We start from the raw sequence: 109,290 nt of genomic DNA, 5'->3' as shown, positions 1-109,290 counted from the left end.
GTTGGACCACTTTATTCGCTTTTTGATAAATGGTGCTGTAATACTCACAAAAATATGGCTCACAACGAACAGTTGGTAAAAGGTAAGTTTTTAAAATTAAAATGCAGAACATAGGTACGTTTGAACATTTTATTTCGGTTGTCCCATCTTAGTGAACTTATCATTTCTGAAGACGCATGTTGTTACAGCATGATTACCTGTAAATACCACATTAATGCAATAAATGCTCAAAATCATGTCTGTCAACCTCAATGCTTTTGGCAATACGTGTAACGACATTCCTCTCAACAGCGATTAGTTCGCCTTCCGTAATGTTCGCACATGCATTGACAATGCGCTGACGCATGTTGTCAGGCGTTGTCTGTGGATCACGATAGCAAATGTCCTTCAACTTTCCCCACAGAAGGAAATCCGGGGACGTCAGATCCGGCGAACGTGCGGGCCATGGTATGGTGTTTCGACGACCAATCAGCCTGTCATGAAATATGCTATTCAATACCGCTTCAGCCGCACGCGAGCTATGTGCCGGACAACTATTATGTTGGAAGTGGATCGCTAATTCTGTCATGCAGTGAAACATCTTGCAGTAACGTCGGTAGAACATTACGTAGGAAATCAGCATAAATTGCACCATTTAGATTGCCATCGATAAAATGGGGGCCAATTATCCTTCCTCCCAAGATACCGCACCATACATTAACCCGCCAAGGTCGCTGATGTTCCACTTGTCGCAGCCATCGTGGATTTTCCGTTGCCCAGTAGTGCATATTACGCCGGTTTACGTGACCGCTGTTGGTGTATGACGCTTCGTCGCTAAACAGAATGCCTGCAAGAAGTGTCATCGTCCCGTAATTTCTCTTGTGTCCAGTGGCAGAACTGTACACGACGCTCAGAGTCGTCGCCATGCAATTCCTGGTGCATAGAAATACGGTACGGGTGCAATCGATGTTGATGTAGCATTCTCATCAACACCGACGTTTTTGAGATTCCCGATTCTCGCGCTATTTTTCTGCTACTGATGTGCAGATTAGCGGCGACAGCATCTAAAACACCTACTTGGGCATCATCATTAGTTGCAGGTCGTGGTTGACGTTTCACATGTGGCTGAACACTTCCTGTTTCCTTAAATAACGTAACTATCCGGCGAACGGTCCGGACACTTGGTTGATGTCGTCCAGGATACCGAGCAGCATACATAGCACACGCCCCTTGGGCATTTTGATAACAATTGCCATACATCAACACGATATCGATCTTTCCCGCAATTGGTAAACGGTCCATTTTAACACGGGTAATGTATCACGAAGCAAACACCGTCCGCACTGGCGGAATGTTACGTGATACCACGTACTTATACGTTTTTGACTATTACAGCGCTATGTATCACAAAGCGAAGAAAGTGGTCCAACTAAAACACTCCTATTTCTTTACGTACTGCACGAATATGTAATAAAAATGAGGGTTCCTATTTAAAAAAAACGCAGCTGATATCCGTTTGGCCTATGGCAGCGCCATCTAGCGGGCCAACCATAGCGCCATCTGGTTTCCCCCTTCAAGCTATACGAGTTTCGTTCTTTGTAGTTTTTTCGTGAGATATTTGGCCCGGCCACTATCAATGGAGCACTCTATATATATATTAGATCAATAGATCGTTACTTGTTGCTCATTTTGGTCATGTTGCCACCAAAGTACATGTAAAAAGTTTCCACCATAAACTTTAGTGTCTCTCGGGATCGTGAACTCCGTAGCTGTATTGCTAAACGAGACTACATCCTATACTGTGCAGACAAACATGTTAAGCATAGCCAGTAAATTCCTTCCTTGTTTAGAACTGGAAATTTGTGGTGAGCTCTTATGGGACCAAACTGCTGAGGACATCGGTCCCTAAGCTTTACACACTACTTAATTTAACTTAAACTAACTTACGCTGAGGACAACACACACACCCATGCTCGAGAGAGGATTCGAACCTCCGACGAGGGGGACCTTGTTTAGACTTTTTGCTTGCAGACATCAGTCTCCTACCATGACGCCATAAGTAGGGGACTTCGAGACACTTTTCAAGCTTTTCGCCTGTAGCCAGTTCTGTAACAGAAGTTTAATACATTTTCTTATTCTATTTTTAAATGATGGCATTCATGATTTATGCGTCGTATTGTTTCTGTGAAATTACAAGAATTGCTCCAGTAAGTTAAGGTTTTTCCCAGGTATAGAGACATTTTCCAAGGTACAAAACGCAACAAATTGATTTATTTTTTAAATTTTCGTGCGAGGCTGGATTTTTTCCTGAGCTGCAGTAGGGCCTGGGGATGGTGACATCGGTTGTTAGCCATATGCCATCCACTGCACGCACTGTTCACGTGATGGATGAGTGAAATTCTGCTGACAAAGTAACGACACGGTTAAGCATCATTGACACTGTCAGCCGACGAATCATATGCGACGAAACGAATCACGGAAACGGAATCAGTCACGTGGAGCCCCGGGACAAGCTGAGGAGCGTGGACGGGGAAGTCCGGTCGGCTCTTCTCACTGCAAGCTAACACCCCAAACATGTTCAGACTCACATGCGGTTCCTCTTCGTCGAAATGTCTTGGCTCAAACTCTTCTAGGGGTTGAATCGCATGTGTCGCATTACACACCCTAAATTAGACACTTGTGACCCTTTCGTTACATTGTCTGGCTGATGGCATGTTTGTGAAATTGTGTGAAACGAAGTTAATGTAACATATAGTAACAGTAATAATAATATCGGGAACTAAATTAACGACCCATACATGATGTAGACCTCACAGTTGCGAATTGGTTAGAATGTTTTTCCAGAAAGGAAACTAATAGCGAAAGTGGTCGTATTTAGAATTACTATTACATTCGAGCGCATATTCATTTGACACAGTTCGATCATTCGCAATCTCATCGAGAACACAAGTCCAAAGCTCCACATCGATATTTACATGAAATGTTATGAGTTCACATTAGGGGCGCGGGTGCTGACCGCTCAGAGTCTAAGTCCCGCGATACCACACAACGCGAAATTTTCCAAGTCCTGGCTATCTAAAGACAGACTGTCCGTTTCCACGTCTCAATCCGAACTGTACCCTTCGATGTCTCCAGCCGAACTGTCTGCTTTCTCGTCTGCACCAGCACTCTCTCTGGCCGTCCCCGGCCGCGTTTTCCCGCGCGCCGAACATACTCGCTCAACTGACCAGTGCAGTTCCCTTTCCTGAAGCCGTCCATCTGATTGGCTACAGCTTATTCTGCATTATTTTACATTCTAATATGTTCTTCATTAAAACGATCATATTTCAAAACGTTGTCAACCTTCAACAACTGGCGTTCCGACACACTTCTTTTCAGCAGGAGCACAAACCTAGATTGAACCTGGATCCTGAGCGCTACTGTTGCGACTAGGGGCAACTGAAGCAGCAGGACACCGTGTTAGGAATAAAGAAACCAGAGAAGGAAGGCAAAGTCGCTTCCTTCTCGCTACGAGCAATCCGCTTATGTGCAATTGATTGCACAATCTGCCATGCAGTTCAACGAACTACAATTACGCAGACATGTGGAAGTTTATTTGTGATACGCTCCGGAATTATACAGCGAGTTTCTGCACGTAATCTTCTGTTAATTGTACCACAGCCAACTGCAGTAACTCTGCTCTGCTACGATTCTATCTTCGTATCTCAGACTTGTCGAGTCACATTTACGGGCAGTGGACTCCTATAAAGCAGTTCCAGCTGCGAGGTAATAGCGCCTACCGTCAAACTGTCGGCTCATGTCTCATATGTGCAAAATGCAAGTATTGAATCCTTCTTACTGTGTATGCAGGAACTGTCCGTTGTACTACCGTCACTTGACAGCTAGTCTTTGCTGCCCTATCGATCGACCAATCGCCTAATTCAATCAACCGATAGGCTAATAGCCACTGAAAAGTGTCAGATCACTCTAGATCATGCCACTTCCCATATATCTAAAAGGCATATGAAGCAATATGTTTATGACGTGCTCTTACGAAGTACCCTATCTGCCGTCTTCACCTTGATCAGACAGGGCGTAATCACATGGTTTCCTTATAAAGGGGACTCTGTAAACGAATAATTTGATATTCTCAGAACAGATATCGTCATGGATCTTACTTCATCTAAACTGCACATCATAGTGGACAGTCTTAATAGTACAGCTGGGGTACTTCCAGTGGTTAATTAAGAATTGATTTTAGGAAAAGTTTTGTCTTGAACCACAATGTTCAGATAACAATAGAGTGCGCGGACATGAGTGCCGTATTTCTAAGACCTGCAGCTAAGGGAGGGCCATGTTTATAAAATGACATACTTTTTTTCTGATTATCTTGGCAAAGGTTAGGCGTGACATTCACCAGGCAGTTGCAGCTCGGGGACAACAGGTGGGGGCGACCTTATTTGTTTACTTAAAATCACCCCATTCCATAACTACCGCGGCGGCACTGGTATAGCAACAGTAATAGATCTCTAGACGCAGAAAAAACAGCCTTTGTTGCACATGGAACGCTTTTCGCATGTTTTAGGCATCATCAGACAATCGATAAAAATTCTTGCTAATCGTGACCGAGGTATAGAACGTAATTAAAAGTCCCATAGAACGTGGAGGTAACAGCCAGATAGCCATAGTCGATGCTTCACTACATCAGCTATAAAATTATTCTTACTAGTATCCGATGCGTCAAACGTGTTTAAAAGACTCAGAGAAATGGGAGAAAACAGCCAGATAGCCACTGTCAATGCTTCCTTATAGCACCCAAGAAGAAACCGGCCCCTGAACACAAATGTGGTCTTTTTACAACACTCTGAACACGTTCTATCATGCCGGCAACAAGACTGCCAACTAGAGTGACAGTCTAGTTGCGGACATGACAGCACGTGTTGTTAGCAGACTATATTTGCGTTCAGGCGGCTGTTACTTCATGGGTGATGTAAGCAAGCATTGAAACTGGCTATCTGGCTGTTTCCTCCCACTTCTTTGGGAATTTTAAGCACTTTTCACATCTCGGATAAGGGAAAGAAGACTTCTATCGCTGATGTAATGAATATTCGACTATGAATATCTGGCTGTTACCTCCCATTTCAAAGAAGCTTCTAATTATGTTCGACGCATCGGTCACGATTAGATAGAGTTTATCGATTCTTTGATGATGCCTAGAGAACGTGAAACGCGTCACATGTGAAGACTAAATAAACGTATCTTGTGCAACCACGACTGTTTTTCCTGCATCTACAGATCTATTGTGGTTGCTGTACCAGTGCCACCGCTTTAGTTATGGACTGGGATGATTTTAAGTAAACGAATAAGGTCCCTCACACCTGTTGTCCCCAAGCTGCAACCTCCTGGTGAATGTCACGCCTAACCTTTGCGAAGATAATCACAAAAAAGTATGTCATTTTATATGCATGGCCCTTCCTTAGTTGCAGGTCTTAGAAATACGGCACTCATGTCCGCACACTTCATTGTAATTTGATACATTGTGGTTCAAGACAACATTGTCTACATCTTCTTGGATACTCTGCAAATCACATTTAAGTGCCTGACAGAGGGTTCATCGAACCACCTTCGCAATTCTCTATTATTCAAATCTCGTGTAGCGCACAGAAAGAACGAACACGTATATCTTTCCGTACGAGCTCTGAATTCCCTTATTTTATCTTGGTGATCGTTTCTTCCTATGTAGGTCGGCGTCAACAAAAAGTTTCCTTCACAGCGAAAAACGTCTTTCTTTTAATGATGTCCAGCCCAAATCCTGTATCAATTCAGTGACACCCTCTCCCATATTTCTCTATAATACAAAACATGCTGCCCTTCGTTGAACTTTCTCGATGTACTCCGTCAGTCCTATCTGGTAAGGAGCCCACACCACGCAGTAGTGTTCTAAGAGAGAACGGACAAGCGTCGTGTAGGCAATGCCCATACTAGATCTGTTACATTTTCCAAATGTCCTGCCAATAACAATCAGTCTTCGCTTAGGCTTCCCCACAACAGTTTCCGAATGTTCCTTCCAACTTAAGTAGTTCGTAATTGTAATTCCTAGGTATTTAGTCTAATTTACGGCCTTTAGATTTGCCTGATTTTATCGTGTAACCGAAGTTTAACGACTTCCTTTTAGCACTCATATGGATGACCTCACACTTTTCGTTATTTAGGGTCAACCGCCAATTTTCGTACCATTCAGATATTTTTTCTAAATCGTTTTGCAGTTTCTTTTATCTTCCGATGACTTTATTAGTCGATAAACAACAGCGTCATTTGCAAAGAACCGAAGACGGCCCCTCAGATTTTCTCCCAAACCGTTTATATAGATAAGGAACAGCAAAGGGCCTATAACACTATCTTTGGGAACGCCAAAAATCGCTTCTGTTTTACCCGATGACTATCCGTCAATTACTACGAACTGTGACCTCTCTGACAGGAAATCACAAATTCAGTCACATAACTGAGACGGTATTCCATAAGCAGGCAATTTCACTACAAGCCACTTGTGTGGTACTGTGTGAAAAGTCTTCTGGAAATCCAGAAATATGGAATCGATCTGAAATCCCTTCTCAGTAGCACTCAACACTTCATGAGAATAAAAAGCTAGTTGTGTTTCACAAGAACGATGTTTTTTAAATCCATGTTGACTGTGTGCCAAAAGATCGTTTTCTTCGAGGTAATTCATAATGTTCGAACACAATATATGTTCCAAGATCCTGCTGCATATCGACGTTAATGATATGGACCTGTAATTAAGTGGATTATTCCTAATACCTTTCTTGAATATTGGTGTGACCTGTGCAAATTTCCTATCTTTGGGTACGGATCTTTAGTCAAGCGAACGGTTGTATATGATTGTTAAGTATGGAGCTAATGCATCAGCATAGTTTGAACGGAACCTAATTGGTATACAGTCTGGACCAGAAGACTTGCTTTTGTTAAGTGATTTAAGTTGCTTCACTACTCCGAGGATATTTGTTTACTTCTGCGTTACTCACGTTGGCAGCTGTTCTTGATTCCAATTCTGGAATATTTACTTTGTCTTCTTTTGTGAAGCCATTTCAGAAGGCTGTGTTCAGTAACTCTGTCCATTATAATGTGCAATTTGGATGAATTAAGATACATTACTACACTCCTGGAAATGGAAAAAAGAACACATTGACACCGGTGTGTCAGACTCACCATACTTGCTCCGGACACTGCGAGAGGACTGTACAAGCAATGATCACACGCACGGCACAGCGGACACACCAGGAACCGCGGTGTTGGCCGTCGAATGGCGCTAGCTGCGCAGCATTTGTGCACCGCCGCCGTCAGTGTCAGCCCGTTTGCCGTGGCATACGGAGCTCCATCGCAATCTTTAACACTGGTAGCATGCCGCGACAGCGTGGACGTGAACCGTATGTGCAGTTGACGGACTTTGAGCGAGGGTGTATAGTGGGCATGCGGGAGGCCGGGTGGACGTACCGCCGAATTGCTCAACACGTGGGGCGTGAGGTCTCCACAGTACATCGATGTTGTCGCCAGTGGTCGGCGGAAGGTGCACGTGCCCGTCGACCTGGGACCGGACAGCAGCAACGGACGGATGCACGCCAAGACCGTTGGATCCTACGCAGTGCCGTAGGGGACCGCACCGCCACTTCCCAGCAAATTAGGGACACTGTTGCTCCTGGGGTATCGGCGAGGACCATTCGCAACCGTCTCCATGAAGCTGGGTTACGGTCCCGCACACCGTTAGGCCGTCTTCCGCTCACGCCCCAACATCGTGCAGCCCGCCTCCAGTGGCGTCGCGACAGGCGTGAATGGAGGGACGAATGGAGGCGTGTCGTCTTCAGCGATGAGAGTCGCTTCTGCCTTGGTGCCAATGATGGTCGTATGCGTGTTTGGCGCCGTGCAGGTGAGCGCCACAATCAGGACTGCATACGACCGAGGCACACAGGGCCAACACCCGGCATCATGGTGTGGGGAGCGATCTCCTACACTGGCCGTACACCTCTGGTGATCGTCGAGGGGACACTGAATAGTGCACAGTACATCCAAACCGTCATCGAACCCATCGTTCTACCATTCCTAGACCGGCAAGGAAACTTGCTGTTCCAACAGGACAATGCACGTCCGCATGTATCCCGTGCCACCCAACGTGCTCTAGAATGTGTAAGTCAACTACACTGGCCAGCAAGATCTCCGGATCTGTCCCCCATTGAGCATGTTTGGGACTGGATGAAGCGTCGTCTCACGCGGTCTGCGCGTCCAGCACGAACGCTGGTCCAACGTAGGCGCCAGATGGAAATGGCATGGCAAGCCGTTCCACAGGACTACATCCAGCATCTCTACGATCGTCTTCATGGGAGAATAGCAGCCTGCATTGCTGCGAAAGGTGGATATACACTGTACTAGTGCCGACATTGTGCATGCTCTGTTGCCTGTGTCTATGTGCCTGTGGTTCTGTCAGTGTGATCATGTGATGTATCTGACCCCAGGAATGTGTCAATAAAGTTTCCCCTTCCTGGGACAATGAATTCACGGTGTTCTTATTTCAATTTCCAGGAGTGTATATCCGTTCAGGTAATAATAATTATACAAGGTGAGTCGAAAAGGACTACAAGATTGGATTGGTAGAGAAATTTATTGGGATAACTTAGAGAATCGGTAGGTGTGTCATTTTGTATCGAAGAACCTTAAGTTTGATTTACGTAGTGTATCAGCACCCGATTCCGTCACCAGGAAAGCCAGCGTAGTGTACAGCTAAAATGGCTACTTTCCATGGTGTGGAGCGTGCTCGTTGTGTGTTTCGGTTACATGAAACGAATACTGCAACAACTGTTCGGCGTTAATGTTGCATCGAATACGCTAAAGAAAATACAAACAGTAATACAATTTACTCTTGCCACAAGAAGTTTTGTTTCCGCGATAATTGTTTCACAGGTCGGTGGATAGGCCGTGAAGGGCCAATCGCATGGCCACCTCGCTCCCTAGGCACTACCGGATTTAACCTCTGAGTTTCCATTAAAGCCGACCTGAAAAATCGAATCTACGCTGCCGTAGCGTAAGTCAAGCCCGATTTGCTGTAACGGGTGCGGGAAGAAACTGATTACCTGTGGGATGTTTCCAGCATCATAAATCATCGTCACATCGAACTAAAATGACACTTGACACTTTTATGTGAAACTTGACGTTGTTGCTACAAAATGACACATCTACCGATTCTGTAAGTTATCTCTATATATTTCTGTATCCTTCCAAAGTTTTAAAGCCTTTTTTTTTTACTCACCTTGTATTAACATCCACTAACTTTGTTACATCTTAATGTGGTTCTATTTTAGTTTTAGGCAGTCAGTGAAATTGGTTTATAGAAGGTCTAGCGACCTCATAAAAATACTGTTGCACTCATTCAGATACCAATCAGTCGCTGATATATTCCCCCTAGCCTCGAGTGATGCGCCCTTCGATGGAGTGTTAGAGTTCTACCTGTCGCGGAATTGCGTGGCTGCCACGCTCGCTTACCATGCCCGCCAGTACTACGTCACTGCACTCGGCGTTCTCGCCACGTTAGTGCACTCACTGCTGCGTCACCACCACCACACTGGCTACAGGGCTGCCATTGTAAAGCTCCGCCTGAGCTACAGCCGCAACCATCCACCGCATGATTGCAGTTGTTTTTACTAATGTTTTACACTCTCTCTCAATTACTTCTGTTACGAACAATGTAATTTCTACTTAATGGTAACTTCCTTGTCATATAAGGCTCTGTTAGGTATTATCTGTCCAAGGGAGCACTTAAAATTTAAAAAAAATCACGTTCTTATGTTCTGAAAAAGATACTTTGCTCCTCCGGAAGGGAAGAGGACTATACGAGGTGGGCAGGCCTAATAGGCAACAAATGCATTTATAGAATGAAATTTTCACTCTACAGTGGAGTGTGCATTGATATGAAACTTACTGGCAGATTAAAACTGTGTGCCGGACCGAGACTCCAACTCGGGACCTTTGCCTTTCGCGGGCAAGTGCTCTACCAACTAAGCTACCCAAGCATGACTCACGCCCCGTCCTCACAGCTTTAATTGCGCCAGTACCTCGTCCCGAGTTCGAGTCACGGTCCGACACAGTTTTAATCTGCCAGGAAGTTTCATATCAGCGCACACTCCGCTGTAGAGTGAAAATTTAATTCTAGAAACAACCCCCAGGCTATGGCTAAGCCAAGTTTCCGCAGTATCCTTTCTTATAGGAGTGCTAGTTCTGCAAGGATCGCAGGAGAGCTTCTGTGATGTTTGGAAGGTAGGAGGCGAGGTACTGGCAGAAGTTAAGCTGTGAGGACGGGGCGTGAGTCGTGCTTGGGGTAGCTTAGTTGGTAGAGCACTTGCCCGCGAAAGGCAAAGGTCCCGAGTTGGAGTCTCGGTCCGGCACACAGTTTTAATCTGCCAGAAAGTTTCAATGAATCTATATATTTAAATTTTCTTTCGTCGGTAGCTCGTGAAGTTTTTCCTAAGATGCAGCAGGATCTGGGTTGGCTGACGTCAGTTTCTAGCCAGACGACACTCACTTCACGACCCGTTCACGTGATGGCTGTCTGAAACCATTCTGACGAAGGAACGCCAAGGATAAATATCCCTGAAACTGTCAGACAACGAACTGTATAGATGGCACCAATCACGGAAATGCAATCGGTCACATGCGGGTCCTGGGGTGAGCTGAGAAGCGTGGACGAAGAAGTTCGGGCGGCATCTTCCCAGCCAGCTCTCGGACTGTTCATACCGACACTATGTGATCAAAAGTATCCGGACACCCCCAAAAAGGTAGGTTTTTCATAGTAGGTGCATTGTGCTGCCACCTGCTGCCATGTACTCCATATCAGCGACCTCAGTAGTCATTAGACATCGTGAGAGAGCAGAATGGGGAGGTTCGCGGAACTCAGTCTTCGAGCGTGGTCATCTGACTGGGTGTCACTTGTGTCATACGTCTGTACGTGAGATTTCCACACTCCTAAACATCCTTAGGTCCACTTTTTGCGATGTGATAGTGAAGTGCAAACGTGAAGGCACACGTACAGCACAAAAGCGTACAGGCCGGCCTCATCTGTTGACTGACAGAGACCGCCGACAGTTGAAGAGGGTCGTAATGTGTAATAGGCAGATATCTATCCAGACCATCAGCAGGTGTCAGGATACTTTTGATCACATAGTGTACCTTCCACTCCTCTCCGACCACGATGCCCCCTCCTTGTACAAAAGATTTCACATTTCATTTCTCTATCTCTTAGAGGTAGGCAATAAATCCTGCCAAGACTCAGCTTCAATAGAAACCTCTGGTATTCCTTATTTCACACTCTCCAACCATCTCCTAGCTGTAGGATGGCCACCCGTTCCTGATGCACATGCTACCTTCCAAACTTTTATGTACATGCACAGTTTGATTGAATTAAATGCCCTACAATGGAGAAAATCTTGGCGATTCTCTTTTTAGCCGTCTATCTGTTACATTATGACAACAATGCACCAAGCTCCAAGTTAAATTCATTATGGAACTGAAGCTATTTTGAACTCCAGAATGAGATTTTCACTCTGCAGTGGAGTGTGTGAAGTTTCATATTTTGAACTATCACAAATTTCTATATTCATGACAGGTAAAATTGTAAAAACTTCAACGAAACTCAGTTAATTTTCAAATATTCCATATTCTACAGCAAAACAATTTCTTCTATTTCATGAGGTACAAGATGGTATAACAAAGACAAAATGTGATTTTACTACCGTCTCGTTATACAACTAGCTTTAAAAATAAGTAGAATTGTACTTGCCACAAAAAATCTGTAACTAATGAATAATATATATATCTGAGAGAGGGGGAAAGAGAAAGGGGGAGAAAGAGAGGGGGTGAGGACGAAACGGAATAATTAACTATGTTAACTTAAGTTTACCCAAAACTGAGAAAAAGAAATAGTGCCACAGTTAATCATAGCGAGTTAAAGCTTATATGTGAAAGGCCAAGTTAGGGGTAGAGAATTAATTGATACGTATGTAGACACCTGCATAAGTTCAATAATTATATATACATTCACTGCTTGACAGAAAAAAGAAAAAGTAAAACATCCAGAAGAGGAGGAGAAAACGAAATGAAAGTTGCTATGGATGGTATTGGATTGTGATTATATATCAGTGATTAAAAAATCGAGTCAAATTTAGAAAGAACTCGGTTGTACGAAACCACTTGTCAGTGACATTGGAGTTCATCTGTCATGGGTGCATGCAGTGATTTGGTTGAGATGGGTTCTATCGGGGAGAAATTTGGGAATCTTGCTGGCCATGAAGTACCTCAACATCACGCAGAGAATTCACTGTGACACATGTCGTGCACGAATGAGCATTGTACTGTTGAAAATTGGCACCACAATTCGGACACATCAGTGGTAACACCTGAGGACGTATTGTTATGCCATGATAGTTCCGTGAATCAGTACCAACCATGACCTTATGTTACACCCGACCGATTCCCACACAATGATATGAAGAGTCACACCGGTGTGCCCCTCCGAAATATTGAAAGAATGAGATCTTGTCTCAGGTGGCTGCCATAGTCACTGATGTTGGTTACCTGATGTAGTGCAGAACCACAATTCATAACTAAACACAATACAGGGCCAATCATCTCCAGTCTGTACTTTTCAGTCACAGCACCACACCAAACGCAGCTGTTTGTATTGCGTGTTAACAGAGGTCTACAAGCAGTATGATAATTCTCTAGTCTGGCTGCCACTACTCTCTGACCAAAGATGCGGAGACATAGAGTGTTGCAGGAAGTCCATTACTTGCCGTCAGATGGTAGGCCCAGATGTGAAGTGATTACAATGTGCTTTGTGCACAATATGGGGATCCTCTGTTGTGATGGTCAGACATCGCCACCCTGTTCTTTCACAAGTATGTGGTCCCCCCGTTCGGAGGCACTCCAACATTGGGACACTGTCACCTCCGAATGCCCCATACGTCTGGATACTGCACGATTCGACCAGCCGGACAAAACGACAATGAGACTCGTTTCAAAATCCGTCATGTGCTGATACGCTATTTCACACGAGTATGTGGCATCTCCGTGTTCTGCACAGTATCACTCAAAATCTGACATAGTTTAAGGCCCTTATATATCCTACCAGGCCTGGTACAAACACTAAAAACGAACAAAGCTAATACACTCTGTTGGCTGTGTCACTTGTTACAGAGAATTGTAATTCTAGCTCTACATTTTTGGTCAGGCGGTGTATGAATCTAACTAGAGACCTAATAAATTTTGGCGATGAACCACAGCGTAAGTGGAACATCGTCAGGCCTTCTTATAAGCTACCAGGCCTTGTAGCAACACTAAATACGAACAGAGTGTAGTATTTAAATGATGTCAGATTACATTATGTCTGAAATTCACTGCCCCATTTACAACCAATCAGAGTATACTAGCACTATTTGGCCACTGTACTAAAAATATCCAAAAATATTTATCAAGAAAGGTATCAAAGTACATGAATTGCTAAAAATACCGAAAACGTTGTCAGCTATGTTTGCATTATTGACTTCCAAAAAATTGTTCATGTATTAGCTCACCAGTCACATCAGTAAATTTTGTTTGAAGTTATGTATTGATACGTCCCCTTAGAAAAATTTATGAATTACTGTGCTGGTAAACCCCTTACGTTATTTGATTTTCAAACAGCTGAGCAGAACTGACAAACACTAAACTAACACACAATATTTTTTGCGCAACGCAATCTGACATTCAATAATCCCTACAAAAGAATGGCCCTGACTTACAATAACCTATACCTTTCATGAATCACTTACCTCATCTTCGTTACTCGAACTACTGCAATACAGCGAGCGCCAATACTGCCAGCTAAATAAAAGATTCTAACCACTGAAGGCACTAACTACTGATAGGCATAGTTAGCAAATGAAAGATTTTGATAGAGAACAAATAATGTATTTACCTTAATAAGTCATATATATCAGTTCATGATATGTTGTTGTTGTGGTCTTCAGTCCTGAGACTGGTTTGATGCAGCTCTCCATGCTACTCTATCCTGTGCAAGCTTCTTCATCTCCCAGTACCTAGTGCAACCTACATCCTTCTGAATCTGCTTAGTGTATTCATCTCTTGGTCTCCCTCTACGATTTTTACCCTCCACACTGCCCTCCAATACTAAATTGGTGATCCCTTGATGCCTCAGAACATGTCCTACCAACCGATCCCTTCTTCTGGTCAAGTTGTACCACAAACTTCTCTTCTCCCCAATCCTGTTCAATACCTCCTCATTAGTTACGTGATCTACCCACCTAATCTTCAACATTCTTCTGTAGCACCACATTTTGAAAGCTTCTATTCTCTTCTTGTCCAAACTATTTATTGTCCATGTTTCACTTTCATACATGGCTACACTCCATACAAATACTTTCAGAAATGACTTCTTGACACTTAAATCTATACTCGATGTTAACAAATTTCTCTTCTTCAGAAACGCTTTCCTTGCCATTGCCAGTCTACATTTGATATCCTCTCTACTTCGACCATCATCAGTTATTTTGATCCCCAAATAGCAAAACTCCTTAACTACTTTAAGTGTCTCATTTCCTAATCTAATTCCCTCAGCAGCACCCGACTTGATATACCGTATTACAAATTGAGTCTTTCTGATGGACACACGTCCAGATCGTCCGCTCTCAGAACTCCGCCATCTCTCTCCTCACATCCACCACTGTCGGCGGCTCACCTCCAATCGCGCAACGCTACGCCCTGTTCACGTCCAACTGCCCAACACTACAATGGCGAATATTCTAACAATGCCAACCAGCCACTGACTGCACACAGCACAGCCACTGATTTTCATACAGAGCGCTACGTGACGTTAACAACATAAAAACCTAAATAGACTACTTACAGTATCACCCGCTGTGCACTAATGGAACGAGTATGTAACACATTCTTTATAATTAATTAAACACCAACATTTGCTTATAAAATATTAATAACGAATTAGAGAGACCTAGTTGTCGAATATGAGTTTTAACTTCAATACTATTCTGCAAACCCAGAAAGAGCGAAATAAGATTAAATCTTATCTCATATTCTAGTTGCTTACTGTCATCAACGATAGCTCAACTGTTAAAAAGCGGCACAAGTTCTGTCTCTGAACTACGAGTTGTTCTCACTATCACCAACACGTGCCTGTACCAAGTAAAACCGTCAATAATTCTATCTATGAACCACACATAGTTTAAGACAAAACAGAGCCTTGAATTAATTTTTTCCACGGCTATGCTGACACAGTATTCTAAAATGTATGTAAAACACATCGAAAATGCATCGATTATCTGAGATATTGTTGAGGTTAAGTACAAGGACAACAATTGGCCAAATGCGAGTAGGATTCGCGCGTCGAGAGTTCCACACAAACTTATTTACGAATACAGATAGTTTATCAAACTATCAAACCCGAGAATCAAGAATCTTGACGATTTGGCATGTTATTGATATCAATACTGGCAATATATCGGTCTCAAGAATTCCAAGAGGTATCAAAATCTTCACAGTAGTGTCTGAGACTAGCCTGGACATACAGAAAGAAGCGAACAGGGGACTTCAGTTTGTATATGTAGAGACAGAAGATTTAATAAAAAAGTTATTTACTTACCAAAATATGACAACAACTACATTTTACATTTTCGTGCTGTAATATTTTTGTGTTATGCTTTTGATGGATGATGACTACAATGTATATTCTAATGACATGATATATTTTTATGTGATATAATTTAAAATTTTAGGATTTTTCGCATTTACTTGGGTTGCAAAACCTTGCTTCTTGCCACATTTCATAACTCTATGTCAGCGAGAAGTACGATACAGGGTTGGATGACAGAGTTAGTAGGTAAAAAAATATATGGCATAAATGACCAATTATTTTGTTTGCATTGACTTAGAAGCTTAAATTTTTTCATCGACAGGGGTCACAGACCTTAGCATGAGACATAAATTTAAAATTTTTCTTTTTAAAATTCAGTCTTGATCACACCACGTATGTTACAAGAACATAGGTGACCGGTTTTGGTCATATAAAATGACCATCATCAGATCCATGGCATCGTTCGAAGATGGTAGGTGGAAGACACTTCTCTGCTGCTGTGATGTTAGAGTGACATAAATTTGAATTTGTATTGTCCACTTGTTCCTGAGAAAAATAGTTCTTCAAAGCCAGACACACAGACAGATGGCCGACAAAGCAGTCCTGTAAGGGTTTCATTTTGACCGGCAGTCCCCGGTTAGCGACCGCTTAAGATCTACTCTCGAGTAGGGCGGAAAACGCCTTATCCGAACATGTAATAACGCCTAACCAGAGAATAAACGCGGATAACTGAACCGGTGATCATGGCAGGGTTAGTGTAGTTAACCGGACAATATGTTTTGACAATGGCAGGAACAGTTACAGAATTATTGATGACAAGATGTTTGTTAGAACGAGGAAGGAGGAAAAACTGGAACAACACAAATTATATGGAACACTATGACGAGTCCAAATTTATATAAATATTTCGTACTGCTACTTTTAGATAGTACGCTTGAGAAACTGGAGTATATGAATGAAATGTGAAACCATTTCCTAACGTAAGACTTTTTGCTTGTAGTGGGCTTAATAGACGTTTGACATTGGTACTTCGTGAATTATTTTCTGTCGTCTTATTTATGAAAATGAGTTACATACAAATGACCATTTATGCCAAAACAGTCTCGCTTATTTGGCGTGTGTTACAATTGCTGCGATATTATAAAGGCCTATTTCATTTTGTCTAGCAGACTATGACAAAATAGACGTAATCTGATCGAGAAACCAGACCAACCTTGGGTACTAAAGGTACTAACAGCTTTTTCAGTGTTAGACAACGACATTTCGATTCTTCATGTGTGAAAACACTTGACTAACTTTGATGAGGTAATAGATTCTTTCACAGAAAGGAAAGCGCGCCGTGTAAAGCTGTAGCAGTATCAGAGAGAAAAAACGATACTGGGACCTAAGGATTGAAGAAAAGTGTACAGTCTTGCTTATCTTTAATTGTTTTATGATTCCTTTATTTATTTTATGTCACACAAAAGAGAAAGCTATTACTAAATAGGCAATGAAGACCGCAAATTTCCTAAAGAGTTCTTATTCTTCCGGTCACAAGCTATTCCACCCTGTATTAATTGTGAGTTTTTTTTTTTTTTTTTTTATGGGGATAGGACATCTAGCCAGCCGACTGGGAGCAGGAGAGGCATGACAGGACACTTAACCTTCAGCTGTCTAGAATATAGGTTGATGGCTTGCGTTACAAAATATAACAGTTTGAATTCCACAGAGCGAAATACAGTGACGTGAGATAGAAGAATCCTGTGTGAAGTGGCATGGCACTGCACTTTGGTACAGTTAAGATCAAACATCATGTCTTGCATTTCCTCGAAATTGTATTATATCAAACTCTTCAGAAAGATTTGCTTTACAGAATGAACATACACTCCTGGAAATGGAAAAAAGAACACATTGACACCGGTGTGTCAGACCCACCATACTTGCACTGCGAGAGGGCTGTACAAGCAATGATCACACGCACGGCACAGCGGACATAGCAGGAACCGCGGTGTTGGCCATCGAATGGCGCTAGCTGCGCAGCATTTGTGCACTACCACCGTCAGTGTCAGCCAGTTTGCCGTGGCATACGGAGCTCCATCGCAGTCTTTAACACTGGTAGCATGCCGCGACAGCGTGGACGTGAACTGTATGTGCAGTTGACGGACTTTGAGCGAGGGCGTATAGTGGGCATGCGGGAGGCCGGGTGGACGTACCGCCGAATTGCTCAACACGTGGGGCGTGAGGTCTCCACAGTACATCGATGTTGTCGCCAGTGGTCGGCGGAAGGTGCACGTTCCCGTCGACCTGGGACCGGACCGCAGCGACGCACGGATGCTCGCCAAGACCGTAGGATCCTACGCAGTGCCGTAGGGGACCGCACCGCCACTTCCCAGCAAATTAGAGACACTGTGGCTCCTGGGGTATCGGCGAGGACCATTCGCAACCGTCTCCATGAAGCTGGGCTACGGTCCCGCACACCGTTAGGCCGTCTTCCGCTCACGCCCCAACATCATCCAGCCCGCCTCCAGTGGTGTCGCGACAGGCGTGAATGGAGGGACGAATGGAGACGTGTCGTCTTCAGCGATGAGAGTCGGTTCTGCCTTGGTGCCAATGATGGTCGTATGCGTGTTTGGCGTCGTGCAAGTGAGCGCCACAATCAGGACTGCATACGACCGAGGCACACAGGGCCAACACCCGGCATCATGGTGTGGGGAGCGATCTCCTACACTGGCCGTACACCTCTCGTGATCGTCGAGGGGACACTGAATAGTGCACGATACATCCAAACCGTCATTGAACCCATCGTTCTACCATTCCTAGATCGGCAAGGGAACTTGCTGTTCCAACAGGACAATGCACGTCCGCATGTATCCCGTGCCACCCAACGTGCTCTAGAAGGTGTAAGTCAACTACCCTGGCCAGCAAGATCTCCGGATCTGTCCCCCATTGAGCATGTTTGGGACTGGATGAAGCGTCGTCTCACGCGGTCTGCACGTCCAGCACGAACGCTGGTCCAACTGAGGCGCCAGGTGGAAATGGCATGGCAAGCCGTTCCACAGGACTACATCCAGCATCTCTACGATCGTCTCCATGGGAGAATAGCAGCCTGCATTGCTGCGAAAGGTGGATATACACTGTACTAGTGCCGACATTGTGCATGCTCTGTTGCCTGTGTCTATGTGCCCGTGGTTCTGTCAGTGTGATCATGTGATGCATCTGACCCCTGGAATGCGTCAATAAAGTTTCCCCTTCCTGGGACAATGAATTCACGGTGTTCTTATTTCAATTTCCAGGAGTGTCTATGTGTATATTTGAAAAATCGATTTTCTTTGACTTCCTAACTCAAACGCTGGAAGTGGGGGGGGGGGGGGGGGGGGGCACTATGAAGTTTTCGGCCCGGTTCGGAAATATCGTAGATCCCGCGCTGACATTTCTATGGCAAACGGTTTGTGGGAATAATATTCCTGGCTAATCATACACTCGTCATATTGAACTGGAGTCGTTACTTTGAGCGGTTTCATTTCAAGGTTTCAGTCCAATGATTTTAAGATACTCGTAATTCTTGCATGTTGTCGCATTCTTCTTCAACTGTAAAGTGGTCTTCTAACAGTTAGGAAAGCTGTATATATATTAGAACCCTTAATTTTGCTTCAGATGAAGACGTGCTCTAATTTCCTCACTGCAAAAATAGGCTAGATTCGCGTTCTGGTTTATGATATTCAGCTCGAGGTGGTCTAATGTCTGAACTGTGACAGGGTGGTATATCGGATTACTGGAAATCACTACCATTTTATAACCAGGGACCAATATAGGAAAGAATATGTGTATAGTATGGACTAATCCATCGTTCAGGTACGAAATCGTCGCGTTATTACACTCCGCATGAATGGTACTGATTGGCTGTATGTCCACTGGCTGATTCGACTCGTAAATTCTATCATCTTATGCACCAGCACTTGTTCCCTCGAGAAACCTAGTAGCGATCCTATTGAGTCTTTGTGGCTGAAGTCTAGTGTCTCTTTTGTTGTTTTTATCTCTGTTTAATATTTATTAGTGTTTGCATGTAGCTGAAATCTTTTTACACATCGTTTTATATATCCATTTAACTAGTCAGTGGCGTAAGGGGCAGGTGATATTACCATAACTCCTCCACTCCCTAGATGCAGTCTATTATTTATCTCAGTGACATTAGCTATGATTTTGTATATTTCCAGACCGATCAAGGCTGTAATTCACTTCCTCCTCCTCGGATATACTGGACGAAAGTAGTTTGCTTTAATTTAGACGAACGTTTCTTTAGGGTTAGAGTGAATGACATCGCGGTCTCAACCGCAAATGATGCAGTGACGTGCATACTGCTTGTTTATATCCAATTTTCAGGAGAAACGTAAGACAGAAATGTCCACCGAGGTGTGAACTGAAGTCCGTAGCATCGGAAGTTGTACAACACCTGGTTCCTGTTGGTGAAGTAATGTACTATTCCTGAGGCGTTCTTAAATTGCCGATAGAGTCAAAGTAGTAGATGGTATTTCGTTTTTTTAACATACTCAACCCAGTGAGTTCCATATCCCTCCACAGCATCTAAATTGACAATTTCACATTCTTTCAATTGCCTTGGGCACCGTAACCTGGATAAACACGCTGTGAAATTTCGGTATTTATTTGAGCAGATTTATGTTTGTAAGCGATCCCTCTGGTAGTATCGCTATGAATTTTTTTGGTTTATGTGCAACCTAAGCTCTTTACTGTTTGATATTAAATATAGGCCTTTACTGATAGCAGTGGCATCAGTGGCCATATTGTGCCTCTGAGATTCTTGTAACTGCTTTCGGGCATTCTTTATTGCTTTAATTATGGCAGCGGATCCCACAGTTAACAAACCAACAGCTGATAGTCCATCAGATGCAGGGATTAGAACGAAATTATCCCGCCAGATGTCGTTGGTGTTTACAAGACCCCGTGTGTTTTAACAAGTATTTTCGTTCCTCCTTTCTGCCTCAAGGCACCTTTCCCCGCTGTCACCGCTTCTTAAATCACGTTTGTTGAACTTCTTAATAGGGTTGTATACTGTACTCAGAAGTCTGCTATCTTGGACAACAATAGGTTTCTTCTTAATTGTATGGTGAGTGGTGCGATTATACTCGTCAATGATTTGTGATTGGACATTTAGACATTTGTGCATCCCTTGAAGATTTAATTGTTTTGGCATACGGTTTTTGATCACCTTTTCACGAATTCCACAATACTATCATCCAAATCGGAGAATGTAGTATAGTCATTTATTCCACATCGTTCCATTACCGCTCTGAAATATCTCTTGTAAAATTCACTTCCATAGTTGTCTGTACGTTGCAGGGACGCCAGTTCTTTCCAATCTGCAACAATTGTTTAAAAACGTCCGAAACCTCCTTCCCCGTCTTTATCTTCTCTGGTTGGTCCCAAGCGAATTTGGAATATGTATTCTAGTGAGAATGTACTTGATACAGTTATTCGATGTTGAGTAATCTCGCATGTATACGAGATCAACCTGCCATACATCATCTATTCCTCAAGGTATCACATGCCTGCAAGGGGATTTTCTGCGTGCAGGACGGTGAAGCTCAGGATCAACTGTCTCCATAATTGCTCGATGATGTGCCTTTCTCGAAGCTCAGATATCATTGGTAATATTTCGTTCGTGTAACCTGTATTCCCTGCAGTAGCTAACTCACTAAGCAGTCGTAATCATTCTACGATTTCATTCGGGTCATCGTAACAAATATATTCTAGAGGTAGATTGTTCATTTATTCTGAACTTCAGCCTCTCAACCTGCGCTGTGTGCAGCTGTTACCGCTGATTTAATTATATCCCTGTGCATGTCTCTCTTTGAGGCTTTCATTCGTCCGCTTGACGCAATTTGAAGCGAGACTCGTCCGATCAGGCAACATGTTTCCAATCTTTAACAGTCCAATGTCGGTGTTTGTGCGGCCAGCGTAAAGCTTTGAGTCGTGCAGTCATCAAGGGTACAGGAGTGGGCCTTCGGCTCCAAAAGCCCATACCGATGATGTTTCGTTGAATGGGTTGCACTCTGACACTTGTTGAGGACCCAGTATTGATATCTGCAGCAATTTGCGGAAGAGTTGCTCTTCTGTCACGTTGAACGATTCTCTTCAGTCGTCGTTAGTCCCGTACTTGCAGGATCTTTTTCCGGCGTAGCGATGTAGGAGATTTGATGTTTTAACCGTATGCGTGACATTCACGGTAGAGTCGTGAAATGGTCGTACGGGAAAATCCCCTTTTCATCGCTACTTCGGAGATACTGTGTCCCATCGCTCGTGCGCCGACTATAACACCACGTACAAGCTCACTTAAATCTTGATAACCTACCATTGTAGCAAAAGTAACCGATCTAACAACTGCGCCAGACATTTGTTGTCTTATATAGGCGTTGCCGACCGCAACACAGTATTCTGCCCGTTTACATATCTCCGTATTTGAATACGCATGCCTATACCAGTTTCTTTGGTGCTTTAGTGTAGTTTGCATTGCTGCATTCTAGCATTCAACTTCGACGTTTATAGCCCCCCATCTCGATAAGATTTTCCAGTTCCATTAATTTATCGTTGATTGCTTCGATTGTCAAATAGGCGCATGTCCTTTGCTTCTGAGCGAGTTTGCGACACACGCGCAAAGTTGTCAACAGTCTACGGTATAATGGTACAGTCGTGATTCTTCTGGTGGAAGAATATATTCTAAACTGAAGCTAAATACTGATGATAATTTTGAAATGGTTGGAGTATAGTGCAATCGCTCAAGAACGGCACAGATGGGGAAAAAGGATATCACGTAGTATTTACTAAAAAAAATCACTGATAACATTAAGAAAACACTGATTAGCTACAAAAGGATAATTAAACGGTCGCCAGCCTGCTACAGCAATGAATCTCCAGCATCTTGAGAAAGGTAACGGCAAAGGAATTTAAGCAAATAATCATTGGAGTGGCAACAGAAGGTTGTCGCGGTTTTGCACAGCACAACAGTTCACGAGAAATAAATGAATCAGAGAGCATTGAGACTGCAGTTACTTATTCTGAAATACTAAATTTTGAAAGTGAAATTAAATGGAGTTACTGGTTAAATGAATGACTGGCTCAACTTAAACTCTGTTATGTAAAAAATATTACTTTCAGTAACTTTAGCGTAAGGTAATGGAAAATTTAGAACAAGGCAAGCAATGTACTTTCGATTATTGAAAGATTGAGCTGCATTTACTTTAAGCAAATGAACAATTGGTTTTACTTTTAAAATAACAGCAGTAAAATAGATACCAGGCCAGAAGAAGTCACTCGCTAAGCTAAATACATTCCTGGAAATGGAAAAAAGAACACATTGACACCGGTGTGTCAGGCCCACCATACTTGCTCCGGACACTGCGAGAGGGCTGTACAAGCAATGATCACACGCACGGCACAGCGGACACACCAGGAACTGCGGTGTTGGCCGTCGAATGGCGCTAGCTGCCCAGCATTTGTGCACCGCCGCCGTCAGTGTCAGCCAGTTTGCCGTGGCATACGGAGCTCCATCGCAGTCTTTAACACTGGTAGCATGCCGCGACAGCGTGGACGTGAACCGTATGTGCAGTTGACGGACTATGAGCGAGGGCGAATAGTGGGCATGCGGGAGGCCGGGTGGACGTACCGCCGAATTGCTCAACACGTGGGGCGTGAGGTCTCATCGATGTTGTCGCCAGTGGTCGGCGGAAGGAGCACGTGCCCGTCGACCTGGGACCGGACCGCAGCGACGCACGGATGCACGCCAAGACCGTAGGATCCTACGCAGTGCCGTAGGGGACCGCACAACCACTTCCCAGCAAATTAGGGACACTGTTGCCCCTGGGGTATCGGCGAGGACCATTCGCAACCGTCTCCATGAAGCTGGGCTATGGTCCCGCACACCGTTAGGCCGTCTTCTGCTCACGCCCCAACATCGTGCAGCCCGCCTCCAGTGGTGTCGCGACAGGCGTGAATGGAGGGACGAATGGAGACGTGTCGTCTTCAGCGATGAGAGTCGCTTCTGCCTTGGTGCCAATGATGGTCGTATGCGTGTTTGGTGCCGTGCAGGTGAGCGCCACAATCAGGACTGCATACGACCGAGGCACACAGGGCCAACACCCGGCATCATGGTGTGGGGAGCGATCTCCTACACTGGCCGTACACCTCTGGTGATCGTCGAGGGGACACTGAATAGTGCACGGTACATCCAAACCGTCATCGAACCCATCGTTCTACCATTCCTAGACCGGCAAGGGAACTTGCTATTCCAACAGGACAGTGCACGTCCGCATGTATCCCGTGCCACCCAACGTGCTCTAGAAGGTATAAGTCAACTACCCTGGTCAGCAAGATCTCCGGATCTGGCCCCCATTGAGCATGTTTGGGACTGGATGAAGCGTCGTCTCACGCGGTCTGCACGTCCAGCACGAACGCTGGTCCAACTGAGGCGCCAGGTGGAAATGGCATGGCAAACCGTTCCACAGGACTACATCCAGCATCTGTACGATCGTCTCCATGGGAGAATAGCAGCCTGCATTGCTGCGAAAGGTGGATATACACTGTACTAGTGCCGACATTGTGCATGCTCTGTTGGCTGTGTCTATGTGCCTGTGGTTCTGTCAGTGTGATCATGTGGTGTATCTGACCCCAGGAATGTGTCAATAAAGTTTCCCCTTCCTGGGACAATGAATTCACGGTGTTCTTATTTCAATTTCCAGGAGTGTACATAATAAATGAAACTGCGCACTCTTAATTTGTGCCGTATCTTTATTCATTAGTTTTGGCAGTGAAATTTTATTTTACTTTAAGTAGCCTCTGTCATGCAATACAGGAATGAACTGTTACTGAGGCAGAAAATGTAGACTGAACCTAGTCATTAGCAAACACACAAAACTGGCTGTAAACATTTAACCAATTTTCATGTTTTTACGACAGTCGGTGTTTGTATGGAAAGGGAGGGGACCCTGCGTGGTAATAATGTCTGAGGACAATGACAACACAGGTCTCCTACAAGTTTTAACTACTGAAAGTTATTTTTCAAGTTATTCATAATTTGCTGGGCAATGTCAACGTTAGTTTATAGTTTTTCACTTAACAGTCTTACGATGTTGTAGCTGTGCGGGCGACGAAGAACTTAGCCAACGACCATGTTCAGCTGCTATTGTTGTTGTTGCTGATATTGTTACTGCTGCTGCTCGATGAGAAGAAACCCCGAGTCTTCTCCAGAGCCACGTATAATTATGGGACAGGCAATAATAGGAACTGCAGCTTCCTCCGCCTCTCCACTCCTACCGTGCTCTCAATACTCGCAGGTTAACGAATCAGACGCTTCTGCACGGGCGCGAGCAGAGCTGCACACCGCATTGGCGCGAGCGCCGAACAAACACTTACGCACTCTTTCATAACTCTAGCTGCTCTGCCTCCTCCCTGCTCCAACGCGACAGAGACTCTCCATACGCAAAGATAGACACCGGCACAGCTACTAACATTTCTTCGATGTTTTCGATACATTTCAATAAAGTTCCCTTGGCTATTACCCAGCAATTTACAATATTTTCATTATAATTACAATCAGTCATATACAGTCAAAAATAAAGACACTAGTACATCGAATACGTATTAAATACAGTTTCTGTAATACAGCTGACAGCTTCATAATCAAAAGTATAGTGCAAGTTATCAACGGATATTAAAAGGCGAAAATTCTGGATGGTGCAGAAGGTATTTTATCTGCAGTTTTGGTGTTATATTTTTATGCGCTGTCTTTAATGCAGCATCTCATTCAGCTTCCGTCTACATCAATCCTCATTCAATTTCCTAGTTTTATCTGTAACCAGAAAGCCATACTGCGAGTCATTCCATCAATCCCACATATGGTAACGAATTCATTGAATGGCATCTGTGTTCCACATGCTTCGTAAATATGCTTTCAATTCAGACTGTCCTTTTTGAGGGCGATAATAAGGTTCGCATGATCCCAGACCAACTGCTTCAGGGTTCTTGAGTATATCTGGGTCAAATGAAATATGTTGACTTGCACATAGTGGCCAAGAGAGAAATATCTGCGGATCTTATCTTGATTTTCCACTGCGACGTCATCAAATATGAACATACTGTTTGGCTTTTCCTTTTCATGCGATGGAATATCACTGCTTTCGCTGAACGTTTAGTATGTTATGTTAGTCCCTCAGCGCCACGCAAAATCTCCTTCAATAGCTGATATTTTGGCTGAAACAAAATTTTTGAAAAAATCCGAGTGTATACATGGTCGAAGCCGACTCACTCAGAATTTATTAGCAATGTTAGAACAAGATTAATTTTCCCACTAGCCCAAAGCCTAATAACCAAAGCAAGTTTAATATCATGAAGTAATGATCCGTTCGTCTTGATCTTCAAGTTTCTGGCTTTCATTATGGCATGGCCAGTCGCTTACTACAAGAACCATGTGGTGAGGTTGTTTTGTCCACTCAGTCCTGGTGGTAATTGTTCGTTTTTACTGGAATGCAGGGGTTTTTATGAAATCCCACATATAGCTGGGTACATAAACAAACAAAAATAAGATCGTAGTTCAGTGCCCACATCTGGTAAATCTACCTTCACTGGTACACAGCACACGTTGTAGAGATGAGCTATGGTTTCTTCCGATGGACGGAGAGTCTTCACTGCCTTCCGGAGCATGATAAATTTATCTCATTTTAAGCTTCATGATCAGACTTGCCAATTAATGAATATCATTACACCACTTCAAAACTCTGAACCAAATTACATCCTAATCCTATTGAAACTGTACAAACATCTAATGAGAATCATCGGATATGCATCTGCTCGGTGGCAGGTGCAAAAGTCTCTATGAAAATGGTTATTTACTCTAACGACACTTCAGACTGCTCCAGACAAGCTTTCAACATCAACTAACTAAAACCCTATTGGTTGTAAAATCAACGGAGGTCCCATTATCCTTCAACATTATTGTACAAATTCACATAGTTACATATATTGTTTCCACGTGACTAGTTTTTTTCCCTTTATTCTGAGACCATCGCCATTTCTCTATGGACAAGAGTACTGAATATTCTTTCTTTCTTCAGAGTTTCACAGACAGGCAAAGTTCGCACAAGAATGAAGTTGTCACCCTTCCTCCCACCCATCGACATAGTAGAACAACAAATATCACAAAGTAATGAACTAAGCATTGCCGCTGTACCATTCTTCATTGGATGCATAGGACAGTGTGATTCACAAACATGTTACATGGTCTAGAATTTGTTTTGATAATCACAAAAGGAGTACAAAGCTTTTTATTTTAAAAAGAAACATCCCAGTTTTAAAAGGGTGTGTGAATTATATACATGAAAAAAGTTTACACGCTGCTTAATCTAACTTACGCTAAGGACGAAACACACATCCATGCCCGAGGGAGGATTCGAATCTCCGACGGGGGAAGCCGCGCGGACCGTGATAAGATGCCCTAAGACCGCTCGGCTACCCCGCTAAACCTTGGGATATTTATTACACTTCAATTCAGGGTCAGAATGTTCCCTTACTTTGACGACCATGTCTGGAGTTACTGAATTCATTGTTGTTGCTGTGCTGCCTCACAGCGCAATGTTATTGAGAGGTCGGTGGCGGGGGAGGGGGGGGGGCGGCACATAGGCGGAATCTTTGACCAACGCCCACAAAGAGAGAGTATATATTGTGGCCGATCTACCACTAAGACAGCTCATTTATGCAGGGTGGTCAGAGGCAGTCTGAAATGCTTGAAAGGGTGTTGCGGGGTGGGTTGTGCTGAACAATAATTTTCAAGAAAAAAGTCGATGCGTTGCGCCGTTTCCGAGCTAATTAGCATCCAGGTTGGCCAATGAGGCAGTTGTGCGAACAAATTCAAGAGGTCCGCCAGATACGCTTAGTGTCAGTTGTTCTCATAACAAAGGTGAGCGATTCTCAATCTTTGGGGCGTGCACAGTTAGGGGGCGTGATAACAGTAAATGGGGAAGGGGGAGCGAGCTTATTCAACATACAATTTGATATAATAAAAAATTTAAATTTCCATTTACACTGATGTACTGCACTTATAAATAGGACTGTTCAGTACTACACAATGGGTGTGATAATTAACTTTTCAATACTACATTAAAAACAAGTTATGTCATTACTAGTAAATCCCATGGGCCTGATTTACAGAGCAAACATTTTTGAAGCAGAGTTTAATATTAGATAAAAAGACACTCCGAGCTCTTGTCCTATGTTTGCTGAGATCTATACTTTGTTCTAAAAGCAGCCGACACATAAAAATCAGTTTCGAAAAGGTACGATAATGAAAATGCAAATAGTATACGAAATACTCTTATATTCAGTGCAGAAAACTCATCAAGCCACGACTGCTAAAGTATGAAAGAGTGATTTCTTACTAAATTGTCTTTTTATTTCTCTGCTTGCTGTGAAGTACATGAAGATATTTTCTTCGGCATTTGAGAGACATTCAGGAGTATTTTCGCGCGCTACCTGCAGGACATAGAGCTGTATGGTGCCATCTATTCCAGTTCTGTAGCGGATCGGTGTTGTGAACTCTCCCAAATCAACAAACCAAACAAAAAGCTTTGTACAGGGTGAGTCAGGTGCCCCTTCCGCTGTCGCTTTATGCAACCTGCAATGTTATATAGCTGGCCTTCATAAACCACGCGCGAGATTTTAATATTCTCTCGGTCGCTACGCGCAAACTTAGTTTACTATAGAGGCCGTAGTTCCCGACTTATTCAAGAAAAACGTACAAAAATAATCTTCAAATGCACCCATACCCCTACACTCAGCCATCACCATTAAGAATTTCTGGTTTGTTGTTCATAGCACACGCTCGTATCAATGTACAAAAATTTGCGATTGCGAGAATTATTTCCCACATTCGACCTTCTTTGGTCTTCACTGATTGGCCCTTTTACGTCATCGGCTTTGTCGAGCACTTACTAATTGTAAAATTGACGTTTGTATTAATTTTACCAACAAATTTGTGAATTTTGACAGCATTAAATACATAATGTCATATGTAAGAAACTATCAGACTCGATTGCGGTAAGGAAACCAACCTTTACCTAGGTTGACGCTCCCGAGGCCCACCGCACGCCGTTCATGGTGCACGCCAGAGCTTAAGTCATGGTGTTGACTCAGTACTGATGTACCGCATTTTTAAAATGTGACTACGCGTATTCGGGCTGTTTTAGTTTTATTTCTAGACCATGCCCTCTTAGAGAAGTCATAGATTCAGGTATATCTTCTGAAGAAGGCTCAGTTATTTGGGCTGAAAACTAGGGAAAGGTTAGTTTCATTACCGCAATCAAGGCTGATAGTTCCTTATATATTAGATTATCACGATTGCTGACTGGACCGCAATGTTGAAAGTGCATACATAATGTCATAATTGTATTCGTCAGGCCTTCTGTCTACAAAACTACTGCGCTTCTAGGAATGTACTCGGTCGCTAGCGTAACGTCCGTTATATGCGATCTGAGCAGAGAAAAAAATACTGAAAATCTTTCTAATCATATAATGTCCGAAATCGGACTGATTGATTAACGAATCGCGGTTTCAGATCACATACGAGGCCGTCACATTGGTGAGAGAGGATTGTCTTGAAATTACTGTTAATCATTAGACTGACCACGAAGTATTTTCTTTTCAATTAACAGTCTTTGTTAAAATAATTCCGTGAACAAAAATTTTAAAATTATGAGTGCGCCAATTTCTGATCACCAGGGCAAATCGGACCTCGTTAAAATAGAAGTATGCAGGTTCGGTTGGAGACTAAACTGATTGCGACCAAGCTGGCTAATGCTGTTCACCAAAAACTCATCCTTGAGCTGAGGTATTAAAAGACAGTAACAATATGAAAATGATGTACAGTATAGTACATTGTCTTCATCATAACTTATTATTTAACATAACTTACACGAACTCTGCTCATGTTATATTACAAGCCAAAGGTAAAGATCAGAACCGACAGCAAGAGAGAGACCTAGAAGCAAGTGATATAAAAACAACAGAGTTTCTCCTTTCTTATTCATGCTCGTGATAACAGTCACGTTTACAGATGAAAAAAGACATCATTGTCCTTTCAAATTAAGTTTAGCAGGTTAAGAAAGAAAAGGGAAAAAAATCTTGAGTCCTTACATCCGTGAGCATCTTTGGAAATTTCCGGCATTTCTTTGTACAGCACCTTTCTTACCTGTGATCAGGCAAAAACATCAACTTTGACCTTTTCATCAGGCAGTTTTGGAACGAAGCATGTCAGGTATTTGAAACCTGGCGAAGCCTCAATCAGACCTCTAATAACCTGTTTCAGTTAACCCGCAGTCATGTGATTAGGGGCATCAATAACTATGTTGAGTCTACCAGAGATTCTCATTTGATATTGTTCTTTCCCACACAGAATTCGTATCTCTTTGGCCAGTGCTGTGTCTCCAGTCTCGTCTCTTACAGTGACCATCAATTTCACTTCTATCCAAGAGATAAAGAAGGCACCGAGAAAGTATAATCACTGTGGAGATCTATCAGGAAACCAAATATTTCAGGATCTCCTGTTATCTTCCATCCATATCGGAGATAAACTTGACTAATGAATGTAAGATCATTTTTCATCATATCAGGAATGCACTGAAAATTACCAAATGTCAAGGTACTGATAACAAAAGCAAAGGAACAATTAGTACTTCCCAAACTCCTTAGAGATAAACAGTTAGAAAAAAGTTAAAATGTAAAGACAAACAAAACATTAAATTTTTCAACACAGTGTTATCGACCTGTCACAGACAGTGTGACGCTGACTGACAGTTTCATCTATTCATAGTATCTTGCTGAGTTTCAAAAAATAGACGATTTTAATGTAATCGTTACCAGTCGTACATCTATCACAATTTGTTTCCTGCTCACTATTCCCCATTGCTTCGTTATTGTTGTGCTCCGGAGCGGTTCTAGGAGCTACAGACTGGAACCACGTTGCCGCTACGGTCGCAGGTTCGAATCCTGTCTCGGGCATGGATGCGTGTGATGTCCTTAGGTTGGTTAGGCTTAAGTAGTTCTAAGTTCTGGGGGACTGATAACCTCAGCAGTTAAGTCCCATAGTGCTCAGTGCCATTTGAAACATTTTTTTACTGTGTTCCCTCTGCTTAATAATTAGACGACGGGGAGAGTTTGCTGCAATCCCGCTCAATGGCGTTTTAACTCGGACATGCATCTACGTCAGTTACACAAACTTGGCTTTGTAGATACTGAAGATTTTTTATTTACAATTTGTCTCCATTCCCTTTATAGTTTCGAACATATTACTCCACTTTATCCGCAAATTTTATGAACACCCCGAGAATTTCTTTCTTCCTTTTTCAGTACTAACCACAAGATCAGAATTGCTTCTCTTGGTATTTTCACCTTCCATGAAGTCATCCCAATTCACTTCGCAAAGCTTGCAGCTATTTATTTAGTAGCTGCCATCGCTCAGTAACAAGCTCTTTTTTCTGACATAGCGAGCCCCATATAGGCTCCGCAGTGAATAAATTCCCCCTTCAACCAACTTAAACTACTCCGCGTGTTATTTTACAATGTTTGTTGTGTGTTGCTCCACAGCTAATAAATTTTGTGTGCTACTCATTACAGATATACTGACGGATGTTAGATGACTTTTTTTCAACCAGTTTCGGCCGTTCAGACCATCTTCAGGTACAAAACCATCGCCATAGTGTACGCATATTCACACTATGATTTCCAAATATTCAACTCAGTCTGTCAAAGTTATCTTACAACCCCATTTGAACAAAAACTCACACTAGTGGATATCTGTAATGGGCGACAGTAACTGCTCACACACATTTCACAGTACCTTGTAAATTGTCCACACATAACATGTATTATCGAAAAGCGGTACTATCTGGCATGTTGTAAGGATGAATTACATTCTATTGCTCCCAGCGAATGTTTTATACACAGGTAGGTTGTGTATGTTTTTTGGGACAGTGATAAAGGTATTATCAAACGTGTGATGTGTGTGAGTAGTTAATATTGCTCATTAAATACATCCAGTGGGAGCTTCTCTTTCAACCGTGATGTTAAGGAATGCATGAAACAGACATGTGATAGACGTGTCTGGCAATCGTAAAGTGTACATGTGTACACAGTGGAGATGTTTTCTTCACCTGAAGATAGACACAGAGTCAGAAAGTGGATCTAAAATAAAAGCACTCTACCTAGCACCGGTTGTGTGTCTACATGTTATAAATTTCTTATACTGTTTACGACCATTTTTCCACGACAAGGAGCGGAAAAACACTCTGATAGCACAAGTGTCTACTTCTGGATACAATACGGTTGTGTAGCATAATGATTCTCACAACTCACATGGACGTTAAAAGTGAATAACTCGCGAGCTGCAACCGGATTCTGAGCATTGTTTACTACTTTCGGGTTTTCGAAACACCAACAGTCGCGGCTTTCTCAAGCAGATTAATTAATCGCTTTTTATTTCTTTTATTTGCTTTGAGAGGATTACTTTCAAAAGTTTTCGCTGGCAGAATAACTTAATTTCGTAGGAATGTTGGAAGGTCAGGTATGTAAATTATTCTTTAGAGCTGGTGCAAGATATAAAAATGAGAACTCTAAAATGGCTCGAAAATTAAGATCTCACTCCGGGCTACCAAAGTATCTCAGTCCATCAACAACGTTGACACTTGTATGCTTCTGAACGCTTGCAGTCGGCAACTGTCTTTCAATAAGCCACTGTCGTGCGATACTATGATACATAAAATTCAATTCGTTTTCTTTTTCCATCGTCATTCTTATCCCTCCCATTCTGATGAATCTGGAACAACTGAAACAGTTACGCGCTGTTCTACTGCTGTGGACAAAACTTCACTGCACATGTATCAAGTGTGTTCAAGCAGTATCAGGAAGTTTTGTTTTTTTGGAAAGAATTTTATTTCGTACGTCACTGTTATCTCCTTCAATACTCCCCGTTTGCACCTATGCCAGCGCTTTTCCAAACTCCGCAACATTTCTGTAACTCGATCTTCGCGACAATTTTTAATTCTCTCAGCAATCAAATTTTAATCTCATTTAAGCTTGTAAACCGACTGTCCTTTACGAGTTTCTTTGTTCTTGAGAACAGAGGAACGTCACATGAGGACATGTATAGCGAATATGAAGGTTGGGGAATCACTGATGTATTGTTTTTCGCCAATAATTCACGAAATAGCAACGAACTGTGAGCAGTTGTATTATCACAATACAGGTCATGAATTGTTTCTCCACGAATCCTGTCTTTTTTTTATTTCTTCCCAAAAACGACGTTGGACTTGTAGCAGATCTCCTTATTGACTTTTAGATCCTGTGCAACAAGAACTAATGGTGCACAATGCTGTTAAATTCGAAGAACACTGTCAGTATGACCGCACATGTCGAGCTTCTTTCGGCCTTGGTGATCCCGACAGCTTACACTAGGACGAGTGGCCCTCGTTCTCGACGTCACACCTTAGTCACATGTGTCATCTGCTGTTACGATATGTTTCAGTAGTTCTATATGGTTACTGACTACATGTAGCGACTCCTGAGCAACTTACATTCGCCTACCTTTTTCTTCGTAATTCAAAAGTTTTGAGCAAATTTTAGTACCTCACATTTCACACACAGACACTCGAAAAAGTTTCGTTTCATGAGCCAGCTGATACGCCAACATCATCAGCGCCTTGTCTGAGTGTGATTCGGATAACGTTCATAATCATTTCTTTAAAATTTTTAGTTATTTTAACAGCTCAGGATATGGTGGGACGTAGAGGGCGTTCGTCATCTTCAACATCTTAACGCTTTTCTCCGAGGCGTTTATATTACACGTAAATCCTTGTTTACCGGACTCACCAAAAACAATATTTAATATTCCTGAAACACCTCTGCACTTTATTTCGTATTAATGGCAAAATTTAATACACACTGATCAATTTTTAGACAAAAAAAAATGATAACCGATACTGTCAAACCACATGTATCCATTTTTACAGCTGTTAACAGACTTAATGTAAGCTCACCGGATGAATAATTAGTCATCTCATTGCGGATGCATAGATGAATCTGTAGGTCCTCTAAAGTGGCGCAGCGATCGTGTCACATGCTCAACCACGTGCGCTTTGCTTCTACATGAGCATAAGGAAATTTTTCAAGTGAACGTTGTACGTAAAAGTGGGTAGATGTAAAGACGCGACAGAATGAAAAGAAGGGGCAATCATGTTTGGCCTTGCCCATGGCCAAACGGTGTGAAGTTTCTGGTGTTTCTCGGCGGACAGATCAGCGTGTCTACAAGCAGTTGCGTAACACACGTGACCACGAAACACGTAGTCCGAATTGTGGTCGGAAGCAGATCCTGACTAAGAGGGACTGGAGTGCATTTCACAGATTGTGAATCAAAATTACTTACAAGCCCGACAGCAATGGCTAGAGGCAGTGAAAGAAGGTCTATCTCGACTTGTTAGCGCGAGAACACTGCGATAGCAACTGCATATAGAAAAATTAATACAACCTGCGACTAAATTAAAAGTAAGGGCTTGAATATTAAGAGTGCAATGGGAATTCCACTGACAAATGCAGGGGAAAGAACGCCTAGGTGGAAAGAGTGCACTGAAGGCTTCTACGAAAGGAACTGTCTGATGAGGGATGGAAGGAGAATGCGAGTCGATAAGAGACCTTCGGAAGATTTGAGATCAAATAACGCAGAAGAGATACGCAAAGTATCTCCAGAATTTCCAAAATCGTTGGAGGATGTGGCAAACAACTGGCTATTCAGACTGATGTGTAAGATCTATGAGACTTGAGACGTAACATCAGCCTTTCTACCACAATCACCCTAACAAGCCATGCATCCAAATCGCTGACACGAATAAAATACAGAAGACTGGAAATAAAACTGAGCCTCTATTAGACAACCATTTGTTTGGTGCATCAGAGAGGGAGTTCAGACGTTGCGATTGGTAGTGGAAGTAAGTCTTGAGAAAATCAAGACACGTTCACAGGATCCGTCAACCTTGAAAAGGCGTTCGATAGTGTAAAACGGTGTAATAAGTTAGAAATTCTGAGAAAAATAGGAGTAATTTATAGAGAAAGACGGGTGAGATACAGCATATGAAAAAACCAAGATGGAAAAATCAGATAGAAGGGCAAGAACGAAGTACTCGTATAGAAAAATGTATAAGACAATGATACAGTCTTTTACCCCTACTTTCCAGTCTATAGATCGACGAAGCAATGAAGAAATAAAGGAAAGACTCACGATTAGGATTGAAATTCGGGTTGAAAGGATATCACTCCTGATGATACTACTATCCTGCATAGAAGGGTAGAAGTGTTGGAGGGTATAGGTACTGAATGGAATGAACAGTTTAATGACCACAGAAAGTGGATTAGTGTAAACCCTGGGAAGAGGAAAATAACGAGAAGTAGCAAAAATGAGATTAGTAAGAAACTTATCATCAGAATAGGGGAGCACGAAGTTAAGCGATTCCGTGGTCTCAGAGGCTAAATGACGCATGACGTACAAAACACAGCTTTGGACGCTGGAGTGCGCCGAGGCAACAGACACGACTACTCGTGCCGTATCAGGCGGAGGGCAGCTTACTCAAAGAAACTGTCGTTAGTCGTCAGCTTCGGGCAAATGTGCCGTGAAACGGCTTCTGCGTGCCACATAGGGTAGCAACCGACAGGTCTCCAGGGCAGATCTGGGCGGCAACAACAGCACGTGCGATTTGGACTTGTTTCAAGAACCGTTCTGTAGGGTTGGAAAATTACCCCCTCTCTTACTTCCTCGAGGTAAAGAGGTCCGATTGGCCTCTGTATACATATTGAAAAAAATTTAAAAAATGAGTGAGGTATTCAACGAAAAATTTTAACAAGTGTCTTATGACGTCTGCCCAGGACGAATGACGAAAAAAATGACAAAAAAGTGGATGCATCTTGATTAGTAGTCACAACGTCCTTGGTCCCAGGTTCGAACTTCGCCAGTGTTTAAATTTTGAATAAAAATCATCACCAATGGCGGCCAACGACTTCCGGCACAAGAGATCATCCTGGTTCTGCCAACGCCTTGTCAAAGAGGGCGGAAGAGCGGACAGGCGGATGTATCAGCAAAGATCAACAGCATGAGGGCACTGAAGGAAGTGGAAAGAAACTGAATAGCCAAAGACAGGGTAACGTTCTGTGGATCGGGGCGTGGAATGTCAGAAGTTAGAATGGAACAGGGAAGCTAGAAAAACTGAAAAGGGAAATGCTAAGGCTCAATATACAGGGTGAAAAGTATTTAAACCGACAATCTTTGGGAGGTTGTAGGGGACATGAAAACAAACATTTTTCCCTAATGTCATTTTTCCTATGAGGATTATTTAAACCGGTGGAGGCTGTATTACGTTCTTCATTTGTTAGGGGCCGTATTACGATCTTCAGTTGTTAGAGAGCGTATTACACTCTTCAGCTGTAGGCAACTGCTGTCCACCAGTGTAGTAGTGCATTGTCTCTGTTTACTAATCGAGCGATACATCTGGAGTGAGTACACGGATATGGTTGGTGCGTACTACGTAGGGCACCACAACGGACAAGCTCCACAGCGGGTTTACCAACAACAATATCCTAATCGCCGTATCCCACATCATACGACCTTTGCTGCTGTGTACGAACGTCTGCGTGAGACCGCGTCATTTAGCAGATTACCTAGACAGGGACGCTGTCGCACATCCTACATTTCCATCCTCTCTGTTGTTTACCGATGAAGCAACTTTCGGGCGTGATGGAGTCTTCAACTTGCACAATTCGCGTATTTGGAGTGAGGATAACTCACATGCCACAGTTACTAGCGCTCATCAAGTGCGGTTCTTCGTTAATGTGTGGGTCGGTGTTGTTGGGGACTGTTTAATTGGACTGTATCTGCTATCTAGGCCATTAAATGGCAGGCACTATTAAAATTTTCTCGCCGTAGCATTGCCAGAATTGCTGGAAGACGTCCTGCTCCCTACAAGACAACGCATGTGGTTCCAACATGACGGGGCGCCGGCACATTTCATTCGTCGTGTGAGTCGATTCCTGGACTGACGGTTCCCAGAAACGTGGATTCGCAGAGGTGGTCCTCTACCATGGCCTGCTGGATCCCCAGATATGACCCCTCTGGACTTTCTTTTGTGGGGAGAGATGCGCAACCTTTGTTTACGCAACCCCTGTTGCATCAGAAGAGGATCTGGTTGCCCGGATAGTAGCAGCAGCAGGAACAATTCAGGATACTCCTGGGGGTTTTGCCCGTGTCAGACAGAACATGATCCGACCATGTAACCTTTGTTTACGTGTCAATGGAAGCATTTTTGAAAATCTACTGTAATTGAAATTGGGTTGTGTTAATATGTTGTCTCTTGGTCATAAAAAATGGAAAAGTGTTTGTTGGTTTAATTAATTTTCCGCCAGAGATATCTTCCTCTACCGGTTTAAATATTCCTCATAAGTAAAAATGACATTAGAAAAAAAATTGTTTTGATGTCCCCTACAACCTCCCAGAGTTTGTCGGTTTAAATACTTTTCACCCTATAGATATAGCAGGGGTCAGAGTGTAGTGAAATGGAAAGACAGCAAGGATTTCTGATCAGACGAGAATAACAAACGGTATAGCGGGAGTAGAATTTATTCTGAGTAGGAAGGCTGGGCAGAGAGTGACTTACTGTGGGCAGTTTGGTGATAGAGCTGTTCTCATCAGAATCGACAACAAACTAACACAGACAACAATAGTTCAGTTATACATGCCGACGTCGCAAGCAAAAGATGGAGAGAAAGATCAAGTATATGAAGATACTGTAATTGTAATTCAGAATGCAAAGGGGGATGAAAATATGAAAGTCGTGGGAGATTGGAATGCGGTTGTAGGGGAAGCTGCAGAAAAACGGGTTACAGGAGACTGTGGGCTTGACAGTAGGAACGAGAGAGGAGAAATAGTTACTGAGTTCTGCAATAAATTTCCACAAGTAATAGCGGATACTCTGCTCGAGAATTACAAGAGGAGGAGGTATACTTGGAAAAGGCCGGGAGACATGGGAGTATTCCAGTTAGATTACATGCAGAGATTCCGAAATCAGCTATTGGATTGCAAGTCGTCATCTGGAGACTCAGATCATAATTTAGTATGATGAAGAGTGGGCTGAAGTTTGAAACATTAGTCAGGCAGAATTAATGCTCAAAGCAGCGAGATACGGTAATATTAAGGAATGATGAGATACGCTTGAAGTTGTCTGAGGCTATAGATACTGCGATAGTGAATAACTCAGTAGGCATTTGAAGATGAATTGACATCTCTAAAAAGGCAAATCATAGAAATTGGAAAGAAAACATAGGTACAAAGAAGGTAACAGCGAAGAAACCGTGGCAACAGAAAAAATATTTCAGTTAATCGATTAAAGAAGTACAAAAATGTTGAGCGAAATTCAGGAAAACAGAAATGTAAGTCACTTAGGAATAAATTAGCAGGAAGTGCAAGGAAACTAAGGGGGAATGATTGAATAAAAATTGTGAAGAAATCGAAAAAGAAATGATTATCGGGAGGACAGACTCAGCACATAGAAAAGTCAAATCAACTTTCGCTGAAACTAAAAGCCAGGGCGGTAACATGAAGAGCAGAATGAAAATTCCACAGTTAAATACAGAGGCGAAAGCGGATAGGTGTAAAGAGTACAGTGAATGTCTCTATGAGGGGAGGACGTTTCTGACGACGTGATAGAAGAAGTAAAAGGATTCGACAGGGAGAAGATAGGGGATCCAGTATTATAGACAGAATTTAAAAGAGCTGTGGATGACTTACATTATATTCCACCAAAATTTCTGAAATCATTGGAGAAGTGGCAACAAAAAGACTATTCACGTTGGTGTGTAGGACATATGAGATTGTAGATATATCATCAGATTTTCAGAAAATCATCATCCACACAGTTCTAAAGGTAGCAATTGTCGGCAAGTGCGAGAACTACGGCACAATCAGCCGAACAGTTCATGCCATCCAAGTTGCTGACAAGAGTAATATACAGGAGAATGGAAAGGAAAATTGAAGATCTGCACGATGACGATCAGATTGGTTTTAAGAAAAGTGAAGCCACCAGAGAGGCAGTTCTGACCATGCGGGTGATAACTGAAGCAAGGCTGAAGATAAATCAAGACACGTTCACAGGATTTGTCGACCGAGAAGAATCATTTGAGGGTATCAAATAATGTAAGATTTTCGAAATTCTGACAAAAATAGGGGTTAGCTGTAGGGAAAAGCAGGTAATATACAATATGTACAAGAACCAAGAGGGAACAGTAAGACTGGAAGACCAAGAACGAAATGCTCCTATTGAAAAGGACGTACGACAGGAGCGTAATCATACATCCCTTCTGTTCGACCTATACATCGACGAAGCAATGACGGAAACACAAGAAAGATTCAAGAGTGTGATAAAATTAACTGATGACACTGTTAAATTGCAGTCCTCAGTGCAAGTGACTAGGAATTACAATACCTGTTGAATTGACTGAACAGTCTAGTACAGAATATGGACTGAGAGTAAATCGAAGAAAGAGGAAAGTATTGAGAAATAGCAGATATGAGAAGAGCGATAAACACACCAGAACTGGGAATCTTAAAATAGACGAAGTTAAATAATTCTCCTACCTAGGCAAAAATATAACCCATGATGGACGGGATAAAGAAGGCGTAAAAAACAGACTAGCACTTGAAAGAAAGTGCTTTCCTGGCCAATGCTTTTATGAAACGTAGACGTTAATTTGAGGAAAAAATTTCTGAGAATGTACGTTTGGAGCACAGCATTGTATGATAGTGTAACGTGGACTTTGGGAAAAATGGAACAGAAGAAATCAAAGCATTTGAGATATGATGCTACAGACGTTAAGTTCGAAAGTCAAGTGGACTGATAAGGCAAGGAATGAGGAGGTTCTCTGAACAATCTGCGAGGAAAGGAATATATGGAAACCATTAACAAGAAGAAAGGACAGGATGATAGGACACCTGTTAAGACATCAGGTATTTCTATGATACTAGAGGAGCTGTAGAGGGTAAAAACTGTAGAGGAAGACAGATATTGTAATACTTTTAGCAAGTAACTGGGACGTAGGCTGCAGTCAGGAAGATGAAAAAAGAAGAAAAAAGAGTTGCTCTGAAGTTCTAACACTGCACAAAATGCCATCTTTCACCCGATTGTCAACAGCCGTTTCTGCGTCGTCAGTGGCGTAATTTTCTACTCTGCCCATTCACCATATGACTGTCCGATATCGCGTGATGTCTCCTTGGCAACTTTTCTTTCAGCGAGTAACAAGGGAACACGGACCTGAAGGTATGTTAGGGTTATTGTGCCCCGTTGGACTTGAGGTCTTTCGATGTAAATACAACTTAACGTCAGTGTACGTTGATTAGACATTTATTAGATAAGCTAGAGAAATCAGGCAAGGGAATATAATCCAATCAGCTGAAATAAGTTTAGCAATCTATGCCCAAGGAGAAAGCAGTAGAGTTGAAGGTATTTCACTTATTTCCTTCGTTAATTTTCTCCTTCAGATATTTGTACGTAATACGTCGTGAGAAGTTAATGTTAAGTACGCAATGATTTACTTACTGTAATACAGTTGGCAATAGGTGACCAGACACCTCGTACAGCCAAATAAAGGAACTGCATATGTTCCAAGGAAATGGATGTGGTGAGCCTACGGACATTACATTGTTATTCGTGTGCTATGACAAGTGGAGGGAAAGAAAGTGCAAGAGCCAGATATCAATCCTCTGAAAAATTGGCAAGTACCAGTCGCCTAGAAGTTGTTTCAGTAAGTCGCAGAAAAATATAAGTAAAATTTATGAACTCAATAAATATTTATCGATAGCTTCAATTCCGTTGTTAATGTATCTTACGTTAGCTAGCCGAGTGAAAATATTAAAGGAGATGGCAGAATTATAAGACTAAGGCAAGCACTATTCACAAGTAGAAAAGAGTTGGAGCGCTCAGTTAGTGATAGTAAAAGTACCGCCCCGCCACACACAAATAGGTGGCTTGCGAAGTTTGATGTAGATGAATCGTTCACAATAGTTGTTAGCACGAAGCCCATCCTGATTGGACCTACTGTCAGAGAATAGATGGTTTGGCTTATCTTCGACAATATTCGTTTATTCAGTTCAAAGGGCAGGAGTCATCTACAACATCCAGTCTCCTCAAATACGAGGTTACCAACACTCGGGGTGAGAGAACAAGTTTTGTTGGTGACAGTACAATGCTCTTCGTTTCCATATATTTATTTCTCTACCTCTTTGTGAGATATACGAACAATCGTGGCTGTTACATTTTAAACACTCTATTACCATTAATTTAGACATACACTATGTCATCAAAAGTATCCGCACCCCCCAAAAACATACGTTTTTCATATTAAGTGCATTGTGCTGACGCCTACTGCCAGGTACTCCATATCAGCGACTTCAGTAGTCGTTAGAAAATGTGAGACAGCAGACTGGGGTGCTCTGCGGATCTCACGGACTTCGAACGTGGTCAGGTGATTGGGTGTCACTTGTGTCATACGTCTATACGCGAGATTTCCACTCTCCTAAACATCCCTAAGTCCACTGTTTCCGATGTGATAGTGAAGTGGAAACCTGAAGGGACACGTACAGCACAAAAGCGTACAAGCCGACCTCATCTGTTGACTGACAGAGACCGCCGACAGTTAAAGAGATCAAAAATGGTTCAAATGGCCCTGAGCACTATGGGACTTAACAGCTGTGGTCATCAGTCCCCTAGAACTTAGAACTACTTAAACCTAACTAACTAACTAACTAACTAACATCATACACATCCATTCCCGAGGCAGGATTCGAACCTGCGACCGTAGCAGACGCACGGTTCCGGACTGCGCGCCCAGAACCGCGAGACCACCGCGGCCGGCCGTTAAAGAGAGTCGTAATGTGTAATAGGCAGACATCTATCCAGACCATCACACAGGAATTCCAGACAGCATCAGGATCCACTACGAGTACTACGACAGTTAGGCGGGAAGTGAGAAAACTTGGATTTCATGGTCGAGCGGCTGCTCATAAGCGATACACCACGCCGGTAAATGCCAAACGACCTCTCTTGGTGTAAGGAGCGTAAAGATTGGACGATGAAACAGTGGAAAAACGTTGTGTGGACTGACGAATTACGGTACAAAAAGTGGCGATCGATGGTAGGATGTGGGTATGGCGAATACCTGGTGAACGTCATCTGTCAGCGTGTGTAGTGCGGACAGTAAAATTCGGAGTCATTGGTGTTATGCTGTGGTCGTGTTTTCAAAGAGGGGGCTTGCACCCCTTGTTGTTTTGCGTGGCACTATCACATCACAGGCCTACATTCATGTTTTAGGCACGTTATTGGTTCCCAATGTGGAAGAGCAATTCGGGTATGGCGATTGCATCTTTCAACACGATCGAGCGCCTATACATGATGCACGGCGTACGGTGGAGTGGCTACACGACAATAACATCCCTGTAATGGACTGGCCTGCACAGAAGTCAAGACCTGAATTCTATAGAACACCTTTGGGATGTTTTAGAACGCCGACTTCGTGCCAGGCCTCACCGACCGACATCGATATCTCTCCTCAGTGCAGCACGCTTTGACTAATGGGCTGCCATTCCCCAAGTAACCTTCCAGCACCTGATTGAACGTATGCCATCAAGGCTAAGAGTGGGCCAGCACCACACTGAATTCCAGGATTACCGATGGGGGGCGCCACGAACTTGTAAGTCATTTTCAGCCGGGTGTCCGCATTTTTTTTTGTTTTTTTTTTTTTTTTTTGCCCTGAACACTGCTGTTGTCTGTCGAGAATTGGTCAGGCTAATTCCGTAATAGACCGTCTCTGTGGTCAGAAAGTTTGACCGAAAGACTAAGCTTTTATTTTCTGTTATCTGCTGTAAGGGAGGATATTATTGTTACTTTACTCATACACTCCTGGAAATGGAAAAAAGAACACATTGACACCGGTGTGTCAGACCCACCATACTTGCTCCGGACACTGCGAGAGGGCTGTACAAGCAATGATCACACGCACGGCACAGCGGACACACCAGGAACCGCGGTGTTGGCCGTCGAATGGCGCTAGCTGCGCAGCATTTGTGCACCGCCGCCGTCAGTGTCAGCCAGTTTGCCGTGGCATACGTAGCTCCATCGCAGTCTTTAACACTGGTAGCATGCCGCGACAGCGTGTACGTGAACCGTATGTGCAGTTGACGGACTTTGAGCGAGGGCGTATAGTGGGCATGCGGGAGGCCGGGTGGACGTACCGCCGAATTGCTCAACACGTGGGGCGTGAGGTCTCCACAGTACATCGATGTTGTCGCCAGTGGTCGGCGGAAGGTGCACGTGCCCGTCGACCTGGGACCGGACCGCAGCGACGCACGGATGCACGCCAAGACCGTAGGATCCTACGCAGTGCCGTAGGGGACCGCACCGCCACTTCCCAGCAAATTAGGGACACTGTTGCTCCTGGGGTATCGGCGAGGACCATTCGCAACCGACTCCATGAAGCTGTGCTACGGTCCCGCACACCGTTAGGCCGTCTTCCGCTCACGCCCCAACATCGTGCAGCCCGCCTCCAGTGGTGTCGCGACAGGCGTGAATGGAGGGACGAATGGAGACGTGTCGTCTTCAGCGATGAGAATCGCTTCTGCCTTGGTGCCAATGATGGTCGTATGCGTGTTTGGCGCCGTGCAGGTGAGCGCCATAATCAGGACTGCATACGACCGAGGCACATAGGGCCAACACCCGGCATCATGGTGTGGGGAGCGATCTCCTACACTGGCCGTACACCTCTGGTGATCGTCGAGGGGACACTGAATAGTGCACGGTACATCCAAACCGTCATCGAACCCATCGTTCTACCATTCCTAGACCGGCAAGGGAACTTGCTGTTCCAACAGGAGAATGCACGTCCGCATGTACCCCGTGCAACCCAACGTACTCTAGAAGGTGTAAGTCAACTACCCTGGCCAGCAAGATCTCCGGATCTGTCCCCCATTGAGCATGTTTGGGACTGGATGAAGCGTCGTCTCACGCGGTCTGCACGTCCAGCACGAACGCTGGTCCAACTGAGGCGCCAGGTGGAAATGGCATGGCAAGCCGTTCCACAGGACTACATCCAGCATCTCTACGATCGTCTCCATGGGAGAATAGCAGCCTGCATTGCTGCGAAAGGTGGATATACACTGTACTAGTGCCGACATTGTGCATGCTCTGTTGCCTGTGTCTATGTGCGTGTGGTTCTGTCAGTGTGATCATGTGATGTATCTGACCCCAGGCATGTGTCAATAAAGTTTCCCCTTCCTGGGACAATGAATTCACGGTGTTCTTATTTCAATTTCCAGGAGTGTACATTCATTTTCAGTTTAAAATATTTGTATGGTGCTTTCACCATGTAGATTTAAAATGAGTAAGCGATAAGCTTCCATCAGTAACGACGGTTTGGTGAAATAAAATTTCCCTTCGAGTGGCTACTTTTGCCACCTTCCCTTCGTAATAACAATTAACGAAACGAAGTGGTTAACTGGTACCGTAATATGAAGGTCGTAAATTAGAATGATGCATGGTATAAACAATACAGAGACCGTGCGCTCCTTAGTGGGACCGATTCAGGTGTCGACTACCTAATTCCGGAGCGGGGACACATGAGAAGCGTATGGGAGCTGTGTCGGCTTTGACGAAAACGTCAGCCGAGAACCGTGAGAGGAATTATGGATGGCGGCTATTGGCGAGTGGTTGGTCCCTGGAGAGTTATCTGCAAATAGCGGTGGGTCACGTGTGGCCGGTCAGAATAGGGTGTGTGACTGGGGGGAGGGGGGCATTGTGGTGGGAGGGGGGGGGGGGGCTGGCAGGTTCGGCGCCGCCCACTCCGTCGGCCCTCCGTATAAAAGACGCCGCCGCCGCCGCCGCCGCACGTCCGCAGACGACTTGGCGTAGACGCCCAGCAGTACACGACGGGCTCCATGAGGACCTTTGTGACGCTGCTGCTGGCCGCCGTGGCCCTGCTAGGTCTCGCTCCCGGCCTCAACTGTGGTGCAGGTTAGTTGACTTCCATCACCCTGGCTCTCACCCCATGTTGTCGGAAGTACTTACCAGAGGTGAATGTGTAATGTGACATATGGTGAACACCTACATATAATATTTGCCGTTTATTCATAACCCAATGTGGTTCCCTTCATCAACTTATTATTGACTTATTTCTTTATTTGACATGTCCTCTCACTAGTTTCACATCCTACTTTTTTTATAAAAAGTCTTCTCGACGCTTCTGCTACTCCTTCCAATCTCGACGATTTGTATTATATGTCATAGCTTCTTACTTTACTTACAACCTTCTCTCTGCCTCTCCTTCCAGTGCCATAAAACTACCTCGAATTTAGTTTTAGTATGTCCTTTGTACGACTCTTCTATCAGTTCTTTCCAAGCTACTTTTCTCGCCATTTCCTTCCAGGAGCAGTTACTTTGTTACTACCTCGAACTAGATCAAATTGTTCTTTATTGATTTCCACAGAACGTATGTCACTTACGCCCAACGTTCTCCCCTGATTTATAGTTTGCACGAGCGCGCGCACGCACGCACGCACGCACACACACACACACACACACACACACACACACACACACACACACACATGCACAGTATTCCATATTTCGAGAGGTAGTAATATGTATCAAAACAACAAACAAATGTCCAGCCCGCACTGCCTGTAAAATGCTTACCTTAATGGCTGTGACCGCCAACGGAATTGCCGCAGTGATAACAACGCTTCCGGTAACATCACCGAAGTTAAGCGTTGTCGGGCTCGGCTAGCACTTGGATGGGTGACCACCCAGTCTGCCGATCGCTGTTGGCAGGCGGAGTGCACTCAGCCCTTGTGAGGCAAACTGAGGAGCTACTTGACTGAGAAGTAGCGGCTCCGGTCTGGGAAACTGACATACAGCTGGGAGAGCGGTGTGCTGACCACATGCCCCTCTGTATCCGCATCCAGTGACGCCTATAGGCTTAGGATGACACGGTGGCCGGTCGGTACAGTTGGGCCTTCATGGGCTGTTCGGGAGGAGATTTCAGTTTTTTTTTAAACTGCTGTGACCACTTGTTCAGCAGAAGAAGAAGTACTCACAGCTCTTAAAGCATATATTTTAGAGGCTATTTTTATGGCACATTTATCTCTTATTTTGATCCATGCTACTAACTCTCAGAATATGGAATACTTATTTTTGACGTACAGGGTGTTACAAAAAGGTACGGCCAAACTTTCAGGAAACATTCCTCACACACAAATAAAGAAAAGATGTTATGTGGACATGTGTCCGGAAACGCTTAATTTCCATGTTAGAGCTCATTTTAGTTTCGTCCACCTACGCTCAATGGAGCACGTTATCATGATTTCATACGGGATACTCTACCTGTGCTGCTAGAACATGTGCCTTTATAAGTACGACACAACATGTGGTTCATACACGATGGAGCTCCTGTACATTTCAGTCGAAGTGTTCGTACGCTTCTCAACAACAGATTCGGTGACCGATAGATTGGTATAGGCGGACCAATTCCATGGCCTCCACGCTCTCCTATCCTCAACCCTCTTGACTTTCATTTATGGGGACATTTGAAAGCTCTTGTCTACGCAACCCCGGTACCAAATGTAGAGACTCTTCGTGCTCGTATTGTGGACGGCTGTGATACAATACGCCATTCTCCAGGGCTGCATCAGCGCATCAGGGATTCCATGCGACGGAGGGTGGATGCATGTATCCTCGCTAACGGAGGAAATTTTGAACATTTTCTGTAACATAGTGCTTGAAGTCACGCTGGTACGTTCTGTTGCTGTGTGTTTCCATTCCATGATTAATGTGATTTGAAGAAAAGTAATAAAATGAACTCTAACATGGAAAGTAAGCGTTTCCCGACACTTGTCCACACAACATATTTTCTTTCTTTGTGTGTGAGGAATGTTTCCTGATGGGTTAAGACATTCTAGAGTAGTTCACATATTCATTACCCTCATATCAGCATTTGATACCAGTAAAGGTTCTGCAACGCAGAAGCTTTTAATCATCAGCACCAATTTGCTTCTAATCGCTCACTTGCGTTTTGCCAAACTGTGCCGCCTTGCTTCCCAGACAACAGAATTCTTCCATATCGTCAACTACTGCTCTTTTCCTAAACCAATACTCAGAATTTCACTCTTTTCGTTGGTAATACTCGTCTAGAGTATTTCAAAATACTCGAAGCGTTTGGTGGATTGATAAGAAGAAAGGAACATATGGGGATCATTGACAAGAAGAAGTGTCTGGATGACAGGACATGTCTTAACACATCAGGGAATAATTTCCATACTGCGAGAGCGAGCTGTTGAGAGTGAAACTGTACGGCAAGGCAGAGGCCAGAATACATCCAACGAATAACTGAGGACGCAGGGTGCAAGTGCGATTGTTAGATGGAGATACTGACACAAAAGAGGTTTTCGTAGTGGGACGCATCAAACCAATTAGAAGGCTGTCGACTTTCGAGTATTTGTTGGATATTTTACAATCTCCGTGTTCGTCTACAGTTGTTACCGTCTACAGTTCCCTCTAATACCATGTAAGTTATTTACTTGTGTCTTTAACGCATGTCATATCATCCTGTCCCTTCTTCTTGTCAGCGATTTCCATAAGGTCTTCTCTTCGCTGATTCTGAGAAGACCTCTTCATTTCTTACCGTATCAATCCATCTAATTTTCAACAATCTTCTGTAGTATCACATCTCAAATGCTTAGATTTTCTTCTGTTCCGGTTTTCCCAGAGTCCATGTTTCACTACCACACAACGCTGTTCTCCAAATGTACATGCTCAGAAATTTCCTCTTCAACGTAAGGCCTATGTTTGATTCTAGTAGACTTCTCTTGGCCATGAATGTCCATATTCCTGGTGCTAGTCTGCTTTTGATGTCCTCCTTGCTACGTCCATCATGGGTTATTTTGCTGCCTAGGTAGCAGAATTCCTTAACTTCGTCTGCTTTGTGACCACCAATTTCTCCGATTCTCATTTCTCCTGTTTCTCATTACTTTCCTCTTTCTTCGGCTTACTCTCAGCCCATATTCTCTATTCATTACACTGCTTCTTCCGTTAAGCAGATCTTTTGATTTTTCAGCTTCTCTGAGGATAGCAATGTCATCAGCGAACATTATCGTCGATGTCCTTTCACCTGCCATTTTAATCCCACTCTTGAACCTTTCTTTTATTCCCGTCATTGCTTCGCCGATGTGTAGCTGAAAAGTAGGGGCGAAAGAAATCATCCCTGCCTTACCCCCTTTCAGTTCGAGCATTTCTTTCTTTGTCTTCCAGCCTGGTCGTTCCAGCTTGGTTCTTGTACATATTGTGCGAGCTCATTGCTCGACTTTCTCTATAGCTTACACCCGTTTTTCTCAGATTTTTAAACATCTTGCAACATTTTACGTTCTTCCAGGACGACCAATCCTATGAACGTGTCTTGATGTTCTTCAGCCTTCCTTCCTTTGTCAAGCGCATTGTCAGAACGGACTCTTTGTACCTTTATCTTTCCGGAAGCCACAATGATCGTCATGTAAGAGATACTCAGTTTTCCCCTTTCTTTTGTTCATTATTCTTGTCAGCAACTTGAATGCACGAGCTGTTCATCTGACTGTGCGATATTTCCCGCGGTTGTCTACTCTTTGAGTCATCGGAATTGAATGGATGACATTTTTCCGAGAATCTAATGGAATGTCGTCATGCTCATAGATTATACTCGCCAACTGAAGCATTCGTCTGGCTGCCGTTTCTCTCAAAGATTTTGGAAATTCCGATGGAAAGCTATCTATCCCTTCTGCCTTATTTAGTCTCAGGTCTTCCAGAGGTCCTTATATTTCTGATTCTAATACGGGATGTCCTATCTCTTACATACCGACTCCAGTTTCTTTTTCTATCACATCATATGACAATTCGTCCTCTCGTAGAGATCTTCAATGTTCTCTTTCCACCTATCCGCTCTCACCTCTGCATTTAACAGTGGAATTCCCATTTCATTATTAATGTTGTCGCCCTTGCATTTACTTTCACCAAAAGTTGTTTTGACTTTTCTATAGGCTGAGTCAGTCCTTCTGACGGTCATTTCTTATTCGATTTCCTCACATTTTTCCTGTAGCCATTTCGCCTTGGATTCCCTGCACTTCCTATTTTTTTCAGTCCTGAGCGATTTATATTGCCCTGTTCCTTTCATTTCGTGAACGCTTTTGTACTTTCTTCTTTCGTCGATCAAGTATTTCACTTGTTACCCCAGTATTTATCTTTGTGATTGCTCTTTTTAGAGGTGTCCACTACTCTTCAATTTAACTTCTTACTGTAGTATTCTTTACCGCAGTATCTACATCTTTAGCGCACTTCAAACCGTTCTCAATATTTCTAAGTACTTCCATATCCCACTCTCCTCCATTCTTATTCTTCCGTACGATTATCTTTAACGTCAATCTCCTCTTCATCATTAATAAATTGTGGTCGGCATTTATATCTGCTCCCGGGTACACCTTACAATCCGGTACCCGATTTCGTAATCTCTGTCTGACCATGATGTAATCTAGCTGGAAACTTCCCGCATTTCCAGGCTTTTATCCAAGTATATCTCCTCCTCTGATTTTTCAGCAGTGTATTTGCTATTACTAACTGGAATACATTGGAGAACTCGATTACTCTTTCTCATATCTCATTCCTACTACCAACCTCATATTCTTCCGTAACTCTTTTTCCTATTCCTTACTCTACAATCACATTCCAGTCTCACATGAGTATTAGGTTTCATCTCACTTTTGCATACTCAATTACCTGTTCAGTATCCTCTTATACTTTTACTATCTCTTCATCTTCTGCTTGCGCCGTCGCTGTGTATGCCTAAACTATTTTTGTCATCGTTGGTTTGCTGTCCAATCTTATGAGAACAACCCTATCACTGAACTCTTCACTCTCTGACCTACCTTTCTATTCATAACGGATCATACTCCAGTTATACCATTTGCTGCTGGTGGTTATATTACTCTGTATCTGTCGTAAAAGAAATCCGCATCTTATTTCCATTTCACTTCACCGACCACCACTATATTAAGACTGACCCTTGCCATTTCCCTTTTTAGATTTTTTAACTTCCCTATCACTTTCAAAATTCTGACATGTCTTGTTCCGATTCATAGAACATTACCTCTTTCTAGGTTATTCCATATTTTTCTCGTGGTCATCTAACCTTTGGCAGCCTCTTCTCGGAGTTTCGAATGGGGGTGCAATCCGGAAGCTCATCACCACACCTTTACAATTACAGGCCACATGTCATGCGAATAGACTTTATGGATCTTTAATTCAGTGGTTTCATTGCCTTCTGCATCCTCATGCAGTTGATTATTGCTAAGTCTTCCCCTTTAGGGGCAGTTTCCCATCGTAAGAACAAGAGAATGCCCTGAACCTCTGTCCGCTCCTCTGCCCTCTTTGACGAAGCTCTTGATAGAACAACGGTGACTTCTTATGCCGGAAGTCTTCGGCGGTAATTGCTGATGATTTCTTACTAGAAATGTAAGCAGTAGTTCGGTTCCAACCACGGACCTAGAACGTTTTATATACCAGTCAAAGACACTACCTCTGGACCGCGAGTTTACCTGACTAATGACTTCCCCCCTTTCGTCTCGGCTTTTTCAATCGTTATGGACCAGAGGACTAGGCGTAGCGTCTTTGTCTAGTAATGGAAACATCATGGATCCCGAGTTCAAACTCAGCTACTGCTTAAAATCTGAATAACGATCATCAGGAAATGGCAGCCTAAGACTCCCGGTACAAGCAATCACACTGGGTTGTCTAAGAGTGCGGAAAAGCGAACAGAGCTTCATGACAACCTCTAGCTATTGGGGGGAGGGGGAAACTGCCCCTAAAAGGCGGAAGAATGAGCAGTGGTCAACGGCGTGAGGATGCAGAAGGCAAAGTAAACCATTCCGTTAAAGACACACACTTTGTATCAACAGGACGTGTCTGTTGTAACTGGGGAAGTGCCGTAGTGATATCTCTATTGGTGAAGAACTCCAGATTAGCCCCCTATTGCGATCTCCGGGAAGGCACTGCCAAGGGGGTGGACTGAATAATCGATGAAACTGTAATATTCTACTAGCCGATGTGTGGAATGCCGTAAGTTCGAATGTTAAATGAAAGTTAGAAAATTTTAAAAGGGGGGTGGAAAGACTCAGTCTAATGTAGTTCAGGTCATTGAAGTGAAATGGAAAGACGGCATGGATTTCTGGTCGGACGAATAAAGGTTAATATCAACAGCGCCAGGAAATGAAATAACTCAAGTAGGATTCGTTATGAATAGGAAGGAAGTACAGAGATTGAGATACTGTGAACAGTTCGGCGATAGGGTTGTTCTCATCAAATTCGGCAACAAACGAACGTCAACAACAATAGTTCAGGTAGTATGTAAAAGAGAGATGGAAATCAAACATTCGTGGGGACTGGAGTGAGGTTGTAGTGGAAGGACAGAAAAAGGGAAAAAGGGAAAAAGAGAACATGGGCTTGGTCTAGGTTAGTGGTTTTCCGTGAAAAGTTTAGTGAAAGAGTTTTTCTCCTCAAAATCGACAGCAAACTAACACCAACAACAGTAGTTGACGTATACATGCTGAAGTCTGATGCAGAAAAGTAAGAGACTGAGAAAGAATGTGGTCGTACTGAACGGGTAATTCAGTACTCAATAGGAGATGATGATCTATCAATTATGCGGAATTGGAACACGGTAGTAGGTGAAGGAATATAAGCCAGTTATGGGAGAATTGGGCTTGTTAGTAGGAAGAGAGGAGAAAAAGTAGTTGACTTCTGTAACAAATTTTAACTAGTAATGGCGGAAAACTGTGTTAAAAAATCACAGGAGGAGGAGGTATACTGTACTTGGAAAAGGCCCAGAGACACAGGAATATCTCAGCTGGATTATTTCATGGTCAGACTGGCATTCGGGAATTGGACTGTAAGGTGCATTATTATAAACTCTGATATGACATTCTTGCAAATTACCCATGGATCACCCCTCGGTGGAAGCAAAAAATGTAGTAAATTCAAAGAGCATACGAAGAAATCAAACAGCAAGTTTATAAGTTCTAGGGATTGACATTTAGACTAAACAGATTAAGTAAAGAATTAAAACATGGAGTGTTTAAAGTTGTTACAATGCGTTTTACACAAATACAAATCTCAGGACCGATTTTACCTGACATTTTGCTGTGGCATGGGCTCGACTAGCGTATTAAATGATTAGGAGGGGTGGAAATGGACCGTTTCACCATTCTTCGTAGTCAGCTGTTGTGTGGTAGTGTGGGCGCCATACGCTGTATCAGTACGCGAATCTTACCGTAGCTGAATGGCGGCGACTTGGCAGTCAGCATGTGTCTTCCATGGCTTTTGCCGCGAGGCTGGGACAGTTTCCGCGTTGACTGACCGCGGTGGTTGAGTTTCAGAAGCTTCGTCCTCGCAGTGTTGGGAAGTGGATGTCAGGGCAGGAAACTGTAACCTGCAGTCGAGTGTTTAATTCCCACGCACTGGACCGCAAGCGTTCATCCATTCAGCATGTAACAGGAAAAAGAGTAAATCACAAAGTAATGGCGAACATTCAGACGGGAGCAAGAATGAAATTCGAGGTCCGCAGACTAAGTAGATAATGGGCTGTCGAGCCTCCATGTCGTCTTGCTTTCACCCTGTCTGGCCAGCTGTCTCTTCGTCTCTCCTGATTCTCTTCAGTTCACAGAATGTCAGCATTTTTCGTCTTCTCAGTCACTGGTGGGCCGAATATGCAACGCCACCCACTGACTGATCGCAGTTTCGTGATCATGCCTCCCACTGCAGGGTGGAAATTTCAAATCTTAGGAGGGCTGACATGTGACTCGGGCACTGTAGTTCTTCTCACGTTTTCTCTGCCAAGACCACTGCCAAAATTGGTCTCAATCAATCCAGCACATTGTTCTGACTTTTGGCCGTATTCCCTAGTTGTTGTGAATGGAGCCAATCTGCTGGTGTTCGGAGCTTATAAACATCCTTCTCACACTCCGCCAGACATTTTCAGGCAAGCCTTTTCTTCTGCAGCGTTCGAAAGGCTCAAACGCTTCCCTGTGTGTATCCTTCGTGCTTTAATGTCTACAGTCTGTCTCAGTGCCTGTAGGGCTCGACGAATTATCGTCACGTTTCTCACTGTCCGCCAAAATCTTTAAGGCAAGCCAATTCTTCTGGAGCAAGCCAGAAGTCTCACATGTCATACCTGCATTACGGAGTTTTACATCTATGCTTCGTCCCAGTGCCTGCAGAGGCAGCGGTATTTTTCTCATCTACTCCCAGTCTCAACATAAAGCGTTTATTCTTAAGAGAGCCAAGGACATTCACAAACCTCCTTCCCGCATGCACGCCTGCCAAGTCGTTTCCGCAGTTGTAACATCGGTTCATGTCAGGTCACCGAAGTTGAGCCCTGTTAGACTTGGCTGGCACTTGGATTTGTCTCGGTTCAGGTCAGGCGACCACAGGATAAACTCAGCCCTTGTGAGGCCAATTTAGGAGCTACTCGATTAAGAAGTAGCATCGCTGATCACTAAACTAACAGCAGCTGGGAGAGCCCTGTGCGGACACCATACCACTCCATATCCGTATCCAGTGACGCCTGACAGCGGAGGATGACATGGTGGTTGGTCGGTACCGTCGGCCATTAAGAGGCCTTTTTGAACGGAGTTGCGTTCACACTTCCAAGCTGTTCCTGTCAGCAGTCCCAAGACGTTCCCATCTTCCTAGCTGGTGTTGAAACTGCCTGGCTACGAAGGTATTTCACAGCTCCTTGGTTCCTAGTTCTCGATACGAATGGTTGGGACTCATGATATAGTGACCCATCCACAAGGTTGTGATAAAAGTAATGAGACTGAGAACGCTGCTAGAAATCTGGCAACGCTGTGTACTTCTACTTGTGTAGACCAGCTTGTTCATCCCTTGCATGTGCTCAGTCCGAGTTTCATCTCCTTGCAGCTATCACGTGATTTTGGAGAGCACCATTAGTGAAGCTTTGTTTTTGTTGTGTGCTACGAAAATGTAGCAGCGTAATTTAGAGCAACATTATGCCATCAAGTTTTGTATTAAACTTGGGAAACTCGTGAATGTAGTATTTGAAAAGTTGAAACAGGCGTGTGGGTAACATTCCTTATCAAGAGTACAACTTTTAATCTTGCACAAATCATATTTGGAAAGCCAGGAACACGCTGTTGGTGAACCTTATCAGAATTTGTTCCTCCATGACAACAAAGTGTTTTACAAAAAAATGGTCATCAGTCCCCAAGCTTACACACCACTTAACCTAAATTATCCTATGGACAAACACACACACCCATTCCCGAGGGAGGACTCGAACCTCCGTCGGGACCAGCCGCACAGTCCATCACTGCAGCGCCTTGGACGGCTCGGCTAATCCCGCGCCGCAAAGTGTTTTACAAAGGTGTTCTTGAAAGGCTCAGGAGGGTGAGACCGGTTGTTGCAGACAAGTGTCCCATGCCAAACTGCTACTTCCGTCATGGAATTTTTCACCTCAAGGGGCATTTTTTTCTTTTCCCGAAACTGAGAAATATGTTGAAAGGACGTCAATTTGGGACTCTGGAGAACAGTCAAAAGAATGTGACAGACATATTAAAGGCCCTACCAGTTGAAGCCTTCAGTACTTCGACCAAGTATGGGAAAAACTACTCCGCCGGTGTACAACCGCCGAAGGGAATCACTTTGAAGGGGACAGCATTGTTGTTTGAAAAAAAATAAAAACTGTGGAAGAAATTCAATCAGTCTCAGCACTTTTCTCACACACCTCGTATGTTCACCTGACATGTCGCACACACACCTTTAGAAAATTAAAAATCTTCACTCAATCTGGCAATACACAGACATTGCACTTCACACACTAGTTCGGGGTTTTTGGAGGGATGTAACGTTCTTAGTTGTATCGTAGCGTGTCAAGCGTGGTTGGCTGTTGATAAATCTGTGCAAGATGCGCATCAATAGACATATGAAGTTCAACAAGTAAACAATACATGAATAACATACAACACACTGAATATGCTGACAATGTCACAAATGTAAATAAGACATACACACAAGAAGCATGGAATTTGGATCTCGGAAAATAAAAATAAACCATGTGCAGCAATAATTTTCCTTGTGGAGATGTATGTGAGAAACGAAAATACTACACCCATACAAGATACATAGGACTAGGGCTTCTGAAACACACATAAACATTACGCAGTAATGATATTCATAAATAAGTTGTAAATCACAAGCGATAATATGAGAAACACACGAGACACATGTAATCCAGAGATGAGCCGCACACGGTTACAATGTTCATCAACGAGTACTATAAAAAAGGTACACAGTGAGTGTCAGTCCAAAAGTTTGGTCACGCAGAACAATAAATATTGATGACACATTCTTAACTACCATTGATCAGACCGGATAGGATGGAATGGGTAATACCTTAACGTTGTGAATAACAGAGTACCCCGTACCTCCTCTGTGAGTTTGGCTCTCGCCATAAAAATTCTTACAACATGAGGCTGGTGTCTTCCGGTCCATCACACTAACTAGAGTCACCAGGAATAAGGTACAAATCCTCCTTATTCACTACATTTACTAGTGTCAGTTGCGCGAGCCACTCAATTGTCAACAGTAAAAAAAAGAAAACCTCATGCGTGTATCTAAATTCATACACTAAAAAAAAGGAACACGCAACATGAAGAAACTATCAGAATGGTACGGAATCCTATAAATATGGTGTGTATACACAGACAAAGAAATGATTACGATTTCAGAAAAAAATGGATAATTTATTCAAGAGAAACAGCTTCACAAATTGAAAGAGTCAATAACCCGTTGGTACACTTCTGGCTCTTATTCAAGCAGTTATCCGGCGAAGAGCTGTTGTATGTCCTGAGTGATATCGTGCCAAAATTATGTTCAAATGGCGAGTCAGAGCGTCAAAATCCCGAATTGTTTGGAAGGCCCTGTCCATAATGCTCCAAACGTTTTCGATTGTGAAAGACCTGGCGACCCTGCTGGCCAAGGTAGGTTTTGGCAATCAGGAAGACTAGAAGTGGAAACTCTCAGGAGTACGTACGGGCGTTATCTTGCTGAAATGTAAGCGCAGGTTTGGCTTGCCATGAAAGGCAACAGAAAGGGGCTTAGAAAATCTTCGATATACCGCAGTGCTTAAGGGTATGAGTGATGACATCCAAGGGGCCTGCCATGAAAATAAATGGCACCCCAGACCATCACTCCTGGATGCCGAGCGACAGTCACGGATGACCAGGGCGTCTCCAGACACGCCTTCACTAGTCACCGGGGCTCAATTCGAAGCGGGACTCATCACTGAAGATAATTCTACCCTAGTCAATGTGATGCCAGGTCGAATGCAATTGACGCCATCTCCGTAATCCATCGCTTCGCTGCTATCTTGCTCTCTCTTGTGGGAAGCAAGGCAGCTGTCCAGTCCTCCTCTATTCCTTTCTCCTCTCCTACGCTCGTTATTGTGCCAGTTTTGCTAGTCAATACTCCTCACAAACGCTTGTGGAGCCCTATTTTCCTTCTTCATTGCACCAGCGTGTACCGTTCTGTTTGCCTTATCCCTCATTGTTGCCCAACGACCTCAAGATATCGAGGAACTATTCTCTCAACAGGGCTCCGACGGGTGCACGCTACACATGAGCAGGAAAGTGTGAGCGCAAGGCGCTACAGCATCCTTCATCTATCATTTTGTCGTCCAGTTATCCTGCCAGAAGGACAAAACGAAAAACGTACGTCGCCAGGAGTTGGTGTGACAGTGACGCATACTGCCCCCGATATACTTTCATCTTCGCACTCGCCAGGTTGCAATATGTCGCCAGAAACTCGGTGCAGGAATACTTGTAAGTAGTACTGCTCTCGCTAATCTTTACATGGAACCAGGCTGCTTCTTCCGTCTGCACTGCAACACGCAAAGTACTGAATTCTGGCACTTCTTTCGCACGCAGATACGAGTTAAAATTCTTTAGTTAATCCTTCGGGTGAACACTGCGCGCCCGAACCAACTTTGGCAGTAGTACACTGTATGATCAAAAGTATTCGGACACCCGGCTGAAAATGACTTGCAAGTTCGTAGCGCCCTCCATCGGTAATGCTGGAATACAATATGTCGATGGCCCACCCTTAGCCTTTGTGATAGCTTCCAGTCTCACAGTCATACGTTCAATCAGGTGCTGGAAGGTTTCTTGGAGAACGGCATCTCATTCTTCACGGAGAGCTGCGCTGAGGAGAAGTATCGATGTCGGCCGGTGAGGCCTGGCACGAAGTCGGCGCTCGAAAACATCTTAAAGGTGTTCTATAAGTTTCAGGTCAGGACTCTGTGCAGGCAGTCCTTTACAGGGATGTTATTGTCGTGCAACCACTCCGCCACTGGCCGGGAATTATGAAGAGGTGCTCGATCGTGTTGAAACATGCAATCGCCATCCCCGAATTGCTCTTCAACAGTGGTAAGGAAGAAGAAGCTTAAAACATCCATGTAGGCCTGTGCTGTAAGGAAGAAGGAGCTTAAAACATCCATGTAGGCCTGTGTTGTGATAGTGCCAAACAAAACAACAAGGGGTGCAAGCCTCCATGAAAAAACTGCCACACCACAACACCACCGCCTCCGAATTTTACTGTTGGCTCTATTACACTGGCAGTTAACGTCTACCGGGTTTTCGCCATACCCACACCGACACCGGATGGCCACATCGCGTACCGTGAATCGTCACTCAAAACAGCCTTTTTCCACTGTTCAATCGTCCAGTGTATACACTCCGTACACCAAGCGAGGCGTAATTTGGCATTTAGCGGCGTGATGTGTGGCTTTTCAGCAGCAGCTCGACCGTGAAATCCAAGTTTTCTTACCTCCAGCCTAACTGTCATGGAACTTGCAGTGGATCCTGAAGCAGTATGGAATTCCTGTGTGATGGTCTGGACAGATGTCTGCCTATAACACATAACGACCCTCTTCAAATGTCGGCGATCCCTGTCAGTCAACAGATGAGGTCGGCCTGTACGCGTTTGTGCTGTATGTGTCCCTTCACGTTTCCACTTCACTATCACATCGGAAACAGTGGACGTAGGGATGTTCAGGAGTGTGGAAATATCGCGTACAGTCCTTTGATCGCATAGTGTTTGTCTACACCGTACTTGCGAAGTACAACCTGCAAATCCGTTAGCGTGACCCGTGTTGCAAGGATACTGGCTGTGGCATCATAGATACTTCTCACTCGAGAACAGACATTTTGGTTTGTACGACATTGCAGTACCTGTGTTATTCCGAATTACGATGCGATGTTCCATTGGTCATACATGTATTTTCAGAGGAACAGGCACTGCGCAGACTACAGCCGTTATGAAAAGTACGAAATGTATTCACAATTGTGAATATGGACAATCATCAGTTGTATAATGGTTTGACGACAGTGAAAATTTGTGCCAGATTGGGACTCGATCCCGGATTTTCCGCTTATCCTCAGACACCGGGCAAGCGACTTTCATGTAAAAGTCTCGCCATTACGGGAATGGACGTACTATTGTAGGTTGTATACACATGGTTGACGACATTAGGAGTTTCGATATGGCCGTGTGTAAGGTGTCAGGCAAATCCAACACCTTCCATGAAAACCCTGACATGATAAGCAAATTCAGTAGTATGTCACATAGCTCAGAATAAATCGTGACATTAAATTGATCAAAGTAATACGAGTAACGAGTGAGCAAATGGAATACCACAGACTAACACAAAAATGCCTAAATGCAAGTCGTACCTTCCCACCGTGAGACAGACGCAGTTCCGAGGGGAGAAACGAGAACAGAAGCCGAGAGCAGAACCGTGTTAAGTTAGAAGGTCCTCCGATAAGGGACGGACTGGACACCCACGTCGTCAGCTAACCACTAGGACAACGCCAACTGCAAGTTTTAGCGTGAGACTTTTTCGCATCTCTGTTACCTTGCAAACTTTAAAAACATTGCCCCACCACGAAAAGTATAACGTTTCTCATTGGATAGACAGAATTTTTGTAGGCGGAGCTTAAGGTTAACATTGAGACCCTGATTGTTCAGATGAAAACACACCCAGATAGTTTTTTTTTAAACTAACTTCGGTAAATTGTAGTAAGGAGAAGTTAGGAGAGGAGGGTTGCTTCCGAGACGGCGAGGTGAGCGGAGCTGCGCCGGTCGCCGCTCCCTGACGAAGACCGACAAGGTAATGAACGCAAGCGATGCCGCATAACAGCGCATAAAGCTTCACCCAGAATTGCAGAATTCTCATCTGTTACTCCCCCTTTTTGCGTAATACTAGTGTCGATCGTCAATTAAAGCTCATGGTGTTCACATTTGCCACTTGAAGAACGGATCTGAAACGCGATGATTTTTTGTTATATAGTTATTGAGAAGCCACATCAGCCACTGTAACTTACGACGAGTTAGATAAGTAATTAAAGACAATTGAGGGTCACTGTAGACCATTTTGATAGTTTTCTCTTCTGTGAAACTTAATTTGAACCTAGGTTATAGATGTGATATGGCCTAGGTCATCCTTCGATCCATTGTAGAACTTGGAAACCCATTCAGGGAATATTCGTTCACATTTTTGTTGAACGCAGTTGGTTTTTACCATCCTGTATTAAAACACTTCCTTTTATCAATAGTGCAATTTATAAACAATGTTTTGTGAGTAGAATAAAATTTCCAATGGTATACTTAACTGCTTTTTCGACGTTATTTTACCAGCTAACTAAAAATAGGATAGCCTTGTACCCCTTCCACTAAATTTAGTTTGTATTAAGATTCTTTTACAGGGAGTGCAGTGGAGCTGACGCTGAAATCATTAAGTATTTGGTTATATCATCGCTAGTCTCACTGAACTCATCTGAATTCTACATGTCATGTGTGGTCTGGCGTCTCCTTACCAGCAACAGGTCCTTACCAGCAACAGGTCCCAGGTTCAAACTAGTCAATTCCCTAAAAAACACGCTCAGAGCGTAGTTGCGCGAAAGTGGTAGGGAGACACGATATAGAACAAACAGACACCACCCAGAATGTTAGATGTGAGTCGTGCTCGGATAGCCAAACGCACACATCAGAAAAAGTTTTGCTTCACCCCGGTTCCCAGAACTCCTGATTATAGACGTTGACTGTAGATATTGTATCACAGACACAGTCCCTTTGGCTGTTTAGAGATGTAACTAAACCCGCCCAAAGACATAAACAACCATGCATGAGCAGCGCATATTAGACGGGAGGGGGAGGGGGGGGGGGGGTACGACAGCCGATAACTTCGTCATTCGACCAGAAAGGAGGTACACGGCTCGTGTTGTCTGTGGTTCAACCATGCGTAGAGGGTCAATACCGCGGTTCGATTGCGTCCTCTCTGTACTTTGTGCCAGGAAGGGTTCTCAACAAGGGAAGTGTTCAGGCATCTCGGAGTGAAGCAAAGCGTTGTTGTCCGGACACGGAGGAGATACAAAGAAACAGGAACTGTAGATGACATACCTCGCTCAGGCCATCCAAGGGCTTCTACTGCAATGGATGACCGCTACCTACGGATTTATGGCTCGGAGGAACCCTGACAGCACGCTAACATGTTGAATAATGCTTTTCATGCAGCCACAGGACGTCATGTTACGACCCAAACTGTGCGCAATACGCTACATGATACGCAACTTCACTCCCAACGTCCATGTCGATGTCAATCTTTGCAGCCACGACACCATGCAGCGGGGTACAGATGGGCTCAACAACACGCCGAAAGGGCCGCCTCGGATTGGTCACGTTCTCTTCACCGATGAGTGTTGCATGTGCCTTCAACCAGAAAATCGTCGCAGACGTGTCTGGAGTCGAATCGGTCAGGCTGAACGCCTCAGACATGCTGTCCAGGGAGTGCAACTCAAAAATGGATCTGAGCGCTATGGGACTTAACATCTAAGGTCATCAGTCCCCTAGAACTTAGAAATACTTAAAGCTAACTAATATAAGGACATCACACGAGGGAGGATTCGAACCTGTGACCGTAGCAGACGCGCGGTTCCGGACTGGAGCGCCTAGAACCGCTCGGTCACAACGGCCGTCGCGAGTGCAACAAGGTGGAGGCTTCCTGCTGTTTTGGGGTGGCATTATGTGGGGCGACGTACGCCGCTGGTTGTCATGGAAGGCGCCGTCCCGGCTGTATGATACGTGGATGCCACCCTTCGACCGATAGTGCAACCATATCTGGAGCATATTGGCGAAGCACTCGTCTTCATGGACGACAATTCGCGCCCCCATCGTACACATCTTTTGAACGGCTTCCTTCAGGATAACTACATCGCTCGACTAGAGTGGCCAGCGTGTTCTCCAGACATGACCCCTATCGAACATGCCTGGGATAGATTGAAAGGGGCTGTCTATGGACGACATCACCCACCAAGCACTCTGAGAGATCCACACCGAATCGCCGTTGAGGAGTGGGACAATCTGGACCAACAGTGCCTTGATGAACTTGTGGATAGTATGCCACGGTGAATACAGGCATGCATCAATGCAAGAGGACGTGCTACTGGGTATTAGGGGTATCGGTGTTTACAGAAATCTGGACCACCACCTCTCAAGTTTTCGCTGTATGGTGGTACAACATGCAATGTGCGGTTTTCATGAGCAATAAAAAGGGCGGAAATGATGTTTATGTTGATCTCTGTTCCACAGGTTCCGTAACTCTCGGAACCGAGGTGATGCAAAACTTTTTGATGTGTGTAGTTAGGCAACCTTTCGCGATAAGTGGGAAATCCGAGTTCAAGTCCTGGTCCGACACAAATTTTCATTGTCTTCATTCCATTAAACAGCTGATGGTTGTCCATAGTCGCAACTGCGAATGTATTTCATACTCTTATTTGCGTCTGCACAGCTGATTTACTTTCATCATCTATGCGAGTAGTGATCCCCGCCATTTTTGTATTTCTATGTTAGCAGCCTATCCATCACATGCTTTTCTGACCTCGGCCAGAGAGTCGGTAACGACCGTGCGTATATTTACAGTCTCGGACCCCAATCCGCATCTAGCTTCTGATCATCAGTCTTTTGACTGCAAAGTCAGCTTCTAGTCTCAAAAATTGTTTCGTTCTTCTCCATAGCGGTGTTTAACTGAGCTGTGATGGTTGTTCACGTTGCGAGAATACGATCGGATGGACCATCACTTTTGATACTCCACAAGGAGGTGCCTTGTCTTTCATCACACACTTCCGAACGTTATTCACTTGACCGGTCCGTTTCCAGTAGGCTCTGACTTCCCCTGAACCCCTCAGACATGTCCTGTGTTTCCTCACTCAAACCCAAACGTTCCTCACCTGACCTGCCGGTTTCCATATCTATCAATCTCCTCGAACTCAGTTTCATGGAAAACGTGACCACAAACCAAATGTACTATGCAGAACGAGCTGCCACAAATAGAACAATTCTATGGCAAGTCTGGTAGCTGCAAATGGAACAATGGTAACAAGAAACAGAATATTGGCAGTAACGAACTACACATTCTAAATCTGCTTCAGAAAATACAGAGGATTCTGCGAGAGCAAACACACGTGAATCACTTACCTCACAAAAATCTTCGTTACTCGAACTACTGCAATACTGCGAGCGCCACTACTGCCAGCTAAATAAAAGATTCTAACTAGTGAAGGCACTAACTACTGATAGGCATAGTCAGCAGATGAAAGATTTTGATAGAGAACAAACATTGTATTTACCTTAATAGTGTTCAAAAGTTCATGATATCCAGTATTACAAATTTGCCGGCCGGTGTGGCCGTGCGGTTCTAGGCGCTTCAGTCTGGAACCACGTGACCGCTACGGTCGCAGGTTCGAATCCTGCCTCGGGCTTTGATGTGTGTGATGTCCTTAGGTTAGTTAGGTTTAATTAGTTCTAAGTTCTAGGCGTCTGATGACCTCAGAAGTTAAGTCGTATAGAGCTCAGAGCCATTAAAAATTTACTCTCTCTGATGGACACACGTCCAGACCATCCGCTCTCAAAACTCCGCCATCTCTCTCCCCACATCCACCACTGCTGGCGGCTCACCTCCAACTGCGCAACGCTACGCGCTGTTCACATCCAACTGCCCAACACTACAATAGCGACTATTCCAACAATGCCAACCGGCCACAGGCTTCACACAGCACAGTCAACGTGGCGTTACCAATATAAAAACCTAAACAGCCTACTTACAATTTGTTCACTTTGGAAGATGGATCAAATGGCTCTGAGCATTATTGGGACTCAACATCTGAGGTCATCACTCCCCTAGAACTTAGAACTAGTTAAACCTAACTAACCTAAGGACATCACACACATCCATGCCCGAGGCAGGATTCGAACCTGCGACCGTAGCGGTCGCGTGGTTCCAGACTGTAGCGCCTAGAACCGCTCGGCCACCCCGGCCGGCGGTCCTGCTGCATACGATATTCTTAGTAACACAGCACCTGCCACAGCTAAACACTGGTTTCGATGGTTCACGTGCCTTGAAGTGTGCGACGTATTCTTCAGGTTCAAAGGAACTGGATATCTCGTTCAGTTCAGGGAGCAGTGCAGGTTGTCCAACGTGCCATAAGAGCTACAGAAGTTTTTTCTGCCTGATGAGGAAGTCCTTGTCAGCTGGAAAATGTGTTACGTTGTGGTCAGTTTATTCATGCACAGTAGTTACATCATAAGCAATATCATTCATCACAACAAAAAAAGAAACTTATTCTTAATGTCATGCAACAATTTTTTTTTATTTATCGCTCTTTTATTTTTTAGATCACCATGAAACGACAACTGACGCAGCCGCAGATGCAATAATTTGGAACTGACAGGGGTACTAGCCATGGCATTTAACATTAGTACTTCCTAATTGATTTCTTCCGACGTGTGGCCGGCCGTGGTGGCCGAGAGGTTCTAGGTGCTGCAGTCTGGGACCGCGCGACCGCTACGGTCGCAGGTTCGAATCCTGCCTCGGGCATGGATGTGTGTGATGTCCTTAGGTTAGTTAGGTTTAACTAGTTCTAAGTTCTAGGGGAGTGATGACCTCAGATGTTGAGTCCCAATAATGCTCAGAGCCATTTGATCCATCTTCCAAAGTGAACAAGTTGTAAGTAGGCTGTTTAGGTTTTTATATTGGTAACGCCACGTTGACTGTGCTGTGTGAAGCCTGTGGCCGGTTGGCATTGTTGGAATAGTCGCTATTGTAGTGTTGGGCAGTTGGATGTGAACAGCGCGTAGCGTTGCGCAGTTGGAGGTGAGCCGCCAGCAGTGGTGGATGTGGGGAGTGAGATGGCGGAGTTTTGAGAGTGGATGGTCTGGACGTGTGTAGATCAGAGAGAGTAAATTTTTAATGGCTCTGAGCTCTATACGACTTAACTTCTGAGGTCATCAGACGCCTAGAACTTAGAACTAATTAAACCTAACTAACCTAAGGACATCAAAGCCCGAGGCAGGATTCGAACCTGCGACCGTAGCGGTCACGTGGTTCCAGACTGAAGCGCCTAGAACCGCACGGCCACACCGGCCGGCAAATTTGTAATACTGGATATCATGAACTTTTGAACACTATTAAGGTAAATACAATGTTTGTTCTCTATCAAAATCTTTCATCTGCTGACTATGCCTATCAGTAGTTAGTGCCTTCAGTAGTTAGAATCTTTTATTTAGCTGGCAGTAGTGGCGCTCGCAGTATTGCAGTAGTTCGAGTAACGAAGATTTTTGTGAGGTAAGTGATTCATGAAACATATAGGTTATCGTTAGTCAGGGCCATTCTTTTGTAGGGGTTTTTGAAAGCCAGATTGCGTTGCGCCAAAAATATTGTGTGTCAGTTTAGTGATGATCAGAATAAGTAAAGAGTGAAATGTCTGAGTACGTTCAGTTCTGCTCACCTGTTTGATAATCAAATAACGTAAGAGGTTTATCAGCACAGTAATTCAATAATTTTTCAAGGGGACATTTCACAATCGACCCGAGAAAACTGTTCGCGTGTCTTGATAAGTTAGGGTACCTTAGGTTGTGTACAGCTAATATATATTTCCTAGAATGGATTTCATATTTGTGTGAAAGCTAGGGGTCCTGTTATATCACGCACAGTTAATACCGCGTTTATACTTTTGTAAGCGTTGATTCTGCTATGGTGGAGGTTTGTTGATGTGATTAACGTCCACCTCTCGTTCTATAGGACTCTATGACAAATGGGTTTTATACTCAGTTACTTTTACGTCATCGAATAGCCTCCAAGAGGATGAAAAGCGTTACTGAAATAAATAACTTTGGAACCTGTAGCATCGCAAGGTGTTTCGAGCGAACGTTTGTCTTAGGATAGCTTGCTGTATGTAACTTGGGGGGCTGACATCTCAGCTTTCTAGCAGGCATATTTTCGGAGATAAGAAAAATTTACTTTAAAGTTAGAAAAACTACAGTTAAGAAAGGAAATTCACCTGGGAACAATTATGACTTGTTTTTTGTTGTCAATTGAAATACTCACCTGAAGTATCAGGGTATAGTATTTAACTGAAATTTAATTTAAAAAACTTCAAATACCTCACAATTTTCATAGTATGAAATATAGAATAAGTTCAGAAAGAATTAATAAAATCAGTATTTATTTTATTATGTGTAATGTGAGACTGTAAGTAAATTAGAGTGTGTATGTGGGACATTCATCACTTTCAATATTGCATTATATACCGTCTTAAGTAATGTGCAAGAGTTACAAAAGCCTGTCGTGGAAAAATGATCCTAGGGGATTTACCCATTTTGCTGATGATGTGTGTGTAGGTGTGATTGCTATTGATACAGGACAGCCAGAAAGTCAGCTGGAGTAAAATGTGTATCTAAAGAATATTTCCAGAAGTATTGTCTTTTCGTTTTCGTTTATTAAACATTACTTCAATATATGCATCTCAGATTGACGCAAATGCGACTGTGAATAAGGATTGATGGGGGCCAGGTTTGGCACGAGTATGATCATGAGCGAGTATTCTGATTGGCCGTCAGTATGGTCAGCCAATCAGAACTGAGATGGTTCCCACTCGTTACCTGATAGATATACTGTGAGTGAGGCTGGGGGAAGGGAGTCGCTCGCTAGCTTTGAACGCGGATGTTCATGTTACTAGTGCCAGTAAAAATAATGTGTAAGATGAAGTTATTGGTAAGCTAAGTCGATATCAGTTGTTGTTGAGGACTGCTTGGCGAAATTTCAGAGGTTTTGACTAAATCTGTTGGACAGATATTCGCGTGTGAAATACTGGCCTTCAAAGAATCTGCGTGGCATGTTTCAGTATTCAGCTTCAGAGCATTTTTGGTGAGCAGTTTCTTTTTTAGGAATCCACAAGAAGGACCGAATGTAATAACTAATGTTAGTGGTGAAATTAATGACTGTGAAAACGTTGTTTAATTTGGGTCGGGTTTGGACAGATTTCTGGCTGATGTGTGTATGAATCGTGATCTGGAAGGAAATAGCCAGTAGTTTAAATGTGGGCTGAATGGTACCTTTTATTTGGTTATAAAGGACAAAATAAACATTATTGTGTGGAAATTTCGGACATTATTTTTCAGAAGTCAATCCATTTTCTTACTGCCCGATAAAATTTGATGACAGTATTTGTACAGAACTTTCTTTCATAACTAGAGTTGCGCGGCCTCAGTGGTTGTAGATACTGGGTGGTGTTTTTAATCAACGTTGCTTTTACATCATCCTGTAAGTATCTACCTTTCCGAGTGAAAGGACATTGAGAAGGCGCCCTTCTGAGGTAGCCTGCACAGTGACAACGACGAATAGACACGAGAAATTAAACCCCGACTCCGTCTGAACAATGGGATGGTTTGAATGGGACCACCACTCGGAACGGGCTCGACAGTAAAAACTTGACAAAAAAACAGTTCCCGAATCGCACGCCAATTCACACAGGATCAGTAATCTCCACCCTGCATTGGGAGGCGTGATCACAAAGCGGCAATGAGTCTTTGGCTGGTACTGGAAATTCGCACTCTCCAATGACAACGCTGAGAGTCTGTGAGCTGAGGAGAGTCGAGAGAGACCGTTAGAGCAAAACGACATGTAGGTTCGTCAGCATATTGTCTATTAGTCTGCAGAGTTTGATTCTGAAGCTTACTTCCGTCTGAACGTTCATCTTAACATTGTGACTTATCGTTTTCACGTTATACTGTAAATGGACATATCCTTACGGCCCGCCGGCCGGTGTGGCCGAGCAGTTCTAGGTTCTACAGTCTGGAACAGCGCGGCCGCTACGGTCGCAGGTTCGAATTCTGCCTCGGGCATGGATGTGTGTGATGTCCTTAGGTTGGTTAGGTTTAAGTAGTTGTAAGTTCTAGGGGACTGATGACTTCAGCAGTTAAGTCCCATAGTGCTCAGAACCATTTTTTTTTTTTTTTTGTTGCAGGACCCGGAAACTGTCAACAAATTCGTCAAGTACTACACACACGGCTACGTAAAGAAGCGCGGCGAGCACCTGCCGGCCCACTACAAATACGACGAGCTGCAGGTCAAGGCACTCGTCAACTTCATACACTGCGCCAAGGACTTCGACACCTTCTATAAGGTGGGTACCGGTGTTCATTTCGAATACGACCCAAAAACAGAACTTTTCCGTTTCCTTCTGTCCATCCGCAGGCAGCTGCGTGGGCCAGGGAACGCGTGAACGAGGACCTGTTCTGGTACGCAATCAACGTTGTCAAGCTACACCGCGATGATCTTTTCCAACTCGCAACGCCGCCCTATTACGAGCTCTACCCCCAGCTCTTCGTTAGTGACGGCGTCATCAGTGAGGCGTGGAAAGCTACCCTACGAGGTAAGAGCGACAATCTGCTTTCTTCACCATACTTTGTTTACAGTGCAAGCTAATTCCCCGTTTTATCAGTCACGTGCTATAGTGAAACTTCCTAGCAAATTCAAATTGTGTGCCGGACCGAGACTCGAACTCGGGACGTTTGCCTTTCGCAGGCGAGTGCTCTACCAACTGAGCTGCCCAAGCACGACTCACGAATCATTCTCACAGCTTTACTTCAATCAGTGCCTCTTCTCCTACCTTCCAAACTTTACAGAAATTCTCCTGCGAAACTTGATGGACTACCAATCATAGAAGAGAGGATATTGCGGAGGCGTGGATTAGTCACAGTCTGGGGGATGTTTCAAAAATGAAATTTTCACGCTTGCAGCGAAGTGTGTTCTAGTACAAAACTTCATGGCAGATTGAAACTCTGTGCGAGATGGAGACTCGATCTCGGAACCTTTAACTTTCGCGGCCTTGTACTTAAGCCGCTGAGCTACCCAAACGCGACTGAGCCCTACTCGCAAATATAGTTCCGCTGGTACCTCGTCCTCTACCTTCCAAGGTTCACAGAAATCTTCTATGAAACTTGCTGGATTAGCGCTTCTGGAAGAAATGCTACTGTGGAGACATACTTGAGCCACGACCTAGAGGATGTTTCCAGAATGAAATTTTCACCGTGCATACGAAATTTCCTGGCCTAATTAAAACTGTGCCAGACAGAGACTCGAACTCGGGACCTCTGCCTTTCGAGGGAAAGTGCTTTACCGACTAAGCTACACGACTCACGATCTGCCCTCACAGCTCCTGAAGGCAGGAGACGAGGTAATGGTGGAAGTAAAGGTGTGAGAAGTAGTCGTGAGTTGTGGGTGCGCAACTCAGATGGTGAAGCGCTTGTCTACGAAAGGCAAAGGTCCCGACTTCGAGTCTCGGTGTGGCACACAATTTTAGTCTGCTAGGAAGTTGCATAGCAGCGTAAACTCCCCGGAACAATGAAATTTTCTTTCACGTGCTATAGTGTTATTAGGAAACCTAGAGTAGATATCAGATTTAGATGAAGAACTGTGTTTCGCGGTCAGTGGCTTGATGGACAATTCCAAGACACTCACCGTCTTACACACTTGGTGAAGGGACTTTCTTCCACCATCATCTTTCCTATCTTCTGACTTCATTATTCCTAAAAATGTGGTTATGGTTCATAATTCGGTTTTCCAAAATTTTGTTGATTTCATTATCTTCTATCTATCCATCTTGAATGCAAGAATCTTGTTTACTTTAGAATTTTTTTTTCGAATTTATAGTATGTCTTAGTTATAATGTGTCGTAACCTCTTCCCTGTCTTCATAAATTCCTGTCTTCAAAGAATAAATCGCTATTCTTAAGATAAGTATTTAAAGCTGCAATATTATTAATCCCAAATAAGAAATAACAAATTCTGCGCATGCGAAATTTCGTATTCGTATCGTGAAAGTACGATCCGTAACAAGGTGGCAGGTCATATGTATATGGCAGCAAATAAATACATAATAAGTAAATAATAATAATCTACTGGTCCCAAGTTTGGCAGTCTCTAAAATACTTTGAAATCTCAAAGACGGCCAAAGTTGCATACTGAAACGTTGTCGGCGTTACAAGTTGTATTGGGACATATTAAATAAGATGCCATTCAATTCACTTTTTTTTAGGAGATGTCACAATGGAGCATACGCTAGAGGGCAATTTTGTACTGTAATGCGTACCTCGCTTTCCCCACAGGGTGGTGAAATGTGTCTGCGTCCTTCATATGTGCCCTATCGCAGTCTCTCCTCATATTTAAAGCTGCAATATTATTAATCCCAAATAAGAAATAACAAGAAATATATATATATATATATATATATATATATATATATATATATATATATATATATATATATATATATATATATATAAGCAGAGTCGTTCTATAATGGCTTCTGAAACATGTTGAGTAGCGTTTAATGAGAAGAAAGCCGTCGTTCTTTAAAAGACCATCATATAAAGTACCTGAATACATCAGACTCATACAATGCCCGTTAAAGTTCCCATATTACAGCAAACGCAACGCAGTTGATTTACGGCTATGATATGCGAATTACAAATAATTATTACATTATAATAATCACGTTTTCACTATAGTATATTAATATTGCAACGTACAGATACACGTACAAGTTACAGAAGCTGAAGATTCAGTTGCTTTACTCAGAAATGAGTTAATTAAGCTATACATGTTGATGAGTTAATATGATCACTTCTTACTTTCGTAACCGAAAACAGTGTAAAGTTACAGAACACAGCATGTCATTCTCAATGTAGAGAAGTCTTCCGAAGTAAGAGTGATTTCAGGTGTGCCGCAGGGGAGTGTCGTAGGACCGTTGCTATTCACAATATACATAAATGACCTAGTGGATAACATCGGAAGTTCACTGAGGCTTTTTGGGGATGATGCTGTGGTATATAGAGAGGTTGTAACAATGGAAAATTGTACTCAAATGCAGGAGGATCTGCAACGAATTGACGCATGGTGCAGGGAATGGCAATTGAATCTCAATGTAGACAAGTGTAATGTGCTGCGAATACATAGAAAGAAAGATCCTTTATCATTTAGCTACAACATAGCAGGTCCGCAACTGAGAGCAGTTAATTCCATAAATTATCTGGGAGCAGGCATTAGGGGTGACTTAAAATGGAATGATCATATAAATTTGATCGTCGGTAAAGCAGATGCCAGACTGAGATTCATTGGAAGAGTCCTAAGGAAATGCAATCCGAACACAAAGGAAGTAGGTTACAGTACACTTGTTCGCCCACTGCTTGAATATTGCTCGCCAGTGTGGGATCCGTACCAGATAGGGTTGATAGGAGAGATAGAGAAGATCCAACGGAGAGCAGCGCGCTTCGTTACAGGATCATTTAGCAATCGCGGAAGCGTTACGGAGATGACAGTGATAGCCCAGTGGAAGACTTTGCAAGAGAGACGCTCAGTAGCTCGGTACGGGCTTTTGTTGAAGTTTCGAGAACATAACTTCATCGAGGAGTCAAGCAGTACATTGGTCCCTCCTACGTATATCTCGCGAAGATACCATGAGGATAAAATCAGAGAGATTAGAGCCCACACGGAGGCATACCGACAATCTTTCTTTCCACGAACAATACGAGACTGGAATAGAAGGGAGAACCGATAGAGGTACTCGAAGTACCCTCCGCCACACACCATCAGGTGGCTTGCGGAGTATGGATGTAGATGAAGATGTAGATGTAGATTAAATCTCATTTTTTCTGCTTCAAGAGACAGAAGAATACTCAATGATTGAGGAATAAAATCTCCATTAGATATGAATGACGTAAATTTTGGTAGAATCAGTTGCAGTCTACAATATGCCGGAGTGGACAAAAAAAGGAAACAATGAAAACATAACACATTACCTCACGTAATAAGACCGTTAGCGTTCAAAACAGTTTCTATTCGGCTCGGTGTGAATAAATAGAGATCCTGTACGGTTTTCATGGGAATATTATACCTCTCTTACTGCAAAAAAGCGGCAAGTACAGGTAAAGATGATGGAGGTGTAAGTCGATCACATTCCACGAACTTTCAATAAAGTTAAGATCGGTTAACTTTGTGCTCACAAAACCAGTCCTGAAAGTTGGGGGTTGTGTGAATAGGCGCTCTGCTGTCTTGGAACTCATCATCACCATTAGGAAACAAACATTATACCGTGGGATCGACTGGATCAGCCTAAATGTTCATATAGTAGTTGGCAGTAATGCGACCTGCCAGAGAAACCATAGGGCTCGTACACTACTGGCCATTAAAATTGCTACACCACGAAGATGACGTGCTGCAGACGCGAAATTTAATCGACAGGAAGAAGATGTTGTGATATACAAATGATTAGCTTTTCAGAGCGTTTACACAAGGTTGGCACCGGTGGCGACACCTACAACGTGCTGACATGAGCAATGTTTCCAACCGATTTCTCATACACAAACAGCAGTTGACCGGCGTTGCCTGGTGAAACGATGTTTTGATGCCTCGTGTAAGGAGGAGACATGCGTACCATCACGTTTCCGACTTTGATAAAGGTCAGATTTTAGCCTATCGCGAATGCGGTTTCTCATTTTGCGACATGGCTGCTCGCGTTGGTCGAGATCCAACGACTGTTAGCAGAATATGGAATCGGTGGCTTCAGGAGGGTAATACGGAACGCCGTGCTGGATCCCAACGGCATCGTATCACTAGCAGTCGAGATGACAGGCATCTTATCCACATGGCTGAAACGGTTCGTACAGCCACATCTCGACCCCTGAGTCAACAGATGGGGGCGTTTGCAAGACAACAACCAACTGCACGAACAGTTGACGACGTTTGCAGCAGCATGGACTATCAGATCGGAGACCATGGCTACGGTTACCCTTGACGCTGCATCACAGACAGGAGCTCCTGCGATGGTGTACTCAACGACGAACCTGGATGCACGAATGCAAAAACGTCATTTTTTCGTACGAATCTAGATTCTGTTTACAGCATCATGATGGTTTCACCCGTGTTTGGCGACATCGTGGTGAACGTGCATTGGAAGAGTGTATTTGTCATCGCCACACTAGCGGGTCACCCGGCGTGATAGTACGGGGTGCCATTGCTTACACGTCTCGGTCACCTCTCGTTCGCATTGACGGTACTTTGAACAGTGGACGTTACATTTCAGATGTGTTACGACGCGTGGCCCTACCCTCATTCGATCACTGCTTTCAGCAGGATAATGCACGACCGCGTGTTGCAGGTCTTGCACGGGCCTTTCTGGGTACAGAAAATGTTCGACTGCTGCACTGGCCAGCACATTCTCCAGATCTCTCACCAGTTGAAAACGTCTGGTCAATGGTGGCCGAGCAACTGGCTCGTCACAATACGCCAGTCAGTACTCTTGATGAACTGTGGTGTCGTGTTTAAGCTCTGTTTGACGCAATGCCCAGGCGTATCAAAGCCGTTATTATGGCCAGAGATGGTTGTTCTGGGTACTGATTTCTCAGGATCTATGCACCCAAATTGCGTGAAAATGTAATCACATGTCAGTTCTAGTATATTTGTCCAATGAATACCCGTTTATCGTCTGCATTTCTTGTAGGTGTAGCAATTTTAATGGCCAGTAGTGTAGAATATCGGTCGCCTGCTTGGTTGAGTGGTAAGTCCTCCCCTCCCATGCCGGAGGTCCCGGGTTCGATTCACCTCCGAGTTGGAGATTTTCTCCGCTCCTGGACTGGGTGTTGTGTTGACATCATGTTCGTTTCATGCTCATCACCGGGGCGCAAGTCGCCCAGTGTGGCGTCGACTGCGGTAAGACTTGCACTCGGCGGCCGAACTTCCCCGGCTGCGGCCTCCCGGCCAACAATGCCGTAGGCTCATTTCATTTTTTTCGTAGAATATCACGTATGGCTGGCCAAATCATCGAAGAACCCTCGTCTAGGGACGTAAACTCGAGCAGAAGTTGGAAACGGTATGAAACAAGACTCACCCGACCATAAAACTTTCTTGCATTGCTCCCTACTCCTGTTATGGGCATTGGCCCCGCTAACGAGTAGTACTTGAATCCCAGCTCACCGTGCAGTTCCCTGCGTATGGAGATCCCTTCGTGTTCTTTTGGTACTGACAGGGGTCGCCAAGTGGTGGCTCTCAGTTCTGTAGTGACTTTTGCAGCCGTTGTCCTCTTATTTTTCGTCACAGTCCTCTTCAGCGACCGTCCGTCACCGTCACTCAACTCACACTTTCGTCCGCGTTGTGACTTATTGGGTGATATTTTTCTTCTTTCTTTGCGACATCAAACACTCTGGCTACCTACGTTATGACAGCATCCACCACACGGGCACCAAAAATTTGCCCAGGTTTGACAGCACTTAGTTCTGACATAGTACACTCACAGCTACATAAAACATTGTTCTGGCCTGATTGATACACTACTGGCCATTAAAATTGTGGTCGAGTACACCATTGCAGGCGCTCGTGTCTGTGATGCAGCGTCGAGGGTAATCGCAGCCACGGTCTCCGAGCTGATAGTCCGTGCTGCTGCAAACGTCGTCGAACTGTTCGTGCAGATGATCGTTGTCTCGCAAACGTCCCCATCTGTTGACTCAGGGATAGAGACGTGGCTGCACGATCCGTTACAGCCGTGAGGATAAGATGCCTATCATATCAACCGCTAGTGATACGAGGCCGTTGGGATCCAGCACGGCGTTCCGAATTACCCTCCTGAACCCACCGATTCCATATCCTGCTAACAGTCATTGGATCTCGACCAACGCAACCAGCAATTTCGCGATACGATAAACCGCAATCGCGATAGGCTACAATCCGACCTTTATCAAGGTCGGAAACGTGAAGATACGCTTTTCTCCACCTTACACGAGGCATCACAACAATGTTTCACTAGGCAACGCCGGTCAACTGCTGTTTGTATATGAGAAATCGGTTGGAAACTGTCCTCATGTGAGCACGTTGTAGGTGTCGCCACCGGCGCCAACCTTGTGTGATGCTCTGGAAAGCTAATTATTTGCATATCACAGCATATTCTTCCTGTCGGTTAAATTTCGCGTCTGTAGCACGTCATCTTCGTGTTGTAGCAATTTTAATGGCTCGTAGTGTACTTGCAATACTGAGAACATTGAACAGGTTACGTTCGTGGTCAAATACAACAACGCGATCTGCAGGCTTCGCTAGCACTGCGTTTATGATCAAGCATGCATTTCTCGCGGTACTTCCATATGTTTTTCCAATCCCTGTAAGTTGCTTCTTCTTCCCCTGTACTCGCCCATAATTAATGCCATGTACTTTCCACATGTATGTGAAATAAGTCACAGTAGAGACACAGCTACAATTACATGACACGTTTTCTTTCATTCTTCGTGCACCGCCTGCTGCGAGAATAACAATGCTATCTTCGCGCGAAACAAAGTCTACGTGTTAGGCATTCGTATTCCATACTAATACCAGTACATATTATCTAATATATGAATTAAACCATCTGACCCGCCAGGGTAGCTGAGAGCGCTTACGCGTGGTTTTTAGGCGGTTTTCCTCATCCCACTGGGTGAATACCAGGCTGGTCCTCACGTCCCGCCTCAGTTACATGGCTCGCAGACATCTGAACACCTTCGCACACTTCCATGGATTATACCAGTCACAAACAGTTGGGGTACACTAATTCCATTCCGAGGGGTACGAAGTGGCGGCAGGAAGGACATCTGGCCACCCCTTTACACTGAGATGCCACATCTGATTAACCATGGCCAACACTGTGCAACCACGGGATAAGGCACAAGCGACAGATAGATATGAATTAATCCATCTCGTCAAGAAAACTACCTGCTATTGTAAAATAGAAAATAATTTGAGGATCCATTTCAGGACTCTAACTTTGCCTTCAAAATGTCCTACAGGTAAACAGTCTTGCCCTAAGAACAAACAAATTCCTAAATCTATATCTTCGTTACTTCACAAAAAAGTCTGTGGTTATATTACTTATTGAATAATGCCCTCAAACCCACAACAGGGAAGACTTTCAACAAGGGGGAGCCGTATGTGATCCATGCCAACTACAGCGGCCTCCCTTATGCCGAAGAAGCTGACGAGCTGCTGTCCTACTACACTGAGGACGTGGGCCTGCTCGCCTTCCGAGACTTCCTGCGCTTCCGCTTCCCCTTCTGGGCCAAGAGGGAGGACTACGGCCAGGCCAACGAGACCCACAGGGGAGACCGCTTCTATTACGACATCAAGACCACCCTCAGCCGCTACAGCCTAGAGAGGCTCTCGAACAACCTCCCTGACATTGAACCTCTCGATTACGAGAAACCAGTCCCAGGAGTCAAGCCGGACAGCTCACTGGTACAGTCCGTCAGCACATTGGAGAAAAGGCTTTGGGATGCAATCGATTCTGGATACGTACTTGATGTAAGCGAAACTCTCTCTTGTGTCGTCGGGGTCTGTTGCAGTGGCGTAATTCAATACAATCTTCTCGGTTTACAAGCTGCGATACTTTGAATAAGTATTGAGTACTCATAGGACAATGACATGGGCTGAGACCAGAGTTTCGACTCGCCTCCAAAATACGAGTTACGTCCTGCTAAAGACAACATACGTCTTAGGTTCATGGAATGCATCATGTCGCATGTAAAAATGGTAACATTTACGTAGGACAAACTATTCACACAGTTTCTGAGGGTTGCACAGAGCACTCACAACATATTAAACAAAGGAAACTTGAGAAGTCGACCGTGGCTGAACATTGCCCAGAAAATGGACATAAAATACACTTTGAAAAGACGAGAGTTTTGACTCAGACATGATCTTTTCTAATTTGTGTTATAAAAAGGAGTGGCCGAAATTAAAATAAAAAAATTGAAATAAATGGGAACAATATTCCAGAATGAAATTTTCACTCTGCAGCGGAGTGTGCGCTGATACGAAACTTACTGGTAGATTAAAACCGAGACTCGAACATGGGGCCTTTGCCTTTCGCGGGCAAATGCTCTCGGTCCAACACACAGTTTTAATCTCCCAGGAAGCTTCAGCAGCAATATTAACAGAGACCAGCGGTGCACGGTCAATAAGACATGGGGTCGAGCGAAAGCAGAAACGAAGGTTTGACGCTTGTAGGATGGCGGGAGCGGCCGTTTCAAACATGGCACCAGCCGCTTGCGACACTTCACGCCACTTGGTTTCGCAGTGGAACGGAGCTGTTATGAGCTGCCCAATTTGTCTTTTGTGAATGCCTTACTTCGAGCCTCTGGAAGGTTTTTGCATCTTGTAATTCGTTTGACACGACATTAATAATATCATCCTGCTTGCATCTGTATAGGAAGAAGACAGTGCCATCTCTGGCAGTCAGCGATTTTAACTCCTCAAGACTGTAGTGGAGGCAACTATCGAAAGCTGGAGTTTTTATTCGAAGTGACGGGCCTTGCAAATAGAGAAGATTTAATTGCAACTAACTTTTATTTTACAAAAATCTTGAATGTCGATTTGTAAGCTGACATTGACTTCTTCATATCTCTCGCTTACAGACCGAACTCAGGAACCACTCTCTTCGTGACCCATCGAGCATAGAGATCTTTGGACGAATCGTTGAAGGTAATGCAGACTCTCTCAACAAGGACTACTACGGTTCATTCTACCATACTTTGTTGGAGTACGTGACACACGACGGTGAATGCTGCTTTTTTCACCCGGTACGACCCGTCAATGATGATTTTTTTGCGTCTTGTAATTCGTTTGACACGACATTAATAATATCAGCCTGCTTGTTTCACAGGCGGAACCCCCCATCGTGGGCACAACATCTGCCATCAAGTCTCCTCTGTTCTACAAGATTGCTAAGCGAGTTGCTATGGTACTGGACGAGTTCAAGAATCGCCTTGGACCATACCCACAGGAAGAGTTAGGAAAATAGGATTTTTTACGTTTGGATTTCATCCAGTTAAATACACTACTGGCCATTAAAATTGCTACAGCAAGAAGAAATGCAGATGATAAATGGATATTCATTGGACAAATATATTTTACTAGAACTGACATATGATTACATTCTCACGCAATTTCGGTGCATAGATCCTGAGAAATCAGTACCCAGAACAACCACCTCTGGCCGTAATAACGGCCTTGATACGCCTGGGCATTGAATCAAACAGAGCTTGGATGGCGTGTACGGAAACAGCTGCCCATGCAGCTTCAACACGATACCACACTTTATCAAGAGCAGTGACTGGCGTATTGTGACGAGCCAGTTGCTCGGCCACCATTGATCAGACGTTTTCAGTTGGTGAGAGATCTGGAGAATATGCTGGCCAGGGAAGCAGTCGAACATTTTCTGTATCCAGAAAGGCCCATACAGGACCTGCAATATGCAGTCGTGAATTATCCTGCTGAAATGTAGGGTTTCGCAGGGATCGAATGAAGGGTAGGGCCACGGGTCGTAACACATCTGAAATGTAACGTCCACTGTTCAAAGTGCCGGCAGTGTGAACAAGAGAGACCGAGACGTGTAACCAATGGCACGCCATACCACGACGCAGAGTGATACGCCAGTATGGCTATGACGAATACACGCTTCAAATGTGCATTCATCACGATGTCGCCAAACACGGATGTGACCATCATGATGTAAACAGAACCTTAATTCATCCGAAGAAATGACATTTTTCCATTCGTGCACCCAGGTTCGTCGTTGAGTACACCATCGCAGGCGCTCCTGTCTGTGATGCTGTGTCAAGGGTAACCGCAGCCACCGTCTCCGAGCTGGTAGTCCATGCTGCTGCAAACGTCGTCAAACTGTTCGTGCAGAAGGTTGTTGTCTTGCAAACGTCCTTATTGTTGACTCAGAGATCGAGACATGGCTGCACGATCCATTAGAGCCATGCGGATAACATGCCTGTCATCTCGACTGTTAGTGATACGAGGCCGTTGGGATCCAACACGGCGTTCCGTATTACCCTCCTGAAGTCACTGGTTCCATGTTCTGCTAATAGTCACTGGATCTCTACCAAAGCGAGCAGCAAGGTCGCGATACGATAAACCGCAATCGGCTACAATCCGACCTTTATCAAAGTCGGAAACGTGATGGTACGCATTTCTCCTCCTTACACGAGGCATCACAACAACGTTTCACCAGGCAACGCCGGTGAACTGCTGTTTGTATATGAGAAATCGGTTGGAAACTTTCCTCATGTCAGCACGTTGTGGGTGGCGCCACCGGCGCCAAACTTGTGTTCAAATGGTTCAAATGGCTCTGAGCACTATGGGACTTAACATCTATGGTCATCAGTCCCCTAGAACTTAGAACTACTTAAACCTAACTAACCTAAGGACAGCACGCAACACCCAGCCATCACGAGGCAGAGAAAATCCCTGACCCCGCCGGGAATCGAACCCGGGAAACCGGGCTTGGGAAGCGAGAACGCTACCGCACGACCAAGAGATGCGGGCGCCAAACTTGTGTGAATGCTCTGAAAAGCTAATCATTTTCATATCACAGCATGTTCTCCTTGTCGGTTAAGTTTCGCGTCTGTAGCACGTCATCTTCGTGGTGTAGCAATTTTAATGGCCAGTAGTGTACATTCACTCTTGGCTAAATAGACAAAATTCCTAACTTGTTCCATTAACTTACAGCAAGTACATGCGTCATTGTCGAGATAAATATTTTTCGCCATTATATTGTAAATGATATTGTTAGCTAGTTGCATTATGTTAGTTACAGGCCTGTCATGATACACACCTCTATGTCCCCTGCAAAATCATAAGCTACAAGTACTGCCAGAATTTCCAATGAATTCAAGATTAAGCACTTTCTTTTATAACAGGGTAGCCACAGTATTTTCTAGGCATTGCTTCAACAAATTGTAACGTGAGGTGAACAACGTATCCGGAGCTCTGCATTCTTGTTATTGTTTACGCATCACTTGCATTAAATTTCATATGCGGCTTGTGATGTCAGTTTCTATCGATACTCAAAGGCACACAACGGACATACACTATTGGCCATTAAAATTGCTACACCACGGAGATGATGTGCTACAGACGCGGAATTTAACCGACTGTAAGAAGATGCTAAGAATGATTATCTTTTCAGAGCATTCACTGAAGGTTGGCGCTGGTGATGGCACCTACAACGTGCTCACATGAGGAAAGTTTCCAACCGATTTCTCATACACAACGAGCGGTTGACCGGCGTTGCCTGGTGAAACGTTGTTGTGATGCCTCGTGTAAGGAGGAGAAATGCGTATCATCACGTTTCCGGCTTTGGTAAAGGTCGGATTGTATCCTATCGCCATTGCGGTTTATCACATCGCGACATTGCTGGTTTCGTTGGTCGAGATCCAATGACTGTTGGCAGAATATGAAATCGGTGGGTTAAGGGGTAATACGTAACGCCGTACTGGATCTCAAAGGCCTCGTATCACTAGCAGTCGAGATGACAGGTATCTTATTCGGATGGATGTAACGGATCGTGCAGCCACGTCTCGATCCCTAAGTCAACAGATGGGGACGTTTGCCAGACGACAACCATCTGCACGAACAGTTTGACGACGTTTGCAATAGCATGGACTATCAGCTCGGAGACCGTGGCTGCGGTTAGCTTTGACGCTCCATCACAGAAAGGAGCGCCTGCGATGGTGTACTCAACGACGAACCTGGCAGCACGAATGGCAAAACGTCACTTTTTCGGATAAATCCAAGTTCTGATCATCATGATGGTCGCATCCATGTTTGGCGACATCGCGGTGAACGCACATTGAAAGCGTGTATTCTTCATCGCCATACTGTCGTATCACCTGGCGTGATGGTATGGGGTGCCAATGATTACACGCCTCCGTCACCTCTCGTTCGGATTGACGGCACTTTGAACAGTGGACGTTACGTGTTAGGATCCTTTATTTGATCCCTGCGAAACCCTACATTTCAGCAGGATAATACACGACCGCATGTTGCAGGTCCTGTACGGGTCTTTCTGGATACAGAAAATGTTCGACTGCTGCCCTGGCCATCACATTCTCCAGATTTCTCACCAACTGAAAGCCTGCTCAATGGTGCCCGAGCAGCTGGCTCGTCACAATACGCCAGTCAGTACTCTTGATGAACTGTGGTATCGTGTTGAAGCTGCATGGTCAGCTGTAGCTGTACACGCCATCCAAGCTCTGTTTGACTCAGGCGTATGAAGGCTGGTATTACTGCCAGAGGTGGTCGTTCTGGGTACTGATTTCTAAGGATCTATACACCCAAAGTGCCTGAAAATGTAGTCACATGTCAGTTCTAGTATAATATGTTTGTCCAATGAATACCCGTTTATCATATGCATTTCTTGTAGGTGTAGCAATTTTAATGGCCAGTAGTGTAGTAACGCATTACGTGAGTACTGACATTGCCCCATGTTATTTATTTTTTCACACAAGCTGATGCTGCCTGGCGTGACAGTGGAGAGCCTGACCGTTGACAAGCTGGTCACGTACTTCGAGGACTATGACTTCGAGCTGAACAACGCTGTTCCGGTGGCGAGCCAGGAGGAGGCCGCCAGACTGAACGTCGTGGCCCGGCAACAGCGTCTGACGCACGTTCCCTTCAATTACCACGTCAAGGTCACCAGCGACAGGGAGATGGACGTCTTCGTTCGCTTCTTCATAGGCCCGGTCTACGACGCATATGGCAAGAAGCTGTCTATGGATGAGAGGCGGCACAAAATGGTCTACATCGACTCATTCGGCATGAAATGTAAGTTGTTTACATCAACCTGCTCCTTAAGGAAAATTTAGTGCAGTTACTCTTTCAAATTCTGAAGGTGGCAGGGGTAAAATACAGGCAGCGAAAGGCTATTTACAATTTGTACAGGAGGCACATGGCAGTTATAATAGTCGAGGCGCATGAAAGGGAAGCAGTGGTTGGGAAGGGAGTGAGACAAGGTTGTCGCCTATCCCCGTTGTTATACAACCTGTATATTGAGCAAGCAGTAAAGGAAAAAAAGTTCGGAGTAGGTATTAAAATCCAGGGAGAAGAAATAAAAACTTTGAGGTTCGCCGATGACATTGTAATTCTGTCAGAAACAACAAAGGACCTGGGAGAGCAGCTGAACGGAATGAACAGTGTCTTGCAAGGACGATATAAGATGAACATCATCAAAAGCAAAACGAGGTTAATGGAATGTAAACAATTAAATCGGGTGATGCTGCGAGAATTAGATTAGGAAATGAGACGTTTAAAGTAGTAAATAAGTTTTGCTATTTGGGGAGCAAAATAACTGATGATGCTCGAAGTAGAGAGGATATAAAATGGAGACGGGCAATGGCAAGGAAAGCGTTTCTGAAGAAGAGAAATTTGTTAACATCGAGTTTAGATTTAAATGTCAGGAAGTCGTTTCTGAAAGTATTTGTATGGAATGTAGCCATCTATGGAAGTGAAACATGGACGATAAATAGTTCGGACAAGAAGAGAATAGAAGTTTTCGAAATGTGGTGCTACAGAAGAATGCTGAAGATTAGATGAGTAGATCACATAACTAATGAGGAGGTATTGAATAGAATTGGGGAGGAGTTTGTGGCTCAACTTAACTAGAAGAAGGGATCGGTTGGTAGGGCATATTCTGAGGCATCAAGGAAATATTGGAAGGCAGCGTGGAGGGTAAAAATCGTAGAGGGACACCAAGAGATGAATACACTAAACAGATTCAGAAGGATGTAGGTTGCAGTAGGTACTGGGAGATGAAGAAGCTTTCACAGGATAGAGTAGCATGGAGAGCTGCATCAAACCAGTCTCTGGACTGAAGACCACAACAACTGCGCCTAAAGAGTTAGTAATCTTTACATGAGTAACATTACAATTTTGAAACTTTATAGTAGTTTAACACTGAGAATCCGACTGGTACTCGGACCTGGTACCTTGCCTTTCGCAGAAAGTGATCTCACCTGCTGAGCTATCCAGCCACCACTCGTCACGTTTCGTCCCAACTTCAGTTCTGACAATGTTTTAGGTACCTTATGAACGCCAAACCTGAGCTCCTATCACAGCCTGTACCAGCCACGTTTAAAATAAGTAAGAATGAACACTTCAAAAACTAGATTGCAAATGTATCACTGCATACATTCGCTTCTACCGTCCAGTAATACGGGCTACCTTCATTGATTCGTATTCTGTGAGACACAGTACGAGCATACACACATCAGCAAATCAACTCCCGTGTATTCTATCAATCTTTTAAAATATTTGTTTAATAAACTCAAAAGCCTTTTCCTTGCTGCAGTATATGTCAGAGGCGTTTCGCCTTTTATATTAAGCCATTCGTTCGTCTTTCTAAAATCTGCTTTTCCTCGCCTCTGGTAACAGCAGATTTAGGTACGAGAAACAAGTAAATTATTGAATCCACTGAATGTACCTGAATTTAAAAGGCTGAATGCGTTTGGAACGTTAATAAATATTAGCCTATAGTAGAAAAGTGTTAGTAGTATTTATAGAGCGAGTGTTTACACATTATCTCATTTCAAACGCTCCATCTAAGCACACTCCTAGCACTCAACCTTCTGTCGCCATTTTCTAACTCATAAAGATCATTAGAACAATGACATCTGTAGGTGTATTTTCTGTCCCCCACCCCAACATAAGTGTCAAGACCACAGCTTACTTTCTCTCTTTTTCTTTCCTCAGCGTAGTGCAGGTTTTAAGTGGCCCTCCACGAATTTCTCTCCTGTCCTCGTCTTGTAGCAGCACTTGGACGAAATTACTCAGTTATTTAATGTTAGATACATTCTATTATCTCTCTTACCCGACAGATTTTACCGTCTACAGTTTCCTCAAGTACCATGACAGTTATTTCTCGATATCTTAATGCATGTACAACCAGCAGCGAGGACGTGAGAGTACAGGTTCATCCCCATTGTTGCCAGATATCTGAAGACGTCTCTTAGGGTTCCCAGATCCAATACAAGATTGCGCACGTAGGCCAATTGTCAATGTAAGGAAATTCAAACAATGGAAACAAATTCAAAATTCTTGTTTCAAAATGATGCGATAATTTAAAAAAAATCGTAGATATGCGCTTTTGTTATATTTAAAATGGCAGTAGTAAATTTAAAATGACGGGAAATTCAAAAAGATGACCCATTTCTTAAGTATTGGGATGGTGCATAAGTCCATAGCATTTACCCATAAGTTTAATAAGCACAAACAATACACATAACAAAGACTTTAGCCATCAACGATATACTCTCCTTCACTACTTACAGCAGTCTGCCGACACTGTTGATAAAGCGTAGTTCTGAGGTGAAGAACTCGTCGAGCCATGTTCGAAGTGCACTTTCATATGGAAAGGAAGTTCCTTGAGGGTTTTTGGCTAGAGATTGGAAAAAGTGAAAATCTAAGGGCGCAAGGCGAAGTGAAAAGGGTGGGTAGGGAGGACCTCGCAGCCGAACTCGTGCGTGGTGTTTTTTGTCAGTCTATCTGTCTGCAGGCCGGCGTCATTGTGGAGTAGCATCAATTCACACAGTCTTCAAAGTCGTTGTTCTTGCACTGCATCGCAAGACATCTCACTTGTTGACAATAGATGTCAGCAGTGATGGTAACACCTCAAGGAAGCAATTCGTAGTAGACCACACCATCGCTGTTCTACAAGATGTGTAACATTATCCTTTGTGAATGCACGCACGTCTTTGGACGGGTAGCTGTTGCTTTGTTTGGGCTCAACCATTCCTTTCTTTTCCTCGTCTTAGCATAAAGTCACTATTTCTTGTCACCAGTAACGGTACGGGCTACGAATTGTCGGTGTCGTTCACGAGCCATTTGATGACGAGTGAGCGGAAATGCACATATGACCATCCACTGATTTTTGTGATTTTGGGTTGAACCTTCCCCATCTCTTGCAAATTTCGCACGATGATGGAATGATCACAGTTCATCACATTTGCCAGTTCTCAAGTACACTGACATGGTACCTTGTGGATTAACGCGTTTATACGACCTTCACCTAACCATGAAGGTCTTCCTCAACGTGGACAGTCTAATGTCAAAACGATCCTCCTTAAAATAAGAAAACCATTTTCTTTCCATTCTTTGTACAGTGGCATTATCCTCATATATGGCGCAAATGTTTCTAATTGCCTTTAGAGCTGTCACCCACCTGCTGAACTCAAACGGAAGAATATGTCAGAAATGTTCCGATTTCTCCTCTTGGAACTCTACTTCCTAGCATCCACATCATCACTCACTGTCTCCAAATGACAAAATGACAATACATAAACTCGAATAGCAATAGCGTACTACAAATAAAGGATGAGAACCCATAAATAAACGCATAGCGACCGGAATACGAACATGCAAAACCAAAACGCTACGAACTTGTTCACCAGGTAATATAAATTGGCAGGAAATTCAAAACAGCCAAGATAGGCAATTGTACTAACAGCAGAAAATTACAAAAGACCACCAAACCCCACAACTATGTTTTTAAAATCCATTACAAAAAATTTGTGCTAGAGTGGGTTTGTAGCTATTAAACAAGGAAACAGCTACTAAATTAGCACTAGAAAATGGATTTGGACAATCTAGATCAGAAGTTGCAGGATTGTGAGGCTTAAAAGCTGTATACCAGTTAGGTTCCTTTCGGAATATGCTGATGCGTTAGCTCCATACTTAACAATCATATATAACCGTTCGCTCGACGAAAGATCCGTACCCAAAGACTGGAAAGTAACACAGGCACACCAATATTCAAGAAAGGTAGTAGGAGTAATCCACTAAATTACAGGCCCATATCGTTAACGTCGATATGCAGCAGAATTTTAGAACACATATTGTGTTCTAACATTATGAATTATCTCGAAGGAAATGGTCTATTGACACACAGTCAACATTGGTTCAGAAAACATCGTTCCTGTGAAACACAACTAGCTCTTTATTCACATGAAGTGCTGACTGCTATTGATAAGGAATTTCAGATCTATTCCGTATTTCCGGACTTCCGAAAGGCTTTTGACACTGTACCACACAGGTGGCTCGTAGTAAAATAAGGGATTTCAGATCGATTCCGTATTCCTGGATTTCCGGAAGGTTTTTGACACTGTACCACACAGGCGGCTCGTAGTAAAATTGCGTGCTCATGGAATATCGTCTCAGTTATGTGACTGGATTTGCGATTTCCTGTAAGAGATGTCACAGTTGGTAGTAATTGACGGAAAGTCATCGAGTAAACCAGAAGAGATTTCAGGCGTTCCCCAAGGTAGTGTTACAGGCCCTTTCTTGTTTCTTGTCTATATAAACGATTTTGGAGACATAAACGATGTGGAAGACAATCTGAGCAGCCGTCTTCGGTTGTTTGCAGATGACGCTGTCGTCTATCGACTACTTAAGTCATCAGAAGATAAAAACAAACATCAAAACGATTTTAAAAAGATATATGAATGGTGCGAAAAGTGGCAGTTGACCCTAATAGCGAAAAGTGTGAGGTCGTCCACATGAGTGCGAAAAGGAACTCGTTAAATTTCGGTTACACGATAAATCAGTCTAATCTAAAAGCCACAAATTCAACTAAATACCTAGGTATTACAATTACGAACAACTTAAATTGAAAGGAACACATAGAAAATGTTGTGGGGAAGGCTAACCAAAGGCTGCTTTTTATTGGCAGGACACTTAGAAAACGTAACAGACCTACTAAAGAGACTGCCTACACTACGCTTGTCTGTTCTCTTTTAGTATACTGCTGTGTGGGATCTTTACCAGGTAGGACTGACGGAGTACATCGAAAAAGTTCAAAGAAAGACAGAACGTTTTGTATCATCGCGAAATATGAGAGAGAGTGTCACAGAAATGATACACGATTTGGGCTGGAAATCATTAAAAGAAAGGCGTTTTTCGTTGCAACGGAATCTTCTCACGAAATTCCAATCACCAGCTTTCTCCTCCGAATGCGAAAATATTTTGTTGGCACCGACCTACATAGGGCGGAACAATCACCACGATAAAATAAGGGAAATCAGAGCTCTTACGGAAAGATATAGGTGTTCATTCTTTCCGCGCGCTATACGAGATTGGAATAATAAGAGAATTGTGAAGGTGGTTCGATGAACCCTATGCCAGGCTGAGTATCCATGATTTGCAGAGTATCCATGTAGATGTATATGCAGAAAAACACACTAAACTTTTACGCATCTAGCATGTGCCATCTGCAGCTGAATGTGAAGAAAGCCTGTAGTTAGTGACAAAGGTAATTGTGACCACCAAATACGTTGCAAATTGGCAAATACAAGTGACTGAAATGACGACATATTACAATAGAAATGGTCTGTAGCGTAGCTGTACAATGCATTTCTAGAAGAAAAATAGCAGTGATAGCTACCAGATCCCAGGTCTTTCAAGTGGACGAGAGCCACGTCGATCCAGTGACTCCTCCAGCAGAATAGCTATGCACCAGCTCATACGGCCGGGCACAGCGAGGTGTGGTGCTGTGCTGACTCGGCTGCTCCACGCTCATCTGGTTGAGGGGGCCACAGCAACACCATTGTTGGTAAATAGGTTTGCGGAAAATTCCGCATTTGGAAATGTATTCAAAATCTGCATGCCTTTCCAAGGCTAGTCGTACTTTGTATACCAGTCACACGACTTTGGAGGCAATTGAGTGATTTGTAAGGGTGGCTGATAAAACCAAGATCAAAGGTGCACGTCAAGAATATCAATACTGATGGGCCAAATCATTATAACCACCTGCTTAATAGCATGTTGATCCACATGCTGTACCTAATACAGTGACCGTTTTACAAGGCATGGTTTGGGCAAATCCTAGGTAGATTTACGGAAATATGTGACACAAAATGTTTACGAAATTCCTGTAAATGTGGGCGCAAAGCTTACGTCCCTTTGGATCCAGATCAGACGAACTTGTTGTCAAAGACATCGATGCGAATGGTCCTGAAAACACTCTGGCACATTTATGGCCTTATTCCACGGACATTTATCCTGCAGGCAGACATCAAGCATGAAGGGGTGTAAACAGGCGGGTAAAAATCAACCGAAATGAAGAAAGGCAACTGTCCAAAACGACAGAGGATAAGATGTATGCACACTGTATATTCCATATATACGGTGTGAAATAACGATGTGAGAGCTAAAAGGTTGTTTGTATAGCAGCAATGAACAGTTATCAGAATTCATGACGTGGATGTGGCGATGATTTAACACAATTCTGCAGCCCTCAAACCTATATTTTGAAGTAATATTATGTGTCACAGTGGTGCTTTGGTCTGCTACAGGTGCACCTACGAGCACCGCGTGGACATCAGACATTTCCTCGGGACTTCTGATCAGTATCAGTAAACTTCCTTCAGAGAGGTCATTACCGATTTATATCATCATTAGTGTGAGTTAGTGATTTATCTTTAATGATGTCTATGTCGACTGTGTATTAAACTCCAATCCTCGAAATTATAAGCGGAATATGATCCAGTTTTCAGGTCAGCATTTCATTTTCAGTGATTTTTAACCAATTTCTCACATAAAGTCTAATGAATCTCAAGGTTTCTGTCTACGCTGCCTGCAAGTATGCTAGATGCAGCAGAGAAATGTTGTAGTCCAAGTCAGTTCTTCTCTTCATCGTTTGACAGTCTCTGTCCATAGGTACTGCAATTTGATTCACACTTCTTTGTCCAGTCTTCCTTAGCAAATTTTGTTTTGAAATTAGCTAATTTTGTGCCAAAAATCTGTGAAATTTGTGTCAGAATCGGTTTGTATAAAAGACAATTTTAGCATTTCCGGTGGGAAAGCGAAAACTATAATCACACAAAATGAAACAGTGATACACAGTGTGTAAATACAGCATGTTTTACTACAAATTGATCAAATTTTATTGATTTTCCTTTGTAACTGCAGTAGTGTTGTATTATTTTATGTAAAGAACTATCAAAACAATCGTATGATCACTATGAATCTGTATGGCTATCAAACGAAAGGTCTAACAGATTTATATACTGCTGCATCTCCTTGCAGTTTCATCCAGAATTTCACCATTATGAACCTCGTCTCTGCAGGGCAATTTCTGATTCCATATTAGGCATAGAATTGGTCCTGTGGTCATCCACGTCTGTCAGTTCGTCTTCTATCCATTTTGGAGTGTTAGTAAGTTGTAACATCAGACCTACCAGACTTTTATTCAGGGTAAAACATCAGTAAAGTAGGAGGCAATCGCCATATACTAGAGGCAGATACACTCATGGAAATGGAAAAAAGAACACAAAGACACCGGTGTGTCAGACCCACCATACTTGCTCCGGACACTGCGAGAGGGCTGTACAAGCAATGATCACACGCACGGCACAGCGAACACACCACGAACCGCGGTGTTGGCCGTCGAATGGTGCTAGCTGCACAGCATTTGTGCACCGCCGCCGTCAGTGTCAGCCAGTTTGCCGTGGCATACGGAGCTCCATCGCAGTCTTTAACACTGGTAGCATGCCGCGACAGCGTGGACGTGAACCGTATGTGCAGTTGACGGACTTTGAGCGAGGGCGTATAGTGGGCATGCGGGAGGCCGGGTGGACGTACCGCCGAATTGCTCAACACGTGGGGCGTGAGGTCTCCACAGTACATCGATGTTGTCGCCAGTGGTCGGCGGAAGGTGCACGTGCCCGTCGACCTGGGACCGGACCGCAGCGACGCACGGATGCACGCCAAGACCGTAGGATCCTACGCAGTGCCGTAGGGGAGCGCACCGCCACTTACCAGCAAATTAGGGACACTGTTGCTCCTGGGGTATCGGCGACGACCATTCGCAACCGTCTCCATGAAGCTGGGCTACGGTCCCGCACACCATTAGGCCGTCTTCCGCTCACGCCCCAACATCGAGCAGCCCGCCTCCAGTGGTGTCGCGACAGGCGTGAATGGAGGGACGAATGGAGACGTGTCGTGTTCAGCGATGAGAGTCGCTTCTGCCTTGGTGCCAATGATGGTCGTATGCGTGTTTGGCGCCGTGCAGGTGAGCGCCACAATCAGGACTGCATACGACCGAGGCACACAGGGCCAACACCCGGCATCATGGTGTGGGGAGCGATCTCCTAAACTGGCCGTACACCTCTGGTGATCGTCGAGGGGACACTGAATAGTGCACGGTACATCCAAACCGTCATTGAAACCCATCGTTCTACCATTCCTAGACCGACAAGGGAACTTGCTGTTCCAACAGGACAATGCACGTCTGCATGTATCCCGTGCCACCCAACGTGCTCTAGAAGGTGTAAGTCAACTATCCTGGACAGCAAGATCTCCGGATCTGTCCCCCATTGAGCATGTTTGGGACTGGATGAAGCGTCGTGTCACGCGGTCTGCACGTCCAGCACGAACGCTGGTCCAACTGAGGCGCCAGGTGGAAATGGCATGGCAAGCCGTTCCACAGGACTACATCCAGCATCTCTACGTTCGTCTCCATGGGAGAATAGCAGCCTGCATTGCTGCGAAAGGTGGATATACACTGTACTAGTGCCGACATTGTGCATGCTCTGTTGCCTGTGTCTATGTGCCTGTGGTTCTGTCAGTGTGATCATGTGTGATCATGTGATGTATCTGACCCCAGGAATGTGTCAATAAAGTTTCCCCTTCCTGGGACAATGTATTCACGGTGTTCTTATTTCAATTTCCAGGAGTGTAGTTATGCTACATCAAGTGGAACAGTAGCATATGTTTTCCATGGAGAAGTGTAATCTATTAAATGTAATATAGGAAGAATAACGAGGTTAAATATTGTGATCAGAGTATGTCATAAAGGTGACGCCTAGTTTTACTATGCATCTAGTGATTGGTGCAGAAAGCACACATTAATCGTTGTGCTGCTATTGCTACAGCTCTTTTAAATATGAAGATAATGTTAAGCAGCATTAGAAGCACAGATGTCTAAAATTGGTTCGACAGTTGTGAGGCTTAAACAAGGACTCTTCTCCAGTTTGGAGTATTACTTCACAATGAGAGATATCAAGTTGGACTGAGAACACAGCCATGATTATCTCAAGTTATTCTACACAGCGTCATATTACAGCAAAAGAATAACAAATTGCGCCTTGTTACAACAAAATTGCAGCAAATTACTCCATGCATTGCTATGGTATCAGAACTACTGCAGCAAATTGCTCTATGTTAAAAACGTTTTTCATCTTCCACTGATAATGCTAACTTCTGCGCTTGAACTGTGGAGACCAGCTGGCCGGTGTGGCCGAACGGTTCTAGGCCCATCAGCCTGGAACCGCGCTGCTGCTGCGGTCGTAGGTTCGAACCCTGCCTCAGGACAGGGTTCTTAGATTAGTTAGGTTTAAGTAGTTCTAAGTCTAGGGGACTGATGACCTCAGATGTTAAGTCCCATAGTACGTAGAGCCATTGGAACATTTGTGGAGACCACATGGCACATATTACTTCTCAGAACAGAATTGGAACTAATTACCACAGACATCATCATGTCACAACAAAACTGTAACAAAAAATACATAAATTACCATTTGACAGAAAATCTGTAATAAATTATCCCACACATCATCACTGTTACACAAAATCACAGCAAAGTGCTCCTATTACAGCAAAATTGTAATAAATTGTTCCATACACCGATAAAGCAAAAATTCTTACAAATTACCCAATACATCACTATGTTACAGCAAAATTGTAACAAATTTCCGAGATATCTATTCTGATAAATAATACCAAAAAGTGTCATGAAAGCAGAAAAGAACATCCTACTTTTAGTTAGATACACTTCAACTACATGGTTGTGTCATCTTCAAAATTTGTTTCACTCGATACATAAATGTGATACAGAGTCTTAAGCAAAATTGAAGCAGCTTTATTAAATTCCACCCTGTTCTGCTGACATCGTGACGAAATTCTGCTACAGGTGGAATTTTTTCCATGGAGACTTTAAGTTGTCATAGATGACACACTTTAAATTGGTTAAGAATAGTGACATGTATGAACGTTTTGGTATAAATTTCATGCAAAATGTTATAAACGCCTTGTATAGGATTTGTTACATCGTATATTTGTTAGTGCACTTCTAGGGAGTGATGGAAGTTGTGAAGTGAGTTAGCAGTGTTAATTGCCTCCTGTGGAAGATACATTTTCTTGTGCTCCATGACAGAGCTCTATGTTTCTACCATCTTACTAAATAAATGTCTGTTAAACGGTGTTATTCGATCAGTTTTCGAACTCAGGAAAGGTTAGTACAAGTGGGCATATCGGATTTTCTGAATTTCCTGCCATTTGCAATGGAGATTCTTAAATGTCCGGCATTTTTTGGAATTTTTCACCTTGGACAATTGTTCTACTTCCACCATCTAGGGCTGTGAAATCAGACGGTTTGGGGAAGGCGTGGGAAGGATCTGGCAGTGTTGCAACATATTACTGGGTGATGTCAGAAATCTGGCAACAGTGCAGGCTGCACTTGTACCTCTGATTTACCTGGTACTCTTAGTGTCCTCTCCATCCTCCTTGTAAGTATTTTCCATAGGTTTCTTTTCTTGCCGATTCTGAAGAGAACTTCCAGAATTCTTATCTTATCTTTCCATATTATTACTGGCATCCTTTTATGACACAACAGCTCAAATGCTTCGATTCTCAACTTTCTGATTTTCCCACAGTCCATGATCCGCTTGTGTATAATGTACTGCTCCAGATGTATATTCTGGGAAATCTCTTCCACAAATTAAGACCGATGGTTCTTATGAGTAGTCCTTTTGGTTATGAATGCCTTCTTTGCCTATGCTAGTCTGCTTTCTATATACTCCTTGCCCTGACTATCATGTGTTACTTTTCCTTCAGAGACAGCAAAATCCATTCACTTCCTCTATATTGCGGTCTCAGTTTTGATGTTAAGTTCATCGCCAATCTCATTTCTACTACTCCTCGTTATTTCCGTTTTTCTTCGATTTACCCTCAACCCATGTAACTCTTTTTGCAGTGAAAAGGGGAGTGAATGAGGTGCTGAGGAGGTCAAAGGACATCAGCTCCTACACCCAGCTGCCAATGAGCTTCACTCAGCTGTTCGGAGCCACGGAGGTCGCCATGGCTAGTGGGACACAGCCGTTTTTCAACTACATCATGCGCGTTTTTGGAGACATCGATCGCCTGATGCTGCCACGCGGAACCCGTGAGGGTCTGCCACTCTGCACCTATGTAATCATCAGCCCGTGCTCAACCAATACCAACGGAAGAATCGACCCGTACACCAAAGACATGTGCCCCAAGACCTCCCTATTCCCATTCGACAGGCCCATCAACGAGCTGGAGTTTGACGTGCCTAATGCGCTTTTTGGAGAAACTGTCATCTTCCACAGGAACGCCGAAGAGGTGGTTGTGGTCTGAAGCTGCACAATATTCTCTGCCAGTACAAAGCATGTATAGTTGCAGTGTGTGAATGCTGAGGCTTTGAACTTAATAAACTACTCTAGCATGATCATCTGTTTCCTCTATCATTTCATTACCCTTTTCACCACAATTTTCTTTTAATTATTGTTCCACTGCATTTCGATATCGATGTCACGATAGAATGTGTAGTAGTTTGGATAGGATCGCGAAATGCTTCAGAAATGATGTTATCGAATGAACAATGAAGTCTTAGCTCATTCCAAAATCCTAGCCTGTGGATTAAATGTAAGACTTGGTCGTTTAGTTGCTCGTACACACTCATGTTAATACGAATATTTGTACATAATGTTTAGACATTCTAAATGTGAGTCAGTATAATGTTGTGAAGGGGAACAATCATAGAATGTGCTTTATCTTCCACCATTTCCAAGATGTAGCTATTTAGAACTGAAAGTATTGTGAAGAGAAAAGGTAATAGTAGGTCTATAGATTGTTACTTATTGCGCTTGTTAGTCATTTATCCATCAAAACACACATAGAAAGTGCCACCGACAACTTCAGTGTATTTTGGGATCGTGAAAGGCTTGTCTTATTCCTAAATGAGGCTACGTTCTACACAACTTGCACACAAGTATCTCGAGCGTTAACAAATCAATTCCCTTCTTATTTGGACTTTTTTGCTGTAGACATCAATCCCGTACCAGGACGACGTTCAGTGGGACAGAGTATTGTACCTTGGGATGCTTTCAGAATTTTCGTCTGCGTTATAAATTAAATATCTTTTCTTATTCCATTTATAAATTACGGCACTCACGTTTTATATGTTGCAGTCTTTTTCTGAAATTTCACAAATTCCTCCAGAAAATTGTTTTTCCCGATGTAAAAACGTATTTCAAAGTACAAAATCAACACGAACCTAGAAACAAATAGTCGATTGAAATTTAAAAGCGCTCCAATCGAGAAACTCTGAAACGTCCCCTTAGAAAAATTTATACAAGACTGGACTATGTGAAACGTCCTCTTTGAACAATTATACACAACTGTGCTTAAACTGACACACAATAGTTTTTAGCGCAATGCAATCTGACTTTCAAAAATCCCTACGAAAGAATGGCCCTGACTAACATTAACCTATACGTTTCACAAATCACTTACCTCACAAAAATCTTCGTTACTCAAGCTACTGCAATACAGCGAGCGCCACTACTGCCAGCTAAATAAAAGATTCAAACTACTGAAGGCACTAACTATTGATAGGCATAGTTAGTAAATGAAAGATTTTAATAGAAAACAAACAATGTATTTACCTCACTAGTCATAATATATATAGCAGTTCATGACACCAATTCTTACAAATTTCAAAACTCCGCCATCTCTCTCCCCACGTCCACCACTGCTGGCGGCTCACCTCCAACTGCGCAACGCTACGCGCTGTTAACATCCAGCTGCCGCTGCCCAACGCTACAATGGCGAGTATTACAACAATGCCAACCATCCACAGACTGCACACGGCACAGCCAGTGATTTTCATACAGAGCGCTGCGTGGCGGCGGCGTTACCAATAAAAAAACCTAAACAGCCTACTTACATAGCCCCCATGCTCCCCACAAAAAAATTTACAAGTTGTTTTGGGCAGTGGCCAATACAGATTTGAAATTTTTTTTCATAATTACAATAACAAAGAAATGAAATGCACACACTTATCGATACAATGTTGGTCAAAAGCTAAAATTTTCTCACAGTCCATAAAGACAGTCATGATCATTCATCAATGTAAAATTGCAGTGTTTTCCTCAAAGTCTGAGTAGTAAAAGAAAATGCACACGGAAGTAGTGGATTTCCATGCAGTCTTGAAGAAGTAGTGTTGTCCTTCCAATGGAAAGACAGTGCTGACTCTTGACATGCAGACAGGTAATGGGCCACAACAGAGCAAACCCACAGCAGAGTCAGTCGAATTTGAAGACTATTGGTACTTAGGTCATCACAGAGCAGACCCACTGTAGTCCTGGTAGAGATTATGGTATTGGTGGGTCATCAAAGGTGTAGACCCACTGTAGTCCTTGTAGAGATGGCCAGCAGCCATCTGTTTGACTGTGCAGGCGCACAATCACCATTGAAGAGTCTTGCGGATAACATAGCAAGTCCATAACCCACCACTTGTCCACTCACAAAGTTTTTGGAATTGTCCTTAGAACCAGCAATGCTGTTAACCAGTCCCTTGCTGAATTATCAATACACTTTCAAACACTATCAATCCCTACTTCTCACATATTGTCCATATACTATGACCAACAGAAACGTGTGCAGTGAAATGTAAGTTACAAGTTACTTAATTTGATGAACTGGTGTCAATTACAATTTTATAACATAAGAATACAATAACAAAGGTACAAAAAATATCATTAAAGAACATAATAGTACAGATAACATTTGCAATAATACAGGCTTTACAAAAGAATCGAAATAACATATACATCAGTGTTACAGGAATTATGACAGGAGCACATACATAAAAAATCAGAATAAATTTCGAAACATCAACTTCACGAATGAGCATTAGAACAAAACAGAATAAACAATGTGTAAACATCTTTACAAAGTAAATAACATGTTATTAATGCAAATTATATTTGAGGATAACAGTATTCCTCATCATAGTGAATGTAGCTTAGTATTAGAAAAATTCTGCAACATAAGTCTTATCAGATAAACATATAAAGACAGGAAGAACATAAATACACAAGGGTACACAAACACATAGTGGGATAACACAAGGAAAGGACAGGGTTTGTTTTACTGCAGTATTTTGCAAACAAAACTTTCTTTACTTCTCGGAGATCTCCCTTCGTTCTTCATTATTTCCAAAAATTCCTATCTATACCTGATTTCTGTACTTTTTTCGTATAACTTCTCAATGCATTTCTTCCAATATATCGCAAATCATTCTCTTATATACGCTACCCCCTCTTAAGCTAACTTAAATCTACTGAGCTCAGATGCTTAACTAAGGGATGAGGCAATGCAGCAGCACAAAACAATTTACACAAACAGCAATGTTAAAAAATGGAAATTGGCAAAAAAAAGGCAGCAATATTACAACTAATATAAGGCAATGCGCAGCAAACAAGAAAAATAAATCAGTAATAAAATTGGCTTAACCTAGTAATACAAAGTGACATTCAGTAGCACTATGCCTGGCACATAGCAGCAGCAGCAAATGCTATAAATTATACCTAAACATGACAAAGCTCAAGCAGAAAAAAATATTACGCTAAAGACAACAATGCAGATAAGGGCAATGTCTATTCACATCTTAATGTCTATGCAATTAAAGTGGTACACCACAAAAATTTATTGTAAAAAAATATTACCATGTACTTGAAAAGACAATTCTGTATGCAATTTCTGTGAAGGGAAATGTCTTTTTGTGCTACTTCGTTTTTTTTAAGTACATCATAAAGTTATTATTTACTGGATCTGTAGGCATAAAATATTTATATTAGTACATCCATAAAATTTATTTTAACCAATGCTTCAGTGCAGTTAGAAACTAGATATTAAACAAAATAGGCAAAGCAAGGCGTGAAACGTCATTCGCTAACCATAAGGCATTTCATAATGCAGTAAACAATCTTCCAACTAGCAAGACAATAGACGTGAAATGTTTCTCATCATTTCATTTCAGTAAATATCATAAATTAAGAACTCCAAAGTTTAATCATATGTTTTCAAGTTTGAGTGTCGTATTTGCGACGCTTTCTACAAAGAAATGTCAATAGCGAGGATAATGGCACTCTTTTTTTTTTTTTTTTTTTTTTTTTTTTCCCTGTGCCTCTGAAAGGCACACACTAATGGCTCTCTTTTGTCAGGTGGTTGTCGCGCAGCTGGGTGCCCACGACGCATTACGTGCAGGTGGTCACTTAACTGTCTTATCGAAATATTTACGACACCAGTTTCCGCTACAGTGGCAGTCTCATATAAAAAAATTCACAGGTCAAGAATTTGCGTTACAAATATGTAGAAACAAAATCCTTTAAATAGAATACTGTCCAAAAAATTTTCGCCAGCGTAGTGATACATTCACGCATATACACTCATTTCATAACTCTTAAAGTACGATTCTCGGTTTCCAACATCCTTTTTCACAAATCAGAGTCCCTAACCACTACTCATTATTTCTTACCTTATTACACATATATATATTCGTCGACACTTCTTGAATATTTCATCGTAACAGATAAGTAGCATAACCAAATAATTCATATAGCATCAGCTTAAGCATACCTCAGCAGCATAATTCACATCGTAATCGTAATAATAACATCATAACACCACAGTCAAATTCTCAAAATCTCCGTAACTTCCTCCAATAATTTCAAAACCTAAAAAAAAAATTCTCTGCTCATGTCAAAAGTGTCATCTGCCTCAAACGTACTTTAAAAATCGTGATCCCATACCAAATATGTCATTCAAAGCTCTCATAGTATCACAATGGTTCCGAAAAAATATGAACTGTTCACAAAGTACACACAAAATACAACTTCATAAGTGTGAAGTTATCCAATGGTGTAATTACGTAAACATCTGTCACTGATGTAGTAAAGTAAATGTTTGTCTCTCTCAGTTAAATGATCAGATAGCTGTGTAATTTATGTGTTAGAGAAATATGGTACCGATGTGTAAAGTTGTATAAACAAATACCATATTAGCTAGGGCTCCTTGTGCTTGCCAAACACATGGTACACAAAGTAAGCGTGTACCCCCCTGAGGATTAATGTAATTATACCCTCAGGTGTTACAGATTACAGCAATGGAATGAAATGTATCACAAAAAACTTTCTTTTTAATTCAACAATATTAATAAATAAATGGTTTAAGTACCAAATTAATCACTCAAATGCATGCCCTGTAGTGCTAAATGTGCGTTTTGCTGTAAGATAATTCTGTGGAACTGTCGTAGTTATCGTCCTCTGTAAGCAAAGTTCTGCTGAAGTCAATGTACTCACCTCATCATAAACGAAGGTGAAATGCTTTCCGTATAGATATCGTAGTTATTACGTACCTTACCGTGATAAAGAAAGTATTATCATGTAACGTATTGTTGTGCTACGATAAAGGCTGTCTCATTGTAGCTATACCACAAAAGTTACTACTAAAACATGTTTTACTTTCCAGAATAATACAGAAAAACTGTGCATATATAAAACAGATAAACTGCAAAAGCAACATTGTAAATTGTCACTCATTAGTAGCGTCGTGATAAAATCGTGTAGCTGTCACATAAACTAACCACTGTATCGTCTGGTATCTCACAGAAAGTACTTTAAATCCAGAATGTATTTTCAAGTAAACCAAAATGTTGCATTAAAATCTCATTAGCAATACTGGTAAATGTTCTAAGTATGTAAGCCTTATAGTCGTTACGTAATCGTGCAACTAAAAAGCAAGAATGTACACACACAATAACACTGTGTCGTCTGTTCACTATAACAATGCACTCATAAATACTGTCTAAATAATTTCTCTAAGTTCTAGACTGGACAGTTAACTTAAAAACATTGTTGCATGTTAACAGACTCTTAGTGTGACAAAGTATACTAGAAATGTGAAGTGAAATGTTTTATGGCAAAGACAAAGTTAAAAAGCAGATTATCTTTCATTGTCAATATAGTTTTTGGTCGTTTATAGGATTTGTCGACCTGGAGAAAGCGTTCGATAAAGTAAAATGGTGCATGATGTTCTAAACTCTGAGAAAAATGAGTGTAAGCTATAGGGAAAGACGGGTAGTATGTAATATGTACAAGAACCAATAGGGAAGAATAAGACTAGAAGACTAAGAACGAAGAGATCGGATTAAAAAGGTTGAAAGACAGGTTCAAAATGGTTCAAATGTCTCTGAGCACTATGGGACTTAACTGCAGTGGTCATCAGTCCCCTAGAACTTAGAGCTACTTAAACCTAACTAACCTAAGGACATCACACACATCCATGCCCGAGGCAGGATTCGAACCTGCGACTGTAGTGGTCACGCGGTTCCAGACTGAATCGCCTAGAACCGCACGGCCACACTGGCCGGCTGAAAGACAGGGATACAGTCTTTCGCCCCTGCTGTTCAACCTATATATCGAAGAAACGATGACGGAAATAAAAGAAAGGTCCGGGAGGGAAATTAAAATTCGTGAAAGGAGAAAGGATATCAATAATAAGGTTCGCTGATGACATGAGAGTAAATCGAAGAAACAGGAAAGTAATGAGAAGTAACAGAAATGAGAATAGCGAGAAACGTAATGTGAGAATTGGTGGGCGCCAAGTAGATCGAGTTAAGTGATTCAGCCACCTATGCGGTAGAATAACCCAGAATGGGCAGAGAAAGGAGGACATAAAAAAAGCAGACTAGCACTAGCAAAAAGGGCTTCCTGGCCAAGAGAAGTCTATTAGCGTTAAACATAGGTCTGAATTTGAGGAAGAAATTTCTGAGAATCTACGTTTGGAGCACAGCATTGTATAGTATTGAGACATGAACTGTGGGAAAACTGGAACAAGAAAATCGAAGAAACTGAGATGTGGTGCTGCAGAAGAATGTTGAAAGTTAGGTGGACTGTTAAGGTAGGGAATGAGGAAGTTCTCCGCAGAATCGGCAAGGGAAGGAAGATATGGAAAGTACTGGTAAGAAGAAGGGACAGGATGTGGGACATCTGTTAAGACATCAGGTAATAACTTCCATGGTATTGGAGGGAGCTGTACAGGGTAAAAGCCGTAAAGGAAGAAATATATTGGAATACATCTGTCAAATAATTTAGGACGCAGGTTATAAGTGCTACTCTGAGATAAAAAGTTTGGCACAGGAGAGGAATTCTTGGCGGTACGCAGAAACTAATGACTCAAACAAATAAGAGAATAAATCGTTTGTCACACTATTACTCTATTACACGCCAATAATCAGTAAATAAAACCAAATTAAACGGAAGTATTAACAAAAAACAGTTACTAGTTAAAACATTGAACTTAAAGCTATTAGAAACTACACAAATTTCTACATTCAAGATAGATATAATTGTTACGATATTAACGAAACTCAGTTATTTTGCAAGTATTCAATGTTCCATGGTAAAAGTTTTTGCTTCTGTTTCAAGGTACAAGTGTGTATGACCAATGAAGTATGATTTTACCATCCACTCGTTTTATAACTAGTTGTAAGAACACAAAACGAGTGCATTAACTCAGAAATGGAAACCACTTACAAAATTTTTGTCTGTTCTGTTCCTTAGTATGTACAGCCTCCGAAATATGGCTAAAGCAATTTAACAGTATCTGCGTATGTATATTACTAAGTAATACAAACAATTTATAAGTAGAAATATTTAATTTGAACATTTGTTATGCTCGCAAAGTTTGTAAACACTTACATCTTAACCAAATTAATTTTTGCTGGAAATTTCGTAGAGGTCTTGCGTATCATGAGAAGCAAGCAAGCTGTGTATATTTTTTAATAACTCGTACAGACACTTTAGAAGCGGAAAATATATATAGTTTAAGGATCCTTAGAGCTTGCAAGTATGGTATACATATCGAGCTTTTGTCGTAAAAGAGCACTGCTTAAATTAAAAGTTTCTGTAAACAGTGCTAGTATGCACGCTGTGAGTAGTTTAATAAGTAATCCAGACAATTTACGTGTGGCAGAATTTAACTGTAACCCTTCAATAAGGAATACAGACAGTTTAGATCCTTAAATGTTTAATTTTAGGAGCTTAATTGTGTCTGCGAAGTGTGAGTAATCTCACAATAAATGAGATATAACTTTATTTTCGAAATATCGGCTCAGGCATTGCCTTTGAAAATGTCACATCTTTCGAGATTACTGTCTTTGGTTACCTCTCTCATGAGTGAGTGTTTCTAAACAGTCCATGTCATTCTCCAGTTTACACAAAATATTATAATAAAATACCTTATATCTTCTTAAAATCCCACACCTTATTTCTTCCTTCCCTAAAAACGTCGGGTTATTCATGTGTGTGTTTGTGAGTGGTGGTAATTTCATTAGATGTTGGTCTAGTTGATAACAGGTTTTATTTTAATGAACCATAGTGTCCTAATACAGCAGCAGTTGGTTTGTAATACATGTCATTGGTGTATTTTTTCTGATGACACATTATCTTCGCTCTCCCTTCCGGAAATGGTGATGAAAGAAGCGACATTATGTGATGACAGTCCACACATTATCAAATAGAATACACTTGACATTCAGTATTTCGATACTATTGCAACGTATACGATACACTTTCTTACACATTTTAGAATATTGTGCATCATAGCTGAGGAAAGTAATTAATTTGAGCCTTACAACGTTCTTCTTGTACGTAATCTCAACTAGGACCAAATCTCATTCTAGTGATACATTATCTTCGCTTCCCCTTCTCCTTTACAAGTACTTTGGAGTTCACTGTCATGATGGGATATGTGTGCACAGATTTGATCTTTCATTTTAGTACTGGGCTCTGATTGGAGGAGAGGGGAGGGAGGTGAAACGCCTTGCACCTAGTATGTGCACCATTTTATATATATAAAGCACATCTGTGACCTTGCAGGCATTTTAATATTATCTCAGAAGTATATATTTCTATGTAAATAATATAATTTGTAACGGCCCCGGATCGAATCTGCCTGGTGGATTAACGACGAGGGCTGGTGTGCCGGCCAGCCTGGATGTGATTTTTAGGCTGTTTTCCACACACCCCTAGGTGAATACCGCGCTGATCCCCACGTCCTGCCTCAGTTACACGACTGGCAGACATCTGAACATGTTCGCATTATTCCATGGATTACACCAGACGCAGATAGCTGGGGTACACTTATTCCATCCTGGAGGGGGGGGGGCGAGGGGGGGGATGGTACGGGGGTTGCTGCAAGAAGGGCATCCGGCCACCTCCTGCCAAATCCGTTTCTAACAGTTTCGACCCTGTGCAACTGCGGGATTAAGGCATAAGCGATAGATTGAATGTAATTTGAAACTATTTTTATACTAGAAGTAATTCTCTTTCAGGTAACAATGAACATCTTTGACTGAGGGATATGTAATTTGTTACTGCATATTGGCGATTTTTATAATACTATATCTGACTGACTGGTGATAGGAAAGTGTAAGTCAGAAATAAAGTAAATTTATATCATTTAAATCTGTGCCCTGGCTGGTTGGAAGGAGGAGTGGGAATGGGGTATAATCCATACAACCGGTCTATTTGCATCAACTTATAGTTTTAATTTTGCACTGTGATTGGCTGAAGATATGGAAAGGGTGAATGACTTTTAATTTCCCATTGCACAGTTGGACTATTTCTGCCATCTTCGATCTTTCCACCTTATGATTGGCTGGAGACAAGGTGTAGTGCACTGTCTGACTGGTTGGTGATACACAGAGAGGAGGTTTGTTTTTTATTTTCGATTAATGCAAGTGCTCTATTTCCACCAATTTTTTCTTGCCTCCTTTACATCTTTTTTAACTTGTTGAACCTATATATGCTTGAATATTTTGCATTATGTGTGAATGTCCATATGTGCTGAACGACTGGTTTCGAGTCTGATGCTGTGACATACACTGTGACATAGCATCCGAATAGCAGCAGCACATTTGTCAAATCTAAGGGTACATTTATTAAACGACCTAATAACATTTTAGCCCTAAATCCGGTTCGCACGAACCTATTTTCCAGCACCACTTCTGGCTGATCAAGTAAACAATCCAACATCAAACTATGAAGTGCAGTTGGACAATGGACAAAAGTGAATTAAAAACATAAGAACACTAATGATGCGCTGACATAGATGATCCCAAACACCTTTTTCTTCGTTTTCTTAATGTCTACAACTTACTTATTTAATATTATTTTTGCTCTTTTGTCACATTTTATTCGTATAGAAATAAAAAAAACTGACGTTACGATAAATCTATATCCAAATGATGTCTCTTACCTTGTGTGCAATTGCAGGTGTGTGGGAATAAAAGGACATGCACATTAATTTGTGGGAAGTATGCAGATGTGCAACAGAGTACCCAAGTCTGCATGTTGCCTCATTGTGCAAGCAGTCTGATGTGGATGCCCTTCTCTGCTTGGGCATCCATTGTGATGAAAAAGCGATAGAGAAAGAAAACACAAAAGCGGCTGTATGTAAAAAAGTATCTAAATAATAAAGGTACAAGAGATACAGAGTGACGAAACGTTGTGTTTTAATTTCAGAACGTGGTCACACTGAGGTTGCTATAAGGCTGGCACTAACATTTCGTTAGCTAGATTAGGTATGTATGGAGAGAATGGGGATCAAGTGTGCCACTGGTAACGTCCTTGATGACATAAAGGGTTTTGACACCCCACTCCCACCAACACCATTATGACTGTGGACATCAATATGGCAGTTGGAAAAAGCTGCTTAATGTGTGTGACCTCCAATTCTAGAGTAAAGATCTATAATAAATTTATATGGAAATCATAAATCCTGGCATGAACGAAGTTATTGGTAGCAACATCACAGATTTTGCAGAGTGTCCAGACTTGCAACTGTGAGAAATTATGACTTGCTCTGTGGTTAAAGAACATGGTATTAGCAGCCTGGGGGCTACTATAGACAACTACCAAGTGGATCGTGTATTTGATCCTGTGCAAGACTGTTCAAGTGTTTTAAACACTAACGAGCAGTATTTACAATGTGTTCCATTGTACTCTGTGCCAATCACATCCATGCGGTATCAGCTAATGGATCATTTGCAGAACAGCTGCTTTGTGGTGTTTAACAATGTTCTGCAGATTGTCTACTCGATTAATAAGATTAATCGAAAATTGACTTATGTACAAATAAATTTTCCAAAGAGACAAGACCGAGAGAAGCTTATAAAATATGTTCTGTCTGCATACAGTTTAAGTACCTACTTGTAAACTTCGGGGAGATCCTTAACACTGACTCTAACAAACAAGATATAAGTATTACACAGACGTGTAGGAAGGAATAACATATTTCTCTCAATCCAGGACATTATTCTCCACAATATCATAAAATATAGGCATTGCAGAATTAGACCTAGTTCCCACAAACAATGTTATTCCACAAGCCCTTGGAAAAGGACCAAGAACCAGTGTATAGAATAGACTTAAGCCATTCCCTGTTAAAGAAACATCTTTAAGCGCAGTTAACGTGTTGTATCTACGAAGAATAAAACAAGAAATGGAAGAGATCGTTGCCAATAACCGAAAACTGGGGTATATGTCTAGAACGACTATCATAAAGGACGAACTTAAACTGCAATCGGAAAGAGGACTCTACCGCATAGGTGCAACGGAGGCTTACATGTGGCTTTTAACACAGTGTGTGGAAAAATCTAGCTGTGACCGGGGAGTACAAGATAATAGCATTTAATGTAAACAGCAATGGTAAGCGGCCATATGTTGGAGCCCTGCCCGAAAATAATGGATTGCAGCACGTTAACTACACTAAAGGACACACGAAAAACCTGTTTATCAAACTCCATTCTCACCTGGATCTTATTAGAAAGGATGGCTACGTTATTTCGAAATGCAGTAGATTTGATGTCATCCACATAGCAACAGCACAACTGTTTACAGAGGTTAAAGCCAACGCAATAACGACTTTTAATGGTAAATTGATTGCAAAAGCTGTAAATTTAAAGTTCTGTACGGATATTCCACAAGAATGTGAGGCAGAATTGTTTGTAGAATGAACCCAGAAAGATGTGGAGTGTTATTACAATAGTGTTATGAAGGAAATAAAAGGTAAAATTAAACTCTCTGAATGCTTTCGAAGGAACAGAACTAAGTGTTAAAGCTACTTATAGGAATTACAGGACTTACCTTCTTTGTACCTCTTTCGAATTACTGGATGGAGAAGTTTTGGATTATAAGTTTAAATATTAAGCTGGATGTCATTAAAACCACCCCAAACAAACGCAGAGAATCTGTTGTTTTCTGTGTGTAAATTTGAATGCAGAAGTCAATAAAGATTTTGTACAACTTCATTTGCATGTCTTATTAGCCAGTGTTCCAAAAACCATAATAGTTTCTTTGTTCAAGATGATATACGCGCACTTATTTCAGATAGGGGAAGTGGGTAGTTTTGTGATCTTGATAAGTAATCGAAACTACGTAGCCGAAATTATGCGACCTCTCGTCTCCTTCTTTTATGGTAAAAGTAACTATTTAGTCGATGCCAGCCTGCAGGTACTAACCTGTATGGTTCAAAGTTCGATAACATCTTTGAACATGACAGGTCCAAGATGGTTGGCCTGAGGATATGAATGCAGTCCAAAATAGTTGTTCCATTTCACTTGGCACTGCGATCATCTATCGCCACGCTCCCCCTACCCCCCACCCCCACTCACCCCCAGTATACCCTTGTATTGTGTATTGAACCGGGACCCTAGAAACGACGGAGAGGCTTCGTCCCGCCGTAGCCCTCAGTGGTACACAATCCCACAACAGGTCACAGCAGTCCACCCGCCTCACCGCCGCCCCACACCGAACCCAAGGTTATTGTGCGGTTCGGACCCCAGTGGACCCCTCCCCGCCAGGGAACGTCTCTTGCCATACGAGTGTAGCCCCAAATGTTTGCGTGGTAGAATAATTATGTTGTACACATACGTGCAGACAGTGTTTGCACAGCAATCTCCGACATGGTGTAACTGATGCGGAATAAGGGGAACCAGCCCGCATTCGCCGATGTAGATGAAAAACCGCCTTAAAAAAACATCCAGAGGTTGGCCGGCACACCGGACCTCGACACAAATGTATCAGGGGGATTCGTGTCGGGGGCCGGCACGCCTTCCCGTTCGGGAAGCAGTGAGTTAGATCGCGCGGCTAGCCGGGTGGGCTTCAGTATAGGCTTACTAATCACCAAACAAGGGCGTCATTTGTGCTCTGTACTCCATAGTGAAAGGCTGATCATCAACATCATGCGGTGTCATCAGTGATCTACCACCTTCAGGCGGAAGAAACTGACTCAAACATTCAACTGGAAACATTAAACTATTCATCTATCTCTCATGTTTATTATTTGTTACTTATGTGTGGGTGTATGCATACATTTTTCACAGCTTTCTGTTAATTCTCCCTCAGCTGAACAGCGCCATGATTTCGACAATGTGGTGCATAATACATTTGAGCGGTAGCAGCAGATATCAAACCAACATGCAGACACACTCCCTGATGGTCTCCCAACATATGGGAGTTGAAATAAATTACATCCAAGCAGCAGAAATCAAAATAGGACACTGACAAGCACCTTGATGCAGCCTTTTGAAACTATTAAAATATTTTATTATTAAAAAAATTAAAAATTATTAAAGATTTATTTTAAAAAATTAAAAAAGGTAGTCTGGAGGCTTTACACTAGCATTTCACCAGCCATGGAAGAAATACTCTAATATAAAACTTAATAATAATATTAATAATAATAATCATTGACACCTGGAAAAATCTCGATCACATTCACATCTGAATATGTGTTAAACATGAGTACGCCGTGTGCCTATAAGCTTGAGTGCAGTGCTGCACAGTAGGGTGGTTCACAATGATGTCATAGCTCACAGCCCTGCCGTGTATACTTCTATATGTGATGGGAACTGCGCTGCCAGCTGTTAGAGCTCTTCTCTCGCTGCACGCTGTATGGTACATATAAGTACGCATGTTTGACAGCTCTGTGATGTTGGTTATTTTATTGTCGGTAAATACTCATAGTACATTCCACACACAATTTATTGTAGTGGTGAATTTTGCAAGCAAAGTTTTGTTTCCAGCTTCAGAGCCTGTGCACAAGCGTCCACGACCAAAAGGACCAATGTGTATCTCTCGATTTTCAGTTCCATTCCCAATTGTATATATATATATATATATATATATATATATATATATATATATATATATATGTGTGTGTGTGTGTGTGTGTGTGTGTGTGTGTTATAGATTATTAGTTCTTCTCGCTAGCTGTCCCAGCATTCATCTATAGTACCCTACTGAGTAAACTTGGCTGGAGCAACTCTCTGGTGCTTCTCAAGCCCACTACTCCTCTCTCAGTCTCTGTTGTGCAGACTTTGCTAGGGCAGCTCTCTGGTGCTTCTTGATAGTAAACACCCCAGCTAATTCTTTTTTGAGTAGACTTGGCTGGAGCAACTCAGGTGCTTCTCAAGCATAGCATTCCTCTTACACCCACTACTGTTACCCCTTACCTGTCAATTACGTTAAAGTAAAAGTGTTTTCATTTTCCCCATCATTGTAACTCAAGACCCTCAGTGATATGGGCCTTAGCAGCGGTGGGCAAACTTCTAGCACACGAACTTCGCGACTGCAGAAAGGGATTTCTCCACGGCCATGTATTTATTTGTTTAAATAAAGATGAACACTTACTATCCTACTGCCTATGGCTGTTTTAAACATAGCGCATGTGAAGTTAAAGTTACGACAAGGGGTATGGCTGCTCCCCTGTCTTCCATTTCCCGTGCAGTAGTTGAATCAACAAGACGCATGTGACATCTCTGTTCACGGAACTGTCACCAGTGCGATTCCAGGGCGATTTAGGGGAATTGGGAGAAGCAGTATACAGAAATTTCACAAGTAACCATACAGTTCTGAGTGAGAGCCTTTGGCTCCCCTGGGAATAACCAAAGCAGTGAACGTACACCCCTGAGCGAACAGTAGCCGGGGAAAACACACCACAGGGCTGGACCTGCACAAACATCCTTTGCCTCAGACGTTGTAGTGGCAGTACTCCAGAACGTAAATTCTGACATCCTTGAACCTATCCCCAGTATCTCAAGTGTGGGCCAGTACACTGTAATGCCACACTGTTATAAATATCCCAACATGACTGAGCAGGCTTGTGAAATTGTAGAACCAGAGCCAGTATTCCATGTCTGGCCCAGTATGTCAGAATCCCACACTGTTGTATATACATCCCAACAGGACTGAGCTGGATTTTGACTTTGTAGGTCTGTACCAGTCTGCCTTGGTCGCCATCTTGTATTCCGGGTCGGCCATCTTGGATTATGACGTTTAGTTATGTGTATGCTCGTATTCCAACTCTCGAATTGTGACATCATAGAGTCAGGGTCAATATTTACAAGTCATCTAGCAAGATAAAGTGCCATTTTGAATTTCCCGCAAATTTATATGTAGAACTACAACCATCTTCCCATAGGAAACACACTGGCTGAACTGGGCTATTTTTTTTGAATTTCCTGCCAAACTTTTGAATTTGCCACCAATAGTTGCATTCCCGGCATTTAATACATAGAGCAATTGACCTTTTTTCAGATGGGATGGGGTGAAGAACACTCACTACTCACTAATGACACACTTAGTGCCCGTTCTCTCTTTACATACGTACCAACTAGTAACTGGCGACTTATATACGAGTTTGAAATATTTGACTCGCGTTTCAAAACAATGTATTTCATTGATTATTCCTGTAACTGAGAAATACTTAAAGGAGTTTCTTAGTCATTATCTACAGGTTAAGTAATTTCCAATGTGACATTTATTTTTTATAAAGATATTGTTTACACAAATTTAATCACGACATATTGTATGTAGATTAACATCATCAGACTCGACAAATCTGGGAACTTCATAGACGCAATGATCCACTAGAAGGGTGGTTTTGTTTTCCAATTTTCTATTTTTCGTATCATCAGTGTCCTTCATTTCAGTTTCTACACATACCCATCATTTCTTTTGTTCTGCTGTCAGGCTCCTCAATTGCACTATTTAATAACCATAGGATGAATATTCGTCCACAGGTTTGATATACTCTTTCTGCAAATTTCTGGCTTATTTTTCTCTGTTTTCCTACTTCGAAACTTATGGTGTCCCTTATCCTTTACAGTAATTTAATCTATTACTTGACGTTCAGAGCACCACTTCTCAAATTTTTGTTCAAAAAATCTTTAGAAGCGGCATTCCATACAAGTTTTGTTTTTATGTAATCATCTGTGCATTCAAGCGTGCTTCGTTTGGAGTCAACAGACGTTACTGCATATAAATCGAATCACAGCATAATCTCAACACAAGTTACAATCACACCCACGTGGACCCTAGCTGCCTGTCTTTTACTAAAAAGCGCAAAGATTCCAACCGAACGCGGGAAGCAGTTCCATTTCCAGGACATTTCACATGCAAAGATGCGAATGTGTAGTTGGACTGCTGGAAACCTAAGCGCATCTGCAAAGTTGAACACAAAAAAGACATCGCGTGGCCGCACCCAAAAGCCCAGGAAATGGAGAGTGTTTCGTGTGCAAATCTTTGTTCTACCTAGTTCCTCAGTTCGTTGTTAGGATCGTAGCTTCACGATAATGTGCTAATGGGGATCTTAGTGCGAACTTGGAGAGTGGTTGTTAAACTATTAGCCTACCAGCCTAGCAGCCTTACTTAGGCGACTTTCAGAATATGCGTCCACTGTGTGTCCCTCTGTCACTTTCCTCTGTTGCCAGGATCAGTAATTAAACATGCCGAAACAGAAAGTGACCTCCAGGAAAATGCCTGATATTGCTAAGCACTTTAGAGCAGATGGTATTCAGAGTGATATGCATTGTTTGTGATACATCAGTAACAACGGACGAAAAACACCAGCAAAGTAGTGTTCGTAGCATACATTTAGCACAAAGCATGGGAATATAAGGAACTTAAACGTACTGAAGTTGGAGCTCGACAATAATTCCTTGACGAGCCAATGGCTTCTTCAAATTCAAGAAACAAAAATATTTTTTTTTACTGAAACGACAAAGGCATTTGTGGAATTTGTTATTCCCTTTTCCGAGCT

The 109,290-nt window shown here is 43.0% G+C and overlaps 1 protein-coding gene across 1 annotated transcript; it reads left to right on the top strand.

The window, feature by feature from the left end:
• Positions 1-32,243: 32,243 nt before the first annotated feature.
• Positions 32,244-92,475, top strand: LOC126335723 (allergen Cr-PI-like). The gene is made up of 7 exons (XM_049999178.1): positions 32,244-32,258; positions 67,215-67,373; positions 67,445-67,622; positions 75,167-75,498; positions 76,925-77,002; positions 80,559-80,874; positions 92,072-92,475. The coding sequence occupies exons 1-7, from the start codon at positions 32,244-32,246 to the stop codon at positions 92,473-92,475; spliced, it is 1,482 nt and encodes a 493-aa protein (XP_049855135.1).
• The last annotated feature ends 16,815 nt before the right edge of the window (positions 92,476-109,290 follow it).

The sequence above is a fragment of the Schistocerca gregaria genome, chromosome 2, assembly GCF_023897955.1.
Source record: "Schistocerca gregaria isolate iqSchGreg1 chromosome 2, iqSchGreg1.2, whole genome shotgun sequence".
NCBI lineage: Eukaryota > Metazoa > Arthropoda > Insecta > Orthoptera > Acrididae > Schistocerca > Schistocerca gregaria.
Note: the sequence above shows the minus strand (reverse complement) of the source record. Positions and strands in the feature narration are given on the sequence as shown.

Excerpts from the sequence above, each read along its gene's own strand:
- LOC126335723 (XM_049999178.1), top strand. Across the intron at positions 75,499-76,924 it reads TCAAGCCGGACAGCTCACTG|GCGGAACCCCCCATCGTGGG; the intron begins GTACAGTCCGTC and ends CTTGTTTCACAG. Across the intron at positions 80,875-92,071 it reads CGACTCATTCGGCATGAAAT|TGAAAAGGGGAGTGAATGAG; the intron begins GTAAGTTGTTTA and ends CTCTTTTTGCAG.